General features: G+C 42.1%; 1 protein-coding gene across 1 annotated transcript; it reads left to right on the plus strand.

Annotated features, from left to right (window-relative positions):
• Window positions 1-64,914: 64,914 nt before the first annotated feature.
• MUC5AC (mucin 5AC, oligomeric mucus/gel-forming) lies at window positions 64,915-121,295 on the plus strand (the record flags this gene model as incomplete). Its single annotated transcript, XM_084629789.1, has 49 exons — window positions 64,915-64,987; window positions 69,097-69,165; window positions 71,202-71,276; window positions 71,541-71,802; window positions 72,985-73,099; window positions 73,813-73,903; window positions 74,339-74,448; window positions 74,672-74,888; window positions 76,173-76,298; window positions 77,377-77,494; window positions 78,371-78,509; window positions 79,683-79,793; window positions 80,557-80,626; window positions 81,407-81,544; window positions 82,221-82,385; window positions 83,286-83,380; window positions 84,156-84,282; window positions 84,949-85,198; window positions 85,779-85,828; window positions 87,160-87,260; window positions 87,407-87,558; window positions 88,287-88,425; window positions 88,530-88,643; window positions 88,900-89,079; window positions 89,656-89,895; window positions 90,719-90,875; window positions 91,524-91,652; window positions 92,015-92,159; window positions 93,316-93,359; window positions 93,460-93,657; window positions 95,097-103,274; window positions 103,486-103,706; window positions 105,885-106,059; window positions 106,246-106,496; window positions 109,235-109,418; window positions 109,842-110,052; window positions 110,826-111,004; window positions 111,752-111,821; window positions 112,146-112,246; window positions 113,190-113,224; window positions 114,004-114,181; window positions 114,950-115,054; window positions 115,250-115,290; window positions 115,730-115,852; window positions 115,958-116,056; window positions 117,468-117,596; window positions 118,423-118,480; window positions 119,054-119,159; window positions 119,867-121,295. The coding sequence occupies 49 exons, from the start codon at window positions 64,915-64,917 to the stop codon at window positions 120,114-120,116; spliced, it is 14,694 nt and encodes a 4,897-aa protein (XP_084485915.1). The 3' UTR covers window positions 120,117-121,295.
• Between the last annotated feature and the right edge of the window lie 19,832 nt (window positions 121,296-141,127).

The raw sequence follows: 141,127 nt of genomic DNA on the forward strand, positions 1-141,127 counted from the left end.
GCAAAAGTGGATGGGAACCTGGGAGGCAGTGACCATGAGATGGTCAAGTTCAGGATCCTGACACAAGAAAGAAAGGAAAGCAGCAGAATATGGACCCTGGACTTCAGAAAAGCAGACTTTGACTCCCTCAGGGAGCTGATGGGCAAGATCCCCTGGGAGAATAACATGACGGGGAAAGGAGTCCAGGAGAGCTTATTTATTTATTTTATTATTATTTATTTATTATTTATTATAATATTTTTATTTTATTTATTATTATATTATAATTATAGTATAATTATAGTATATTTATTTATTTTAAAGAATCCTTATTGAGGTCACAGGGACAAACCATCCTGATGTGTAGAAAGAATAGTAAATATGGCAGGCGACTGGCTTGGCTTAACAGTGAAATCCTTGCTGCTCTTAAATACAAAAAAGAAGCTTACAAGAATTGGAAGATTGGACAAATGACCAGGGATGAGTATGAAAGTATTGCTTGGGCATGCAGGAGTGAAATCAGGAAGGCCAAATCACACCTGGAGTTGCAGCTAGCAAGAGATGTTAAGAGTAACAAGAAGGGTTTCTTCAGGTATGTTAGCAACAAGAAGAAAGTCAAGGAAAGTGTGGGCCCCATACTGAATGAGGGAGGCAACCTAGTGACAGAGGATGTGGAAAAAGCTAATGTACTCAATGCCTTTTTTGCCTCTGTCTTCACAAACAAGGTCAGCTCCCAGACTACTGCACTGGGCAGCACAGCATGGGGAGGAGGTGACCAGCCCTCTGTGGAGAAAGAAGTGGTTTGGGACTATTTAGAAAAGCTGGACGTGCACAAGTCCATGGGGCTGGATGCATTGCATCCGAGAATGCTAAAGGAGTTGGCGGATGTGATTGCAGAGCCATTGGACATTATCTTTGAAAACTCATGGCGATCGGGGGAGGTCCCGGATGACTGGAAAAAGGCTAATGTAGTGCCCATCTTTAAAAAAGGGAAGAAGGAGGATCTTGGGAACTACAGGCCAGTCAGCCTCACCTCAGTCCCCGGAAAAATCATGGAGCAGGTCCTCAAGGAATCAATTCTGAAGCACTTAGAGGAGAGAAAAGTGATCAGGAACAGTCAGCATGGATTCACCAAGGGCAAGTCATGCCTGACTAATCTAATTGCCTTCTATGATGAGATAACTGGCTCTGTGGATGAAGGGAAAGCAGTGGACGCGTTTTTCCTTGACTTTAGCAAAGCTTTTGACACGGTCTCCCACAGTATTCTTGCCAGCAAGTTAAAGAAGTATGGGCTGGATGAATGGACTATAAGGTGGATAGAAAGCTGGCTAGATTGTCGGGCTCAATGGGTAGTGATCAATGGCTCCATGTCTAGTTGGCAGCTGGTATCAAGTGGAGTGCGCCGAGGGTCGGTCCTGGGGCCGGTTTTGTTCAATATCTTCATAAATGGTCTGGAGGATGGTGTGGATTGCACCCTCAGCAAGTTTGCAGATGACACTAAACTGGGAGGAGAGGTAAATACGCTGGAGGGTAGGAATAGAATACAGAGGGACCTAGACAAATTGGAGGATTGGGCCAAAAGAAATCTGATGAGGTTCAATAAGGATAAGTGCAGGGTCCTGCACTTAGGACGGAAGAACCCAATGCACAGCTACAGACTAGGGACCGAATGGCTAGGCAGCAGTTCTGCAGAAAAGGACCTAGGGGTGACAGTGGACGAGAAGCTGGATATGAGTCAGCAGTGTGCCCTTGTTGCCAAGAAGGCCAATGGCATTTTGGGATGTATAAGTAGGGGCATAGCGAGCAGATCGAGGGACGTGATCGTTCCCCTCTATTCGACATTGGTGAGGCCTCATCTGGAGTACTGTGTCAAGTTTTGGGCCCCGCACTACAAGAAGGATGTGGATAAACTGGAGAGAGTCCAGCGAAGGGCAACAAAAATTATTAGGGGACTGGAACACATGACTTATGAGGAGAGGCTGAGGGAACTGGGGATGTTTAGTCTACGGAAGAGAAGAATGAGGGGGGATTTGATAGCTGCTTTCAACTACCTGAAAGGGGGTTCCAAAGAGGATGGCTGTAGACTGTTCTCAGTGGTAGCAGATGACAGAACAAGGAATAATGGTCTCAAGTTGCAGTTAGGGAGATTTAGGTTGGATATTAGGAAAAACTTTTTCACTAGGAGGGTGGTGAAACATTGGAATGCGTTACCTAGGGAGGTGGTGGAATCTCCTTCCTTAGAAGTTTTTAAGGTCAGGCTTGACAAAGCCCTGGCTGGGATGATTTAATTGGGGATCAGTCCTGCTTTGAGCAGGGCGTTGGACTAGATGACCTCCTGAGGTCCCTTCCAACCCTGATATTCTATGATTCTATGATTCTAAGGGAAACATATCATCTTCATCCTCCATTGCTGGCTTTGCCCTATTGTTTATCTTCAAATCCAGTTCAAAATTGCTTCCTTGGTTTTCCAAGCTCACATGAACTCATTCAACTCTTCCTCTCTGATCTACTCCCTGATGAGCACTCTGCTCCTCCAACCTTAACCTCATCACACAACTCTCCAGAGTTGGAGGGGAAGGGAATACTTTTTCACTAGTTCTGATCCAACTCTTATACTTTCTTCTTGTCTTACTCCAAGCTGCTGATCATTTCAGATCAGATGCCCAGCTGGTGCAAATCACTGTAGCGCCATTGAAATCAATAGAGCTATGCTGATGGACACTAGCAGCATATCTGGCCCATATCTTGAAATTTCACCTTAAAACCTGCCTTATTACTTTAACTGATGACTGAACTAAAGTGTGAATGAAAGTGAATTGAGCCTGAAGAAAATGTTTTCTTGAACTGAGACTTAAAACCACTGCATTGTATTGTAAATTATGTTGTTTATATCCTTCTTAGTTGTTGGGTTTATTTTCCACATGTCGCAATTTCACTTTATCATAGTAGTTATAAACTCCTTTTTGTGATGGTTTAATTAAAGCTGGAGATATTTCCTTCTAAGTATTGTATTTGCAGAAGGAAAAACCTGTTGATTCTCTGAAGTGACCCTTACAAATGTATGATTTACAAAACCAGGAAGGGAATCGGATTTCCAATGTGACGCATATTACACGGTAAAATGCTACTCTGTGTCACATCACTTTGTTACCTAGTCTTGGCACAATACTCATGTGACTCATTTAGGGCTAGATTTTCCTTTTACCTTTTTGCATGGGACTCTGGGTAGAATAGTCATACCAGGAGCAAAAGAGGGAAAGAATTGCTTCTCAAAGAGCACAATTCTCTTCCTGCTACCCCAGGGAGAGGGGAGGGGTAGTAATTTGCTGCTGGTCCATACCTGTGCCAGCTGGTGCTTTATGGGATAGTGCCCATATTCTGCTCATTCTCTGCCCACTGCTTAATGGAGGCCTGGTCTACACTACGAGTTTATGTCGGATTTAGCAGCATTAAATCCAAATTAACCCTGCACCCATCCACACAACAAAGCCATTTTTTCGACATAAAGGGCTCTTAAAACCAATTTCTGTACTCCTCCCCAACGAGGGGTGTCATAAATATAAAGGGAAGGGTAAACCCCTTTAAAATCCCTCCTGGCCAGAGGAAAAATCCTCTCACCTGTAAAGGGTTAAGAAGCTAAAGGTAACCTCGCTGGCACCTGACCAAAAGGACCAATGAGGAGACAAGATACTTTTAAAAGCTGGGAGGAGGGAGAAAAACAAAGGGTCTGTCTGTCTGTATGCTGCTTTTGCCAGGGACAGAACAGGAATGGAGTCTTAGAACTTTTAGTAAGTAATCTAGCTAGGTATGTGTTAGATTATGATTTCTTTAAATGGCTGAGAAAAGAACTGTGCTGAATAGAATGACTATCCCTGTCTGTGTGTCTTTTTTGTAACTTAAGGTTTTGCCTAGAGAGATTCTCTATGTTTTGAATCTAATTACCCTGTAAGGTATCTACCATCCTGATTTTACAGAGGTGATTCCTTTACTTCTATTAAAAGTCTTCTTGTAAGAAAACTGAATGCTTTTTCATTGTTCTAAGATCCAAAGGTTTGGGTCTGTGGTCACCTATGCAAATTGGTGTGGATTTTTACCAAACCTTCCCCAGAAAGTGGGGTGCAAGGGTTGGGAGGATTTTGGGGGGAAAGACGTGTCCAAACTATGTTTCCCAGTAAACCCAGTTAAAGTTTGGTGGTGTCCTGGAAATTCCAAGGGCAAAGGATAAAATTAATTTGTACCTTGGGGAAGTTTTAACCTAAGCTGGTAAAAGTAAGCTTAGGAGGTTTTCATGCAGGTCCCCACATCTGTACCCTAGAGTTCAGAGTGGGGGAGGAATCTTTACAAGGGGATTCATGCTGAAATTGACATAGCCGTTTTGAATTAGGGTTAGTGTGGATGCAATTCGAAGGTATTGGCCTCCAGGAGCTATCCCACAGTGCACCATTGTGACCACTCTGGACAGCACTCTGAACTTGGATGCACTGGCCAGGTGTACAGGAAAAGCCCCGGGAACTTTTGAATCTCATTTCCTGTTTGGCCAGGTGAGCTCATCAGCACAGGTGACCATGCAGAACTCATCAGCACAGGTGACCATGCAGTCCCAGAATCGAAAAAGAGCTTCAGCATGGACCAAATGGGAGGTACTGAATCTGATCGCTGTATGGGGAGAGGAATCCGTGCTATCAGAACTAAGTTCCAAAAGACAAAATGCCAAAACATTTCAAAAAATCTCAGAGGCCATGAGGGACAGAGGCTACAGCAGGGACACAACACAGTGCTGCGTGAAACTTAAGGAGCTCAGATAAGCGTACCAGAAAACCAAAGAATCAAATAGATGCTCTGGGACAGAGCCCCAGACATGCCGCTTCTACACTGAGCTGCATGCAATTCTAGGGGGGCCGCCACCACTACCCCACCCCTGTCCGTGGACTCTGATGATGGGGTACCCTCTGCCATGCCTGAGGATTTTGCAGATGAGGAGGAGGATGAGCTTGGGGAGAGCACACAGCACACCGTTCTCCCCGACAGCCAGGATCTTTTCATCACCCTGACTGAAATACCCTACCAAACCAACAAAGCCGGAGAAGGGACCTCTGGTGAGTGTACCTTCTTAAATATAATATATGTTATAAAAGCAAGCATTTTTTAATGATTAAGTAGCCCTGAGGACTTGGGATGCATTTGTGGCCAGTACTGCTGCTGGAAAAGTCTGTTAACGTGTCTGGGGATGGAGCGGAAATCCTCCAGTGACATCTCCATGAAGCTCTCCTGGAGGTACTCTAAAAGCCTTTGCAGAAGGTTTCTGGGGAGAGCAGCCTTATTCCGTCCTCCATGGTTGGACATTTTACCACTCCATGCTAGTAGCAAGTAATCTGGTATCATTGCATGACAGAGCCTGGCAGCGTACGGTCCCAGTGTTTGCTGGCATTCAACAGGCTTTGCTTGGTATGGGAAAGGAGGGCACTGCTGTTATGAAGGTTGCTGAAACCGAAAGACTATGGCTTATCATGGCCTCCGGCAAGCTGAATTCTGCTGCCCAGCACTGCGTGTGTGATCTCTAACACCAAAGCCACAGGCACTCAATATAAGATGCAAAATGCGACCTTGTACCAAAATATCATATGCTATGTAATGTGAATAGTGTTGTTCATCATGAAAAAGTATAGCCATTGTACTGTAAAATGTATTTTTTTAAATACTTCACTCCCTTTTTTGCCTCCAGGAGCTGCAGATGTTTCAAGCCTCCTTCCTCCATCCTAAAGGCTGTCTCAGATAAGGCGGCGAAAAAAACGCACGCACAATGAAATGTTCTCTGAGCTCATGCAGTCGTCCAGCACTGACAGAGCTGTGTGGAGGGACACAATAGCAGAGTACAGGACAGTGGCCAATGAACGTGAGGAGAGGTGGCGGCAGGAAGATCAGAGGAGGCATGAGGCAATGCTGGGGCTACTGCAGGATCAAACCGACATGCTCCAGCATCTGGTGGAGGTTCATGAATGGCAGCAGGATCATAGACTGCCGCTGCAGCCCCTGCTTAACCACCCTCCCTCCTTCCCAAGTTCCATAGCCTCCTCACCCAGATGCCCAAGAACGCGGGGTGAGGGAAGGCTCCGGGCACCCAACCACTCCACCCCAGTGGACAGCCCAAGCAACAGAAGGCTGTCATTCAACAAGTTTTAAAGTGGCCTTTTCCTTCCCTCCTACCCTCCTTCCACACCTCACCAGGCTACCTGGTGAGTTATCTCCCTACTTTTATAATTAATTAACAAAAAATACATGTTTTTTAAATGATAGTGACTTTATTTCCTCTGCAAGCAAGCTGTGATCGAAGGGGGGAAGGCGGGTGGCTTACAGGGAATTTAGAGGCAACCAAGGGGTGGGTTTTCATCAAGGAGAAACAAATGTGTGTCACACAGTACCCTGGCCAGTCATGAAACTGGTTTTCAAAGCTTCTCTGATGTGCAGCACTTCCTGCTGTGCTCTTCTAACTGCCCTGGTGTCTGGCTGTGCGTATTCAGTGGCCAGGCTATTTGCATCAACCTCCCACCCCGCCATAAACATCTCCCCCTTATTCTCACAGAGATTGTGGAGCACACAGCAAGCAGCAATAACAATGCGAATATTGGTTTTGCTGAGGTCTGAGCGAGTCAGTAAGCTGCACCAGCAACCCTTTAAACATCCAAATGCACACTCTACCACCATTCTGCACTTGCTCAGCCTATAGTTGAACAGCTCCTTACTACTGTCCGGGGTGCCTGTGTACGGCTTCATGAGCCAGGGCAGTAAGGGGTAGGCTGGGTCCCCAAGGATAACTATAGGCATTTCAACATCCTCAACAGTTATTTTCTGGTCTGGGAAGTAAATCTCTTCCTGCAGCCGTTTAAACAGACCAGAGTTTCTGAAGATGCGAGCGTCATGAACCTTTCCCAGCCACCCCACGTTGATGTTGGTGAAACGTCCCTTGTGATCCACCAGTGCTTACAGCACCATTGAAAAGTACCCTTTGAGGTTTATGTACTGGCTGCCCTGGTGGTCCAGTCCCAAGATAGGGATATGCTTTCCATCTATATTCCAGTTAGGGAATCCCATTGCAGCAAAGGCATCTAGTATGACCTGCACATTTCCCAGAGTCACTACCTTTGATATAAGCAGCACAATGATTGCGTTGACTACTTGCATCACAGCAACTCCCACAGTAGATTTGCCCACTCCAAATTGATTACCGACTGACCGGTAGCTGTCTGGTGTTGCAAGCTTCCACAGGGCTATTGCCACTCGCTTGTGAGCTGTGAGGGCTGTTCTCATCTTGGTATTCTTGTGCTTCAGGGCAGGGGAAAGCAAGTCACAAAGTTCCATGAAAGTGCCCTTACACATGTGAAAGTTTCAGAGCCACTGGGAATCATCCCAGACCTGCAACACAATGCGGTTCCACCATTCTGTGCTTGTTTCCCAGGCCCAGAATCGGTGTGCCACGGCATGAGCCTGCCCCATTAACACCATGATCTCCAAATTGCGGGGGAACGTGGTTTTAGAGAAAAGTGTGTTCATGTCCTCATCACCGCACCTCTGTCGCCTCCTCGCCTGGTTTTTCAGGTGCTGGTTCTGCATAAACTGCACGATAATGCGCGAGGTGTTTACAATGATCATAACTGCTGTGGTGAGCTGAACGGGCTCCATGTTTGCTGTGCTGTGGTGTCTGCTCCTGCTCGGGCAATCCAGGGAAAAGGGCATGAAACAATTGTTTGCCGTTGCTCTGACAGAGGGAGGGACGACCGACAACATGGCTTACAGGGTTGGCTTACAGAGAATTAAAATCAACAAATTGGGTGGCTTTGCAAGAAACAGAATGGCCCCCTCAAGGATAGAACTCAAAACCTCAAGGATAGAACTCAAAACTGGATTTAGCAGGCCGTTGATTTCATGGAGGGAGGGAGGAGAAAATGAATACGAAACAAATCTGGTCTATTTCTTGTTTTGATCCACTTCATCTATCTTTATACATCTTGCTGGCAGCAGACTGTGCAGTACGACTGCTAGCCATCGTCATCTCCTGGGTGCTCGGCAGAAGACGGTGCAGTAGGACTGTCAGTAGGACTGAATCGCCATGAGACAAAACTTAAAAGGGTAATGACCTGGCTGAGTCACTCCCATGTTTGTCCAGGCACCCCTGACCTCATTGAGGTCGGTTAAAAGAGCACCCTGGAATACGTTGACGATGGCTACCATATCATACAGCATTGTCTGCTGCCAAAAGGCAATAAGCTGCTGCTGTGTAGCAATGCAGTACCGCGTCTGCCAGTACCCAGGAGACATTCGGTGACAATTAGCTGAGTGGGCTCCATGCTTTCCGTGGTATGACGTCTGCACAGGTAACCCAGGAAAAAAGGCGCGAAACGATTGTCTGCCGTTGCTTTCACAGAGGGAGGGCGGGAAGGGGGACTTGACAATATGTACCCAGAACCACCTGCGACAATGTTTTAGCCCCATCAGGCATTGGGATTTCTACCCAGAATTCAAATGCACGGCGGAGACTGTGGGCACCGTGGGATAGCTACCCACAGTGCAATGCTCTGGAAGTCGACAGTTGCCTTGGTACTGTGGATGCACTTCGCCGACTACATGCACTTAGAGCATTTGTGTGGGGACACACATAATCGACTGTATAAAAATGCTTTCTACAAAACCGACTTCTATAAATTCGACCTAATTTCGTAGTGTAGAAAGGCCGGAAGGAGTAGCAAACACTTACTGCTGTCTGTCGAAATCCCAGGTCCAGGCAGGCCATGCGGGAAAACAGGGGTATGTGCATTACTGAGCAACCACACAGACCAAGGGACAATGGAGCCCTTAATCAACATTTTTTATTAAAATGATGGTCAGTCCAACTCAGTTTTCAGGTAGCAACACACTGAAGTTTTTAAATACAGTAGTACAATACAAAAGAGTATCAGGGAGATTCATGTGGGATTTTCCTCCAACCTCATGGCAAGCCCAAATTCAGCAGTTGGCAGTGAATATTTACACAGGTACATGGAGTCCTGTCCACATCCCATAAGTGCATAGGGCCCAAAAGCCAGGAACTCATGGTTCTGCCGTGTGGTGAAAGAGACAAATCCTATAAGGGAGGGTGATGGTCGGTAATCCAAAACCCTTGGGGAACAGAGCTGTGTTCTGCATACTTTCCATCCAAGTTACCATAAAGGAGGAATCGAGAATGGTGTCATGAAGCATGGACCTATGACTACATGGATTCACAATGGAAACCTGCACATGGAGAACTGGGTGTACAATTGCTATAGAATATATCTGCTAGAACTCAATAATATCCTCTACCCCAGTGCTATCCATCTTTCAAGCTTGAGAACCGTACTTACCATTTCCAAAAGGTCAAGAGATCACAAATAAGTCGTGTTGTTTAACATGTTGAACTATGATATTGTATGATTCATGACAAAACTCAAAGGTCAAATAGAGCCCTTTGATCTTTTAGATCCTTTCTGTAAGAAAGCAATACAATAAACCAAATATTTACAGTTTGACATCAGTGGAAATACATGGATTTACACCAGGTGCAGATTTTCCCCAATGTTGGGGCCTGATCCTTCCACCTTATCTGTTCAGTCATCTTTATTTCAGGAATCACCATGATATCTTGGCACCAAATTAAGAACATAAACTTCACATCATCCTAGTACAACTACAATACTGCCCCAACTTCAGAAGAGTTGTAGTCCATTAACTGCCTTTCTTTGGAAGAGAGATATCAATGAGGAGTGGGGGAAAGTAGTCAATGGGAGTTTTGTCCATGTAAAGACTGCTGGATAGGGCCAAGTGTTTGATATAGTCCATTTTATAGGTGTGTGCATACACCCAAATTCTAAATGGTAAGGGTTATCTCACAAAGTTTTCCCACCCCTTAAAAGAAAATACTTGGTATAACATCTGGTTTCTATATTCTAATTGTGTAGCTGCTACAGTAACTCACAGTTATTGGCAATGTCATCATTAAACCCATTTTGTTCTGCCTCCTTTCATTGTACTACAAGACTCTTTGAAGGTCTGGGGTTCCCACTCACTTTATCCAAAGGAAAAAATAAGAAACACCGAGTGTGGCAAAAGCAAAAGTGATGTGTTGTCAGATTAAACTAATGATGGAGGAAGCCACAGTGTGTGGGTAGTGACTCACTTATCGTGTTTGTATTGAAAATGAAAGTAGGTGTGTGCAAGCAAAGGTGCTGTAAGAGTTTGGCCTGTAATGACAGATTTATTTCTGCATCTAAGAAAAATAAACCCATAAATAGAGAAACTTCAAACATATATTGAACTGTGAGAAAAACAGATATAATTTTTTTAAAACTAATGTAACATGCTATATAAGTGATGTTTGATGCCCCACTGCAATGTCTGTCTAAAAGCAGTGAACAAGAGCCTATTCGTGCTGACAGTTAATTAAGTGATTCTTTTAGCTCAAATGGCTTGCGCTTTTGGTGCTGAAAGTCTCAAGTTCGGTCTCCTCCATCAATCTGTGCTGAGGAAGGTTTCAAAGCAATGGACCTTGGACACTTAGCAGAAGCTTCGTCTGACAAGAGGAGTGTGGCTATATGTGTGGTTAGTGGCTAGTCGATAGAGGATCAGAGTCAGCTATTGCTCCTGGCTAATGCACCTTTATTTTCAGCTCAAGATTGTGTTATAACTTTACTAAGATTAAAGGTCCTGAGTTCTAACCCCATTTTTAAAGTACTTTACAAACATTAACTAATTCTCATAACACCCTGGTGGGGTAGGTGAATGAGCATCATTAGGCCCATTTTACACACAGCGAGACTTAGCTACTTCAACTGTGTAGCATCGCTGATTTCAATGGAGATACACTATTTTACATTGGCTGAGGATCTGTCCCAGGGACAGTTGAAAGGACTTGCCCAAAGTCACATAGCAAATCAGTGGCAGAGCCAGGATTAGAACTCAGGAGTTACAAATTCCCAATATCTTGTTCTAATGTGACCCATCTACCTATTTAGCTGGTCTAGCTAGATTTTAATATTGCACTTATCGCCGTGGCATCTGAATATCACAACCACACTCTTGGTCTCTCTTTTTCTCACAGTCTAGCTGTCGCTATTGCCTCCTCTGCCTTCATGCTGTCAGATAAATCTCTTATTCAGTTGTTTCTTTTATGGACTGTTGTATCATGTTCCATTGTGAAAGTTTCAGATGAAGCAGTCTATAAAAGATTAATGGCACACCGCCCTGCTATAACAGATTGCAATCCTAACAGCAAAATCAAATTTAGAAGATTTTTACAAGGCGTGTTTCACCCTACAATGAGTGTTACGCAAATTCTGTTTTGATTGCACGTTGCTAGGCACCACAGAACTGCACTGATGTAGAATAGTGGTTCTCAACTTGTGACCTCAGGGTTTTCCAAGAAAAAACTTCCTGGGGGTGCTACTTCTGTCATTCTTCAAGGAGCGATACTTCCTGTTGGTTGTAACTCAATTCAAACCATTTTTAGGGATTCCAGAGGCTTTCTTGACCAAATGCAAAACAAAAACACCTAAAGTACCTCTGCACCCTACATGGCTGCTTCATCTCTCCCTTTGCCAAGTTTTATCTTCATATAAATTCAACAGTGGTCAAATGTGTGGATGAGACAGGACACCAACATCTGATGGGGTAGCAAAGCAACAGGCAGATGAACCAAACTGCGAAGTACATTACATAGTACTGCAGACACTAAACAGCAGGAGATTTTATCTAATAAATAAGAAGTCCTTTGTCCAAGGAGTGGAATTATGTACTAATACAAAATGGTGGGCATCCTCACCTTTTGAACTAAAGTGAATTTGTTTTGACTTTGTCTTCTCAAATCTGTCCTTAGTACAGAATGATCTTAGCTGCCATGTTTAGATCCAGACCCAGATTTCAACTCTCCTAAAGTTTGTTGGGATGGTGGTTCTGCAATTTTGCTTTGGTGCATCATAGAAACAGGACTCCGTCATGGAATTTAGATGCATATCAGGTCTTCCCCAAAATCTGGATTTGGGTATGAGTCAATCTCTAACCAAGAAACTTTCTGTTGCAGAGAAAGTGTGGAGTTTACAGTGGGGAGTTGCCCATGAAAGGATCTCTGTCATCAGATCTGGCCCACTATATGAAAAAGTAAGAGAACTAATGATTGAGTGATCTAATTAGTAATCACTAACCATTTATACTGCAGCTATAGCATGTGAGTTGTAGGCAAGCTATATACATGATCCTGCTTGCAGTACTTGTTACTATACTAAATATAAGCGAAAGAAAAAAGGCTGTGAGATATCATTAGTATTGTGCCTTATAAAGAGATGGTGTCATTGTTACATGGCACGAGAAGGGATATATAATCCCTCAGGTATATAGTGAAGAGTTAGAGAAAGAGAAACGGAAAGACTTGGTTGCAGAGTACTAGAATACAGAATAGTCGATAGTGGACATTTCAGCGTGGCATAAACTTCTGTTCGTCCTACATGAAAGAGTTATCTTTGAGGAAACAAAACAAAACAAAAACCACCCATTTTTGAATGAAAGAGATCCTGAATTTCAGGGCACAACAGTATGAGTTTGGCTCCTTCAGCTGTTGGCAGTATCTCACTAGACATTTTGACAAAAAATGTCTGCCCTTAGAGAAGGGACCTTTTTCATTGAGATCTTATGCATCAAAACATATGAGCCAAATTCTCCTCTATTACTCTGGTGCAGTGGCTTTGACATCAGAGGGATCACATTGGTTTCACTGAGTTTGGCCCTCTTGGGGTTCTATAAAAATACTGCATCTTGTAAAATTGCTAGATATGGAAGTGGTGGAAATTGCTATTTACAATTTTGAAAACTGAGTTGCCCCAATTTGGTATAGATTGCTGACTTTTACTGGTCAGAAAACAAGTGAATCAACATTTAAGCCAGTAATTTAGGAACTCACGTTTCTATTCTGGGTAAGACAGCACTTTTCTTTCTCTGTCTTCTACAGACTACATAAAATACAAAACCACTAAATCGTATCTGATGGGAAAACAAATATGCCAATACTAAGTGCTTAGAAAACTGATTCCCACAAGCAGATGGGCCCCGCCTTCCAGTGCAGTGAACAAGTAAAGGACAATTTATCTTCAGACGCAATAGACATCTTTTGTAGGCAAAGTTTGCCAAAGGCTGGATAATTTCACACAGCTCCTCAGTAAGAAGCCAGAAGTGATTAGACACCAAAAGTCTCAAAACACCACCTTGAATACTCACCTCAGGTTATCAGACAGCAGCGCTTTTCTTAATTGGTTTAGCCTTTTGATACACAGATTGTTATCTCCTCTGTAAGGTCATAAAATATGAGTCACACAGAGTCAACAGAAGACATAAAATAAAAGGCAATGCTATGACTATATCCTGTATAATATAAGGCAAAAGATTAAGGTATGACAGTCTGGTGGGTTCTCTTTACTTAATAGCAACAGCTGAAGATTCTGGATCTTTTTACACAGCAGATAAAACCATGTCAGAATGATTTTAAGTATTTCTGGGGTTTAATGTGTTTCCACACATCATAGTTTAGACATTGCTTGCTCAGTCAGTGTGGACTAGGCATGGCCATTTTAAAACCCACCAGCCAGAACCTCACCTGCTGTAAATTGTCATAACTCTTGACTTCAGTTGAGTTACAACAATTTACACAAGCTGTGGATCTGATCTTTATACCTTGCCTTATCTCAATTATTAGCCAAACCAAAACCCCGGATCAGAACATTGGATCTGAACTTCGCAATTAGCCTGAACTTTAAATCTACATGAATTATTAGCATTATCCTTTTCATTAGCTTTGGCTCAGATTGTTTCCACTCCTGTGTTTCATCTGAAGTTTCTGATTCAAACCCAGTATGGGGAAATCTATAATATATATATATATATATATATATATATATATATATATATATATATATACACACTAGCTGGTGATGGGTACTCTAGAAAATCCTAAATTAGATGGGGAAGACAAGAGTGGAGTGCTGCCTGAGCAGCATGGTCTCCTCTTTTCTCTGGCCCAGAAGATTCTCCATAGAGGTTCCACAAACGTGGAAATAGTGGAGAGGTGTGTGATGCTGGCAGAGCAGGTGCCAGCTCATGCCAAGGCCCCTTACTGAACACTGGTAAATGCATAGCTGGAAACCGATCGAGGTTGCCTGTGTGTTAGTATTGTTAAAATAGACATTAGAGTTATAAGAATGTAATTAGTGTTTAGACTTTATGAAATGCTTGTAGGCTGCTGCATGCATTAGTCGTTCTTATAATTAAGGCTGCGAGTTTGTCACGGATTCTGTGACTTTCTGTGACCTCCTTGATTTCTGCAGAGGCCTGTGCAGCTAGCTCAGGAGCTGCCTGACCAGCTCAGGCAGCCCCTGGGCCAGTTGCACCAGCTGCTTCTGGGGCAGTTTCGTGACACCATCCCCCACACCTCAGCAGCAGCAGGAGGAGTTTGGGTGTGCGAGGGGGCTCAGGGCTGGGGGTTGGGGCGTGGGAGGGGGTGAGGGTGAGGATTCTGGGCAGCGTTTACCTTGGCGTGGGGGGGGCGTCCCTGGAAGCAGCAACATGTCCATCCCTCCCTCAGCTCCTAGCTCTATGCGTTGTCTCTGCCTGCAGGCACTGCCTCCACAGCTCCCATTGGCTGTGGTCCCTCCCTAAGCTAGGAGCTTAGGGAGGGACATGTCACCACTTCCAAAAAGCCACGTAGGGAGCCTGCCAACCCCACCAACTCCCCCCGCCCAGCACCAGCGGGGGTCCCAGGCTACTCCCACCCAAGCATCCATGCTGCCCCCTTTGGCCGCTGCCCCTCAAGCGCTCACAGTCCCCCACGAGCACCTGTGGCACTCCCAAGATTTAGTCAGGGGTATAGGCTAGTCATGGAGAGGTCACAGGCCATGAATTTTTGTTTACTAAAAATACCTGTGACTAAAACATAGGCTTACTTATAATATCTGTGTACCATATTATAAGGTAATATTTAAGTGTTTGTTCTTTAATATAAAAGTGTTTGTTAAAACTGTAAAACCCCACAGTCAGGAGAGAAGCATTACCAAGTATGAAATACTAGTTTACTGCAAGAGGTGTCATCTCTTCCCCAACAAAAGAAGGCCAACAGACACCAGACAAACCATTGTGGAACATCAGTGAACAAAATACTTTGTTGATTGCTTCCCCCGCACCAATGATGAGGGTATGTACACAAGCCCTCATTGCATTACACAGTGCAGAGAGGCAGGACAGCTTAAGGTAATACCTATATTAATGCACTTCTGCTGATTTCCTATGTATGTTTTGGAGGAGATAATCCAGAGCTCAGCCTCTTATTGTCCTCAGCCTGTCACCTTGTCAAGCTCTCTGGAGTAGGTTGTGACAGAGCAGACTGTCAAGGAACAGGGCACACTGGAGGCAGGGCTAAAAATCCCTGTCAAAGAGGAATTGTTATCATTATGCTGCTTAGAATTTGGACAAGGAAATATTTCTAAGCATAAGCAAGGGATCCCCAAGCTGCTTAGCTTCAATTAGCTCTAAAGGACAAACAGAGCTTGCTTATTACATCAGCATCTATTACCTTTTAAAACCTAAGACTGTAACTCATTTGTGTGTGTATGTTTACCTGCTTTAACCTTGTAGACAACTCATTTCTTTTTCCTAGTTAATAAATCTTTAGTTAGTTTATTACAGGATTAGCTACAAGCATTATTTCTGGTGAGAGACCTAAGGTACAATTGACTTGGGTAACTGACTGGTCCATTGCGACTGGTAATAACCTGAATATTGTTGTGGTTTTTGGTGTAAGGGACCACCTATCACAAAGGCAGGCTTGCCTCAGTGGCAATATAGAGAAGTACCCAATGGGACTGTCTGTGACTCCATGTTAAGGCTGTTAGAGTGCTTTGGGAGTTCACACTTGTTACTTGGTTGGTGAAATCTAATTATAGACATACAACCAGTTTGGGGTTTGTGCCCTGTTCCTTGACAGTCTGCCCTGTCACAACCTACTCCAGACAGCTTGACAAGGTGACAGGCTAAGGACAATAAAAGGCTGAGCTCTGGATTATCTCCTCCAAAACATACATAGGAAATCAGCAGAAGTGCATTAATATAAGTATTACTTTAAGCTGTCCTACCTCTCTGCACTGTGGAATCCTCTACGGGGGCACTACAGGACCAGCCACACTATCCACGGGCTGGTGGCCATGCTTGGGGCCAGGCATCAGAGCAGAGGCAAATGTCAATTGCATGGATGCCTTTTGCCTTCCTGAGATTACCCTGAGATCTGCAGCAGAAGAGGCAGCACCACTTCAGTGTTAGAATTCCTTGGAAACTCCGCTAATTGAACTAAGCAAAGTTTCCTCCTTGTTACATAGTTACTGACTTGTTGAGAAGAATGATGCCCGGAACAAGGACTAGGAGACAAAGTCTGCAATTCAGTATGCTCAGCCCTGAAGCCTGGCTACCACAGGGGGTCTACTTTTGCTCTACTGGCTGTTGATAATTTAGCATGCAGCCCCAATAAGCATTAAATATTTATTTTTATTAATAAACTACACATATTTTGGGTCTCTTTACAATAAAAAAGATGAACAAATCAAACTAATTTCCAGTTGCTTTGCAGGCAAGTGAAAAAAGAAAGAAAAACCCAGCCTCGTGTGACACATGAAATAATAGAGGAAGGAGCTGGTGTCTGGAAGCTAACTGGGCCATTTGGTTATTGCATATCTATTAGGCTGGTATCTTTTATTTAATTTCTGAAGTCAAAGTCCATTCCCCCCACAGATGGTAACCATAAGTATTTAAACCTCTTTTAGTAAGGAAGTGCAGTTAAATATATCTTTCATGAGTAATAGGAATTCAGAGCAGTGATAAGCATTGTAAAAATCTGGAAGGTCCTGTTTAATTCCTGCATCAAATATTTGCTCACTTGTATTTTCAACAGAGAAGGGGATTTCCAGACATAGAACCTTGTAGTAATTTTAAAAAAGGTTAGGTTTAAAAGATCTGTTTATTAGAGCCCTGGAGAAATGGACTGAATAGAGTCTAGCTGTGCATTTGAGGAGACATAAATGACAGCTCTGCCCCAATTCTAATACAGCTTAGACGGCAAAATCCAGCTCAGCCTGCCATAGAAGCCAATGTATATCTAAGATAAAAATTATGTTAAGGTTAAGAGTATATATCACTAATTTAAGGGTAAAAGCTAATTATCCCCAAACCAAGTATTACAAACCCAGGAAACCTCGAGGTTTACACTTAAAAGAAATTCAAGAATATTAAAGTATGAAAAGACAAGCTATGGCAGCCAAAGAACCTTAACTCTACCCTGTAGTAACCCTACACAGTAACCATAAATTGTGATTACAGCATTTAGTGCCTGTGTTTATGTTCTACATATTTTCCTTTGTAGTGTTTTTTTTCTATCACACACACACACAGACACCCCCCTAGAGCTGGTCAAAAATTGAAAAAAAAATTTATGGAAAAAAATGAAATTTGAAGTTGTGTTTATTGTGCAGCAAAATTCAACATTTTTTCTTTTTTTATAAAAAAAAATTCACAAAATCTTTAAAACATTTCAAATGTTCAAAATGATGAATATCTCTGTTGATTTTACTGGGGCTATGCATAGTAGTAAAGCTAACCATCTGGATAAGTGCTTGCGGGGTTGGGGCCAAGGAGAGAGAGAGCCAGATCACATCAGCACTTCCACTGAGCTAGGCTGAATTCTAAGCAATACCCACGAGGTGAATTTAAGGTTCCTGTTTTCTCCCCTCCCAAGTTTGTCATCTCCAGGGCCCACCCTCTTAAGCACGCACATTTCTTCTACATCTTTCCTGTCTTTCTCTTTTTGCCTGAGCTTAATAAGAATCAAGCTGTACGCAACCATGCTATAATCAGAAAGACAAGCTTATAAATAATGTTTTTAGCTCAATCCCATGTGCTGGGCCTGTAATTTTCCAGCAGCTAGACTGCAAGCAAGAAATATACAGAGATAGAAGCTGTCTATTTCTGTCTTTTGTGCACTTTCTCCCCCACGCCAAGTATGTTTTGTTTTAACTTATCTTTAAAAAAAAAGCAGGATTGGGCTTCAAAAGCAATGCAAGAACATCTGAACAGACTGTTTTCCCCAATAAGAACTTTTAATACCAACTTAAACTGTTAAATATGGAATTTTCTGTTTAAAAGACTTTATACAACTAAAGGAAGAAGGAATAATGGAAAAAGTCAATGAGGAAATCTTACTTTGTAACTTTCAAACTCTTTAACTGTTTCCCATTCTGCCACTAAGTGTTTAATAAAAGGGTAAGTGTTTTTTTTAATAGGCTAGTACAATGGGCAGGAGTCACAGAGAACTTGATACAAACCCCCAAACCACTCTTAACTGTTTAATGTTGTAAAAGTAAACTAGGACTTTCCTAGAGCTGGCAGTAAAACTGAATATATTTTCATGAACAATTCATGGGATGTTTTGGTAATGATGCATTTGTTGCTAAATTTTTGAATGTTGAAAAATTTCAAATAATTTTTCATCATAATTTTGAATTGTGACAAAAAAGGGAAAACATTTTCATAAAAACGTTGACTTCTTTGTCAAAATTGTGAACTTTGAAGATTTACTACAAGCCCTAATCATAACCCTTTGGATCTGAGGAAGCTACCCTTACCAACACAACATTTCTCCCCTGAATGCTATTTCCCCCAAAGGTCCTCTCTCCCCAGCTGACACACACATATGTCTTCTTTCCAGCGGTGAAATGTATGACTGTTGCTGCCACCACAGCTGCTGCTTGGGGCCAGAAGAGAGGTGAATGAGCATATGCGAGGCAGCCTGTGTTGACATCTTTCCAACTCAGTACCTGCCCAGCTCTGAGAGATACTAGAACTAAGGAAATCCTCAGGTAGCTGTGAGAAGTAGATGGGGATCGGAAACCTTGGCAGCCTGCTTAGCAGCCAATCTAGCCCCCAGTAGCCAGTGAGATCACATAGGTCTATTCCTTGGCACAATCCCAGAAAGATCAATGTGCTGTGTTTGAGACCTCACTGAGACTCGTTCTCTGACTTCCGCCCAGAAAGCAGCTAGATATGCTAATCTAGTAATTTCAGGAGGGTTTATGTATTTCTGTGGCAACAGCCCGGTATTCAAAAGCTGCTACACCAGTGAACTCAGCAAGCTAGACTTGCTGAGCCAGTGAGTTGACAATGGCCCACGCTTTGACGTCAGCTTAACAAGGTAAAGGGCTGAACCAGTAATCTTCACAAAAGTCTCTTCTTTGAAATCACATCAGCAAGTCAGAGGTGCGCAGTAGGTAACCTCAGAGAATTGCCTACCTAGACACCAGCCCAGACTGCTAAATAGAGGTGCAGAGCCAGTGAAATCATGGAGGCTTGAGACTTCACATCAGCCCAACAAGCTAGAAATGCTGATCCAGTGCCCTCATGAAAACTTGTGACTTTGGCTTCAGCCCAGCATACTAAAACTGCTGAACTAGTGTCCTCAAAGAGGTCTGAACCTTAACTTCAGCCCAGCAAACTACAGATGTCGATCCAGAGACCTTACAGGAATTTGTGTATTTATTGATTTAGATTTAAAATAATAAATATGCCTATCCAAGGCTCTAGGTGCCCTACTGATTTATTGTATTTATATAGCAAATAGAATTAAATTAGATCTCAGCCTCATTAAAATCAGTTTCAGAGGAACTTGGCCATCATTTAGGAAGCATTTTTCCAACAGTAGTTGGAACGGCATTGGCACATAATGGGAGAAGAGTTACTCAACTAGGAGTCCCCTATTTACCTCCTTTCTTGTACAGGAAGAGCTGTCACCCTGCTGGTTCCCTCTGCCCCTCCCGGAGAGCAGAGTGGCAGAGGTAAAATCTGCCACCTCCATTTCTCTCTTCCTTCCTCTTCCCTCCAGAAAAAAAGAGAGACCTGCCACCCACTTCCCTGGGGAAAACAAAAGTTGTCCCTCGACAAACTCAACACTGCATGTAAACACACAACTAACTTGTCTGCTGAGCAGTGGAGTTTTTAGGGATTTAGGCTCCTTACTGTTCTATTTCCAATGCCATGGTCCACCACATACAGTGATGGCATGTCATTTCACTACATGAAGTTCACACTCAAAGAACACAGGCAGTAGATTTCATCCAGTGATTCCTGAATCTAGCTCAATAACCTGTGCATATCTTTTGACATCTAATCTTTATTTAAAGAAATCAGGTGGTGGTAATCTGCTTCAAAGATTAATTACCCCATTAAAAATTTGCATCTTATTTCCAGTTTAAATTTACTGCTGTCAGCTTCCGCTAGATTGCACAGCTCACTGTTTGATTTGGCTGCTCACTTAAAGATATTTGTATCTCCTCCCTGTGTGAAAGGCTATCAAGTCATCTTTTACCCTTCTCTTCAATAAACTAGGTAGATTGAGCTCCTTTAGTCTCTCACTATAAGGCATGTTTTCCAGACCGCAAATAAATTTTGTAGCTCTTCTCTGAACTTCCTTCAATATTTAAGCATCCTTTTTAAAGTATGGATATCAGAACTGGACAAATTATTACAGTACCTATCTTATCGATGTCCTATACACAGGTAATATCACCTTCCTACTCAATAATTCCCTGTTAATATAGCCAAGTATACTATTAGCTCTTCTTGCCACAGCATGACATTGGGAGTTCCTGTTCAGTTGATTATCTAAAACGACCCCTAAGATATTTTCAGAGTCACCACTTTTCAGAATATAGTACCACACTTTCTAAGTATGACTTACATTCTCTGTTTCTAGATGGATGGTCCTCACCTTGCATTTATTGGTGTTAGCATTAGTGGCACCCCCCTTTCCAAATCTGAGTAGTAGCTGCTCACACTGGTAATACCTTACTCAATGGTAAAAAAGATAAAAAGACACTTTTTAGGGGCCCCCACTGTATAAGTGATATTTTAATGGACACATGAGACAGAGAGTTTTGACAGCCTTATATTTTCCGCTGTTATTAAACACCCAGAGAGTGTCCTTTCTGCTCACAGATGTAGGTGGAACAATTTGTGCCTAATTTATAAGTTTTTAAGCTTATTAAGAATGGTATTACCTACTTGTTAACAAACATCTATATGTACTGTGAGCAAGGAACAAGAAGGGTAGTGAAGCAGTATGCTACTAATCAGCTAACCATGGTCATTTGAGAAGGGTATTCAAAAATTTGGAATCTTACAGCGTCTGAACTTTAGCAAAGCTTCATAAGTCTGCAAAACTGGGCTGGAAAGCTCCCAAAACATTCTTTCTTGAAAGATTTCTGGTGCATTGTGCTACTAATCAAGCTGGAAGAGCCTCTTATAACCCATTTACCTCTCAACCCAGATAGAATCAGGAATTACATATGGATATATGAAAAGCACCAAAACTTTTAATAAAAAATTAATCTAACTCTTTTGAATCTCAAAAATGGTTCATCTCCAGCAAAGGCTCAACTCAATCTAAACTATTTTGTCTGGATTCTGTATATAATACACACTTTATGAAACCATCTTAGAGGCACGAGTGAGCACAATGGCTCGTTGGCAGCTCAGAATGCTGAGTATAAAAGGCTTCAGTGTGATGAATTCCAGCCTCCCAGATCTGCAGACACTGAGGAAAGATTGGTACATCATGTAGTGTTTCTTCAAAATGAGTTCTGATCCATTACTCGGTCATGACCTCATCCAGCTTCATTGTCCTGTACATAATGTGCAGTATATCTGCATCTAAAATTACAGTGCCCAGAAGTAGCTGTGAAACCTGAGCCTACTGAGCAGAAAGGTCATGAGGAAAAAATACATGAGGTCTTTATTTTTACTTGTGCAGGTTTATTTTAAAAAGATAAATTTGATTACACTGCCAGGAAAATGCAGCTAGGCCTATACGCATAGTTCCTTGCTATGTAGGCTGCTGCTGCTGGAAGTCTTTTCTATATCACTTTGACGGCTCACTGTCCGCAGAAAAGGAATTTCCTCTGCTAATGTTTGCTCAGGTCTGCAGATAAACAACTTATCTGCGTACGTGTCTGTGTGTGGGTCTGTGCATTAAATTTGCTGTTTATCAAACCGCACAAGGTGTTTCTTAAAGTGGTGGCAAGGGTGTTGCCTACATTTGGACTCACACATTTCTATGGGCTGTGCTCCTCTTTCACCCTTGTGTTTATCATGGGCGTCTTACAGTAGCATCACTCCGGTGACAAAGATTGACAAAAACACACACTCAATCGTACAGTGGGCAGCACAAGGGATTTCTCTTTTCACTTTACAGTTTCACTAGCAACTAAGGTGGTAAAAAAAATCTTCCATCAAAACATTTTTTCACTGGAAAAATGGCTTTTTGATTAAATCTACATTTTGGGTTTAGGAGGGGTTTCATGAAAAATCATTTTTGCCAAAAAAATTTTTGGCTAAACATAAAATTTCCAACCAGCTCTGCTAAAAACCCCTTACATGACATTTATTGCCTAACTGGTGGAAGCATGATTTTTCATCAAGTTTTGCTAATGTCTTCTTACAGCACTTGTTCAGGGCACCACCTTGTTTTCTATTTTAAAATGCAGTGCTCCAGATGGGAAAGTCCTATAGACATGAAGAGAAAATGAGACCCTTTCTGTGGAGTTTGCAAACCAATCTATAAACCTCACCTCCCTGAAATGACTTCAAGCTACAGATTTCTGTGAAGGCTCTGGTTTAGCAGTTCCAGCTACTGTTGTGAAGGCCAAAACCACTGTGGGTATGTGACCTTCCAAGCCTGGGTCAATAGAATTCTGCTTGTAGGGCTTAAAAGCACTCTCTACACAGCTATTTTTAATGTGGTAGTACAAGCCACACAAGCCAGTCTCTGTTGACTCGGGCTCAGAGACTCCCTGCCACAGGCAATGTAGATGTACCCAGTGAGGCTACTGCCCCATTACCATTGTGAGGGTTACTGGGTCTGCACCTGTGTTTATCTGGGGTCTTATCAAGGGTTAGGCCTCTGTGACATATCTGGCTCAGCTCTTGCTGGTCTGACATAAGTGCACAGGCCTTTGTAAAGACACTGGTCAATACTTCTGGACTGCTGCGTGCATCCAAATTTTTATTTGCTCTTCATTTTCTTTCCTAAAAAAACCTGTGGGTTTTCCATTGTCTCATTTATTTTCCAAGCCAGATTGAATTTTTCAGCTGAGTTTTTCTCAGCTAATTACTATTCATTTCTATCCTGCCTTGTTTATGCTCTCTGCCTCACTTTTAGGGCCTGACTGACTCTCTTTGGTATGTCTGTGTTTATTTTAAATGTTTTATTATAGGTTTCACCTTCATACACTGGGTTTCCTGTATATCCTTACTAGGGCTGCCGATTAATCGCCGTTAACTCACACGATTAACTAAAAAAAATTAATCGTGATTAATCGCACTGTTAAACAATAGAATACCAATTGAAATTTATTACATATTTTTGGATGTTTTGCTACATTTTCAGATATATTGATTTCTATTACAATACAGAATACAAAGTGTGCAGTACTCACTTGATATTATTATTTTGATTACAAATATTTGCACAGTAAAAATGATAAACAAAAGAAATAGTTTTTCCAATTCACCTCATACAAGTACCGTAGTGCAATCTCTTTACTGTGAAAGTGTAACTTACAAATGTAGATTTTTTTATAAGTGCACTAAAAAACAAGACAATGTAAAACTTTAGAGCCTACAAGTCCACTCAGTCCTACTTCTTGTTCAGCCAAATGCTAAGACAAACAAGTTTGTTTACATTTAAGAGAGATACTGGTGACTGCTTCTTATTTACAATGTCACCTGAAAGTCAGAACAGGCATTTGCATGGCACTTTTGTAGCTGGAGTTGCAAGGTATTTACAAGCCATATATGCTAAACATTCATATGCCCTTTCATGCTTCGGACACCATTCCAGAGGACATGCTTCCATGCTGATGATGCTTGTTAAAAAAATAATTCTTTAATTAAATTTGTGACTGAACTCCTTGGGGTAGAATTGTATGTCCCCTGCTCTGTTTTACCCACATTCTGCCATATATTTCATGTTATAGCAGTCTCGGATGATGACCCAACACATGTTCGTTTTAAGAAAACTTTCACAGCATATTTGACAAAATGCAAAGAAGGTACCAATGTGAGATCTCTAAGGATAGTTACAGCACTCGATCCAAGGTTTAAGAATCTGAAGTGCCTTCCAAAATCTGAGAGGGATGAGGTGTGGAGCATGCTTTCAGATGTCTTAAAAGAGCAACACTCCGATGTGGAAACTACAGAACCCAAACCACCAAAAAAAGAAAATCAACCTTCTGCTGGTGACATCTGACTCAGATGATGAAAATGAACATGCGTCGGTCCGTTCTGCTTTGGATCGTTATTGAGCAGAACCCATCATCAGCATGGATGCATATATTATGGAATGGTGGTTGAAGCATGAAGGGACATATGCGCGTCTAGCACATAAATATCTTGCGATGCCGGCTACAACAGTACCATGTGAAAGCCTCTTCACACTTTCAGGGTGACATTGTAAACAAGACATGGGCAGCATTATCTCCTGCAAATTGTAACCAAACTTGTTTGTCTGAGCGATTGGCTGAAGTAGGACTGAGTGGACTTGTAGGTTCTAAAGTTTTACACCATTTTATTTTTGAATGCAGTTATTTTTTGTACATAATTCTACATTTGTAAGTTGAACTTTCATGATAAAGAGATTGCACTACAGTGCTTGTATTAGATGAACTGAAATATACTATTTCTTTTGGTTTTTACAGTGCAAATATTTGTAATCAAAAATAAATATAAAGAGAGCACTATACACTTTGTATTCTGTGTTGTAATTGAAATTAATATATTTGAAAATGTAGAAAACATCCAAAAATATTGAAATAAATGGTATTCTAATATTGTTTAACAGTGCAATTAATCGCAATTAATGTTTTTAATCGTTTGACAGCCCTAATCCTTACTAGTTTTTCCTAAGAAGGTTGTCATATATTGTTACTATGTTTGTACACTGGAAAGATTTTTAAAAAATGAGAAATTACTGCTTACTTGAGCTTGATTTGTCAAAGGGAGAAGTAATTGGGGATACTTGTATTTTATTAAGTATTAACAAATGATATTCTTATTTGCTAGGGTACAGACAGTGATACCCTTACATTGAGCGTACCTTATTCCACAGCTAATCTCATCAACTCCATTTGAACTACTCATGGTGTGGGGCACTATTCAGCGTGAGAAAATATATCACAAGTTGGACCAAAGCTTGGAACTTAAATGGACTCTCAAATTATGCCATTATGCAGAGAGCACAGGATGAAAACGGCTGTTGCCAGGATGACATTTTCATGTAACTTGTTCACGTGGCACTATAAAGTAGCCATATTTTTGCAGAAATTAATGCATGCCACATGCACAAAGCCTAAGCAATAAGCTGGTATGGGGAACTCTACGTCGGTTGGAAGTGGGCAGAATTGTAGGTAGCCTGTGGAGCTGCAGCAATGCTACCTAGCTAGCTGCTGTTCCAGCCAATGGGTCAAAATAAAGGCCAAAGCTCCTCTGCTCTGCCACTATGGCTCTCTGCATCCGTGGAAGGATACAGTTATGCTGCCCTTCTATTTTCTTTTGGAACCTAGTTCTTGGGGACAGTAAATACAATGCCATGGAAAGTCTAGCAATGAAGTTATAATTCTTCTTGTGAATCTTTTTGTTAAGCATGACATTTTGGATGCTCTAAACATTGTCCTGGATACTCTATTGTAGAATAACCAATCAATTTAATCATTTTCAGCTACAAGAATTATTAAAGAGCCTAATTCTTTGCTGGGCTACAGAAAAGAGCATATTATGTTAAAAAGCACTGGAACGTGGCTCTGCCAGGGCAAGGCATAGTTATAGTCTTACATGAGAAAGTCACATTTGTGATAGACAATAATTTGGTAAAAGTTGGGCTGCCCTGTTCAAGCATTAGAGATCCATCAAAATTCAGAAGCAAAGCATGAAAAACTCCCAAACACTAGAATTTTGACTTTTGTATAAAATGGGAAGGTTGTATAATGAGACAGGGGTAATGAAAGGCAGAGTTGGGAGACAGCATGGACTAGTGGTTAGGTCACTGGCCTGGGATTCAGGAGAGCTTGGCTCTTTTGCTACTGACCTGCTCTGTGACCCTGAGCAAGATATATAACTTCTGTATCCCTGGTGTCTTCTTGTATTTAGGTGTAAGCTTTTCAGGGCAGGGACTGTCTTTCACTGTGTGTATGTACAGTACACAGCACAATGGGACCTCTAGGTGCTACCCTAAAAAATTCAATTTTTTAAGTTTCTTATCTGATCTGAATTCTCTTCTATTCTGGTTCTTATTTCAAACCCATCACCCTGGTATATAAGAGCCTTCCAGCAGTTCATTAAGTGATCTGACTAGCATCTCAAAAAGCTCAGGTCTAGTTGGAACAGATCATAAAGCTGAAAATCAGTCTGGTAACAAGATTTTCACATGTTTGAATAACTTCAAATGCACACTAAGCAGTTTAAGTCTCAAGATATCTATTGAACTGCCCACTTTTCTGATAGTTCAGTCAGTTGGCCAACTACCTATTAATGGATGTAATAAAAATGAACATTGTCCAGTGTAATAAAAAATGAACATTCATCTGCATTAGCTGATGGTTAAACCACAAAATCTGTCCTGCCCCAGCTCTATACAACACAGTCCAATTGGTTTATATTTTCACTAACATTTTTATAATGAAAAGGGCTAAAAACCTGCAGTTTTTTAATAAAAAGTTGAGATGAACCTGGTCATTTCTTGGTCCCCAAATTGGTGGGGGAGTGGCCCCCAAAGACCATCTCTATTCATGTCTATATTGGAAAAGTGAGTGGCATTTTTATTACACCATAGCTACCACCATTGTCACCACAAAATGCTATTCCTGGGTGCAGTTGCTGAAATCTCAATGCATGGGGCTGTCGGAAGTTGAACCTCAGTTGAAGGTTCCACTGCTATCCTAGTACAATAAGGGGAAATGGTGCTGAAGGCAGGTTTGTGAGGAACATCTGATTTAATGAAGAGATAGATCCATCAGGGTTATGCACCTTGTCAGTCTCATCTCTGTCATTACACAATAGTATTTCCTATAAAAAGCAGGAAGACCTTAGCCGTGGATGAGTGATTGAACACAAATAACTGGAGGGTAAAGTGCTGTAAAATGCATCTCCTTTCCCTCCTTGACCTAATCCTGATCTTAACAACAACTTCTCAAGCTGTAAATTTTCAGTGTGGGGTGAAATGTCTTCCTTGAGAGTTTTCCCATTTTGTACCCAGTTTCATAACTAATTTTCTCCTTCTTTATGCTCTTTCACAATGCTGATAACCTGACAGAACAGGCTGTGATAGGCTGTAGTGGTGTGGCAGTTGTCCTTCCCCTTCTGGGTCGGAGGGTGGCCACACCGCCTCCCTACGTTGTCGGGGCCGCTACCTACTATCAGGGGAATTAGCATTAGGTGTTAGCATCCCAACTGGTCTAATGGGCTAAGTAGCCAACCATCTATAGTCCTTGGGCCCTGCACGCAGAGGCTGTGCACTGCTTAGTCTGTGGTCTCTGGGCCCTTTTAGCATGGCTCAGAGCCCACACAGGCAACAAGTAGCTCCAGGCCCTTCAGCCAGGGGCAGAGCAAACACAGTAGTTGATTAGCTCTGGCCTCTGGAAACAGAGACAGAGCAAACCCCGCAGTCAGTTAGCTCTGGGCTCTAGCTGCAGGCCCAGATCAAATCCAGGATGCAATCAGCCCTGGTCCCTTGGTGCAGAGACAGGACAAGCCAAGAGTCAATTAGCCCTGGTCTCTTGCTGCAGAGATGGGGCAAAGCCAGTAGGCAGTTAGCTCTGGGTTTGGGTTGCAGAGCCAGAGCAAACCCAGTAGTCAATGAGCTCTGGCCTCTAGCTGCAGAGAGAGAGAGCACACCCAGCAGTCAATCTGCCTCCTTCAGTGTCTGTGCTCCAACTGAGCGGGAGGCCCCGCCCTTTATATTTCATGCCCTGGTGACATACTTCCAGCAAGAGGGGCAAGGCAGGCCTCGCTCCGCCCACTTGGGCACGGAGGGTGGTTCCTCCCCCTCTGGCTCAGAGGGAGGCAACACCGCCTCACTACATAGGTGCATTGACATTTGTGTCTTATGCTTGTTCTTGCCATTAGATGGAAGGTATCTACAAGGACAGATGAGTAAGATGTGAATAGTGTCAGAACAGATCTGTTCATTTAACAAATGGGTCCATTTTCAGTGAAGTTGGACAAATTCCTCAAAAGATTCTTTGCAAAAGTTTATTGAATTTGCCTCACCTTTTTTTCACAGCTCATTATTGTTCCCATTTGTGTATATTCTAGTGAACAGGTACCACTACACCTTGTTTCCATGCCTTCTGATCCCCTGTGCCTCCTTTTGTGCTGAGACCACTACCTATCATGCTGACCAATATTGTCTCATTATTTCTATATCTCTTGTCTTATTCTTAGGCTGTAAGTTCTTTGGGGTCAGGGACTGTCTTTTTGTTTTGTGTTTCTACAGTGTCCCACACAATGGGGTCCTGGTCCAAGACTGGAGTTCCTAGGTGTTACCACAAGGCAAATAATAAATAATAGCAATAATAAATAATAAAATAAAATAGTAATTATTATTATTATTCATCCCTTCTCTACTCTCTGCCAATCTCCTGGCCTCCCACCTCTAAGAACTCCCTCCTCTGGCTTCCTCCACAGCCACACATTCCAAGGTCTGGTAGCACAACTCTATGTCATGTATTCTAAGGCCAGAAGGGACCATTGTGATCATCTAGTCTGACCTCCTTGATGGCCCAACCCATAGAAGTTCCCCAAAATAATTCCTAAAGCAGCTCTTTTAGAAAAACCTCCAAGTTGGATTTAAAAATTGTCAGTGATGGAGAATCCACAAGGACAGTTGGTAAATTATTCCAATGGTTAATTACTCTCACCGATAAAAATGTACACTTTATTTCCAGTCAGAATTTGTCTAGCTTCAACTTCCAGCTATTGGATCATGTTATACCTTTCTCTGCTAGACTGAAGAGCCTATTACTGAACATTTGTTCCCCATTACTTATAGACTGTAATCAAATCATTCCTTAACCTTCTTTTTCTTAACTAGATTGATCTCCTCAAGTCTATCACTGTAAGGCAGGTTTCTAATCCTATAATCATTCTCACGGCTCTTCTGTGAACCCTCTCCAATTTATCAACATCCTTCTTGACTTGTGGGGACAGTATTCCAGCAGCAGTTGCACCAGTGCCAAATACAGAAGTAAAATAACCTCTCTACTCCTACTCGAGATTCATAGAATCATAGAATATCAGGGTTAGAAGGGACCTCAGGAGGTCATCTAGTCCAACCCCCTGCTCAAAAGCAGGACCCATACCCAATTAAATCATCCCAGCCAGGGCTTTGTCAAGCCTGACCTTAAAAACTTCTAAGGAAGGAGATTCCACCACCTCCCTAGGCAACGCATTCCAGTGTTTCACCACCCTCCTAGTGAAAAAGTTTTTCCTAATATCCAACCTAAACCACCCCCACTGGAACTTGAGACCATTACTCCTTGTCCTGTCCTCTTCCACCACTGAGAATAGTCTAGAACCATCCTCTCTGGAACTACCTCTCAGGTAGTTGAAAGCAGCTATCAAATCCCCCCTCATTCTTCTCTTCTGCAGACTAAACAATCCCAGTTCCCTCAGCCTCTCCTCATAACTCATGTGTTCCAGACCCCTAATCGTTCCAGACCCCTAATCATTTTTGTTGCCCTTCGCTGGACTCTCTCCAATTTATCCACATCCTTCTTGTAGTGTGGGGCCCAAAACTGGACACAGTACTCCAGATGAGGCCTCACCAATGTCGAATAGAGGGGGACGATCACGTCCCTCGATCTGCTCGCTATGCCCCTACTTAAACATCCCAAAATGCCATTGGCCTTCTTGGCAACAAGGGCACACTGCTGGCTCATATCCAGCTTCTCGTCCACTGTCACCCCTAGGTCCTTTTCCGCAGAACTGCTGCCTAGCCATTCGGTCCCTAGTCTGTAGCTGTGCATTGGGTTCTTCCGTCCTAAGTGCAGGACCCTGCACTTATCCTTATTGAACCTCATCAGATTTCTTTTGGCCCAATCCTCCAATTTGTCTAGGTTCCTCTGTATCCTATCCCTGCCCTCCAGCGTATCTACCACTCCTCCCAGTTTAGTATCATCCGCAAATTTGCTGAGAGTGCAATCCACACCATCCTCCAGATCGTTTATGAAGATATTGAACAAAACCGGCCCCAGGACCGACCCCTGGGGCACTCCACTTGACACCGGCTGCCAACTAGACATGGAGCCATTGATCACTACCCATTGAGCCCGACAATCTAGCCAACTTTCTACCCACCTTATAGTGCATTCATCCAGCCCATACTTCTTTAACTTGCTGACAAGAATACTGTGGGAGACCGTGTCAAAAGCTTTGCTAAAGTCAAGATACAATACATCCACTGCTTTCCCTTCATCCACAGAACCAATAATCTCATCATAGAAGGCGATTAGATTAGTCAGGCATGACCTTCCCTTGGTGAATCCATGCTGACTGTTCCTGATCACTTTCCTCTCATGTAAGTGCTTCAGGATTGATTCTTTGAGGACCTGCTCCATGATTTTTCCGGGGACTGAAGTGAGGCTTACTGGCCTGTAGTTCCCAGGATTCTCCTTCTTCCCTTTTTTAAAGATTGGCACTACATTAGCCTTTTTCCAGTCATCCGGGACTTCCCCCGTTCGCCACGAGTTTTCAAAGATAATGGCCAATGGCTCTGCAATCACAGCCGCCAGTTCCTTTAGCACTCTCGGATGCAACTCATCCGGCCCTATGGACTTGTGCACGTCCAGCTTTTCTAAATAGTCCCTAACCACCTCTTTCTCCAGAGAGGGCTGGCCATCTATTCCCCATGTTGTGATGCCCAGCACAGCAGTCTGGGAGCTGACCTTGTTCGTGAAGACAGAAGCAAAAAAAAGCATTGAGTACATTAGCTTTTTCCACATCCTCCGTCACTAGGTTGCCTCCCTCATTCATTAAGGGGCCCACACTTTCCTTGGCTTTCTTCTTGTTGCTAACATACCTGAAGAAACCCTTCTTGTTACTCTTAACATCTCTCGCTAGCTGCAGCTCTAGGTGCGATTTGGCCCTCCTAATTTCATTCCTACATGCCCGAGCAATATTTTTATACTCTTCCCTGGTCATACGTCCAACCTTCCACTTCTTGTAAGCTTCTTTTTTATGCTTAAGATCTGCTAGGATTTCACCGTTAACCCAAGCTGGTCGCCTGCCATATTTACTATTCCTTCGACACATCGGGATGGTTTGTCCCTGTAACCTCAACAGGGATTCCTTGAAATACAGCCAGCTCTCCTGGACTCCTTTCCCCTTCATGTTAGTCCCCCAGGGGATCCTACCCATCCGTTCCCTGAGGGAGTCGAAGTCTGCTTTCCTGAAGTCCAGGGTCCGTATCCTGCTGCTTACCTTTCTTCCCTGTGTCAGGATCCTGAACTCAACCAACTCATGGTCACTGCCTCCCAGATTCCCATCCACTTTTGCTTCCCCCACTAATTCTTCCCGGTTTGTGAGCAGCAGGTCAAGAAAAGCTCCCCCCCAGTTGGCTCCTCTAGCACTTGCACCAGGAAATTGTCCCCTACACTTTCCAAAAACTTCCTGGATTGTCTATGCACCGCTGTACTGCTCTCCCAGCAGATATCAGGAAAATTAAAGTCACCCATGAGAACCAGGGCATGCAATCTAGTAGCTTCCGCGAGCTGCCAGAAGAAAGCCTCATCCACCTCATCCCCCTGGTCCAGTGGTCTATAGCAGACTCCCACCACTACATCACTCCTGTTGCTCACACTTCTAAACTTAATCCAGAGACACTCAGATTTTTCTGCAGTATCGTACCAGAGCTCTGAGCAGTCATACTGCTCCCTTACATACAGTGCTACTCCCCCACCTTTTCTGCCCTGCCTGTCCTTCCTGAACAGTTTATAACCATCCATGACATGACATGATTCCCCTGTTAATGCATCCCAGAATCACATTAGCTCTTTGGCCACAGCGTCACACTGGGAGCTCACGTTCAGCTGATAATCCACCACGACCCCCAAACATTTTTCAGAGTCACTGTTTCCCAGGAGAGAGTCCCGCATTCTGTAAATATGGCCTACATTCTTTGTCCCAGATATACATTTACATTTATCCATATTAAAATGTGTGTTGTTTGCTTGTGCCCAGTTTACCAAGTAATTCAAATCACACTTAATCAATGATCTTGTCCTTTTCATTATTAACCACTCCTTCAGTTTTTGTGTCATCTGCAAACTGAATCAGTGATGACTTTATGTTTCCTTCCAGGTCAGTGAAAAAGATATTGACGAGCATAGGCCAACAACCAATCCCTGTGGGACCCTGCTGAAAACAGACCCATACTGTGACAATTCTCCATTTACATTTACCTTTTGAGAGCTATCAGTTATCCTGTTTTAATCCATTTAACATGTGCCATGTTACTTTTATATTGTTCTAGTTTTTTATCAAAATGTTATTCAGTACCAAGTCAAATGCCTTACAGAAGTCTAAATATATTACCTTTATCAACAACACCTGTGATCTCACCAAAAAAAGGTATCAAGTTAGTTTAACAGGAGTTATTTTTCATAAACCCATATTGATTTGCATTAATTACATTAGCCTTTCTTTATTAATTGAGTCCTGTATCAGCAACTCCATTATATTGCCTGAGATTGATGTCAGGATGACAGGCCTATAATTACCCAGGACTATAATTATGTTTGCCCTTTTTTATATATTGGCACAAAATGTCATCTACTCTCCTATCATTGTTCCTCCACCATGCTCCCTCTCCTGGACTTCTGTCATTTTGCAATGCCCCATTCCTCCTAGGCGCATGTTCTGATCCTGCCTGGAGCCAGCAGCAGGTAAATTTATATTTACAAACTTTAAAAAATAACTGAAGCCTTGCTTTGCATACCTGTGAAACAGAGCTGTACAAGTATAGGCCAGGCTCTAGCCACAGGTAACGGAAAAGAATGTGGCCCAGATCCAAACACTCCAGAACACAGATCTGAATTTTCCAGCTCAGGCCCACCTCTGATTAGCCCCCAGAGGTGAACATAAGGGACCTTAGTTTAACATTTCTTATAACGGGTGGCTCCACTATCCATTTGGCACTTCACTGGCACTACAGTATGGACCAAATCCTCAGCATGTGTTTCTCAGTGCATCTCTACTGAAATCAATAGAGTTATGCTAATTTATAAGAGCTGGGGACCTGGCTCTATGCGTCTAATGTGTGAAAAAGATAGCAACCTTCTGGCACAAATGTTTCTGAGTTATACCATCCCTTTTGCTATATATATTTACAGAAGCAGGAAAAAATACATAGGGCCAAATTCTCTGCTACTATAAACCAGTGCAGCTCCACTGAAAGTTGACCCCAGCAGGGAACTTGGACCCTAACATTTTCCCTTAAGCATGAGTGTAAAAGGCTTGTGGTAGTATCATAAGTGTTAGAATAGCATGTTTTATTCTCACTGGGTGAAATTTGCCTTTGCACATGAGTCAGCATAAGGCCTGTTGTGATTATTGGATCTAAAAATTTTCCCCAATAGTAAGCTCAAATGTAAAAAGTATATGCAAGTTCATAATATGTCACAATAACCTATATCTTTTTGCCTGCTTGGGAATTAACCATGGAAAATAGGTCAAGTTGTTTCCAGTAATTAACGGTTATAAACAGTTGCAAGAAAACCAAACAGAGAAACTGGATCAGTCCAAACCAAAAGGGCCTGATGACATGATTCAAGGACTGTTGGAATCATGTTTGGTAAAAACAGAAGATGTGGAACCAGAAGTTAATGGACCAAAATTGGTGTGTTGGAGATTAGGCCTGACTGGTGAACAAAATAATGAGGGGATGAACTATGCCACCCACTTTTCCCTTTGCAGGGTTCTTAAAAGAAACTTTGAAAAAAAAATCGTTTCCCATCCCACCTTCCATCCAGCCCATCTTCTCTCATCTCATCTTCCCTGACCCCCGGATAGACAGAGCAGACCAGACTGAAAGAGTTTCTTCCTGAGAGGAGGCCCAACAGACCTCGCCCTTGTTCAAGGAGCTTTGTTTTTCACTTGTGAGTTCTGAAAATCATTATATTACCATGACATCCCGTCCTCAGTCCATCAATGGGGATACATAATTGCCAGCATCTCAAAGGCATGTAAGGTCCTGTTCTGTTTATTTCCTGTTGTATTGCTTCCTCCCACACTTCTTTCCTCCTATCCTCTCAGCTTTTCATCAAATTCTGAAATCAACTGCATTGCATTAACACTGCAAGATGAGATTACTACACTCCTGTATAAGAAGAAAAGAACAAATCAAATGACATCCCTGACCAGAATGTAAGCCAGTGTTCAGGCAACAGATGCCTAGGCCAACCTGTGAGCCAAAGTATTTCTAAAGATATCAACAAAATCTGTATTTCCCCTACCTTGGCTTTTATATCCCATCTCTCCTCCACCTTGCATCTGTCTGTTTGTTAGAAACAGGATAAGTGAATACTCTTTACACCTCAGGATTGGAAGTAAAATTAACTTTTCATAAGAGAAGTTCCTTTTCATAAGAGAACAGTTATTCTGAAAATAAGAGCCTCTAATATTTTGACTCCAAAAGGAGAGAGACTTCAATGGTTTTAATTATGTTTGTTTTGCACAATCACTCAATTTCAGTTTCAGTATAAATGCTTCTTTTAATTTCTTGCTCCTTCTTGTGGTTAATCAATAAACTTTCAACTTCATAATACATGCTGTGGGGTATTTGCCAAAATATCTAGTAAACCAAGGCCTCTGTCAGTCCCCCAAATCTAAGGAATCAAAGTAACACTGTTTTAATGTTGAACAGTAAAAGAGTTTATAAGCACCATTAAGTCTTTTGGCCCTTAAAATCAATACAACAGGCCTATGCCTCACTTCAGTCCCACATTTTGGGACAATAGATGGGATTTAAGTGTACCATAGATAGGGCCCTACCAAATTCACGGCCCATTTTGGTCAATTTCACGGTCACAGGATTTTAAAAATTGTTAAATTCATGATGTCAGCTATTTAAATCTGAAATTTCATGGTGTGGTAATTGTAGGGCTCTTGACCCAAAAAGGAGTTGTGGGGGGTCACAAGGTTATCGTGGAGGGGATTGCGGGTACTGCTACCCTTACTTCTGCGCTGCTGCTGGCAGTAATGCTGCCTTCAGAACTGGGCAGCTGGAGAGCCGTGGCTGCTGGCCAGGAGCCCAGCTCTGAAGGTATGGTATGGTATTGCCACCCTTACTTCTGTGCTGCTGCCTGCAGAGCTGGACCTTCAGTCAGCAGCCACCACTCTCGGCCACCCAGTTCTAAAAGCAGCACAGAAGTAAGGATGGCAATACCATGACCCCCCTAAAATTGCCGTGTGACCCCCCCCCCCCCCGGCAACTCCCTTTTGGGTCAGAGCCCCCAATTTGAGAAATGCTGGTCTCCCTCTGTGAAATCTGTATAGTATAGGTTAAAAGCACACAAAAGACCAGATTTCACAGGGGGAGATGAGATTTCACCGCCTGTGACATGTTTTTCATAGCCATGAATTTGGTAGGTCCCTAAACATAGGCCTTGCCCTGGCAGTCTGCAGTGAGGGCAAATTTCATACGTAATTCCCAGATGTTACACTTTAGGGCTGGGGTTTTCAAAAGAGCCAAAGGAAGTTAGATAATCAGTTCCCAGGAAATTATACTTGGGTGCTGTACTCCTTTAGGGCCCTTTGAAAGTCCAAGCCTAAAATGTTTTAGTTTCTCTGAGTGGTTTATAAATTGAACATATGGTGGATGTACTAATTGCTCTCCTATAAACACTTGGCTAAATTCGGACCTGGTGTAAGCAGCTGCAACTCCACTAATGTCAATGGAATTTTTCTGCTCGTAACGTATGTGAACTTGGCCCACAATTGTTTACTATGAAATATTCAGTATGAAGGACTGGTTTAATTGTCTGAAATTCAGCTCTAATTCAGGATTATTTTTTTTTTTTACTTATTTTTCCCCTTCAAATCATTTTTTCAAATGTTGGAAAAGACTCTGTACTAAGTCTCAAATGTTGAGGCTCAGGTTTGAAGAATGATTAAGAGTCAAATAAAATTTTTTCACCAGGATTTCCTTGAAGTCACCCACAATAAAGTTTATTGGATGGCTCTGAACTCAAAGATGGCATCTCTCCAAAAGTTTGACTTTCATGCAGCTATTTTCTTTGCATCATTGCTGCTTCAGTTAAAGGTAAGTCTGAAGAGCTGGTCAGATACCAGTGAGTCAGCCAGTCACTAAAGTGGATATTACACTAGATTAGCAAAACAATTTGGTGGAGAAGCCAGAGGGCTTGAAGTGGTAGATAAATCCAGTCTCATCTAGGCCTGGGCACTGCCTGCCATGTTTCAGCTGCCTGAGACTCAACCACTGAAGGTCTATGGCTGATGGAAAAAGAAAGCATTGAGTCCTTTGAAGAAAGGGGATTTACACACACACAGCTCAGGCAGAAGTGTTTCTTCTAAGGGCTTGTGCTTTCATCCCTCCTGCTCACCTTTTAAACCAATGTGAGAGAGGTTCTGCCACTCCTACAAAAGGCCCCACCACAAGCATTACCAAGCTGCTTTCAGCCAGCCTCTACTTACTGCTTCATATTCTCCTTTCTGCCCCCAGTTCCTCTATTGCTGTCTCCCCCCTCTCCCCTAGCTGCCACAGCCCCACCATCCCTTTGCACTATTGGTGGCTAGCATCTAGGCTGGAAAGATAGCTGCCACATCTTCTTCCCACACCTTACCCCAATGTGTTTGCGTGGGGAGGAGGAACAGGAAAGAGACAAAATATTACACCAGCAGGGAATTCCCCTCTGACACTGGAATTCTTTGCTGAGTTTGTGGCTAAACTACAGCCCCTTTGCACCTTCTGAGTGGTGAAAAGAAGCTGGATCTCAATAAAGAGCCTGGCTCTTCCTCTAAGACAATGACTAAGATTCTGCTATGTAATCCTGGATCGCTAATTCATTCCCACAGCAGCAGACTGATCTAACCAAGGATTTTGACTTCTCTACAGTACCAAGTAGAAGGGCACTTCAGGGCAGGGGCCATCTACTGTGTTTGTTCAGTGCCTAATACAATGGGGCCAAAGCTCTGGTGGAGCTTTTAGGTTCTCCCAAAATACAAATTATAAATGGAAGAAGAAAGAAAAAGAGCGCTGAAGGAGAAATGTTTTACTATAGCAAAAATATGATAAATAGAAATGAAAATTCCACAAGCGGTTTACCGATTAAACTGTTGTATAAATAACCACTTTAGTCCAATCTGCACAAGTGCAGAATTCTCACTATAAATGTTATTTAAAAATAAATATATTCTAAGGAGAAAGGGCATAATATTCCTTGTTTGCTTACCTGGCCTAATATTAACTTGCTCATCAGAACCCTGCTTTGCTTTATCACACAAGTGCTATATGATCTGTACTCTACCCACCTGGACCCAGTCTCCCCCCTCACCAGGGACCTCATTGCCATTTCTCAGTGCCCGGATGGGACAGTGGCCCAGATCATCAAAGGTAAATAGACACCTTATTTTGGCCCCTAACACTTAATGATTTAAATGGGATTCAGGCACTTAAGTAACTTTGAGGATCTGGCTCAGAATCTGTGACTTCCACCCCTGAACAAGAGAGCTGTGGGTCAGCCGCAGCAGCATTATTTAGCTGTCCTGCTCAGGGCATATGTTGGCCCTCTGTGGGCTTAAGTCCACTTTAGCAATCTAGCTCCGGTTGGGTTCCACAGCACAAACATACCAATGATAAAATGTAATCCTATGTACTTACATTGTACCAGTGAGTAACACCTCCGGGCCCAATTCTGCGGTCACTGATGATTCTTTACTCAGGAAATTACGTAGTGAAACCAGTGGATCTGATCTTGAAGTCCTTGAAATACATGCAGGAGAAGTTTTGCCTGAATAAAGACTTCAGATTTGGGCCCTACATGGTTAATACAGACATATAGCATGATATTTATGTATGGAGAAAATAAAAAGTGTTAGCACTGTACTTTGTTTCTATACCTTTAGTACGAGGGAAAGAGCATTTCACATGACAAGCACACAGAAACACTTACTTATCCATATAAGCTTTTAATTGAAAACCATACAAAAGGCATTCCTCCCTCCAGCACAAGTTCAAACTCAGTGATATCAATCAAAACATAGGACAGAGAGCCAGATTTCTTTTTTGTGTGATTGACATGCTGTGAATCCTAAGAAAAACTGGCATTGCTTGGACAGATGAACTAAATCTTTACCACAGACCTGATGTCAACCTACCAACTTGGCAGATATTTTCATTCCATTGTTGTTTTTGCTCTGCTACATGCAGCTCTGAATAGGCCAGACTTTGTGTCCATTGATATTTGGCTTAAAAGTGTTGGTTTAGCACTTCAGTTGTATGCAGAAGAGAACATCTTTCTGGCAATGCTGTACATCTGCTGGGGAAGTCTTATGTATTTGCACACTAAGTATGTGGTAACATAATCTTCTGTTCAAAAACAATGTCACTGCAAAAATTCCCTCCTCATTCCAGTAGAAAACACAAACACATCCACAGTGCTTATATACAGTAGGTGGGAAGGTGTTGCTCTGGTGACAGGCACTCTATATACTAATTAAAAAAACTCACCTTTAATGCTAACTGCAAGTACAGCCAGAAAACCTGCACCTCAAACACAGTGTAGCTTGTGCTGTCTCGACAGATCATTCATTTGAATGGAATTTAATTTCACTGTATTAGCATCTATCCAGATACATATACTGATGGGCATCAATGACAGGGTCAGCCCTTTATGGTGCCACGCAATTTGTGGCATGTCTCAGCTAACATGATTGTGACCATGTCCAGGTCTACCACAGAGGCTGAAGTAACGTCAACAGTGACAAACTTTAAGGACAAGGAAATAATTAGTGATTATTTGTGTGGCTGTAGGGAGCCAGGGTGGCTTCCCTCCGAACCAGAGGGTAAAGAGCCACCCTCTCAGCCTGAGTGGGCGGGCTCAGACCAAGCTTACGCCAATCCCCGGAAGGGGAGGGGTGGGACAGGAAGTACAAAGGGCAGGGCCCTTTGCCCAGTGAGAAGAGCACCAGGGAGGGAGACAGACACAGACACTGCAACTTTGGCCTGGTGTGCACCGGCGAGCGATGGGCCCATCCGCCCTCCGTGGCCAAACTGAGAGCTCCCATGGAAGTCAACGGGATCCCCGTGGTTGGTCTAGTTGATTTGGGCTGTGGGCAGACCCTTATCCGCCAGGCGCTCTTCTCAGACACCAAGCGGACCATTGGGGAAGTACGGATTCAGTGCATCCACGGAGACATAAAATCTTACCCCACGGTTCAGGTCCCCATCACGGTGAACGGAGCAACTCAGTTAATGAACATGGCAGTGGCGTCATCCCTCGCCTATCCAGTGATCCTGGGGCGCGACTGACCCGACTTCGTCGAGGTGCTCCAATCCCTACCCACCAAAGAGACATTCGAGGGAGCTCCGCCTGAGAGGAAGACAGGACCCGACTCGAGCTCCGACCCTGGAGCTGACCCAGGTCCCACCCCCAGGCAGGATGGCCTGGAAACGGCTGGTCCCTCTCCTGACCTGGTGGACTTTAGCTGAGCTCAAAGGGAGGACCCTACGCTCCGGTTTGCCTATAAGCAGCTGGCCCGGGTGGATGGTGAGGTCGTGGAGGCGCGGCGCACCACCCAATGGCCTAGGTTTTAACTCAACCACGAGCGGCTCTACCGCCTTGACTGAGACCCCCAGACTCAAGAGGTCCGGACCCAACTCGTGGTCCCCCACATTCATCGTCGGGCTGTCCTGAAGCTTGCACATGACATCCCGGCTGCAGGCCATTTAGGGCAGGAAAAAACTGTGGCCAGGGTCCTGGCCAGGTTCTTCTGCCCAGTGTCCACCGTGAGGTGAAGGATTACTGTGGGTCGTGCCTGGACTGCCAGCATGCAGCCCCGGCAGGGGTACGGAAGGCCCCCCTGGTCCCTTTACCAGTCGTAGGTGTACCATTTGAGTGGGTAGCAATGGACCTGGTCGGGCCTTTTCCAAAAAGTAAGGCGGGCCATCAATACATCCTTGTCCTGATGGACTACGCCACCCGCTTCCCCGAGGACATCCCCTTAAGAAGTATCACCGCCCGCACTGTCGCTGCGGAGCTTGTGAAGATCTTCGCAAGGGTGGGCCTCCCGTGGGAGATACTCACTGATCAAGGGACTAACTTCACTTCTAAGCTGTTCCGTCAGGTATGTGCCCTATTGGGGATTAAGAAATTGCAGACCTCGGTGTACCATCCCCAGACTGATGGATTGGTCGAACGGTTTAACCGGATCCTGAAGGGAATGTTGCAGCGTTTCCCCACCCAGGACCTCTGCCAGTGGGACCAGCTGCTCCCTCCTTTACTACTGGCAATTCGAGAAGTCCCACAGGCGTCCACGAAGTCCTCCCCGTTCGAGCTCCTCTACGGGCGGCGACCCCACAGGGTGTTGGACCTTTTGAGGGAGACTTAGGAACACAACCTGTCTGCAACACAGGGCCTCTTGCAATACGTCTTACAGCTGCACGGGTGGCTGGCACAGGCTGGCGAGCTCACGAGGGAGAACTTAAACACAGCCCAAAGAGCCCAGGAACAGCACTACAATTGGGGCGCCCAGACTCAATCATTTGTGCCAGGGGACCGAGTACTCCTCCTGCTCCCCTCAGAGGAATCAAAGTTTTTTGCCCGCTGGCAGGGTCCGTATGAGGTCCTCTGCTGGGTAGGGCCTTTCACCTATGAAATTCGGCAACCTGGTCGCCGTAAGGAAAAACAGATTTATCATGTAAACCTCCTAAAACCCTGGCAGGACCGGGAGGGACTCCTAGTTGCCCCATACCCCGCCGAACCGGACCTAGGGCCCCAACCGCCCGAGGACTCGGATAATGGTGAGCCCCAGCTAACAGAGACACTCACAGTTGAGCAGCAAGAACAGGCACTCTGCTTAGGTAAGGGCATTCCCCAAGACATTCACCATGAAACCCGGGCGGACTACGCTCACCTACCATGTGATCCAGACTGGACCCAGGGTGGTGGTCCGAGAGACAACCCGGCCATTGCCTAGGCGAATGCGGGAGGCCGTAGAGGAGAAAGTCCAGGCGGTGTTGGATCTGGGTGTCATTAAGCGCTCCCAGAACGAGTGGCGGAGCCCCGTCGTCCTCGTGCCAAAGCCGGATGGGAGCTGGCGGTTTTGCATTGACTTCCGGAGGGTAAACGCCATTTCAAAATTTGACGCCTATCCGATGCCCCGTGTCGATGAGCTCCTCGACCGGCTCGGGGAGGCCTGTTATATCACCACTTTAGATCTCACCAAGGGGTACTGGCAGATCCCCTTGGATCCCAGGTCCTAGGAGAAGACCGCGTTTGCCACCCCTTCAGGGATGTACCATTTCACCCGGATGCCTTTCGGCCTACATGGGGCCCCAGCAACCTTCCAGCATTTGATGGACCGGGTGTTGCAACCACACACAAAGTACACTGCGGCCTACCTGGACGATGTGGTAATCTATGGCAATAACTGGGAGGAACATCTTAACCAAGTAGCGGCGGTCCTCCGGGACCTCCACGCAGCCGGGCTTACGGCCAATCCAAAAAAATGCCAAATCGGGCGGGAGGAAACCACTTATCTGGGATACACCTTCGGCCGGGGACAGGTCTGCCTCCTCATTGGGAAAGTCCAAGCACTCCAGGAATATCCGGCGCCGACCACAAAGAGGCAGGTGCGTCAATTCTTGGGCTTAGCTGGTTATTACTGGCGGTTTGTACCCCACTTCGCAAGCGTTACAGCCCCACTAACGGAGCTCCTGACCAAGGACAGCCCCCGCCGGGTGCATTGGTCTGACGAGTGCGAGGCGGCCTTTCGAACTATCAAAGAACAGCTGTGTAGTGATCCAGTACTCTTCAGCCCTGACTTTCATCGTGACTTCATCATTCAGACTGATGCCTCAGGTGCAGAGCTTGGGGCAGTCCTCTCACAGGAGGTGGACGGGGAGGAACACCCTATTGTTTACCTCAGTCGGAAGCTGTTCCCCAGCGAATGGAACTACTCCGTCATGGAGAAAGAAGCCCTAGCCGTTAAGTGGGCAGTTGATGCTCTCTGCTACTACATCCTCGGTGCCCCCTTTATACTGGTTACAGACCACGCACCCCTGAAGTGGCTTAATAAGATGAAGGACAATAATGCCAGGCTGATGTGGTGGTATCTAGCTCTGCAGCCCTATGCCTTCACAATTCACCATCAGGCGGGACGAGACAACATCAATGCGGATTTCCTATCCCGCCTCAGAGAGGGTGAGGATGCCAGCTCCAAAGATCGGGAGCTGGATTTGAGGAGTGGGGTATGTAGGGAGCCAGGGTGGCTTCCCTCCGAACCAGAGGGTAAAGAGCCACCCTCTCAGCCTGAGTGGGCGGGGCCAGACGAAGCTTACACCAATCCCCGGAAGGGGATGGGTGGGACAGGAAGTACAAAGGGCAGGGCCCTTTGCCCAGTGAGGAGAGCACCAGGGAGGGAGACAGACTCAGGTTGCTGGCTGCTCCCTCGAGATCCTGCTGCCGACCCAGGGGAGGCCCTGGGCCAAGAGGAACCTGACCGGGAGGAAGGCCTGTGGCGACCAGGACTGTCAGCCACTGAGTACCCGGACGACCTGGAGGGGCCTGGCTGTAGCCCGGGCCAGTGTGACCCCAACACAGAGAGGGAGCTGGAGCTGCCAGCAGCGAATACCCGGACGAGCTGGAGGGACCAGAGGGACCCGCTTGAGAGACCAAGTAGGAAGTAGCCCAGGGGCAGAACTGCACCGCGTGGTGGGTGTATTTGGTCAGCGGGCGCGGATGGCCCCCCGCTGACCCAGCGGTGGGACCTTCGCCTCCCGCCACTCTCAGGGCCCTGGGCTGGAACGCAGTGGAGTTGGGTGGGCCTGAGTTCCCCCGCCTGAGGGGCGCGCTGCAGACTCGGGCCGGCGCTCCCCCGCCTGAGGGGCGCGCTGCAGACTCGGGCCGGCCCTCCCCCGCCTGAGGGGCGCGCTGCAGACTCGGGCCGGCGCTCCCCCGCCTGAGGGGCGCGCTGCAGACTCGGGCCGGCCCTCCCCCGCCTGAGGGGCGCGCTGCAGACTCGGGCCAGCGCTCCCCCGCCTGAGGGGCGCGCTGCAGACTCGGGCCGGCGCTCCCCCGCCTGAGGGGCGCGCTGCAGACTCGGGCCGGCCCTCCCCCGCCTGAGGGGCGCGCTGCAGACTCGGGCCGGCCCTCCCCCGCCTGAGGGGCGCGCTGCAGACTCGGGCCGGCCCTCCCCCGCCTGAGGGGCGCGCTGCAGACTCGGGCCGGCCCTCCCCCGCCTGAGGGGCGCGCTGCAGACTCGGGCCGGCCCTCCCCCGCCTGAGGGGCGCGCTGCAGACTCGGGCCGGCCCTCCCCCGCCTGAGGGGCGCGCTGCAGACTCGGGCCGGCGCTCCCCCGCCTGAGGGGCGCGCTGCAGACTCGGGCCGGCGCTCCCCCGCCTGAGGGGCGCGCTGCAGACTCGGGCCGGCCCTCCCCCGCCTGAGGGGCGCGCTGCAGACTCGGGCCGGCGCTCCCCCGCCTGAGGGGCGCGCTGCAGACTCGGGCCGGCCCTCCCCCGCCTGAGGGGCGCGCTGCAGACTCGGGCCGGCGCTCCCCCGCCTGAGGGGCGCGCTGCAGACTCGGGCCGGCGCTCCCCCGCCTGAGGGGCGCGCTGCAGACTCGGGCCGGCCCTCCCCCGCCTGAGGGGCGCGCTGCAGACTCGGGCCGGCCCTCCCCCGCCTGAGGGGCGCGCTGCAGACTCGGGCCGGCCCTCCCCCGCCTGAGGGGCGCGCTGCAGACTCGGGCCAGCGCGCACCGGGGCTTGAGGGGCGTGCTACGGACACCGGCCAGCACACCTTTTCCGCTAATTCCCCAGCGCCTGAAAGGTGTGACTAAGGCCTGCCTGTGGGACCATAGCTCTCCATCGCCCCCTAGGGGCTCGGTGGACCAACTGAAACCTGTCACAGTAGGTGATTGTGGGCTGGTAGGAGTGGCTGCTGATTTTTCAAGGGCAACAGAGTGCCAAGAGCCAGCCTGAAATGTGCCATGAAATATGCTATAATTTGAAGATAATTCTGTAGCAATATAGCATCATATTGCTTCTGCTAAATGACTCCCTATTTATGAGTGAATTGGGTTTGAAATTCTTATTCTTGCATAGTATCTTATTCTTGCACCATCTCATGTATCAAAGCTGCTAGTAATTTATATTGCAGGCAGATATTCCCTGCTTAGGGACATTCCTAAAACCAGACTTCAATCTGGTGGTAAACGGGGTTTTTTATATTCTTCTGTGACCAACTAGTCTACAATGCCAGAAATCAATTTTAAGAATGAAGATGCGCTCACATACTATACTGATGAGCCCAATATAAATACCTAGGATGTCAAGGAACATGATGAATAGCTGCTAGTAAGCCAGATAACTGCATATATCCTATGCTATCTGTAAGGGGATATGAATCTTTGATGATGAAGAAACACAAAAACTACTTGAAACATTTGAAAAAACAACGTGTAAAAACCATCCCAACTGGCAACCTTGCTGGGAGTCTGAATAAAGAGGTCAAAGACTGAACTCCCTCTTTAAACTGTGATGTATTTCCTTCAGGGCACAGTTGAGGAACACCAACATGGCAGCGTGGGGTAGCCTGCATTGCCACAGCCCATGCTGTACCTGTTCAGACTAATCTACCACAGTCAAACATCCCTCAGGAGCTCTTCTGGCTAGTCTTAACCAATGCTTCATTACAAAATTAGTCCTACAGAAGTTCATTCGTTCTTCACAAAGATTAACAAGTGATTCGATTACGAGCAGTGGTTTCACACGTTTACAATGTATGCCTTTATGAAGTGACACGTGACTTAAATTGTTACATGGACATTCACCTGTCATCTTAAGAACTGTTAAATAGAGCATCCATGAAAACTTGTGAGGCGGTGCCAGATCCATGAGTGTGTTTCGCTTTTAGAATCCATCTACAAGTTTTAAATGCAAGGATAAGTGGCTATAATTTGAGATATATCTATAAGCCGGATCTTCAACTGGGATCAACTGGCATAGCTCCACGGACTTCACTGTAGTTATGCTGCATTACACCAGCTGAGGATCTATCCCATAACACCTGCTACCTTTTGGACTGCCACTTTTAGCAACCAGAAAATTAAATGGTTCATTAATAACTATGCTTTGAACAAGTAAGTGTCAGACTGAGCTGTGGGGCAAAAAACAGAGATTGCTTTGAGCACTTTGATTGGCAGGCTTAATTTGTAATGAAAGAGGTGCCGGGGCTCAAGCCCTTTTTTTATATTCATAACTGATGCAGCAAGCCCAGAGGTGCCAGGGCTATGAACTGCTAAGCCCAGAGGTGCCAGGAGTCAGCCCTGGCAAGCCCTGGCACAAATTCAGCACTTCCTAATGATTGAAGAGAGAGAACATTCACATCATGTACAACATTTTGCAGCTGTTTCTTTTGCCTTATTTGGGTGGGGGTCTCGCAATAATGGCAGGTACTACTCACCACAGTAATATTTGGTTATGATCAGAAAGGTGTCTCTAAAAATGACCTCGTGGCATTTCCTATTTGTTTTATTCTCCCTAGTTTGTAACTCAAAGCAAGATTTCCTTGCTAGGACTGCATGTTCAAGAAGCTACCTGAAAATCAAGCAGTGTTCTTTCTGCTTCATCAGTTACCACCAATAAAACAGATAACTAAATTAGAATCTAGCTAGCAATGGATGGTGAATGATGCAGAGTAGGACACCCGGCGTTCTTGTACATAGTGTATTGGATCTGCATTGCTGACAAGAATTAATAACTTCTTTATGTCAGTAAGCTAAGCAGAAATGATTTAGAACACGCTGAGGGCTGAAATTTATCCTTATGTGGAAGGCCAGCATGACCTATGTACCACCTTAGTCCCACGCACGCCCTCAAAATAGTGACTTAAGCAGTACATTGCCCTTGTGCGGGCCCGCTGCACAGGGCTAAATTTCATCCTTAAGGAACAGCAGTGCTGTAAGAAAATCTCTTCTGATTGTAATTAGACTTTAAGGTCCAAAGCTAACACACTACAACATGCCCTCAATATCCCCAAAGTCTCTGGTCTACCAGTGAGGGCAAGTGTATATTCCCGTAGCAGGCACACTTTAGAAAATTCCCTCTGCATTCCTGCCTGGGTTCATTTTTGAAGCAGCACTTGCATGAAGTGTAATTTTATTCTTTGTGGTTATTGGAATGAAGAGAAACAAGCACAGCAAAAGAGATCTTTATCTTGAGATATTTCTATGACATTGTGTGTCACACAGTTTCTTCCACAGCTTGAATAGGGGCAAAAGACAGAATGTTGCCAACACAAGCATTGTCTCAAACTTCCAGTATTTCATCAAACATGGCTTTCACACCATGAAACATGCCTAGGCCCTGAAGCGCGTTGTTCTGAAGGTATGACAAATATGAAAAGAGATTGAGGTCCTGCAGTTAGAGCATGGGCAGTTACAATCGTCATCTTTGCCATAGCTCTGGTCCCCACCCTCTATTCACGTTTAACCTACAGTCTTGATTATTAACTGCACAAATGTCTTCTGTGCTGCCCGATACAGTGACCAGGGCTAGTTGTGTATTTAAGATTTTCATTGAGTTTGCCCCGGCTAATCTCTTCTGTTTCTATTGTACAGCATGAATCAGTCGTTGCTGTTTACATAGAGGCAGTGCCCTTGGCCCCATTTATTTGTCGATTCGTTTGCAATTGTGGCTTCGACCAAGTTTCTCAGGGGATCGTGCTCTATCACTATATTTACCAAGGTGGGAACCAGCATAAATCACCCCTCCGTCAATACCTCTGATTATTAAAGCCCTGAGCAAAGTGCCAATTTTGTACGTCTGCATTTCTTCTTGCCTACAAAACCTTTTTAAGTTAAATAATAAAAAAGAGAGGTTTGGTGGCAACACTAGTGGCATTATGGAACCGTGAGAATCTTTCCCAGCTCGTCTGCTGGAAGATGAGCAATAAATAGTTGGTCAGGGCAGACTGTCTCCCCAGGTCCACTGGGATTAACTGGTTTGCATGTTGCATGGGAAAGATTATTATTACATTCCGGCTTTAGCATGGGTGAGTAAAGGCTCTGTTTCTCTTGCGGGAGAGTCAAAGAAGGTTTTCTGAATGGCTGAAATATCTGCAAAGAAATCATTGAGTAGATAATGTTTAACTTAATATCAGAGAACTTTGAGCCTGATCCATGGTTGCTAGAAATCCATAGTTCTATTGAGGTCAATGGAGCACCTTGTGTTTTGCACCATGTAAGGATCTGGCCCATTATTATCTCACATGAAGAAAAACCTGCAGAATTTACTTCACCAACATCTGGGAACATTTGCAAATCTAGTTCAGAGCCCTAGTTCAAATCTAGTTCAGAGCAAATCTAGTTCAGTTGCTGTTCTTCCCATTGGACAGAGCAGTAATTAGCTCACAAGAACAATAAAGTAATTTAAAGCTTTTTAAAATGCAATAATTATAACAGGGCTGACGGATGCAACCCATTAAACAAGCATCCAACCTAAATGCAGAGAGTTGTTTCCAAAGGGTTGAGTCAGCTGCAGCTCTTACTTTAAACTGTGGTCCAGATCCTCAGCTGTCTTAAAACAGTATAGCTTCATTGTGGTCAGTAAGGGTTACAGGACTGGGTGCTAATATCATTGCTAAGATCAGGGAATCATGCCTCACCAATCTATTAGAATTCTTTGAGGGGTCAACAAACATGTGAAAAGGGGTTATCTGTTGGATATAGTGTACATGGACTTTCAGAAAGCTTTTGACAAGGTGCCTCAAAGCAAAGTAAGCAGTCATGGGATAAGAGGGAAGGTCCACTCATGGAGCAGTAACTAGTTAAAAGACAGGAAACAATGGGTAGGAATAAATAGTCAGTTTTCAGAATGGAGAGAGGTAAATAGCAGGGTCCCCCAGGGCTCTGTAGTGGGACTAATGCTATTCAACATATTTGTAAATGATCTGGAAAAAGGGGTAAACAGTGAAGTGGCAAAAATTGCAGATGATACAAAATTACTCAAGATGGTTAAATCTGAAGCAGACTGTGAAGAGTTATAAAGGGATCTCACAAAACTAGGTGACTGGGCAACAAGATAACAGATGAAATTCCATGTTGATAAATGCAAAGTAATGAACATTGGAAAATGTAATCTTAACTATATATACAAAATGATGGGGTCTAAATTAGCTGTTACCACTCAAGAAAAATCTTGGAGTCGTTGTGGATAGTTCTCTCAATACATCTACTCAATGTGTTCAGAGGCAGTCAAAAAAGCGAACCATCTTAGAAACCATTAGGAAAGGGATAGATAATAAGACAGAAAAGGTCATAATGCGACTATATAAATCTATGGTATGTCCACACCTTGAATATTGCATGCAGTTCTGGTCACTCCATCTCTAAAAAGATTTATTAGACTTGGAAAAGGTACAGAGAAGGGCAACAAAAATGACTAAGGGTGTGGAACAGCTTCCATATGAGGAGAGATTAAAAATCTTGGGAGACAGGCCAGTCCTTGCCTACAGACAGCCCCGCAACCTGAAGCAAATAATCACCAACAACCACATACCACACAACAGAACCACTAACCCAGGAACTTATCCTTGCAACAAAGCCCGTTGCCAACTGTGCCCACATATCTATTCAGGGGATACCATCACAGGGCCTAATAACATCAGCCACACTATCAGAGGCTCGTTCACCTGCACATCCACCAATGTGATATATGCCATCATGTGCCAGCAATGCCCCTCTGCCATTTACATTGGTCAAACTGGACAGTCTCTACGTAAAAGAATAAATGGACACAAATCAGATGTCAAGAATTATAACATTCATAAACCAGTCGGAGAACACTTCAATCTCTCTGGTCACGCAATCACAGACATGAAGGTCGCTATCTTAAAACAAAAAAACTTCAAATACAGACTCCAGCGAGAAACTGCTGAATTGGAATTCATTTGCAAATTGGATACTATTAATTTAGGCTTAAATAGAGACTGGGAGTGGCTAAGTCATTATGCAAGGTAGCCTATTTCCCCTTGTTTTTTCCTACCCCCCCCCCCCCAGACATTCTGGTTTAACTTGGATTTAAACTTGGAGAGTGGTCAGTTTGGATGAACTATTGCCAGCAGGAGAGTGAGTTTGTGTGTGTGTGTGTCTCCCTGGAAAAAAAAAAAGGGGGGGGGGGGTGAGAAAGCCTGGATTTGTGCTGGACATGGCTCACCTTGATTACCATGCACATTGTAGGGAGAGTGGTCACTTTGGATGAGCTATTACCAGCAGGAGAGTGAGTTTGTGTGTATATGGGGGTGGGGGGGTGAGAAAACCTGAATTTGTGCTGGAAATGGCCCACCTTGATTATCATGCACATTGTAGGGAGAGTGGTCACTTTGGATGAGCTATTACCAGCAGGATAGTGAGTTTGTGTGTGTGTTTTTTGGAGGGGGGTGAGGGGGTGAGAGAACCTGGATTTGTGCAGGAAATGGCCCAACTTGATTAAATGGCCCAACTTGATGATCACTTTAGATAAGCTATTACCAGCAGGACAGAGGGGTGGGAGGAGGTATTGTTTCATATTCTCTGTGTGTATATAAAGTCTGCTGCAGTTTCCACGGTATGCATCCGATGAAGTGAGCTGTAGCTCACGAAAGCTCATGCTCAAATAAATTGGTTAGTCTCTAAGGTGCCACAAGTACTCCTTTTCTTTTTGCGAATACAGACTAACACAGCTGTTACTCTGAAACCTGTCATTAAAAAGACTGGGACTTTTCAGCTTGCAGAAAAGACGACTAAGAGGGGATATGAGAGAGGTCTATAAAACCGTGACTAGTGTGGACAAAGTGAATAAGGAAGTGCTATTTACTCCTTCACATAACACAAAAACTAGGGGTCACTCACTGAAATTAATTGACAGTAGGTTTAAAACAAACAAAAGGAAGTACTTCTTCACACAGTCAATCTGTATAACTCATTGCCAAGGGATGTTGTGAACGCCAAACTAAATGGGGTCCAAAAAAGAACTAAAACAGTTCCTGGAGCATAGGCCCATCAATGGTTATTAGCCAAGATGGTCAGGGATGCAACCCCATGCTATGGGTGTCCCTAGCCTCTGATTGCCAGAAGCCAGGAGTGAACGACAGGGGAAGGATCACTCAATGATTTCCTATTCTGTTCATTCCCTCTGAAGCACCTGGCATTGGCCACTGTTGTAAGACAGGATACTGGGCTAGATAGACCATTGGTCTGACCCAGTATGGCCATTCTTATGTTCTTATGTAGGTTTACCCCCACCTTACCTAGGCTGACAAATACATCCACTGTGAGATGGTGTCTGTAAATGCAGCGAAATGCAATTCTTTGTGAGAAGGATGATTCATTTATAGCTTCCACCACCACCAAAAAAAGGTCAAGTCTTTCCATAATGTTCCAGTTCCCACTGCATTTATCTGAGGCCTGCTCCTGATCCTAGTGACTTGAATGGAAGTAGGATCAGGCCCTCAAGAAGTACAGTTACTAGTATACTGCTTCTGAAAATGGTATCTGACTGAAGCATTAGCTGATAAAATTTCTTTATTCACATCTTTAAGTATGAGATTTTTCTTAATGTGCTAGATAGAATCATGGGACTGTACATTGGAAGGAACCTTGAGAGGCCAGCTACTCCAGCTCCCTGCACTGAGGCAAGACCAAATATACCTAGACATCCTTGACAGGTGTTTGTCCAACCTGTTCTTAAAAGGCTCCAATGACAGGGATTCCACAACCTCCTTTAGAAGTCTATTCCAGTGCTTAACTACCCTTACAGATAGAAAGTTTTAACCTAAATCTCCCTTGCTGCAGATTAAGCCCATTACTTCTTGTCCTACCTTCAGTGGACATGGAGAATAATTGATCACCATCCTCTTTATAACAGCCCTTAAAATATTGGAAGACTGTTCTCAGGTTCCCCCCTCAGTTTTCTTTTCTCAAGAGTAAACATGCCAAGTTTTTCTAACCTTTCCTCGTAGGTCAGGTTTTCTAAACCTTTTATTATGTTTGTTGCTCTGTTCTGGACTCTCTCCAATTTGCCCATATCTTTCTTAAAGTGTGGTGCCCAGAACTGTGCACAGTACTCCAGTTAAGACTTCACCAGGGCTGAATAGAGTGGGACAATTACCTCCTATGTCTTACATACAACTCTCCTGTTGATATACCACAGAATGATATGAGCCTTTTTTGTCAATTCATCACTGTTGACTCATATTCAGTTTGTGATCCATTATAACCCCAAGATTCTTTTTAGCAGTACAGCCATCGAGCTAGTTATTCCCCATTTTGTAGTTGTGCACTTGACTTTTCCTTCCTAAGTGTAGTACTTGACACTTGTCTTTATTGCATTTCATCATGTTGATTTCAGACCAATTCTCCAACTGGTGAAATTGTTTTGAAATCTAATCCTGTCCTCCAGAATGCTTACAGCCCCTTCCAGGTCGGTGTCATCCACAGATTTTATAAGCATACTCTCCACCTTACTATCCAAGTCATTAATGAAAATATTGAATAGTACCAGACACAGGAAAGACCACTGCATGACCCCATTAGGTAAGTCCCCCCCCTTTTGAGAATAAAAGGATAACTGCTCTTTGGCTAGAGTCCTTCAGTCAGTTTTGCACCCTCCTTGTAATAATTTCATCTAGATCACATTTCCCTGTCATGTGGGCCTTATTAGCTTCACTGACTTAGAAGGATTTACTCCAAATTTACACTGGTGTAGAACCAAGCTTCAAGATGTCTTGAATTCAATCCAAACTTGAAAGAGTTTCCCGTTTCCCTGAATGATTCAGAGAATGAATAAGCATACAAAGGTGATCCAAATCACCAGGATCCACACCGTAAAAGCAAATTTACCTTTCCTGGTTCTCTCCCTGCTGGTCAGGAACAGAACAAGGAGGTAGTTAATTTCCTGGGCTGCACTGGTCTCAGAAAGTCTGGGAGCTAATCATCTACTATGAAATTTACTGTAAAGTTTTCTACTTCTTCCTGATGTATTAGCACAAATCAGTGCCACTGCTAGTCTTTGCAAATGAGGCAAAGGAAATGGAGCATTTTAAGGCAACTTTATCTCTATCAAGGAAGTTATTGAATTGATAAGGCCAACAACCAAAGACAACCCTTTTTGTCAATATTAAAATGAGATAACCTTCTCATGCATGGCCTGCTGGTGCACAATAGAAACTCTGTACTTCACTTTCAATTTCCAAGGAAGTCATCTTCTCACAGAGACCTATTTTGTAGTTCTCAACTATACTCCTTTTTCACAGGCAAAATCTCAGCCATAAGGGTGAAAACATGAAAACCATACCAAACAAAAATGAAGTGTGATTAGGAACTCCAGAGAGTCTGGAGAGGCAATGAAGGGGATGTCGCTCCTCAGTTTTCTTCTCAATCTAAAACAAGAGCAGGAGTAGCACAAATGCTAGGTACAGGTTCATGTTTAATTTTACCCACAGCTGTAATCTGCCTTTGAGTGAATCTTTATGAGTCAATTTCTACTACCCACATTATTTTTGACCAAAAATATCAATTACCAGTGAAGTAGTGTTTCCTTTTAAATGTCATTATTAGGTTTCATAGTTACCATTTCATTGAGATGAATGACATCTATTTATATTTTTCTCTGAGCTATTTTTTCAGGCTTTTTGCAAATCAAGTAGATATCACTGAATTGTTTTACATACATTTGGAAGGTTACTTTTTTTAATTGTCATGCTCCACCTTACCAAAGTCTGAGTTCACATTTGCCACTGCCTCGGTTTCCTCTTCTAAACTCCTCTATAACCCCACAAAAGTTCCGTCCCATAATCAAATGGGAACAAAACTGCCGTTAGAGACCTGCCCCTCTGTCTGCGTCCCTCAGAGTCCTGAATAACATCTGTCACCAAACACAAAGTTCATGTATTCAACTCTGGGGTCTTCAGCCAATCCTAAAGTTCCTCTTCAGCCCCAGTCATCTCAATCCCTGCTCTATATCTCAGCAGCAACTCCCAGGGCTTCCTGGAGTCTTCCTTCTCCCTTTGGAGAGGGCCCACAGCCTCCTCTTCCCTCTGCCTTCTAGCTCTCCATAGGCCTCTCATCTATCCTCAGAGGCCTGATTTAGCCATGTGATCCACCTGTCACATGATATTACTTATTCTTTCCACATGGGGAGTGAGCTGGGGAGTGCTGTAAGTAAGACATAAGAGGTAACTCTTTTGCTCTACCCGGTTCTGATTAGATACTCTACTACTGCAATATGCGATCATCTGAAACGAAAAACAAAGTACTAAATAAAACTGAATGGCATGAGCAAGTTAAGATAAACAAATTCCTTAAAAGCTGAGCATAGTGTCATAAAAACATATAAACTAATGAACTCAGTGGAAGATCATGTTTTTTTGTGATATGGCATGAATGGTATCATGACTCTTCTGATCTGCAGCATTATAAGTAGCCCCAGCTCAAAATCACATGCTACAGCTAACTATCCAGCAAATAGGCCTTGAGATAATGTAGCCTCGGGCCCAGATGTCAGGATGCTAAAATATGACTCGTATTGTTTCAATTTAACACTGTGTCTACAATAGCCATACAGAAGTACTGGATTAAAGTAAACCAGATATCGACAATCAAGAGGCAAAAATGTAAATAATAAATCCATCTAAATGGAAAATAAATACTTAAAGTGCGGTTCTACTATAAAAAAATCACATTGACCATAGTTTCAATCGTTTGATTTCTAGATAGATTCTGAGCAGTTTACAGGTACAATATTTTTTTTCTAACTGATAGCACCCCAGGCTGAGTCAGAAATCTGAATGTCACATAGGGTTCTTTCTTGCCTATTTATTGCCAGATTCTGCAATCAGAACTTAGTCAACAATTTTCTTAGTGTACAAGATGGAAAAAGGTCATTGCTGTATACCTACTGCAGATTTTGAAGATCTGTTTAGCAAGTTCATATAATGTCAGTAACAATCACAAATGTTCCAGGCTGCCTTCCTCTTACTATGAAACATTCAACTTTAAGTCTAGGTGTTGAGGAGAATAGAATAGAATAGAATAGAATAAACTTCTACTGCATCCAAAACTTTTGTAGTCATTCCAACTCAATGGAGGGATTTTCAGTCAATAAAAATTCTACTATATAATATAGAAATACTGAATAAGTCACTATTAAGATCACAGGTCAGTAAAACAGGGAAATGGCCATAAAAGTAATCAACAGAAATTTGGTTCACTGACGTATTAGGAAATGATTCATAAAGTACAAATCTAGTTGCTCAAGTCTGACAACATTTTTGTTTTATATTATACTTTAGCATTCCAAGCATGCTCCTAGCATATCTTAATAAAACAATCAGACCAATTAGACATCTTTATTATGTATATTTAGAGATTATATTCAAAACTACAGTATGAAATAAGAACATAAAAATGGCCATACTGGATCAGACCAAAAGTCCATCCAGCCCAGTATCCTGTCTACTGACAGTGGCCAATGCCAGGTGTCCCAGAGTGAGTGAACCTAACAGGTAATGATCAGTGATCTCTCTCCTGCCATCCATCTCCTCCCTCTGACAAATGGTCTAGGGACACCATTCCTTACCCATCCTGGCTTATAGCCATTAATGGACTTAGCCTCCATGAATTTATCCCGTTCTCTTTTAAACCCTGTTATAGTCCTAGCCTTCAAACCTCCTCAGGCAAGGAGTTCCACATGTTGAATGTACGCTATGTGAAGAAAAACTTCCTTTTATTTGTTTTAAACCTGGTGCCCATTAACTTCATTTGGTGGCCCCTAGTCCTTATATTATGGGAACAAGTAAATAACTTTTCCTTATTCACTTTCTCCACACCACTCATGATTTTATATACTGTACATTTATATCATACTTTAGCATGGCAAGCATGCTTCTAACACACCTTAATAAAACAAACAGACCAATTAGACATCTTTATTATGTATATTTAGAGGATTATATTCAAAACTACAATATGAGATAGCTAACAATCTAGGATTCAGAATCCTTGCTCTCATGAGAAATTCTTCTTTACCTAATTAGGTTCATTGATGTCAATGGGATTATTTGCATGAAGAAAGTTTATGTACATGGGTAATGACTGCAGGATCAGCTCTGGGATAAATGGGCATTAGCTTTGCATTAGGAACACATACATCTTTCCCACTTTAAGTCTCAACAAGGGCAAGATCCCCATCCTTAAGAACATCTTTCTTCTAATTTACCATGTAATCTGTTGGTCATTAATGAAAACCCCAACTCCATCATGAGCAGGTTTTCCATGTTCAGCTGCTGAAAAGATCGAGATTCCTTTTTTTAAAAAACATGATCTTGAGGAAAATCAAAATAAATATTACTTGCTTTTCTATATTGAACTATTGGGTCTAAACCTAATGAAATCCTGGCTCCAGTGAAATTAATGGCAAAACTCCCATTGATTTAAATGGGACCTGGATTTCACCCATGAGCACCATTTTAATGCTCATGTCCATCTCTTTCCACAGCTGTTTAGCTGTTGGACATTCCCATAGCATGTGTCTCAAGGTCCTTTATCTTTATTACAGAGACAACAAACATCAGAGGATAAGGCCTATATCTTTTGCAACCTTTGTGGCATTCGGTACATTTTGAATCAAATCTTCTGACAAGTGGAGCTTGAGAGCCACAAAGATATATAATATGCTCTGCCATTGGGATTCTTTTAAGGGATGATAAATTCCTTTCCCTTGCTTTCACAAAGAATTCCAGACTAATGGAGTTCCTCTTCAGTAACAAAGTGTACTTAGTGGACATGAGTCTGGGGAGCATTTTTAAAGTTACTAGCAAGCAATTCTGGGGCCTCTGACCGTCCTAGCGTGTCTGGACCAAACTATTATGTTTGACAGCATTTTAACTGTAAGTACTGATGTTCTGCTGGTGGTGGCAGGTTGTAGTGCTGCTTTATCATGAGAAATGGGACAAAGTCCTCATCGTGGACTCATTGGAAAATCCTGCTTGGTCAGTCCTACTCAGTCAGTTCTTCCAAATTATAGATTTGTTCCCTATTTGCAAGGCTGGGTTGCTCCATGTAGGTGTTTTTACATGATGGCAAGGATGAAATTGGTATTTCTTAACTAGGATAACCCAGACCTTTCATGCAGCCACCATTGTAGGTATCTTATTTTTCTCCATTGGACAAAAAGAGGAATCAAGGAGACCCGCAGGGGGAATTAGGTGCATTATAAGGGCATTAGCATGCTGAAAACAGTTTAACAGCTGTGTCATGATAAAATCAAAAAGAGAAGCTATTTCTAATGAGAGGTATTAGATTGACATCACTAAAAACTGAAGTCCCATGTTTATCCACAGAACAAGCACATTATAGGCAGTTGTGCTAATGAGCCTCAACTCTGATCTAGAGTGAGGCAGTAATTAGTTCTTTCTCCAGGCCCATTTATTCTTGGTTTTCTTTGCTGAGACTTTCAACAACTCAAATTCACATAGACTATCAAACAACTAATAGATTGTAACAACTTTCAAGCTGAGTTGGAACTCAGTTCTATAAATTTACACTCATGAGTAACTTAACCCACATGAACAGTGCTATTGGCTTCAATGTTACTCATATGTGCTTTCAGAATTGGCCCTTAATGTAGATTTAGGCCAGTGACCAACAGAAGTCAATACTAGTTTCCACAGCCATTCAATCTCCCTTGAAATAGATCAAAATATAAAGAAAACTGACAAGAAGATTTTCAGGATAAACTGATATTGTCTCAACGTGGAATCTTTATTTCTTCATTTCTTCTTTTATTTTAGTTTCTTCTACATCCTTTGCAGTCTAACTGTTGTCTCATTCAGTGCAATTCTGAGATTTTCCTGTCACTTCTATCAGAGGACTATTCAGTTACTTCTCTTTCACTAAAATAGTCTTTCTGGGCACTGGAAATAAGGCATAACAATGAGAGGCCACTGTCCTGCACTGCTCTTCAGAACCTTCATCCAGCTGATGAATGAAATGGAAGAACAACAGTACAGACTTTCCGGTCTGCATCTGGCTTGAACTTTGTCTTCCAGTTCTAAGACTACTGGAATATTTATAATTACTGCCTCCTAAATCAGCTTTGTTGAGAGGATTGCAAAAGTGTGTATGAAACAGATATTACTGCTATTCCCTGAGGTTCAAGTGTGAAGGTAGTATTCTGGTTATAAATTGGTAATGCAAAGGGCACAATAATAGTATCGGGACTCTAGAAAAGAAGTCGCTAGAATAGAGACTTGCCTTTGTACAATTGTTTCTTTTCTTCTGTTCCTACAATTAAAAGAGGGAGAAGAATATAAAGCTAAATCTGAATGCAAAGGATATTTCTTATCAATACTGTATCAACTTATTGTACCATTCTGTAAACTGAATATCTAAGTGCAGAAAAACAAACCAAAAACTTTATGAAAAACAGCCATTTCACCCACCCAGTGCAGTAGCTCCGATTGCCCTTCAAGCGCATGCCGGAGCAGTACAATACCTTTACTTCAGGGGTGAAAGTAAGCCCAGTGACTTACCGGTACTCTGGGGCCAGCTCTGGCCCCCGGAAGGGGCGGGGCCTAGGGCGGAAAGGGCGGGGTTGAAGGGGTCAGAGCCAGCCCCAGCCCACCCTGTAAGGTAAGTGCCCCCCCGCCCCACCAGGGTAGCAGCAGCAGCCCGGGGCTCCAGGGGCTATTTAAAGGGCCTTGGGCTCCCCTGCTTCTACTGCCCCGGTCCTTTAAATAGCTGCCGGAGCCCTGGAGTAGCGGCAGCGGGGCTCTAGCAGCTATTTAGAGGACCCGGGCGGTAGAAGCAGGGGAGCCCAAGGCCCTTTAAATAGCTGCCAGAGCCCTGCAGCCGCTACCCCAGGGCTCCAGCAGTGGGGCTCTGGAGGCAATTTAAATTGCCACTGCTGGGAGCCCCAGGCCCTTTAAATTGCCCCCTGGGGAAGCCGGGCTGCCCCAGTATGGTGCACCGGCTCTTACCGGTTCGCCGTACTGGGGTGTACCAGCTTACTTTCACCTCTGCTTTTCTTATTACAATAAATGCTAATATTTGAATACAATTGATAAAGAACTCCATGGGGACCCCGTTAACATTCACAACCACACCTGAAAATTCAATACATTTCTCAAACTGTCAAATTATATACAGCATTTTTCTGTGACACTCTTCAGTTTCTGGCTTCCTTTATCTACATTTGTCAGATTACATTTATACTTGGGGAGCACTTTTAGGATAAGGCCAGGGGGCTAATGCTTTACACTAACAGGTACATTTGCAAGGTATTGTGGGAAGAAAAACTAATATACACCCTTCGCAAATAACTGGAGCTCTGTCCAACCAGCATGCCCTGTTTCTGTGCACATGTACCATGCACCACTATGTATCCTTACCATCCATTAGCGACGGAGAAAGATGTTTGACTGTAATGAACCCTGAATCGACCCTTTTTGCATCTCTTTATTTTTAAGGTTTGTAAACGTTCAGTTAAGAACCTACAGCTGGAATGGGGGAAGTCCCAACATGGTGCTGTTGCCTCACACTATCTCCAGGACCCTACATTCTGGCCCTGCTGACCACCTGCAATCCTCAAGCTTCGTCTATGAAACTCCCAAGACTTTACCCTCCCGAAATTGTGCATTGCTGCCCAGTGCCCCAGCAGTCCTGTGTGTGGCTCCAAGTGTTGCTTAATCAATCTTCTGTACTCTAAGTGTCCCCACTGTATTGTCCCAGGGAATCTGTATAATCACCACAAGTGGAGATTGAAAGAGAGGCTTCTGAAATTATTCTGCCATAATAATAGGAGGTGGGAAGCACAGTGGCTGTCCAGAATGAATGAAAAGATGGCCCTGGGTCTTTTCCCTTTGCACCACAAACAGGCACTACTGAGAATGAGAAAAGGAAGTCTTCCTCCTTCAGAAGAAACTGTCAGAAGAGGAAAGTACTGTAGTGTCCTCACAGGTAGGAAATTTCCTCACAGCAGGGAAGGAGGTGTTCAATCTTGACCCCATTGGAAATAGATTACTATAGACAGGATGTTAAAAACTGTGGATTAGAATAATGTTTAGCAAAGTATCCCAGCTTTTAGATACTTCTTTACACTCTACAGAACCTCCAAAACTGTTGAGGATTGCCCATCACGAACAAGCCCCTCTGTGCATACACAACCTACTGCCCTTTCATATTCGTATAACAATTTAGCCATATGCCTACAAATACAATGCCCTTCTGTGTGCTTATGAATATTTACCAATTACCTCTAAGGACTCACTCTTCAATATGCACTTGCATATCCTGCCATTACAGCACCTGTGTTTACAAAATAGACAAGAGTACATGTGTTTACTTGTCTGCATATGTGTTCCGCTATCATGGAGGCATTCAGATACCATGGTGGGGTAAACAGGTACTAGAGGTGGTAAAAAACTGTTAAATTGACACATTTTTTAATGAAAAAATGGTTTTTCAACAACAATGAAAATTTTCTCAGAAAATGTTTGTTTTGGTCAAAAATTGCCATTTTCTGGTGAAAAAAATAAAACATTTTCATTTTTCATTCCCCCCACCTCCTTTTTCCTCTTTCTTCCCCTGGAGAGAAATGGGGGGAAATAAAAACTGAAAATATTTCATTTTTTGTTTGCTCTGTAAAAAAATTTGAACAAAATGAAAATTTTTAGTTTCCTTTAATTCCCGCCCCCCCCAAAATATATATGGACCAGCTTAGACAGACAGACAGACAGATAGCACAGTTACTATGGGAGACAGGCAGCAGGCTGCCTTCCGATGACCTCCTCGCGAGCCCTGGGGTAGGGGACATGTTGAGGGTAGAGCTGCAGCATGGCAGATATTCTGGGCAATACTATGGACTTGTAGAACAAGTCAATAAATAGGATTTAAGGTGGAATGAGGCTTCTTTGTCTCCCTATTTCTTTCCCCTTCATTTTAAAATAGCTGCTACCCACTAGCATTTGGCTTCCTATGTTTTCCTACCAATGCAGCAAGAAGGAGGGACTTCTATTAACATCTTGTCTTCGAACAAGATGCTTTCATTTTGCTTGTCAAAATCCCGTGAAAAAAATCTCTCTGCTTTGACCCTTTATTAGGTGCCACAGCGTGCTTGGACTTGCACACTCCAACAGTGTGGACTTGCAGGCTCTATAGTTTTACATTATTTTGTTTTTGAGAGCAGTTACGTAACAAAAAAAAATTTACATTTGTAAGTTGCACTTTCATGACACAGAGATTGCATTATAGTACTTGTATGTGGTGAATGAAAAATAGCATTTCTTGTATCATTTTTATAGTACAAATATTTGTAATAAAAACCTTACACTTTGATTTAAATTACAACAATATATATGAAAATGTAGAAAAACATCCAGAATATTTAACAAATTTCAATTGGTATTCTATTGTTTAAAAGTCAGATTAAAACTGAGATTAATGGCAATTAATTTTTTTAATGGTGATTAATTTTTTGAGTGAATAGCATGAGTTAACTGTGATTAATCAACAGCCCTAATAATTAGAAAGAAAGAAAGAAAGAAAGAAAGAAAGAAAGAAAGAAAGAAAGAAAGAAAGAAAGAAAGAAAGAAAGAAAGAAAGAAAGAAAGAGAGAATTTTGGATGAAATTTTGTTTATCTGTATTTATCATACTTTTTTACAATATTATCGGAAAGGGGTGGAGAAGGAGGGAAGACAGGAATGGATTAAATAAAATAAAAATCTAAAGTAGGGGGAAGGAGCATTAAAGGGAGAAAAGTAAAAGGCATTGGGGAGGAAAGAAGGGAAAGAAGAGGAAGAGAAGTGTGACAGGTGGTAGTGAGGTCCTCACGCCCCTGGGTATTCCTCGGGAAGCATACAGGAAAAATACAGAGGAGCATGGAAGGCAGCTGGAGTGAGGCTGAAGTGAAGAGAATGTGAGGGATGGGGTTGGAGCAAGCAACCAATCAGCAGAGAGGAAAGTAAAGTTTTTTGCATGCAAGATTTCTGGGAATGACAGAGCTTATGTCTACACTGCAATCTGAGGTCCGTGAGCAGCTTGGGTAGACATACCCATGCTAGCTTTACCTGTACTAGCATGCACAAAAAGGCAGTGTTAGTCATGCAAATAGGTGCTGAGGGTCCCCGGCATGCTTGTACAGCGTGAGCTGAAGCCCATGTCACTGCACATATACTGCTATTTTTTAGCCAAACCAGTGAGGGTAGAGCTAGCCTGGGTATGTCTACCTGAGCTACAATCTCACCTCAGACTGTAATGTAGATATAGCCTAAATATAAATGTAAATATATCCTAAATCTGGAACTGGACCTGCAGGAAAGGAAAGGTGGAAGTAATGTGTGGGCTAAAACAATGCAGATTCAACTAGGAATGCTTTAATAAGGTGGGAAAAAAAACTCATTCCAGTTTGTAGTGCACTTAGACACAAGTGCAGGGTTACATTGGGAATTTATAGTAATCTCACATTTTTGTGCTAATACCAAGATCCACTTGACCAGGCTAGTGCCAGTAATAAAATTTCAAATCTTTCCCAGTAGTCTAAAAAAAGTAATAGTGTTATTACGAGAGTGTGGGTGTGTTTAAAATGCAAAGCTTTCAAAAATGTGGGCTGTTTACTAAGCCTCAGTAAATGGTATTTCCCAGGGACATTAGGACAGGTCTGTGGCCAAATTCCTTCCTAAAGTAAAATTGCAATGTGATGTAAAAGATTTTATAGTCACTGTATCTAGTTACAATATTTGTAAAGCTTAAATTATAATAAAAAATAATAATTAGTGATCAAAGAGGAAGCTGCTATCTTGACATTCTGATGATAGTATTTTATATTCTGGTAGCACTCCCCACCTATGGATCTCAAAGAACTTTACAAACATTAAAGCTTGCAGTCTAATGGGGAAAAATATTTATATGTGGTTTGGGGCTTCCAATTTTAGGGTATTACGGTGGTTTGGGTTTGAATCCCATCAGTTTTATACAGCCATTGGCAGATAACAGAATGGCTCAATGGCACCATACTTGACAAATATATGGCCTAATACAAACAAGATCCATATCCCCATTTTTGTTCATTTTAGCTTTACATAGGAAATTCACATGGCAATGATTATAAAATATCAGGTTGTTGACCTGGATAATTTGGTGCAGGCCTTATTTGGGGCTGGTAGATCAATTCACTTTATCATCAGGATATAAAACTAAATGAGCAATATCTGTAATGCTAATGAATGAAAAGTTAGTAGCAACTGACCAATCATCTTCTTTTATCTTGAAATCTTCAAAAGATAAAATAACTTGGGGTTGAATAGTCATATGACCAAAGTACAGTGACAAACTCAATCCTGCTTCCATTAAAGTCAATGGCAAAATCCCCATTGAATATAATAGGAACAGGACTGGGCAGGAGGACAGTATAGGCCAGTGTAAATGATTAAAAACGATTCAGCAGATTATTCTATGCTAAATGTCCTTCTAGGTTACAGTTGGAGGAAGTATAAGGTTTTTATTTTGTTTATGTTTTGTTTTTTGGTTACCTACTTAAATCTTTATCTACAATTATCCAGATAATTGCTGTTCTTGTGATTCTAATAAATGAACACTTTTGCTCATGAAGCTAGATTATGCAATGAGTTATAATATCCAATAATTAGACAAGTCTGGATACCTGTATAAAATTCCACATTTCTTCCTTCAACACTCTACAAAAAGATTCCAGGTTAATAGATGATTGGAAGGTAGAGTGTTAGATAGATGAGCTGATCATACTGGTGATTTAATTTATCATGAAAAAATTGTCTCAACTGCAACATATATTTAATATGGTATAGTACAAAGATATGGAAAGTTACAGGGCCAGAACATGAAATCCTGACTCACCCTGGAGTTAAGCAAATGAGTAACTGTTCAATAATGTATGTTATATATATATATATATATATATGAGACACTTATTGAGATTTTTCACTGTACAATTCTTGTTTGAAAGTATATTTAGTCATTTTTGTCACCCTTTGATTTGGGGCCAAATGCTATACTGATTTATAACTCCCACTGAATAGAATTCTACAGAGTGTAATTCATGGCAGAATGTGACCAATTGTTTTCTTCACTACACTGTGTTTATTTACCTGTAGTCCATTTATTATAACACCAATAAACCATTTGAACTTTAAAAGTGTGCCGGGAAAGCAGTGTATCACCTCTCTTCTATTACCTTGGAAATGGATAAAATATGAGCCTTATACCTTTGTCCCCTAACTGCTGAAACTAATTCACTGGCTTTAACAGAGTCTACTAGAAAGAATACCTGTTACAATACTAGACCTATTGAAAGACCGAGAGGTAAACTACAATAAAAAGACAACTTGGAAAAGTAATAGACCTTTAAATAAATGCACTGACCTATTTACAAAAACTCATTGTTCACATTCACATTGTTCCCAATATAATAGAACCTTCTTAAATTCATTGCTGCTAAAACATTTATTTCGTGCAACAAGGAAATGTACTCCAAATTATGAAGAATATACTATCTTTTATATGGGGCAAGAGAAATACATATATTCAGTATGGAAAGACATATACCTAAATATATCTGTTCAATTAGCTATGTTTACTTAGGTCTTATCTACACATTAAAATTAATCCAGAATAAGATCGGTTGCTAATTTAAAAGTTAATCCATTTCCAAAATTAAACTATTAAACTGAACTGTTATTCCGGAATAAGAGCATCAACACAGAGTTAATAAAGAATAGCTATTCCAGAATAATTCCTGGTGTAGACAAGCCTTTAGAAGGGATACAGATTTGATCCAACACTATGACTGAAGCACCTCTGAAGATAAGAATTCCTTCTAGGGAGAGTATTAGTTTTTGTCTACCCAGCACTGAAGAGCTTCACTGCATATTTCTGTACTGTGCCTGGCATGTGGATAACTGTTGGCCTTCAGTGTTCCTGGTCTCTTCATCTTCAAAAGCAGAATATTTACATACCGAGGCACAAAATCTCTTCTCAGAAGACGAGGGTCCCAAACATGAAAAGTTTTATCACACAGCTTGGAGCAGAAGGAGTTAGAGTTTTGCTCGCTGGAAAAATTAGATTGAAATCACCTTCTGTAATTAGGATCATAAAAAACTGCCCCTCTCTCATTCTAAATCCCATCCCTGACCCCCCAAAAGTCATTCTTGAATTATATGTATTGCAAGATCTGTAATGACTGGAGACAGTAAGATTGAGCATAGCTATTCCTCATTGCCGCTCACTTGGAATTCCTTCAGCAGAAAAGTCTTTTGGAAAATAGCAATCCTCCCAGAATGCAAATACACTTGGCCAGCCCATAAGGAAGCTAGAGCATCCTTTGTTTACCTATGCACCTGCAGAGGAAAGGTAAAATCCCTGAAGCTCCACCTTTTTAGAACCTTGTGAAACTATCTGGGAACTGTGCCAAAGCCTATTCTGTTGCTATATAAGACTTGTATAAAGACAAGTGCCTCTTCAGAAGCCTATAGTTTGGTAGTTTCTACCGAACTCCAATCAAGATGGGCATAGGCTGGGGGGTACGAATACCACTATGGATACCAATATTAGTGATCACCTTTATGCAGAACAAAGGTAAGAGGCTGTAGGTGCTTTTTATTTTTATTACTTTAGAGAACTTATAATTTGCTTTGCAGTTGGAAAGACTTTTCAGTGGTTTCTCTTTGCTTTGTGCAACTAATAAGGTTTTGTTTGTAAATGAGATTTCCCTGTCTTTTTCTATTCCTCTCCTTTCTAATGTTGCTTCACTGATTTCATATTGCCCTCAAGCCCAGCAAAAGCAGGTGGATGAATTGAAAAGCCATGGTCAACGGAGTTGCGTTGGCATAACTGAGAGTAGAATTTAGTCATATAATTATTCTGGCTGGTCATTTTTACCAGTTTCAATAGTTGTTTTTTTTTCAAATGTGAACATGGAAGGCTGCTAAAAACATGGCAAGTTAATAACATAGACTGCAAGCTTTACATAGTATCTGGTATTGGCTCCCTGTGATAGTAATCCTTCTGGTATTAAAACTTAAATTCACAGCTTTTTCTTTTCTGCTGCTGTTCCACTCCATTAATTCAAGATGCTTCACACTTCCACCTCTTGGTTAAAGAATTTGTATAAATGTTATGTTTGTTAATATATCACAAAATAGAGCTAAAATAGACAAAATGGTGCTTTCCACTCCTTAAAGTTAAACATTTCCTAGAGAAATATATTGCTGAGTTTTTATGACTGGATAAATACCAATATCACCAGTTCTCTTTTGCTTTCAATTTTCAAATGCTCTGAACCAGGCAAGTTCATCATAATATCATGATTATGAATAATCATATAGAAACCTACTTTCTGACAACATATGAAGCCTGTTTTTATAGACATGACAACAAATGTGGTGAATGAATTTACCTATAACAGAGCAGTTGTAGGCTATAGAGAACATACAGTGTTGGGGGAGCACATTACTCATTTGAAATATAAACTTGACTTAAATACTATAGATCATCTTAGCTGAAAAGCCTCTTGTGATGGAGGGAAAGGGTGTGATGAGAAAGATGACACAAAAAGAGCCAGTACAGCGTGTAGCATGAGAGACCATCAATGCCAAGATTCTAGTTGTAACCAGAGGCTCTTATGGAGCAAATAAATATATGAACCAAGGGCAATATTCCTGCAAAATGTCATCCTGTTAGATCCACTTTTAAAATCTACCCAATGCCATAAGAATTTTGGTTGAATGCCAGTTTGCCTGCATAAGGTCAACATAAAAACTAAGGGCCCAATCCAACTCCTGTTGAAGTCAAATGGTGTCTTTGCATTGATCTTAAGGGGAGCAGAATTGGGCCATAAGTAAAGGAATTTAGGAGGTTATCATTAACTTTTAACTGTGAACCTATCGGCAAAATAAGCTGATATTGATGTAAATGTCAGACATGATTATCATTGAGACTTTTGGTAAAGGTGCATAAGGGATTAGTCCAAAGTTTGTCTTTCAAAGGAGAATTTGAAATAAATTTATGAAACCAGGATCCAGAATGCATAGGCCTAGCCTTCTATCATCTAAGAAAGTGTTTTATATTCACATTCTGTGTAATCTTTTATTCACTATGCCCTTTATTCATTCATTCCATGGCTAAACTCATAAAATGTTAGTATCCAGTGTTTTCTGATCTGATGAATAATTTTACTTCCCATGAATAACAAATCCTAATGACAGGTTTCAGAGTAACAGCCGTGTTAGTCCGTATTCACAAAAAGAAAAGGAGTACTTGTGGCACCTTAGAGACTAACCAATTTATTTGAGCATGAGCTTTCGTGAGCTACAGCTCACTTCATCGGATGCATACCGTGGAAACTGCAGCAGACTTTATATACACACAGAGAATATGAAACAATACCTCCTCCCACCCCACTGTCCTGCTGGTAATAGCTTATCTAAAGTGATCATCAGGTTGGGCCATTTCCAGCACAATTTCCAGCACAACATTTGTGCTGGAAATGGCCCAACCTGATGATCACTTTAGATAAGCTATTACCAGCAGGACAGTGGGGTGGGAGGAGGTATTGTTTCATATTCTCTGTGTGTATATAAAGTCTGCTGCAGTTTCCACGGTATGCATCCGATGAAGTGAGCTGTAGCTCACGAAAGCTCATGCTCAAATAAATTGGTTAGTCTCTAAGGTGCCACAAGTACTCCTTTTCTTTTTGCAAATCCTAATGAATAATTTTACTTCTTCCTAACTGGTATGCAGTTCCACACTAACCTTTATTAAACCTTGTTATACTTTATTACACCAAAGGATTAATTGTGCCATTACCAGCCACTGACAATGGGCATGGGATATGGCACAGGGTATACATTGTGCTGAATGTGCACTCAGAGGGAAGCAGAATGATTCTCTGGGCTAGAACGCTAGGGAAGAGCACACAGTAGGATCAAATGATACACTCTTTGAAAGTGTGCTGAGTGTGTTGTTCCAGGGACAGTCTCAGACATCCTACTAGTGCAGATGGGGCCATGGTAACCTCTCAGCCCATGTCAGCCTCACCCATTTGGGATGCCTAGCATCAGTGGTGGTGCTAGCAGTCGTTCTGTACTCAGGGAATACAGGATTCTGCCTGCCTTTTGCTCAGGTGCTCCCCATGTCTGCTCAAGAGCTACCAGAATGTGCCCTCAGTATTCTGCGTTTTCATTAAGCAATGTTTTTGGTTAAACAGGCAACCGATGAAGTGAGCTGTAGCTCACGAAAGCGTATGCTCAAATAAATTGGTTAGTCTCTAAGGTGCCACAAGTCCTCCTTTTCTTTTTATATTTTGAGATGATGGTGCAAAGGAATCAAAAGGAATATCTTCAGGGTCGTTGTTATTATTTTGAACAAGAATCAAGTTGGGGTCCCAATCAATAATCTGAAATAAATCTATCAGCTCCCCAGTTCTATCCACATTGCTTCTGGGTATGTTAGTTATTATTTTTGGTGTTTGAAGTTTTAAACCAGCGATTATGGGTCAGATTCTACTCTGAGTAACACAGCATATATGTTGACCCTCTAGCTCTAAAAAGGGTTCTTCCAGTATAAAACAAGCTTCTCTATATCCTTCTCTGGTTATTTGTTATTATTTCTATAGTGCCCAAGATGTACATAGGACTTTGCAGATGGTTCAAGTGTACAAATTCAGAAAAACAAAGACTCAAATGGAGCCTTTGCTCTAAATAGCTTAGAAGGGCGGAGAGGGTAGAGTAAGGCTAGCAAAGAAAGAGACAAATTCTCCACTCAGTTTTCATTGGTATAATCCAAGTGATTTTGGTAGAATTTTTATTGTTACAACCAAAAGAAAAACTTGGCTCAAGGCGTGATAGATGGGTCAGGTTCTGAGCTAGTGTCAATCAGGCTAGCTCCTTTAAGTCTACGGAGCTATACCAAGTTACACTGCTGAGGAGCTGACCCGATAGTTGGCAGACCAGGTCCTTGTTTTTAGAATGGATTTGAAGGAGGAGAGGGTGAGAGTTTGGTGGAGATTAAGTGACCAGCTAGCAGGTTGCTCAGGGGAAGCACAGGGGAAAAGCTCACTGACTATTAGCCTTCCTATTACCCTTTCCCAATAAACATGCAAACCTGTTCAGTCTCAGAGCAGAAGACTAAGAACTCCTACTCAGTTCTGACACCTAAAACAAAAATGGATAGGTTGCAAACCCCATCTCAAATGTGTGTGTTTTTCAGAGAAATTAATAATGGGGGGCTGTGATATGTATGGAGTAGGGAATGTGGGAGTGAACGGGGGTGGCAATGATTATGCACCTCAATCAAAGTCCATTAGAGTCACTTCATAGTTCAGGCCTTCTATACCACTTGTCATTGACTTATATATAACAACTGCTGTAAAAAAAAAAAAAAGAAGAAGAAGACAAAGAAGAAGAAGCATTCCAGCCATCATAACACAAGAGACCGAGAGGTCTTTTAGATCTGAACTGTAACTAGAGAGAAAAATTCTCCATTTTCATCTTTTAAAATATTTTCATCCTCACAGCCTTTGTCTCTGTGTGAATGTGTGTTTGCATTTGCCACAGTATAACAAACCACAATTACCACACAGTTTCCCTGCCTAAAAGAATGCTACTTTTGCAGATGGTATTGTTCCACCAGGTGTTACTGAAGAATTTATGAACACAATCCCCCAAAGTAACTTTTTTTTTCTACAGTTAAAGCCCAATATGAGGACCAACAAGCAAATGATGATGACTATAATTATGTCCAGCAGGGACAAGACTGTAAGTGGCTTATGTTTTATTTTATTTATTTATTTGACAATCTAAATTTAGTCAGTGTTGTCTTAGAAACTCATTGCAATGGACATAGAGTGATTAAAGTGTACTGTGCCTTTAAATGAAGGGAGAGGAAAAATTCCCTATACACAATGTTCAGTTCTTTGGAATTGATTCTGTAGGGCCAGATCCTCAGCTGGTGTAAATTGGCAAAACTCCGTTGAAGTCAGTGGGGCTATGCTGATTTGCACCAGCTGAAGATCTGGCCCATTGAAGCTACACTGTTATCTAATCTATAAGTACGTAATAGGTACATACTGCAAATTTACAAGGTGTATTTTACGAGGTTTGTGTGTGCACATGTGTATCACAAAGGTATTTGATAATCGGCAATAAAAAGTACTTTTTTTTCATTCTATTGAGATAACTGCATCACTCATGATAGGCAGAAATGAAAAGTACTGCAGTACATGCACCAGAGACAGTGCAAATTTGTGTATAAAATATATTATGCTGCTTGTTGGAACATATTAGTTACATGTAATAAGATAAGGGATGTTTATTGGCTGTTGGTATAACACTGCTATCAGAACAAAAAACACGTTGTATAAAAATTCTAACAAAATGTCCCTGGTTCCTTTCTCTGGTAAATTTATTGCACTATAATTTAACTAATCAGCCTGAAAATCTGAACCATAACCTAATCTGAAATTAGCAACCCTGACAAACCCAACAGCTGGAAGCTGAAGGTAGACAAATTCAAACTGGAAATATGGCAAACACTATTAACCTTGCATAATGACAGGTTTCAGAGTAACAGCCGTGTTAGTCTGTATTCGCAAAAAGAAAAGGAGGACTTGTGGCACCTTAGAGACTAACCAATTTATAAATTGGTTAGTCTCTAAGGTGCCACAAGTCCTCCTTTTCTTTTTACTATTAACCTTGAGTGTAACTAACCATTGTAACAACTGATCAAGGGAGATGGTGGTTTCTCTATCCATTGAAGTCTTTAAATCAAGACCAGTTGTCTTTCTAAAAAAGATGCTCTATTTCAACCGCAAATCATTGATCTAGTGGAGCAACCACTGGGTGATACCATGTGGACCATGTTATTCAGGAGATCAGGCTACAGGAACATAAAGGTCCCCATTGGCTTTTAAATGTATGAATTTATTAATAAAGATATTATCCTTCATTTACTCCAGGAGTTTAAAAAAAAAACACAGAAGGAGCTTTAAGGGAGATTAAAACCATTCTTGACCTTTACCTCCCAGTATACATGCAAGTGGAACCCTGTAGTGAGGATTCAGTAGTAGGTGTTGAGAAACTATATTGCAGCTTCTCTGAATCTCAAATCCATTCAATGCTGGAATCAAAGAAGAAATACTGGGGATGAACACAGCAAATTTAGGGCCAGAACCTGCAAATGGGAGTCATTGTGTGGAAAAGCACTAGGTTCGTGATTAAGTGTTTGCAGAATTCTGCAAGAATTCTTTGTTGTTTGCCTGAAGTTGGCGGTATGTGAGTGTGTGTGCATACATGTACTTCCAGCTAAGAAAAGAATATGAGATCTAAACAAGTTCTGCTGTGGTTTCTCAACCCCAACCACTTAAGCACTCCTCCAGTTTTCCACTTCTACATATACTGGGAGCCAAAAGCTGTGAATAACTTTAATCTCCATTGTGCTGCCTGAGGTTCTTTGTATAGTTCCTATCCTAGATGAAGGATTAAATAGGTATCAGCTTGCGGATACCTACTTTGGGCAGGTGGGGTCAGATTCAGTTGGGCTCCTTGTGTGAGAAAGGACTACTGACTTGAGGAAGGGTTAGCAGGATCAGGCCATTAATGACAGTTTACACTGGAAGCCAAAATTTGATGCAGTGGCATTAAGCCATCAATAGACTCCCTTGGAAACTTCCCAGTGAGCATTACTTGCAGTAAAAACCTTTAACCACTAATGAGGCTAGGAGATCCATATCTGTGTTTGCCAATGTGTTTACTGAACCTTTTGAATTAGTGATAATTGTATTTCTTTTTCTTAGATTTTTCTGTACCAGTAACTAAACCACAAGAAGTGACAATCATCCAACCACTGAGAACGACGCTGCCTGTAAAGCGTAAGTTAAACAAATGCCATGTCTTTATGGGATATTGATCAGAACTGTAGGGTAAGTGAAGAGATGTATAGACTAAAGAGAAAAGTTAACAGAATGACTGATATATACACAGATCAATAGATAGCTAGATGAGAAGATAAAGCAGAGAATGGGTTTGTTGTTTAGATAGATGGATAAATATGTACATGAATTAGACAGTGAGTGACTAACGAGACTTACACCGGAATTTTCAGTACAGCCCTACAGCTTGTTTTGAATCCACAGCTGGCAACCCTGCTCACAATGAACGTGTGTGCAGCACCTGGGGCAACTTTCACTTCAAGACCTTTGATGGGGACATCTATCACTTCCCCGGGCTCTGTAACTATGTCTTTGCATCCCACTGCAAATCTGCCTACGAGGACTTCAACATCCAGATCAGGCGCACTGTGCTGGAAAGCTCTCCTGTGATCAGCCATATCACTCTGAAGCTTGACGGAGTGGTGATTGAACTGACCTCAGACTCCATTGTGGTCAATGAAAACCCGTAAGTTCAGATGTCTTATTATCTGATGAAATTGGCGCCATTGATATTGCCCCCAATGGTCTGTTTGAAAGGATGTCTGTTTCAGTCTCATTCCCTCAGGCTGCTCTAAAACAGCATAAGGGGATAGGCCCTTCTTAGAGCAGCAGCAGAAACAGGGGAGTACAGAGCTGAGCTTTATTCCACCTTTACAGATTACCTCCTGACCTATGTGCCATGAAGTTCAGTGGCCCTCCAGACCCTACTCTACTGTTGTAATTTAGAGGCCTCTAGGTGCCATAAAATAAAGGCAGAATAAAAACAAACAGAGCAAAATACCTAAATAAATCCAAGATCAGGAATACAAAAAGCTGGACACTGCAGCAGAAAGGAAGGAAGGAAGGAAGGAAGACAGTACATATTAGCAAAAGAACAGAGAGTCCTAGCCTTCTCAGGACTTTGCGGGAGGGATAGCTCGGTGGTTTGAGCATTGGTGAGTTCAATCCTTGAGGGGGCCATTTAGGGATCTGGGGCAAAAATTGGGGATTGGTCCTGCTTTGAGCAGAGGGTTGGACTAGATGATCTCCTGAGGTCCCTTCCAACCCTGATATTCTATGATCCTCTCCTGAAGGATGCCACAAGTGTATATGTGAAGGGGGAAAGTATCTCAGTGATTCCAGTTCTACACTAGAAAGCCTTTCATCTTGTCCCTTCAAGACTGCATATGGGGAAGTCCAGCAATCCCAGCTCTGCCATTTCAACTGAGCTAGTCTTAGTTTCGAAGAAAGAACAAAAAAGAACAAATTGCCTCCAGAGAAGCTAGTCCTATATTATTTACGGCTTTAAAATAATCATAGCAGAGCACTTGACGTGCACTTGCTAAACTACAGACAGGCATAGCACTTTCTGAATTATATCATATAGCAGACAGACTGGCATTTTATAAATTAAAACATCATGTATAGATGTACGGAAAAGGAATGGCACCAGAAGACAACACTGGCCCCACAGCACTTTGGAGAGCAACTGCACAGGAGATTATCCACCCCACCACTGAAATTTTCCAGGTTGTTATAAACTTGTGCAGTTCATATTTAGAAATGCGTGTTACTAGCAAACTCCTTATTCAGTTGCATTAAAAATGTCTCAAAGACTGGATGTCAAATTCTGTACTCCCACTTTAATTGCACTTTGATCTCTCTCCAGAATTCAGCTGCCTTTCAGCCAGTCAGGAATCCTGATAGAGAGAAGTAGCGGCTATTTGAAAATCACTGCCAAGATGGGCCTGGTCTTCATGTGGAACCAACTGGATGGTCTTCTGGTAAGTGTATATTCCAGATGTTACAAAGAACAATTATTTTTAAATTATTCCCTTTATTGACTTTCGTGAGCCAGAGATTAGGTGATTTGGGATATTTACCCATTTTCATTGCATTGTGTTACCCTATTATGCTTTCAATTTCCTTTCTTTTCTCAGAGTTCAGTTTATAATCACCATTCTTCCCAAGCCACTAATAGATCCTTGTAGTGAAATGTAATCTTCCTCAGATACGAAATACACCACTGCTTTGATGTTCACAGCTCCTGGGCTAGATTCAGCCCAAGTTTTTACGGACATTCAGTAGCATAAACAATGGTGCAGAACTCCAGCAATGGAAGTCCACAAGGGGAGGAGACTGCTGTGAAGCAAAGTGGCCACAACTCCCATCCTGAAGTCCTGGGGTGATCATAAGAAATCAAAGATTGATAAAATAGACCAGACTTAGTTTAATCCATCATATTGTTCACCCAAACACCCATTCCTAATGAAAAATCCTGTCTGACCAAACTACTGCATGGATTTAGGTTTAATTTCACCCCTGTGTCAAGGGCCAGCACCATGTCTATGCACCACTGATTTTGAAAACTTAAGTGGGATGTATGTAGTTCATAGACTTTGTGGTGAACCTCTGCATGGTGGTGAATTCCATACTTAACATTGAATACACTGTAACTTTTAACTCTATGTGTAACTCCCTTACCCCATTTTTTTAGGTGGAACTGGATAAGAAATATGCCAATCAGACCTGTGGGCTTTGTGGGGACTTCAATGGCATTCCAATTTACAATGAGTTCACGTCAAACGGTAAGTAACAACAACATTACTAAGCACTGTGATTTGATTTTCTTTCCTTTAATAGTATTTGTTTCACATAGAATGGGGCACTGATCCACAGATAAGTTGTGAAACTATACTGACATTTAGTATTAAACTACACTGATGTTTAATATTGACATGCACTATTTTATATCCTTTGATTTAACACTTGTATAGTAGGCGTAGGGTATAAAGCTGGGACAAGTGATTTCCTGTTTGTTTGTTTTTTACATTTCAACACCAAACACTTGCCAGCTATTCACACTTTCTTCATCACTCTTTCCTTTTGCTATCATGGTGATTACCACTGCCAATGTCATAAGTGTCAGTGTTATGGAAACACCAATGTCCACACAAAATTAGCACTGCATTTTCAAAGCCAATTAAAGCACCATAATATATTTTTTAAATTGCTTATTACAGACATCAAGCTGACTGATGTGCAGTTTGGGAATATGCAGAAGATGGACGGACCCACAGAGCAATGCGAGGATCCTTCATCTTCTTCTCTTACAAACTGCTCTACTGAATTTGTAAGGATCTTTGCTGTAGTATTTTGTTTTTCATTGAAACATCTGTGCTTCTTCCTCTTACATCAATGAATTAATTTGGGGAAAATTTGGAAGAGTAGGAAAACATAACATGAATCAAAAGGAAGACAATGGGATGTCTCTGGAACAAAATCATTTAAAATATCTAAATAAAAATTAGTTCTTTGGCGTTTTGTTGCTCTAACACCACTATTTTCCCTTCTAGAGTGCTATCTGCCAGGCGGTATTGACTGGTAAAGCATTTGTGAGCTGCAATGCACTGGTGGATGTTCAAGACTATATTGACTCTTGCATACAAGACTTGTGCCGCTGTGATGAGTCTATGAGTGACTTCTGCATCTGTAACACCTTTGCTGAATACTCCCGGCAGTGCGCCCATGCTGGTGGACAACCTCTGAACTGGAGAACTAAAGAACTGTGCAGTAAGTATCTCAAGAAGATGCTTTCTCCTATGCTTGCAATTAGTCACCAAGAAATTCCAATAGTGTGAAATTTACTCCTGTGCAGACAGCCTGCAAAAGGCCTATACACCATAATTTTCACTAAGTCAATTTCAACCTGAGTGCATCAGGGCCTTACAGGAATTAAAGGTTGTCAAGGTTCCTCCCCCACTCTGAACTCTAGGGTACAGATGTGGGGACCTGCATGAAAAACCTCCTAAGCTTATCTTTACCAGCTTAGGTCAAAACTTCCCCAAGGTACAAAATATTCCACCCGTCGTCCTTGGATTGGCCGCTACCACCACCAAACTAATACTGGTTACTGGGGAAGAGCTATTTGGACGTGTCTTTCCCCCCAAAATACTTCCCAAAACCTTGCACCCCACTTCCTGGACAAGGTTTGGTAAAAAGCCTCACCAATTTGCCTAGGTGACTACAGACCCAGACCCTTGGGTCTTAAGAACAATGAACAATCCTCCCAACACTTGCACCCCCCCTTTCCTGGGAAATGTTGGATAAAAAGCCTCACCAATTTGCACAGGTGACCACAGACCCAAACCCTTGGATCTGAGAACAATGAAAAAGCATTCAGTTTTCTCACAAGAAGACTTTTAATAAAAATAGAAGTAAATAGAAATAAAGAAATCCCCCCTGTAAAATCAGGATGGTAGATATCTTACAGGGTAACTAGATTCAAAAACATAGAGAACCCCTCTAGGCAAAACCTTAAGTTACAAAAAAGATACACAGACAGAAATAGTTATTCTATTCAGCACAGTTCTTTTCTCAGCCATTTAAAGAAATCATAATCTAACACATACCTAGCTAGATTACTTACTAAAAGTTCTAAGACTCCATTCCTGGTCTATCCCCGGCAGAAACCAGCATATAGACAGACACACAGACCCTTTGTTTCTCTCCCTCCTCCCAGCTTTTGAAAGTATCTTGTCTCCTCATTGGTCATTTTGGTCAGGTGCCAGCGAGGTTACCTTTAGCTTCTTAACCCTTTACAGGTGAGAGGAGCTTTCCCCTGGCCAGGAGGGATTTCAAAGGGGTTTACCCTTCCCTTTATTTATGACAAAGGTTTTAAACATTTTGCAGTGACCGGGGATGCCAGTATTCCCCAGAGTACTCAAATTGCAGATATCAGCACATCTCCTAAGAAATTCATCTTCAGATACAGATGTCACCTCTCCAAGGTTTAAATGGAAAAGCCAACACATGGGGATAAAATTAAGAACTCTTTTTCCTTTTTTCTCCTTTCAGACAAGACGTGCCCTTATAACATGCAGCACGAGGAATGTGGCTCACCCTGTGCTAACACCTGCACCAACCCTGAAAGGTCAGCCCTTTGTGAAGATCACTGTACCGATGGCTGTGTCTGCCCCCCAGGCAAGTTTATATTCATCTTTTTTTCACATATTCAAAAGCACCAGCAAAGCATCCTCTCCTAGGATATATTATACCTTTTAATGCTCTTTCCACAGCTACAGGAAGATCCATGTTCTTTCCTTGAGACATGCACATAGTTTCTATCTATATTAATGGAAACACCCTTTCAGATGACAAGGGTTTACTCAGGACATGCATCTGATGTGCAACAAAGTGACTGAAATGAGTATATGACAGCATACTAGAGATGGAACTCTCTAAACCTGGCAGCTTCCTTAGCCATTGTGTGCAGGAAGTAGATTATATTTAGTCACCTTCTGCCCACAAAAATGTTTCCTGACATTAGCAACTTTGAGCCCGATCCTGCAAGGTGATGAACATTTCCTGTGGAGTGCTGACTGTCCTCCTCTCCCTCTGTAAACATTGGGAGTTGGGAGCACTCAGCAGTTGATAAGATTAGGCCATTTTCAGGACTTATGCATGATAAATGGACATTAATCTGTAATTGTAGGTACAGTAACTGCCTGCTATCTTCATGCAAACTACATTCTCATGCTGAGAATATTTGTTGACTGGAATGAATTTATCATCATCATATTTTCCATCCCTGCTCTTCAGCCCATGCTCCATGTGTGGTCACATGTGGTGCTCCCTGGTGTCCTCATCTCTTGTCAGAATAAATTAACTAGTCTCCCTGAGACTATTATGTTCTTGTATTAGGGTGTATAGTGTTTACACTACAAATGGTTCCCATGTGAATGTACAGATTGTTTACTCTATTGCATCCTGTCACTCTGTCATCTCGCAACTCAAATCAGTGAGGCCCATCTCACAAAGGCACTTACCAGAGTATCATAGAGCAAAGGAACTCTAGGATTTCCGCCACTCTTTAATTGGTTACACAGCCACAGCAGTCAGTAGATAGCAGAGATTCCATTAGTACAATGCTTTTTATTTTTGCATTTCATCTGTAGTAAAAAAGAAACACAACATATTTTACGATGTCTTCTACAGGTGTGCTCCGAAACAACTTCTGGAAAGCATGACAAAGTGAATAACTTACTATTTCTTCTTCTAGGAACCGTGTTTGATGACATTAACAGCTCTGGCTGTGTCCCTCTCAGCAAATGCTACTGTACCTACAAAGGTGAAACGTATAGTCCAGGTGCTTCTTTTACATCCCAGTGCACTTCATGGTAACCTGCTATTTTTGTCAAATCTTTTCCTTTTTTCTGAATTACCTGATAATTGTTGGCAATGGGCAAGAAATCATTGATTACACAGGGCCTGAGAATAAATACATTAGTCTGAAGCTTCTGGCTTAAAATACTTATTAAAGTTGTTTATCTCCTTGGTTTCTTTCTGTATATGAGAACAAAAACTTGAATTTAGACAAGAGTAATCTCATTTTCAAACACAGGGACGTTAACAATATGATCAAATCCAGTCGCTGAATGCTCAAATCAGCCCTCAGTAACATAAATCCATTGGTGGACTCCAGCATGAAATATGCATGTTCTATATAAGCATCATTTTAAATTTGAAGACACAGTGTATTACATGGATAGTGAGATTATGTGTACACACATAACAGCTTCTGGATGTGAATTGATGGCTTCCCCCAGCTGCTTAAGTATTACTTCAGTGTATGTATATGTGTATATGTATATAAAAAACACAAAGTCTATTATTTGTAAAGAATTATTTAACATGCTCTGAATTTTGACCCATGCTAATGAAGGTAAGAGGCCAAAATCAATGGGAGAAAAATTCCTTGGTATTCAGTAGAATTGCTTCTACTTTCACAAGGGCTGGATTTGGTCAAAAGATTTACAATGGATAGCTTTAGATTGAAACATCATTACCATGAAGACAGAAATGCCTTTCCCTTAGTCATTCTGAGTTTTTAATGCGATATCAGTTAGTCTACTTGCAAACATTCTTTCCCCTGAAAAAGCAGTGATAAAAACAGCAGGGGGGGAAATGAAGGTGTCATCTGTCCCCATTTTCTCCCATTTTTCTTAAGCTTGTGTTACTCAAGCTTAACAAACATCTCTTGTATTTTATTTCAGTACCTGTACTGGAGGCCAGTGGAGTTGTGTCAGCCTTTCATGCCCTGGGACTTGCTCCATTGAAGGAGGTTCCCACATCTCCACATTTGATGAGAAACGTTATTCCTTCTTTGGAGACTGTAGCTACATCCTGACAAAGGTAACTATAATTGGGCATTTACTGCCAGTGCAACTTAATATAGGAAGATTCTTTAATTAGAGAGGATGCAACTTAATTAGTGCTACTCGAAGTCTCAACATGGGGCTTGATCCAAAGAACAATGAAATTAATTGGATTGTTTCCATTGACTTCAATGGGCTTTGGAACAGGCCCAGAATAAACAAATGCAAAGACTTAATCAGGTAGCTGGAAACATTAGGAATGTCTATTATTTAGGTGGTGGGATATTTCCTTATGAATTACTTTGCATTTTCCAGACCCCTCAGTATAACCTGCAGATGGTTACCATACATTTTCAAATAAATCTCCTCTGTCCTGTGTTTTGTACTTTTTTCTTTCTGAGTAAAGTTAACCCTCCTTTCTGCTTCCATTGTCACCCTTAATCCAGTTTGCCCCCAGTTTACCTTCCTTGATTAAATGTTCTTCATATCAGAAGCATCATTTATAGTTCTCATGCAAACTGACTATCAGCTTTCCTATTGCCCTTTCCCAATATACATACATAACTGTTCAGTCTCAGAGCAAAAGACTAAGAACTCCTACTCAGGAGTAGGATCTAAAATGTGTGTGTGTTTTTCAGATAAATTAATAACTGGGGACTATGATATGTATGAAATAGGGGATGTGGGAATGGTAATGATTATGTACCTGAATGAAAGTCCATCAGAGTCACAGCAAAAGTCAGGCCCTATATATCATTGTCATTGACTTATATATAATAACTTCTGTAAAAAAAAGTAATAAAGACTTAATATTAAAAATAACACACACAAAGAATTACCTTTCCCCATCTAACAGTTGTGTGCTAGAAATCCTTTTAATGAGATAAAACAACCTCACTTTTAGTAAGGTCAAGTTAAATTTTAACTGAAAAGAGAATGCCACAAAAATATCTGTTGCTAACCTAGGAATGTCTGAACATTAAGGCCCCTGAAATCTCCCCATGAGTACCTCAGGTATTTAATACCACAGTCAGCTGATACTTTTCATTGTGTTCATTGCCAGCTTACTTTGGTGAGTGTAAATGGGTGTGCATATGAGAGAGAGACAAAGAGAAGGAATGAGCAAAATTTACAATGACCCAGTTTACCGAGAATGTTATTTGATATTGATTGCTTTTCATCTAATGGGTTTGGTTTTTCTTTTTTTCAGCTCTGTGACAGCAATGCCTTCACCGTTCTAGGAGAAGTCCGCAAATGTGGCCTAACTGACACCGAGACATGCCTGAAAGGTGTAGCCATAAGCATAAGTGGAGGACAAACTGTATGTAGTAAAAACAAATACCCAACCTTTTGCCTGAATGTTTTTTAAATTGACAGTTATTGGGTAGGTAGGTGTGAGTGGGAAGGATGGGCTTAAACTGAAGACCAGAGAAAAACTTTAGTGATCTGTAGCTTGCAAAAAGTGTTTACCCATCACCAACTAGACTCACCACAACTACTGTTCCTGATGCAGTAGGAACTGTGTTCAGCCTTATGTTGTGTCCAGATGGAAAAATATTTGAACATGAATGGTCCTTGATCCCAAATCCTGTAGCAATGAACACACATATGTATTGTTTGTGGTAGATACCTGCACAAAAAAGAACAGTGCAGCTAGGAAGTCAGCATTGGTTTCTGTTCAAATAAGAAATAACCTTAATCAAGCAAAAAGAAACCGCAGTGCAAACAATGGAAGTCAAGACACTGGTAGTTCTCAGGCATTTACATTTTATACAGATTTTCTAAATAATTGCTAGTTATAACAATTATAGAAAATAGTATAGTAACAAAAAAAGTTGTGGTGAACAGTTGATTTTCAAAAAAAGAAAAGGAGTACTTGTGGCACCTTAGAGACTAACCAATTTATTAGAGCATAAGCTTTCGTGAGCTACAGCTCACTTCCTCAGATGCATATAGTTGATTTTCACTATATCAAGCGTCCAGCTTTTTTCTTCATCTTGTACAATACTAGATATGAAATATTTGGAAAGTGCTGAACAGTTCCTAAACCTGCTTGCCAATCACTGTCTTTTCCTTCTTGCCAGATCGTTGTGATCAAACCTTCTGGCAGCGTGTTTGTGAATACGATCTACACCCAGTTGCCCATCTCTGCAGGTATGTTCTTTTAAGAGACACCTGTGGCATTCGCAGACTTTGACTTGCCTAGCCTAGTGCTTTGCTTCTACTCTCAGTTACATTCTGAAGCCAGTTACCCTGCAGTAACCTCTTATTTTTAAAATAATTCTTTTTGCTCATTCAGCATTTTTTAGTTTGGAGATAATCGGATATTGTTACGTAACCATTAGAGAACTTCTTCTATTCATACATACATTATCACTCTGATATTTCCAGACCCAAGTAGTAGTGTAGGAGTAAATTTCTGATATACACTGGGACCCAAAAACCAGGCCCTACAACTTACTGAGCCATTAAGTTGCCCTGTGTCTCTTCTGCCTGTTTTCATGAATATTGTTCATCATTAAAGACTTTCACTCTATCCAGACCTCCTTAGTTTCTTCCTCATATTTACAGGAAGTACAAATACTGTATGTGTATGGAGTATTTCCAGATTGGATCCTAGGACAAAATCATGTTAGGTATTTCTCACAGAGCCAAAGTCTGTTTGGACACACAAATTCATGTTCTTCTCCTTGTTCCAAAGAAATTACTACACTGGAGGAGTGTTCTGCCCGCTTGCCGCCTAGAATAAATATAGACTAACTTTGTACCAGATTTTAGATCCAGTTTAAAGTAACGCTCCTTTTTTCTGCAAGTGACAGCTTTACACTACATGGAGCAGCAGCTTAGTATAAAGAGAATCTTTGCAAATAATGGACAGTTGTTGCAATTTTTGATCACATACGAAAATGTGTTTATTGTGTTCTTTGTCCGTAGCCAATGTTACCATCTTCAGGCCTTCATCATTCTTCATCATTGTACAAACAAACTTTGGGCTTCAGCTTGAGATCCAGCTCATACCCATCATGCAACTCTTTGTAAGCTTGGACCCATCCCACAAAGGGCAGACATGTGGTAAGTGGACTTATCTAACAAGTGTCTTTCCTACTGTGGAGAAGAGACTGACTTAACTTGAAAGTGTATTATGTGAGATGTTAGTATAAGTGTTAAGCCACATTGTTGGTTGGTTTATGTTGTTGGAAGAAGACCAAAAGAACATATGCCACTGAGTGCATGCAGACACAGAGGCTTGGACTCCTAGACAGAAGCACCACCCAGACTGCTTGTTTGGGTGGGAGACAGGTAGCAGGATCAGAGACAGTCAGAGAGTTAGACTGTGCTCAGGAAGGGAAGCACTGCTGAGCTTTTATAAGATTAAGATTTCTCTCTGGGAGTAAGAAGTAGAAGGGTCACTGAATGCTATTTTTACTTTTAGGTTATGTTTACTCTGATCAAATAAAAGTGTAGTGGTTTTTCAGATCCAGAAGTCAAAACATAGCCAATCTGTGGATTTTGAAGAGTTCTGCAGGGCCCCTGAAATAAAGATAGGAAAAGTAGCCAGGTTAGTCTGATATTCACAGGAAAGTGTCCTAAGAGAAAGCTTTCAGAGGTAAAAAGGTTGTACCAGCAACCCAGAGACATGGATCTTGAAAAAGGTACATAATCAGGAAGGAGGAGGTTGTGACCCCACTCACTGAAATTACCTTTGATCTTGTATGAGAGATTCAAACTCCTTCTGCTTCCCACTAAGGTCTTTGTGGAAACTTCAACAATATCCAGACAGATGACTTCAAAGCCACAAGCGGTGTAGTGGAAGGAACAGCAGCCGCCTTTGCCAATACCTGGAAAACCCAGGCTGATTGCCCTAATGTCAAAAACATCTTTGAGAACCCGTGTACCCTCAGCGTAGAAAATGGTATGTTCGTTAAAATAATATTTTTTTCTACAATTAGAAGACAAAATACTTCTGACAAAAATAGGTATCAGAAACAAATTCAGATTCTAAATTCCATGTTACGTTTAGATGATTTTAAAAATTAAATCATAGCAAAAGATTAGCTTGAAAAACAAGGCAATTATTTAACTGCAAGAAATATTAACAGGATGTTGTGACTCATTTTAACTAATCCAATCTTGCCCATCCACTTTCAGTCAGACGAGATTGAGGGTTTCTCTTCATAAATAATAATAATACTTAAGACTAATAGAGTATTTTAGAGCCTCACAATAGCCCTCTGAGTTAAGAAGTGAAGTGTTAAGATTCCCATTTTGCATATGGGGAAACTGAGGCACAGAAGAGGTTATCATTCCATCCTGTAAGATGCTGAGTGCTATCTAGAAGGTGTGGTGTGCTCAGAACTTTGCATGTTTGGACTGTATGTAACTTGCCCAGTGCTGCACAGTGAGTCATGAATCATACTTGGAATTCATTGGTTCACAGCTCTCAATCTTCTGTTCTAACCAATAAAGAACTTAAGTTTTTACAGTCCACAAGCCACTCTTTCTGCTGCTAATATGAATTGAGCCATTGGTAATCCACATTGAAAATCTCCTGTTTCAAAACACAAGTTCAAGTTTTTGCAGCTTAATAAAGGCAGCCATTGTGATTTAGCTTCAGTCAGTTTATGACACGTTCACATTTCTGTACAAAGAGAGTGGGCAGCTTTTTGTGTTTGAAGAAATACAGAGCCAAATTCTACTCTTTGTTATGCTTCTGCAACTCCGCTGAACACAACGGGGTTACAGTGATGTAACTGGGAAGAGAATTTAACCCATAAAGTGAAACATGAATTCCTTGCATTTTCTGTTTTTCCAGAAAAATACGCTCAGCACTGGTGCGGATTGCTGACTGACACTCAAGGACCTTTTGCTGAATGCCACTCAACAGTGAATCCAGATGTTTACCACACGGTACTTCACTGGTTATTTCTTTCGCCTTTATAATAGCACCAGTAAGAGTCTGATCCCTGATACCAAGTGCCAGGAGAAACACGTACTGAACAGGAGGACCTGGTTTAGACACCCAATTTGCTTCTGACAAGTTCATCAGGCTACAATAACGTTTAACTGTAATTTGATTTCATGTAATCTACTCCTTCTCTAAGTAGGCATTTTTCTTTACACTATCAGGAAGATAAGTTTACTTGTTTCACTTTGTATGTGACACTGCATTGATTGCAAATATCTGATATAAAGAATAAAACTATTTTTTCCTTAAATAAAAGGAGGAACATAAAAATACAGCTGCAGACATCTATTGTACTTCCTTGTAAAGGATTGCATCTTTTTTGCAGGTACTCAGGGTAATTTCCCTTGCAGGGAAGTAATCCAAATTTGTGTGTCTGAAACACTCTTAGATAACTATGACTGCAAAGAAAGAAATGCTTAGATTTTTATACAGATATAAATATACAGACATTAATGGGCCAAATTCTGCTGTCAATTACATTGATGAAAATCCAGAATAAACCCATTGACATACTTCAGATCTATACTGGGGAAAATCAGAGCACCATTTGGTCCATTACGTTGCAAAGTGAGTACATCAAGGTAGAATTTGGCCCTATAATCCATTATAAGACTAAATAGAGCCAGTGATTTTGGCATGCGAATGCAAAAACTTCAAGGGAAATTTCTTTGGATGGGCAGTTCAGTGATTACTAACGACTCTTATCTGTATTCCTAGAACTGTCTGTTTGACACCTGTAACTGTGAAAAGAGTGAGGATTGTATGTGTGCTGCCCTCTCTACCTATGTCAGAGCCTGTGCTGCCAAAGGAGTCCTGTTGAGCGGATGGAGGACCAATGTCTGCAGTAAGTTTTAAAACCATTCACTGGTTAAAAATGATCAGCCAGTAGGACCTTTATACCAGTTTCCAAGAAATCCAGGGCTCTCCCAGTCAAATCTTAAACAAAAGTTTGATGGTGTTCTAGCACCCCTTATAGAATCTAAGGGGTATGAGTAACGGGGGATGTAATGAAAGATAAGTAGGAAGTTACCTAAAGAAGATGCTTCATGAGAATCATGCCTAAGCTGAATGAAAGTCCCAAGGAAATATCAGGGAGCATAAGGCTTTTACTGTGGTTTAATATAATTAGGATGCTTCCAGTTTTATTACTTTAATATACTGATGGTGGAAGGAAGAAGGAGGGTTAGGGTTAGGGTTTAAAAATAAACTGTACAAATCAATATGAGTTAAATTCTCCTCTTGTTTAAACTGAAGGAACCTCATTGACAGCAATGGGGTTCTCTAGTGTACCCATCCGAGATAGTAATTTGTGGGGTAAATTTTGTAGTACAAGTCCAAAAGCCATGTAAATTACATTAAAGTTGACCTCACTTCAGAATTTCATCCATTCCTTTTTAATCTGTGGACACACAGGATCTGTTTTATCATACATAATATATCCAAAATCTGGCATTTATAGCCATCATTAAATAAGCTATGAATGTAATTTACTTTTTTTTACTCTCTCAAGCCATAACTTCATGCCCCAAATCCCTGACGTACAGCTATGTTGTCAATTCCTGCCAACCCACTTGCCGATCTTTGAGTGAGCCCGATGTCACATGCAACATCAAGTTCACTCCAGTTGATGGCTGCACCTGTGCAAATGGAACTTACATGGATGAAAATGGCAAATGCGTGCCCGCTACTAGCTGTCCTTGTTATTACAAAGGATCTGTGCTACCTTCTGGAGAGGTTGTTCACGACAATGGGGTCATATGGTAAGAGGTTCTTTAACAAAACACTGGGGCTGGACACTGGCAATCATGGAATCATATATATTTTATGGAGTCTAGTCAAGTCAAATGAGTTTCTCTCCCAGTTTAAGAATTTTCAGTGTGAAAATCACAATTATTCATGAATTTTTAGGATTGTCTTTGTTTAGAAGTCTTTCTTTAATCCAGTCAACTAACTCAATTAGCCATATTTTCTCCCTGAATTTAAAAGGTTAAAAAAGTCTACCAGTTTGATATTCCCTGTACTTAAAATGAAGAATGCTGGTGAAACGAATAATATTATGGAAGAAACATTTTAAGTGTAATAATCTATGTAGACAAACTGACTGGGTGGCATTGTCTTAGCATAAGGCACAAGCTTGTTTTCTGGACAGTTATAGCAGAAATGATATGCAAACAATGTTCACCATTCTGCTGAAAAGACACTTTCTATCTCTGGCCACAAGGTGGCATTTCAGTATCCCAGATTCCATAGGAAAGACAGGATGTATGGCAAGATAGAAGCAGCTCTCCATGTAACTAACTATGATTTGAAGCAAACATAATTTCTCTCTCTTTCTCACAGCTCTTGCATACATGGAAAGCTGGACTGCGTTAGAGTGAAACCACAACCAGGTATAACCCCTTTAAAGCTTTATTTTAATTCCCTACCACACTTCTGAGTGAATTCTGTTTTATTACAACGATGAAGATAGCAAACATCTGAAACCCAGCAGGGAAATTAACCCATCAGAAACTATTTGCATAGCAGTTTTGTAGTATTGAGGATATAATTCTTGAAATGCAAAGTTCCATTCTTTGTATTGTGGCATAGTGGAAACAAAATATGACAAGAACTAAAGGATCTAATTCACAGCAAGATAAGATCTGGTCGCAGTTTTACATATAAAACAGAAAATTGCCCTAGGGAGTACATAAGAACCACTGAATTTCCTAAAAATAAAAAATTACTGGAAGCTTGATAAATATAGGGTGAGGGGTGTGCTTTATGAATTGTTCTCCAAAAGGCAAATTTCCATGAGACTTCTTAAAAATGAAAGTCAGCAAAAGGAAGCAAAAAATAAATAAAAATAATACAGCTGTTAATATAGTTACAAGAATCAGTTTCTTTTTTCAACAAAGAAATGATGGTTGGATGTATTTCTTAACAACTGAAAGGTGGTTCAAAGCACTTATCACAGATTTCAGTGTGTATTAGGTAAAACCCAATAGTATAACATACCACAGACTCCATTCTCCATACAGCAGAAGAAAAAACATTAAGATCCAAATATTGCTCCTGTGCCAATGGCAATTTTTGTAATGACATTCACAGCCAGGGCTCTGGCCATACTTCTGGTTCAGATGTTTAATCATACAGCTATCATCAGGTGCTTATCCAAGACGTGGCACCCAATCCTGCAGTCGCTACTCAAACAAAAATCTCCCACTGGTGTCAGTGGGAGTTTTAACTGAATCAAGACTGCAGGATTTGGCTACAATTACCATATCTGTGCTTGCAGAGGGGGTAATTAAACATGCAGATGACCAGTTCTGTAACTAACTGGCCATTTGTGCATGCCGTTACATTGCACATGAAAGCTATGCATATGCTATTCTAAAATGCAAAGTAATGTGAGAATTAGTTGCAATTTTTTTTTTCTAACTATAATTCCAAGCTTACAACCAAAAGCAATGAACTCCTATATCTGAGGTTATTTATAATTCTAAACAAAGCCTTATGCCAGCTATATGGCTAAATGATTTCAGGAGAGAGCTAAAACGCGTGACAGAGCAAATGAAGGTTATTTACCAGTAACTGGAGCGTTCCAACTAGATTGTGTTCCTTGGTTTAACTCTAAAATCAGGGCTCTTTGGAGGCATATTCATAACAAATAATTACTGTAGCAATAACTGATAACTCTGTGTTTGATCCCAAAATGTCTTATGACTTTTGTCTCCTACAGTCTGTGCAGCTCCCATGGTCTATTTTGACTGCAGCAATGTCACTGCAGGCACAATTGGATCCGAGTGCCAGAAGAGCTGTCAGACGCTTGACATGGGCTGCGTAAGTGCCAATTCCTTATGCCCACTTGAAAACATTTTCACATCCTGACCAAAATTAAATCTCTCACACTCTGTGCTGTTGTAGTTGAATGTTTCTTTCCCACTGACATGATTTATCAAATGATGTTTTCTCTGTGGTTCTTACAGTACAGCACACAATGTGTCTCTGGCTGTGTGTGCCCTAATGATCTCGTGTCTGATGGCAAAGGTGGCTGTGTAGCTGTGGGGAACTGTCCATGTGTTCACAATGAGGCCTCTTACAATCCAGGAGAAACAATCAAAGTCAACTGTAACACATGGTAGGTATATGTTGAATAATTATGGTTTTCACAGTCGTAAAGGGGGATGGGTACATGTCCATGCCACTTAAACTTGAGAAGAATCTCATTTTGCTGTAGCAGAATTAAGACTTATAGCACACACTTGAATGGGGCTCATATTCCATGCAACAGAAGGTGATGTTAGATATACACATAGCCTGTGCTCTAGAATGTGGTTGGCAATGGGATCCTTCACTGCAGGAGGGTTAGTAGTTAGTTCAGCATTGGTATCTAATGTTGAAATCTAATATTCAGCATAAAAAAAAAACAGGCTCTCCTCATTCTTTTCAAAGCCAAACAAGAATAGTTAGGAAATGATGAGGACAACGGTGGGCTTTATATCCCCTCATCTCCATTAGAGACGCATGGGAAAACTTTATGCCTGCTCACTCTACATGCAGTCCCTCAGTGGTGCATACATCTCAAAAAAATCTAAGGGGTTTTGAAATCCAAAAGGTTTTTAAATCATATTGCCCATTTAATCAGAAAATAAATTTATCTTTGAGAATTAATGGGGTCTATGTCCTGTTGGCCCAGAGCTACTATACATTACCGTTTAACATTAGTAAGCACTATTTCCCAGGATCATCGGTTTAATGTATTTTGGGGATAAACAAATTTGGAATCAAATTTACATCTGGCTATATAAGGAGAAATGAATATGTTAAAGTATTTTTGTTACAATTGACCTTTTTTCTCCCGCCTAGCACTTGTAAAAACAGAATGTGGCAATGCACCAATGAATCTTGCCTGGCAACCTGCTCAGTTTATGGAGATGGTCATTACATTACTTTTGATGGCAAACGCTTCAGCTTTAGTGGAGACTGCGAATACACACTGGTCCAGGTACTGAGCTTCTTTCCTGGGATTATTACACCACTAAAAGTATCTTGTGTTCCTACATGTGGTGACCTTACATCACTATCTTTAACTATCACTCCTGTTCTCAGGATTACTGTGGTAAAAACAGTACCAGCCTTGGAACCTTCCGAGTTATCACTGAGAACATCCCCTGTGGAACCACTGGGACCACCTGCTCAAAGGCCATTAAAGTCTTCCTACGGGTGAGTAGCTTCTTTGATAAACTGTGGGAAAGAACATGTGTATCTGGTCTCTGACATGAGTAAGATGCACAATGGACTGTCCAAGGTAGATCTCACTGTAAAAATATCCAATCAGACAGCATAACCTTTCCTAGACATCCAAACTTGCTGCCAGCAATTGCGCTATATTTTAGGAAAAAATGCTGTAGAATAATTCAGACAGTTACGGATATGTTAAATCTGTTGGCTTTTTAACTGGCTTTTCTTCCTATTTCAGAACTATGAACTGGTACTCAGTGATGGAAAGTTTGAAGTGATAGAGAAGGTCCGTGGAGGGGAAGTGCCATACAAGGTCCGTTACATGGGCATCTACATGGTGATTGACACTGACACTGGGCTGATTCTCATGTGGGATAAGAAAACCAGCATATTCATCAAGCTCAGCCCAGATTTTAAGGTGAGTTTTAGAAGCTGTATGACTGGGATCAACTCCTATGGATACACTTTAGTGTTACCTCTTGAAGGAGAAAATGGAAGTGCAGTGAAACATAAGTAAGACTTTGACTGCAAGACCGAATGAACTCCTATTGCATATTTTCAATCTTTCAGTGGTGTCTCAAAATAGATCCTTTAGAGTGACAGACCGTAGTGGGGTGATAGGTTGCTTCTGAGTACATCATTCATGTACACAAATTACATAATGATTTCATAACTAACTAGTAGCAGAACACTCATTAAAGGTCATTACTAATAAGGTAGGTTCACAATTAAATAAAACTAGTTAGGATTTTTTTTAAAAAAAAGAATTAAGAACAAAATTATGTGTCTACTTTACTTCTTTCTTCAGACAGGATTCAGTACAATAAAAAAAAGGGTAAGTTTTTCGGTAAAGGTATCTGCGGGGAAAAGTGTGAGGCTGTCACTGAAGAGCCAAAGTCTACATTAAATCTGAAAAGTCAGAGTTTCAGTTAATCACAGACACTGGCAAACACATTTTATTAGCACTCATCAGTTTGTTTGTTTCTCTATGCAGGGTCAGGTCTGTGGCTTGTGTGGGAACTACGATGGCAATGGCATTAATGACTTTACCACCAGAAGTCAGTCTGTGGTAGGAGATGTGCTGGAGTTTGGAAACAGCTGGAAGGTTTCTCCGACTTGCCCAGATGCCAAGAGCAACAAGGATCCTTGCACTGCAAACCCTTACAGGAACTCCTGGGCCCAGAAGCAGTGCAGTATAATCAACAGCAAAGTATTTGCTGCCTGTCACTCTCAGGTATAGCAAATCCTTATGTGGAATCCTTCTAAGCAGGAATTATAATATATACAGAATACCTTAGTGATGCACATTGCGTTGCCATTCCCTGCAGTAAACATAAGGATGCTCTACCTGTTTTTTAATGTATATGTACATTTGATTGTGGAAGAAGCATCATGGGCTTGATCCGGTTCCACACTGAAGTCAATGGAAAGATTTGACTTCAATGGGTGCTGGATCAGGTCCTTTAAGACCAAACTGAACTCGTAGCTAATTCCAGGAGAACTATGCAGAAATTTCACTGAGATTCATTTTCTTTTTTTGCCAAGTCACCTGGTACATCAAAGAAGTATGTGACACTTGCACAGATGTCATCAGATCACCCTTTTTATATGGGACAATCACAGGATGTGTTATTCTGTCCAGCAGGATTAGCTTCTGATAATACCTTTAATTGATAACAGGATGATTGTTGTGATAGGATGTACTAATCTAATTATATTTTTTTCAATTAATTTGCAATGTCCCACAGCTGTTAGGGTAGTCACTTCTCTTACGATTACTAATGCGAGGTGTGTCCTAAACTTGATGTCTTCACTTGACTTTATAAAAAAAAATATTCTTGTAATTTCCCCCCCAACTTAGACTCTTTTTTCCAAAAATCATAGTTTATTCTGCATGTAGTTCCATTGCTACAGGGAATGATGTTACAAGAGGAAAAGAAAAGAAAGGCATCCATTTACAAACATTTGACTGAAATTTTAGGAGGAGAGGGAATTGCTATTGCAAAGCAAGATGACAAGTGCAAGGAACAAAAATTAAATGTCATGTATTCTAACAGGTTGAACCAAATGAATATTATGAAGCATGCGTGACTGATGCTTGTGCCTGTGACACTGGGGGAGATTGTGAATGTTTCTGTACAGCGGTAGCTTCATATGCTCAAGCATGTAATGAGGCTGGCATTTGTGTTGCATGGAGAACGCCATCTATCTGTCGTGAGTATTACAACATAACTTCATGGAGGGAGAGGGAGAAAAAGAAATAAAGAATGAGAAGGAAAAAAAACATAAGAAGAATTGAAGAGGAGTAAAGTACTGCTCCTGAGATGCACTACAATCTGGAAAATAGTAAAATAGCCCAAAGCAAACAGCAAATTATCAATAGAACTATCTACAAAACTTCCTTTTCCAATCTCTCTCCAATTGTAGATATGATTGAAATAAAACTGTGCCCTAGTGATTGTATTAGTTGTTAAATTACTGTATTATCTAGTTACAGATTGTGATATACCACTGCCATCCTAGTAAGTTTTATATATATATACACATACACACACACAGAGCTGTTATCTGTCACAGTGTAAGTAAATAGCAATGCATAGTAGCAGCTGAAAAATTTATGTTCCAGTTAATTGAATTTTATGCTTTCTGTCAGTGTCTTGTAGAGGCTTTGAAACATCACTGTACTCAATACAACTGTAGAAGTAAGATAATCATATTGAATTAGAAACAGGATAACTACTGTTCACTACTTGCAGAATTATGCTAGCATTATGGGATTTGTACACAGCATATGGATAGCTAAGAAGCACTTTGGAAACATTTTGTTCCATGTATATTTTCATCCATTTTGCCCTCTTCCAGCTCTGTTCTGTGATTACTACAACCCGCAGGGGGAATGTGAGTGGCACTACAAGCCTTGTGGGTCCCCTTGTATGAAGACCTGCAGGAACCCAAGTGGAAAATGCCTTCATGAGTTACAAGGCTTGGAAGGTAAAATACATTAACTATATCTCACCCTACTTATAAAACCTAATTACTGATGGTGAACTAAAATTCCTACTTCTCAATATATTTAATATTTTTATTAGAAAGTACAAGCCAGGTTAGTGATTATGGAGTTTTCTGAATTGTGTGTAATTCTCTAAAGGGGTCATGATCTTCTTTGGGATTAAAATCCAAATTATTGTATTTGAACTCTGAGAGAAATTTATGCTATGGCAGCAATATCATCATGTCACTAAGGATGACATTCCACCCCTCAACAAGAAATCAATGCAGACTTTAGATAGTTGTCTAGAGACACCCGCAGTGTAAGAGATCCAGTGTCAATATAACTTTCTTTGTTACTGCAGGCTGCTATCCAAAGTGTCCAGAGGACAAGCCCTATTTCGATGAAGATGATATGGAGTGTGTTGATCACTGTGGCTGTTATGATGCCAAGGGAAAATATTACAAGCCAGGAACACCCATTCGTTCAGAAGAGAACTGTCAATCATGGTAAGCTTAGCTGTATGAGGATTTTAGGAGGATCCGAACATAATGTACTGGCCATTAAACTCCATGGTTTGCTAACAGGAATTGGTCTTGTACCTACTGTGCATAAATTACTATTGAATACATAAACACTTTTATTTCTGGGACTGGGAAGGGAAAGGATCATGATCTGAAATTCTTTCCTTTGGAGTGATTTGCTTGAAGCATATTTCTCTGTTTTATTGCGCATTGTGTATTATCCTAAAAAAGACAACCTTCTTTGTACTTCATTTAGGAAACAAATTGACAAGGTATTACTGAAATCATTATCTAAAATTGGTCTATAGCTTAATTCTGTTCATTTGTTTTTGCTATTGTCTTGGCATGTATCTGTCTAGGAGAGTTCTTCAGTATTTTTATATGTTTTATTTTTTGTAACTGATTTCTTCCTTACATAGATATTTACTTAGGGACGTATTCTGATATGCTTCTCATGCTGAATAGCAATTTACTCCACAAAGTCAATAGGACTACTTGCAGAGTACAGTGTTAGTCAGTGTGAACAAAGGTACCAGAATCTAGCCCTTAATTAGTAAGTGAGAAATCCCTATCTTTGTGCACAGCCTGAGTAAACAGACTGTGTTCTCACAGGGGCATACCATCAAGGTCTGAGGAGAGGGAATCCTCCTCACTAGGCTACAGAGCAGTTAAAGAGATTCTCTGGCAGCTATTTCAACCTAAGAGCAACAGTAATTCCGCCGCCACCATCCTTGCTGCACTTCCCCTCCACTGCGGGGAAGTGGTCAGTGGAGCTCTTCCTGCTGCCTCCAAAACCTTCTTCTGTGGCATCATGGAAGGGATGCAGTGGAGAGTATTGTTAATAGGCACAGATGGTGTTACAAATCCTGTCTGCAGATTGAAAGAAGCCTGCCCACCCTGCCTTTCTGCAGCAGAACTGTACCGGTGTGAGAGCTCAGGGCCCTCCTATCACAGGATGGATGAGAACATGACTTGGAGAAAGATTAGGTCTTTTCGAGCTTACCCACACAACTTTTCTCCATGAACTTCATTTTGTTCCTTGGGATATAAATGCAACAGAAACAGTTAAAACAGTAAAATGTATGTGGTTATCCTTTATGCATCTTCAGTCCCATATTTTTTTTCTCTTTTCCACCCACAGTGAATGCACAATGAATGGCATTAAGTGTGAATATGATGAAGATGGTATGTTGACACAGCAGCTTTTATCTGAACATGAACTTTTTGGAACAATCTATTCCATATTACAGGAAATCTAATGATGATATTCTCTTTTGATTTACAGACTGCTACTGCACATATGATGGAAAGCAATATGAGTATGAGGATGTCATCTACAACACTACAGATGGTATTGGCGGATGTATCATTGCAACTTGTGGTCACAATGGAACAATTGATAGAAAAGTCTATGCATGTTCTACACCCTTAACCACAACACCGTTTGTATTTTCCTCTTCAACACCTATATCCACCACAACAGGTATATTTTGAATGAATACATGCGCTCACTGTACTCTTACTTGCTGTTGATTGACATTTACCTACCAAACCATGCCTATAACTCTAATGAATGGATCAGAAACTCAAAAACTAATAAGACCTATTTTTATTTGCATTTTGTGTATTTTATATAGTTTTGATTATAGCTAGAAAACAAATTGAAACATGAAAATATAGAAAATAAAACCACTGTGCATGGTTTTGATATTATCTTTGCTCAAATTCAGACAGATTCATTAGAAAACAATCCCATGGGTATTTTATAAACTGTTATGGCAACTGATTCTATACCACTCTTGTTAAAACTGCTATATAGAAAATTTCCACAGATAGTAATCGGCACAGTCATAGAATCATTCCCTATTATTCATTTATTAAATTGCAGAATGACTAATTTCTCCTAAAATCCCTGTCAGTATCACAGTATTTTGAAAATGTGGTTAGTAAATGGATTGCTCAGACCGAGATACTATGCTTTTCACCTCTAGATCTCTGGTTCAATCTGTCCCAGATTGGTAATGGCTGAAAGTCATGACCATCTGATGGTTGTTTGGTAGCACACGTGAGATTAGTTAGTCATTTTATTATAGTTCTTAGTGCTACATCACAGAAACTGTCACCATAGTTGACATTAACTGGCAACTTTTCAGAAGTTTCAGAGAGGCCTGCATTGAATCAGCAAGGAGCATGAACTACTCTCTCCACCCAAGAGATGGTCCTTTACAAACAGACTTGAAGCACATTAGGGCAGCATAAGAAAACTTATACCCCTGATTCAACCCTGCAGTAATTGTTCTATGAATAAATAGAGAGGAGTGCAGGCAATGTGACATGTTCATGAGCAGTAAATTTATATAACAAATAAATTATGTGCATATGTGGCCTACTCCAAAGCCCACTGAATTCAATTATGTCTTTCCATAGCTTCAGTGGGCTTTGGATCGGGACCTTAATGTTCATGAGAAAGTGCAAACATGCTGCGCAAAATGGAAAATGTTATGCAAAGATGTTTTTTCCCAAGTGTGCAAATTATGCATGTGTAAGTCAGGCAACTATTTTTGAAATTTTGGTCATTACTCTTTTTCCTAGCACATCACAAGAAATAATGGACATGCCCTTGGAAGTGATAAATCCAGGCATACCAACAAATTCATATGTTGTGGTTATTTTCACTATTTGAATGGATATTCATTATAATTTAACTAGCCTAATAAATGGATATATTTTTGAGCTGAGTATACTAGCTCATGCCCTTTGGCCAGTGCCTAGACAAGCCCATCTTCCTACAGATAGTAGACATCACACTCAGTCTATTTGGTATAACAGAAAAGAGAATATTTGCTGGAACTTCTTGGTATTCTTCATTTAAAATTGAAGGTTGAGTACTAAATTTTCATTATTTTTGGTTTTTAACTACAGTGACACCGACTACACCAGTCTGCGTTCGTGAAGTATGTCAGTGGTCACAATGGTATGATGTGAGCCATCCAGGGCCTGGGATCAACGATGGAGATTTTGACACTTTTGATAACTTAAGAGACAAAGGTTATAAAGTTTGCAAAGCTCCAAAGGCTGTTGAATGCAGAGCTGAAAAATTCCCAAACACACCATTAAATGAACTAGAGCAAAAAGTAGAATGTAGTACAACAACGGGACTAATATGTTATAATAAGGATCAGCATCAAATGATCTGTGACAACTTCCAGATAAAAATCTTATGCTGTAGCTTTGTACCATGTGATTATACAACTCCTGCCACCACAACGCCTGAGGAGACTACAACACCCATCTCAAAAACGACCACTCCAGAAACTACTGTAACCAGTATATCTTCAACAACTACAGCACTACCTACCAGCACAGAACCTAAAACAACTATTCTTTCCACAAGTACCATGACCTCCAAAACTCCTTCCACAACTCCAGTCACAGAAACAGCGAGTGTGTCCACTTCAACTCTTAGAACCACAGCTCCAACAACAACAATCCCTGAAACAACTTCTAGCCCTTCAACAGAAACTGTATATACTACAGGGGAAATCACCTCCATAACACCTTGTAAACCAAAATGCAAATGGTCTGAATGGCATGATGTCCATTTTCCCAGTCTGGACAATAAAGGAGATTCTGAAACATATGATGATATTAGAGCAGCAGGAAAAGTGATCTGCAGCAAACCTGAAAATATAGAATGTCGAGCTGAGAAATTCCCAGAAAAATCAATTGATAACATTGGCCAAACTGTCCAGTGCAATGTATCCTTTGGACTTGTCTGCAGAAATGAAGATCAGGAAGGAGTGCTCCAAATGTGCTATAACTATCAAATAAAAGTATTCTGCTGTGATGATTTTAGTCATTGTCCATCCACAACTACAGAAACTACAACAACTGCAGGCACAACTATTGTTTCAACGGAAACTTCCACCCAGACTCCTACAACTACAGAAACTACAATTTCAACAGTAAGAACTACACCTTCAACCACCACAACAACAGAAACCACAACCAAAGAAGTTACAACAGCTACTCCTTTAACAACCACCCCTGTAGAAACTACAACAATCATAACTATACCTTTCACTACCACAACCACAGAAACTACAACTACTCTAGGCACACCCATTGTTTCAACAGAAACGTCCACACTGACTTCTACAACTACAGAAACTACATCAACAGTAGGAACTACACATTCATCCACCACCAGCATAGAAACTACAACAATCACAACTACACCTTTCACTACCACAACCACACCAACTACAACAACCTCAGGTACTACAACCATGACAACCCCTCACACTACTACTACAATACCAACCACTACGCCAATAACCTCAACACCAATTCCAGACACTTTTACAACTACAACTACTTCACCAACCACTACTCAAACCACCACCACAGAATTTACCACAATAGTAAGTACAACCACTACACCAACAACCACTGAAACTACCACAGCTGCAACTACTACACCTATTTCAACAACAAAACCTACATCATCAATAACAGTAACTACTCCAGCAATAACCACAGTCTCAGAAACTACAACAGCTGTGACAACTGTTCCTATAACAACTCCTGGTTGTTTTAAAGAACTATGTGAATGGTCACAATGGTATGATGTAAGTTACCCAGGGTCTGCTATCAATGGTGGAGATTTCGATACATTTAAGAATATAAGAGCCAAAGGATACAAAGTATGCAAAGCTCCAAAGGCTGTGGAATGCAGAGCAGAAAGATTCCCTAACACAGCATTAAATGATCTGGAGCAAAATGTAATATGCAGCAAAACAGAAGGGCTGATATGTTATAACAAGGATCAACTTCCACCAATCTGCTATAATTACCAGATCAAAATTCAGTGTTGCCAAAATGTAAATGTACCATGCCCAGCCACTACAATGACAGTAACAACCACCCCAGCCACTACCCCAATTGTAACAACCACCCCAGCCACTACAACAATACTAACAACCACCACCACAATACTAACAACCACCCCAACCATTACCCCAATAGGAACAACCACCCCAGCCACTACTCCAAGAGTAACAACCACCCCAACCATTACCCCAATAGGAACAACCACCCCAGCCACTACTCCAAGAGAAACAACCACCACAACAATACTAACAACCACTCCAACCATTACCCCAATAGGAACAACCACCCCAGCCACTACTCCAAGAGTAACAACCACCCCAGCCACTACTCCAAGAGTAACAACCACCACAACAATACTAACAACCACCCCAACCACTACCCCAATAGGAACAACCACCCCAGCCACTACTCCAAGAGTAACAACCACCACAACAATACTAACAACCACCCCAACCATTACCCAAATAGGAACAACCACCCCAGCCACTACTCCAAGAGTAACAACCACCCCAGCTACTACCCGAATAGAAACAACCACCCCAGCAACTACTCCAATAGTAAAAACCACCCCAGCCACGACAAAGACAGTAACAACAAGGACGACAGCAATAACACACCACATTATTACCCATATAAAAACAACAAAACCACCTCAAACAGGACCTATACATCAAGAAACGACTAAAGCAATGCACAGTACAACTAAAGAAACCACACTGGTGAGTAAAACAACACCAGAAAGAACTCCAGTCACAACAACATCAACAATCTCCACAACACTGCCAACTACCACAATTGTAGAAACCACCACTAGTGAAACAACCCAAAGCACAACGACAATTGGTACCACCTCTCTACCTACCACAGAAATCCCCACAACATCGCCAAGACCCACAACTTCACAAACATCTATTTCCTCAACTACAACGTGTCAGCCAATGTGCACATGGTCCAAATGGTTTGATGTTGATTTTCCCTCTTCTGGACCTAAAGAAGGAGACATTGAAACCTACAACAACATAAGGGCAGCAGGAGAGAAAATCTGCAGAAAGCCTGAAAATATTGAGTGTAGGGCAGAACATTACCCGGACAAGAGCATCGACCAGATCGGTCAAGTTGTGCAGTGCGATGTCAATTTTGGGCTGGTGTGCAAAAATGAGGATCAAATTGGGAAATTTAAAATGTGTGTCAATTACGAGGTACGTGTTTTCTGCTGTGAAGAAAACCCTAACTGCCCAACCACAACCAGAAGTATCGCGACCACAACTACACGTACGCCACCAACTACACTCAAAGAAACCACCATTGAAGTCACAACTTCGCCTAAACCACCAGTCACAAAAACACCAGGAACTACCACTTCTGAAACAACTCCAGTCACTACACCTAAAAGTACAACCAGAAGCACAACGGGCACCACTACTCTACCTCCCAAAGAAACCACCACAACATCAGCAATCTCCACAACACTGCCAACTACCACAATTGTAGAAACCACCACTAGTGAAACAACCCAAAGTACAACGACAATTGGTACCACCTCTCTACCTACCACAGAAATCCCCACAACATCGCCAAGACCCACAACTTCACAAACATCTATTTCCTCAACTACAACGTGTCAGCCAACGTGCACATGGTCCAAATGGTTTGATGTTGATTTTCCCTCTTCTGGACCTAAAGAAGGAGACATTGAAACCTATAACAACATAAGGGCAGCAGGAGAGAAAATCTGCAGAAAGCCTGAAAATATTGAGTGTAGGGCAGAACATTACCCGGACATAAGCATCAACCAGATCGGTCAAGTTGTGCAGTGCGATGTCAATTTTGGGCTGGTGTGCAAAAATGAGGATCAAATTGGGAAATTTAAAATGTGTTTCAATTACGAGGTACGTGTTTTCTGCTGTGAAGAAAACCCTAACTGCCCAACCACAACCAGAAGTATCGCGACCACAACTACACGTACGCCACGAACTACACTCAAAGAAACCACCATTGAAGTCACAACTTCGCCTAAACCACCAGTCACAAAAACACCAGGAACTACCACTTCTGAAACAACTCCAGTCACTACACCTAAAAGTACAACCAGAAGCACAACGGGCACCACTACTCTACCTCCCAAAGAAACCACCACAACATCAGCAATCTCCACAACACTGCCAACTACCACAATTGTAGAAACCACCACTAGTGAAACAACCCAAAGTACAACGACAACTGGTACCACCTCTCTACCTACCACAGAAATCCCCACAACATCGCCAAGACCCACAACTTCACAAACATCTATTTCCTCAACTACAACGTGTCAGCCAACGTGCACATGGTCCAAATGGTTTGATGTTGATTTTCCCTCTTCTGGACCTAAAGAAGGAGACATTGAAACCTATAACAACATAAGGGCAGCAGGAGAGAAAATCTGCAGAAAGCCTGAAAATATTGAGTGTAGGGCAGAACATTACCCGGACATAAGCATCAACCAGATCGGTCAAGTTGTGCAGTGCGATGTCAATTTTGGGCTGGTGTGCAAAAATGAGGATCAAATTGGGAAATTTAAAATGTGTTTCAATTACGAGGTACGTGTTTTCTGCTGTGAAGAAAACCCTAACTGCCCAACCACAACCAGAAGTATCGCAACCACAACTACACGTACGCCACCAACTACACTCAAAGAAACCACCAGTGAAGTCACAACTTCGCCTAAACCACCAGTCACAAAAACACCAGGAACTACCACTTCTGAAACAACTCCAATCACTACACCTAAAAGTACAACCAGAAGCACAACGGGCACCACTACTCTACCTCCCAAAGAAACCACCACAACATCAGCAATCTCCACCACACTGCCAACTACCACAATTGTAGAAACCACCACTAGTGAAACAACCCAAAGTACAATGACAACTGGTACCACCTCTCTACCTACCACAGAAATCCCCACAACATCGCCAAGACCCACAACTTCACAAACATCTATTTCCTCAACTACAACGTGTCAGCCAACGTGCACATGGTCCAAATGGTTTGATGTTGATTTTCCCTCTTCTGGACCTAAAGAAGGAGACATTGAAACCTATAACAACATAAGGGCAGCAGGAGAGAAAATCTGCAGAAAGCCTGAAAATATTGAGTGTAGGGCAGAACATTACCCGGACATAAGCATCAACCAGATCGGTCAAGTTGTGCAGTGCGATGTCAATTTTGGGCTGGTGTGCAAAAATGAGGATCAAATTGGGAAATTTAAAATGTGTTTCAATTACGAGGTACGTGTTTTCTGCTGTGAAGAAAACCCTAACTGCCCAACCACAACCAGAAGTATCGCGACCACAACTACACGTACGCCACCAACTACACTCAAAGAAACGACCAGTGAAGTCACAACTTCGCCTAAACCACCAGTCACAAAAACACCAGGAACTACCACTTCTGAAACAACTCCAATCACTACATCTAAAAGTACAACCAGAAGCACAACGGGCACCACTACTCTACCTCCCAAAGAAACCACCACAACATCAGCAATCTCCACAACACTGCCAACTACCACAATTGTAGAAACCACCACTAGTGAAACAACCCAAAGTACAACGACAACTGGTACCACCTCTCTACCTACCACAGAAATCCCCACAACATCGCCAAGACCCACAACTTCACAAACATCTATTTCCTCAGCTACAACGTGTCAGCCAACGTGCACATGGTCCAAATGGTTTGATGTTGATTTTCCCTCTTCTGGACCTAAAGAAGGAGACATTGAAACCTATAACAACATAAGGGCAGCAGGAGAGAAAATCTGCAGAAAGCCTGAAAATATTGAGTGTAGGGCAGAAGATTACCCGGACATAAGCATCGACCAGATCGGTCAAGTTGTGCAGTGTGATGTCAATTTCGGGCTGGTGTGCAAAAATGAGGATCAAATTGGGAAATTTAAAATGTGTGTCAATTACGAGGTACGTGTTTTCTGCTGTGAAGAAAACCCTAACTGCCCAACCACAACCGGGAGTATTGCGACCACAACTACACGTACGCCACCAACTACACTCAAAGAAACCACCATTGAAGTCACAACTTCGCCTAAACCACCAGTCACAAAAACACCAGGAACTACCACTTCTGAAACAACTCCAATCACTACACCTAAAAGTACAACCAGAAGCACAACGGGCACCACTACTCTGCCTCCCAAAGAAACCACCACAACATCAGCAATCTCCACAACACTGCCAACTACCACAATTGTAGAAACCACCACTAGTGAAACAACCCAAAGTACAACGACAATTGGAACCACCTCTCTACCTACCACAGAAATCCCCACAACATCGCCAAGACCCACAACTTCACAAACATCTATTTCCTCAGCTACAATGTGTCAGCCAACGTGCACATGGTCCAAATGGTTTGATGTTGATTTTCCCTCTTCTGGACCTAAAGAAGGAGACATTGAAACCTATAACAACATAAGGGCAGCAGGAGAGAAAATCTGCAGAAAGCCTGAAAATATTGAGTGTAGGGCAGAAGATTACCCGGACATAAGCATTGACCAGATCGGTCAAGTTGTGCAGTGTGATGTCAATTTCGGGCTGGTGTGCAAAAATGAGGATCAAATTGGGAAATTTAAAATGTGTGTCAATTACGAGGTACGTGTTTTCTGCTGTGAAGAAAACCCTAACTGCCCAACCACAACCGGGAGTATTGCGACCACAACTACACGTACGCCACCAACTACACTCAAAGAAACCACCATTGAAGTCACAACTTCGCCTAAACCACCAGTCACAAAAACACCAGGAACTACCACTTCTGAAACAACTCCAATCACTACACCTAAAAGTACAACCAGAAGCACAACGGGCACCACTACTCTGCCTCCCAAAGAAACCACCACAACATCAGCAATCTCCACAACACTGCCAACTACCACAATTGTAGAAACCACCACTAGTGAAACAACCCAAAGTACAACGACAATTGGAACCACCTCTCTACCTACCACAGAAATCCCCACAACATCGCCAAGACCCACAACTTCACAAACATCTATTTCCTCAACTACAACGTGTCAGCCAACATGCACATGGTCCAAATGGTTTGATGTCGATTTTCCCTCTTCTGGACCTAAAGAAGGAGACATTGAAACCTATAACAACATAAGGGCAGCAGGAGAGATAATCTGTAGAAAGCCCGAAAATATTGAGTGCAGGGCAGAACATTACCCAGACATAAGCATCGACCAGATCGGTCAAGTTGTGCAGTGCGATGTCAATTTCGGGCTGGTGTGCAAAAATGAGGATCAAATTGGGAAATTTAAAATGTGTGTCAATTACGAGGTACGTGTTTTCTGCTGTGAAGAAAACCCTAACTGCCCAACCACAACCAGAAGTATCGCAACCACAACTACACGTACGCCACCAACTACACTCAAAGAAACCACCAGTGAAGTCACAACTTCGCCTAAACCACCAGTCACAGAAACACCAGGAACTACCACTTCTGAAACAACTCCAGTCACTACACCTAAAAGTACAACCAGAAGCACAACGGGCACCACTACTCTGCCTCCCAAAGAAACCACCACAACATCAGCAATCTCCACAACACTGCCAACTACCACAATTGTAGAAACCACCACTAGTGAAACAACCCAAAGTACAACGACAACTGGTACCACCTCTCTACCTACCACAGAAATCCCCACAACATCGCCAAGACCCACAACTTCACAAACATCTATTTCCTCAACTACAACGTGTCAGCCAACGTGCACATGGTCCAAATGGTTTGATGTTGATTTTCCCTCTTCTGGACCTAAAGAAGGAGACATTGAAACCTATAACAACATAAGGGCAGCAGGAGAGAAAATCTGCAGAAAGCCTGAAAATATTGAGTGTAGGGCAGAACATTACCCGGACATAAGCATCGACCAGATCGGTCAAGTTGTGCAGTGCCATGTCAATTTCGGGCTGGTGTGCAAAAATGAGGATCAAATTGGGAAATTTAAAATGTGTTTCAATTACGAGGTACGTGTTTTGTGCTGTGAAGAAAATGTAAATTGTCCTGTTACAACCTCAGTTTTGTCAACAACGCCCACACGAGTAACCACTCCAACTCTCTCAAGTACACAAACAGGAACAACAGAAGTAACCATGACAACTACTCACTGCTTTTGCCAAATTGAGGATGCTGTTTTTGCACCTGGTAAGTCTTTTACAATCCATGAGAATATATTTAAAATAGATTTTTATATCATGTTTGAGTCGGTATTTTAATTAAAGTACAGATTAGAATTTTCTAATTATATTAAAATTTTACATAATCACATTTAACTAATGCAGTTTTTTCAATCATTATTTTATGTTTTTTCTTTGTATATTGTATTGTGTGTATTCTAATGGTTGTTTTTTTATAGGTGAAATTATTTACAACAGAACAGACAAGGATGGATGTAATTTTTATGCCATTTGTAGTAAAACATGTTCAGTGGAGCGATTTAAGGGACCATGTAGCTCAACAACTCCAGCAACAACAAATACTCCGACAACTTCAACATCTAAACCAACTACGACTCCCACTACAACAGTTAGTTCCACCACTAAAATTGAGTGTCCTGATGCTAAACCTCCCAGAAAGGTATTGATCTCTTATGATCTTGTTCAGGCTTGAAATTACTTTTAATAATAATGGGGCTCGCAGGAAAGAACATTATAAATTATTTGAAACTGAAAGACCACATATGTTTTTAAAATAATTCTTGTGGTAGATAATGTGCCCCCGTTTGTGCAAAATTGGTATAAACTCTTGTAGGACAGCCTGGGTATTACATGTTAATTTGTGCAACCTGGTATCTGCAAATTGCAAAGAGAATTAATCTTCCAAAATATTTTATTGTAACTGAAGTGGATAGCTCTTTATTCTCTCCATTCTGTAATGGCCAGTCTTGCCTCTTCTGTACACTGGAGTAGGGGATGGGGATGCCTCTTACTCCTGGGGTATATTAGCTCTACACTGGACTGATAATTCTTCAGTATACTCAAGATAGTGTGGAAAACTGTTTCTGGGCCTACTTTACACTGTAACCCACAGAGAAGCTTAGGGTGTGCTAATAGGTGACCAGGTGTCCAATTTTCAACCGGAACACCCAGTTGAAAAGGGATCCTGGCAGCTTTGGTCAGCATCACTGACCAGGCCATTAAAAGTCTGGTCTGCGGTGCTGCGGAGCTAAGGCAGGCTAGTCCCTAGCTGTCCTGGCTCTGTGCTGCACCCTGGAGATGGCCAGCAGGTCCGGCTCCTGGGCAGGCGGGGGCATAGGGTTCCACTCACTGCCTCCACCCCGAGCACTAACTCCACACTCCCATTGGCCGGGAACTGTGGCCAATGGGAGCTGCAGGCAAGAACAGCATGCAGAAATGCCTGCCGCGCCTCCGCCTAGGAGCCGGACCTGCTGACTACTTCTGGGGCGCAACACAGTCAGGACAGGCAGGAAGCCTGTCTTTGCCCCTCCCCCACCCACCCCCCCGCTATGCCACTGACCGGGACTGCCGGAGGTAAGCCTGCGCCGCAGCCCCAAACCACTGCCCCCCTGACCCCCCCCAAACCCAAAGCCCCCACCTGCTCCCCAAAACCCTCATCCCCAGCCCCACCCCAGAGCCCACACCCCCAGACCGAGCCCTCATCCCCTCCCACATCACAACCCCTTGCCTCAACCCACAGCCCCCTCCGGCACCCTGAACCCCTCATCCCCAGCTCTACCCCAGACCCTGCACCTGCAGACGGAGCCCTCATCCCTGTGCCTTGACCAACATCCCTTTGCATAACCCAAGCTCTCACTCTTTCTCATGAAGATCTTTGGGCGGTAGTATCATACATGTTGCAAGGGCAAGGGGGCAATATGATTTCTCTGGGTTAAAACACACCTTCAAAATTACCTCTGCAGCCTTAGTATATGTGGGAATTTAGGGGGATGTCACTTCTCCCCGCTGTGATCATCATTAGGGAGAGATCTCTCATGCTGACATGGGTTGCTCCTCTCCTGACTGAGGTATAAAGCAGTGGAGCTCTCCAGGCTTTGTTGCTCAATTAAAGTTCACACTGGCTGAGTCTCAACAGAATCTTTTTCTCACATATGAAAAATAATGGAAGTTCTGTGCATGCACCAGTACGCTGGTGTCATCTACAAGGATTCTGTCAGGAAACGAGTAGGGTCACGAAGTCCCCTCCCCTTGCCACAGTCCAGATTTAGGGCACGTAGAGAAGCTACAGAGCTTCCCCTGCCCTCTTCAGAATTCCTGGGGTACTGTGTGTCCAAGAAACCTGATTATGCTTTGGAACACCAGATGGAATATTACCACAGAGCACCATACTGCCAGAGTTTAGTCTTAAAGGTTTTTTGTTTTGTTTTTTTGCCATTGACACAAAAGTTATAGGAATATTATCATAAGGCAGAGCAGAACAAATGCCTGTAGACACGGCTGCCTAACCCTTTCCATTATAACTGTCTGTTTTCAGTTTTTTATAAGTTTCAACATATTCCTTGATTACCTGCTTTGGGTTGAATTGTTTTAGAAAGTTTGAGCAAAGACAATTCCACTACTGCTCATCATTTTGTAGTGTAAAATGTACTGCACGATAACGGTCACCAAAATTTCCAAAACGTGGATGTCAAACATTAGAGAGAAGAAATATATCATAAGAAACATAACCACCCAAACACTGCAAGCATCATAACATTTTGGAACTAAAAATCTGTATAAAGCTCAAACCTAATTGTAAGCTCTTCGGACACCAATTCCGTTTTTTTTTTTTAAACAGACAGGTGAAACATGGAAGATATCCAACTGTACCACTGCAACTTGCGAGGGAAATAACAAAGTTGTTATACAGCAAATAAAATGCCCACCTGTAAAGAAAATTACCTGTGCCAATGGATACCCACCAGTAAAGGTCTTCAGTGAGGATGGCTGCTGTTACCATTATGAATGTGAATGTAAGTGACAACTAAATTAAGGAAGAACATCACTGAAAATATACAACACACTTAAATGGAATATATGGGGATTTGTTTTTCATGGTTCCAGGGCTATCTAGAAGGTTGTGTTACTGGCTTAACTTTCTAAATTCTTTCTTGTAGACTTATTTTAGTCTTAGCATCTACATTTTTCCTCTTTACCAGGTGTCTGTAGTGGCTGGGGTGACCCTCACTACATTACATTTGATGGAACCTATTACACATTCCTTGACAACTGCACATATACCCTTGTGAAGCAGATTACCCCTAAATATGACAACTTCCATGTTGACATTGACAATTACTTCTGTGATGCAGAAGATGGACTTTCCTGTCCTCAGTCCATTATTGTTTACTACAAGTCCATGGTTGTAGTGCTGACACGTGAACTCTACAATGGAGTGATGGCTAATAAGGTAAAATATAATTCTTTAAAGTTTTTTGCAGTGTTCCTATTAAATTTCCTATTTCAGCAAAACAGAAATAAGGTGTACCGGCATTTGTCTGAACCTCATGTGAAATATTGAGTGCATTTATGTTCATTATAGCACAGAAATGCTTAGGCAGAGGGCATCATAGGATAAAAAAAAATTATGCCAATTCTCAAGAAGCAAACATATAATAGAAAGTTTAGGGAGCTAGAGCTATCCTTACTGGAAAATTAGAAAATTATGGAAGAGGTGGATGCATTTGACAGAGTTAAATTCCCAAGAGTGAGGAAGTTCAAAAACTAGGGAATATGTCGTATTGTAAAGTATAAAAGTAAAGTCACCAAATAAAATTAATAGGCAGCAGGTTTAAAACAAATAAAAGGAAGTATTTCTTCACACAATGCACAGTCAACCTGTGGAACTCCTTGCCAGAGGATGCTGTGAAGGCCAAGACCATAACAGGATTCAAAAAAGAACTAGATAAATTCATGGAGGACAGGACCATCAATGGCTATTAACCAGGATGGGCAGGAATGGTGTCCCTAGCCTCTGTTTGCCAGAAGCTGGGAATGAGCGACAAGGGATGGATCACTTGATGATTACCTGTTCTGTTCATTCCCTCCGGGGCACCTGGCATTGGCCACTGTCAGAAGACAGGATACTGGGCTAGATGGACCTTTGGTCTGACCCAGTAGGGCCATTCTTATGTTCTTAGTAAGATTAGATTATGAGTTCTAGCATGAGTCACAAACCCATGGAGTATGTTATTGAGGCAGGTGAATAAAGCAAGATATTCTGGTTTTGGAACTGATTAAGACATAGTCTTTTGTAAGGGCTGGTGTGGAAATTAATTGCTCCTGGGGGACTTCTGTCTGAGGCAAACTCATATATTGTGTGCAAAAAATCAATACAAAGGGGTACAGATATACACCGGAAAACCAATTCTCCCTTAATGGTGCAAACCAGCACTCAGTCCACGTTAGTTGGCCGAATGGGGATCTCCCCCTGAGTATGGAGATCTTTGAATAGCATAAAGCCCCCCTAATAGCTGAAGAAAAGGGGATGAATGGTTGAAGAGAAGGGGATGAACTAGAGCATCCATTTACCCCAGTAATCCTAAATTGCTGTTGGCAGTTGGTGAAAATTAGAAGTGGCCTCATGCTGCCCTATTTTATTTTGGGGACTGACCTGGCACTCAGATGGCTCAGGATGGTGGGAGGGGAGATGCAAAGGTGTGTGCGTCTCGCCCCCATACAGAGCTGTGCCAAGCACTCATAAGCCACTGTCAGGGACAGGATAGGGAAGTGTCTCTCAACCTTTCCAGATGACTGTACCCCTTTCAAAAGTCTGTTTTGTCTTGTGTACCCCCAAGTTTCACCTCACTTAAAAAATCAGACATAAAAATACAAAAAAAAAAGGAGTACTTGTGACACCTTAGAGACTAACCAATTTATTTGAGCATAAGCTTTCGTGAGCTACAGCTCACTTCATTGGATGCATTCAGTGGAAATGAATGCATCCGATGAAGTGAGCTGTAGCTCACGAAAGCTTATGCTCAAATAAACTGGTTAGTCTCTAAGGTGCCACAAGTCCTCCTTTTCTTTTTGCGGATACAGACTAACACGGCTGCTACTCTGAAACCTAAAAATACAAAAGTGTCACAGCCCACTACTACTGAAAAAGTGCTGACTTTCTCATTTTTACCATAGAATTATAAAATAAATCTATAGAAATACAAATATGGTACTTACATTTCAATGTATTGTATACAGAGCAGTATAAACAAATCATTGCCTATGAAATTTTAGTTTGTACTAACTTCGCTAGTGCTTTTTGTGGAGCCTGTTCTAAAACAAGGCAAATATCTAGGTAAGTTGATGTACCCCCTGGAAGACCTCTGAATACCCCCAGGAGTACCCATACCCCTGGTTGAGAACCACTGGAATAGGGCATATTGTAAAATGTAGCCCAATGATTCCCAGTCAAAACAGAATGGTACTTGAGGGATCTGCAACTCTCCCTCCTCCATCCCAATCAATGAGAAAAGAGTTACGTTCCTAACATAGAAATAATTCCTGAAGAACAATATCACCAACCAAAAGTCCACACTTTTGTTAGCACCTGGAATTTGTATGTGGCAAATGTAAGTAACAGCTTAATTTCAAGAGGAAACAAATCATCATATAAAAATGATGGGTAAAATGTATATTTCAATATGAGTTCCAGGGGCTCTCCCTGAGCTAGACACCCCTCATGGTTTAGTCCATTATGATTATACAATAATGACAGGGTTATAACAGAATAATGGCATGAATCTTGCTGCAGCTTAAAAAATTACGGCCTAGTCATTTTCTGTAAGGAAAAATGCCTACAAAAAGACGCAAATGATATTTTCACTCTTTATATTTGGCCTTAAAATAATGTGTATTAGCATAGAGCCTGCCCACATGGAATATGACTAATTGCATAACAATGCTAATTGAACAGGACCACTCTGATAATTAGTCCCACAACTAAGTCACTCGGGGAGTGTAAAGCAGCACAAGAAAGGAAAAAAAACCAATATGAGTTATTATTATAAAATTCTGGTGTGGGATATGAGGAACATGGGATATGATATCATAAAATGACATGATTATAAATATTAGTAAACAAATTATTTTAAAATATGTGTCTAACAAAAGAGACTCCTGCAATTACATAATTTTTAACCCCATATGCAGATTATCTTCAATAAAATGATTGTCAAACCAGGCTTCCAGAAAGATGGCATTTCTGTTTCCATGCTTGGCATCAACATGGTTGTTGAAATACCTGAGATTGGAGCTACCATCACCTTCAGTGGGTTGATCTTCTCAGTGAAACTCCCATTCAGCAAATTTGGCAATAACACTGAAGGACAGTGTGGTAAGATAGATGCATTTAATCATCCTCTTCTCACTCTCCCTATGTTTATTCCCTGAGCCAGATAGTTATTCAAGCTTACCATAGACTGAAATTCCTCAAAAGTAAAGTAAATGGATTTAGGTGAGAATTTGGATCTCATCCATTGTTACTTTTTTATATCACTTCTATCTGCTTCTAACAAATAGGTTCAAATGCTTAATATTTCAATGACCTGATTTTTGTCTTATCATTTTAACCTTACATAAACAATTATTAAGTAAACTCAAAAGAAATGATGCACTTTGAGTATCAAGCAATCTAAACTTACAAGGAGTTTGATCCATTCACTATGCATACCAGTTTTGAATTTGATATTAACGTAATGTGTTATGCACTTTGTCAGTGGCTCACACCCTTCTGATCTGGTTATGTTTGGTCTTCCAGGTACATGCACAAACATTAAATCAGATGACTGCCGCTTGCCAAGTGGTAAGATTATTCCTTCTTGTACCCAAATGGCTCCCTATTGGAAGGTTGATGATGGCAAGAAGCAATACTGTGTAGGAACACCAACACCATCACCACCAAGACCCAGCACCCCAACTCCAGCTCCCACCTGTCCCCCTTCTGCTCTTTGCAAGATAATTTTGAGCAAGTAAGATAAAAAAATGAATTATTTTACTCTTCCTTAACTAAGCAAAAGTATCCAAAAATCCTATAAAATGATGGCAATAAGAACTAGATCCCCATCAAGCCCTTATCAACAAATACAGGGCCAAATCTAGGGTGGCCTTATGCACACGTCTGAAGGCCAAACAGCTGTGTGACAGCTGCAGAGGGGGGCAAATACAATAGAAGTCCTCTGCAAGTGGAAACCACATACTTGTTTACACCAAGGAGATCTCCATGATGATTCCACAGGTCTCTGAGGAGAGGGTATAGAGAATGTCAACAAGTCAGGGGCCTGGCAAGTAATAAAACCCAAATTTTCTGACTTGCAGTTATGTGCTTTAACCACAAAATCATCTATCCCCCACATGCTTTCCATGGCACATCTATCCACACCAAGTTATATTTTTCAAACAGTAACATCACTTTACATTGGTAAGATGCCTGATGAGTCTGGTTTATGAAAACGTAGACAGAAAGACAGACGCCTTTCCCCATAAAAAAATCTAAAATGTGTATATATTGTACATAAAAAATGTTCTACATGATGGTTTCAGACTTCTCAGCCTTTCCATTCTGGAGTCTTTCTTCCACGTTTGTGCCCACTTTTAAAACAAAGCTGAGTTAAATTTCAGACAGAAACTCATCTCAAAGGAGAAGGACAGTATGCTCACACTATGATGTTCCTCTTTGACAAGAACAGATTTTGTATAGCAATGGTGGGAAATGAAACTATTTTCTTCTCTATTGTGTTTAAAGAGTCTTTGAAGAATGCCACAAGGTGATACCACCACAAGATTTTTACAAGGGCTGTGACTTTGATGCATGTTTCATGACCAATACATCCATGCAGTGTTCCAGCTTGGAGATATATGCCACTCTGTGTGCCACAAGAGGTGTTTGTATTGACTGGAGAGGAGAGACCAAAGGCAAATGCCGTAAGTACTGCAGCATTAACAAATACATGTGTTAATGAAATAGTAACTGGAGGCTTGTTCAGTAAGTTGGTCCTGCATCTCACACTTACTCAATGTATTTAATATCTCTATAAAAACATGAGCAGGTCTGTCTCAGTGGTTTAGTGGATAGAATATGGCAACATTAATTCAGATGATCCAGATTTGGAACAAACTTTGGATACCTAATTCGCAAATGGTAGTCAGCACGGAGCATCACAGAGGTGATACTGTAAAGGTCACATTCTCATCTCAGACCAATGTAAATCCAGTGTAGCTTCAGTGAAGCAATTGAAGCTATTGTGGATTTACACAGGTAACACTGAGACTAAGAATCTAGCCAGCTGTGTTTTGCGAAAGGTAAGCTACTACTTCGCTTCATTGTAGCACCCGCTTACTCATTACAGGAGAGAACATGAGATTTCAGAGAGGGGAAGAGAGGATTGGAAAATTACTGGTGGAAAACGATGATACAAAATGAAGGGATAAACTAAAATTCTTACATCCCAACTCAATCTAGCTCAGGATCGTTACTCACCGTTTCACTGAGTGCTCTGTTGACAGAAACACAGAATGAATGTGGGAGGGAGGTGGGGGCAGGGGGTTGGAAAGACCACTTAAAAACCTGGGACCTTAGATACATGGGACCTCTTTTGACAAAATATAACCCAAACTGAAATGCAATCTCTTAGCTTTTTAACTGTGTTATATTTTCCCCTTCCCATACAGCATATAAATGTCCAGTGGACAAAGAATATAAGCCATGTGGGCCTCTTAATCCTGCTACCTGTGATTCAAGGTATGGAAAGAACATACAAGCAAACCATTTAGTTCATTGTGTCCTTATGGATTTTTGTCACTTAGGATCCTTTATTATCCACAGTGAATAATTCATCTGGTGAATTTTGGCATTTTTCATTAATAAAATGTATCATTATTCAGCCAGATCTAGTAATTAATGAAGAATGTAACCTGTAATTCCTATTGCTTCTTAAAAGTACTGAATAATTTTCCCTCTTCACATGTATCCATCATCTAAATGCTGTGACTTCCTGCACACATTGCACTTGGCTGTTTAACTGTGAGAGAACTGTACTCTAAAATATGCCCCTTTCCACTCTAGGGCTATTCACCACAATGGCACTGGCCTAACTGAAGGATGTTTCTGCCCTGAAGGACAGTTTCTCTTCAATGAAAACAGCGGTGTTTGTGTCCCACACTGTCGTAAGTATGATGTTTTTTACTTTAGGGGTAGATACGGCTCTGGGCTGGGAGTCAGAAGGCCTGAGTTCATATCCCATCTCCACCACTGACGCTGGGCAAGTCTCTCCAGTTCTTTAGTCTCCCCATCTGCAAATTGGGAATAATAATAGTTATCCTCCTTTGTGAAGCATGCTGAGATCTCCTGATGGAAAATGCTTTATAAGAGATAAGCATTGTTGTTGTTTATCTAAGACTTGATCCAATGTCCAGTGAAATGAATGGGAGGCTTTCCACTGATTTCAGCGGTGTTGGATTGGGCCCTTGACAGTTTTATACAGAATGCTGAATATGGTGAATATTGCTTATGAAAGCAAGAAATTAATAATGCTTGCTAATTCCAGACCTGCTACTGCTATGGCCCATGCAAGATTCCCATATACCACTCTGCCAAAGCATCTCAACCCTGCCCTGTAGCACTCCTTCTACAGTGCTCCGCCTCTTCTCAGCACAGACTGATCATCATAATTGCCAGTTTGGTTATTTTATGGTGTGGCTAAATGTGCACTGATAACTGGGCTCAGAATTCATTTCACTTATATGACCTTAATTACAGCCATTGTATTCTGAAGTGAAAAACGAATACATTATATTTGTTCTACCATCTTCCCTGCTCCCACCTTATTGGTTCTTTTAATTTTAAAGTGTGTCCTCAGTGTATTATGAACCTGTGAAACATTCAAACTGACAAAAAGGTATATCTGATGTGTTGTTTTCCATATTTATCTGAAAATTTGCACACCTTTCATCTCTGAAGAATTGCATCAATGTTTGAATGAATCTGTCAGCCCTCTTCTAGGATTTATCTGCAGGCTTTTTCTGGCTGCAGTCGCCTGACCCAACCTTATCACATTTATTTCACATCACCTCAGTAGCACTAATGTTAATATCCTTTCATTTTTGTCAGGTATCTGTATAGGACCAGATGGACTGCCCAAATTAGTGAGTACTGCAATCAGTATGTTTTACCAAATATAGATTGGTGAGCCCAAGGAACATTTCGGGGTTTATGAACATGGGGTTTGACAAACATTTTAACAGATTTTGAGGAATATTTATTTTTGGAAAATACGTGTCCCTTTTAAATTGTAGAAAAAATATGCAAGTGTCTGAATTCTGGAACCCTGTGTAATTTTATGAGTGACTAAATTATAGATAATGGGTTCATCCATTTCTAATCTTTGCATTACATTCTAAAAATACAAGAAGGACAAACAGCAGTCCTAGAGGACCAGAATATTGGTTTCCCTTATTTTCTGGAATTTGGCATGCAAAGTTTATTAGAAATGAAGGGCTGGATGGAGGAAAAATTAGTTATAGCTAGCAAACTTTGCAGTCCCAATTCTTTAATTCCATCTAATTTCTACAAGACCCATTTTATAACCTGACATATAATGCCGTACCTGATATGGGAATTTTGTTATGCATTCAGAGCACATATGGGTGTTCCCTATGCTCTTTCAATTGTATTTCTTGTATCTTTCCCACAATTTCTAGGAATTAACAGATTTATGCAAGGAAAGGTGGTCATGCTCAGATCCTTTCAGTAACATATGGGGTCCTCTTCTAAGAATTTTCAGAGTTTGAGGTTCCCCGATAAAGATTAGTCTAGAAATGACATAAACATGAATGATGCTGATGCAGCTATGCATAGCTTTAGCCCTGAACAAGCTAACTCGTGCAAATAGTCTGACTCAGTTCTAAACAATTTTTTTTAACAGCCTGGAGACCAGTGGAAAAGCAATTGCCAGAACTGTGTTTGTGACAAGGACACTCTTATAGTGCAGTGTACAAAACAACAGTGTAAACCACTCCCACCAGTCTCTTGTGATGACCCAGGGTTTGTACCTGTGCAGTCACTGACACAAGAAGACCCATGCTGTGTCCAGACTGAATGCCGTAAGAATCCTCTCAGCTCTTCCATGTGGAAAATACTGTATATATTGTGGGGAACTTCTGAGACATCTTTTCAACATTTAATTTGTACTTTACTTTCTTCATATAGTGCCCACTTGTCCCCTCATGACTCCCACACCTTTTGCGTAGCATTTACAAGATGTCTGAAGAGAGCACCTTTTAAAAGAAATACATTTCATCTCCGAGAGAGAGAAAAAAGTATTTCACCAACACAGGGAAAGCATGCCTACCAAAAAGTCATTTGAAATTTCCAATTATTTTAACTGTTGGAAGAAAACAAACTGTACCATCCCTAATAAGTAAATAATACCACCAGCAACAAAATCTCTCTAATATCACCTCATCCCACCAAAAAAAACCCACTATCACCAAAAGTTCTAAGCTATTTCACAAAATCTCTAGAACTTTTACATACTGCAGTAGAAGTTTTATGAATTCCTGAAAGTCACCAGATTCTCCATCCCTATAAATTTTCCCTTTCAAACTTGTCTCTGACTAGAGAGAGAAATTTCCACTAATCCACTCTTCTGAGCCAGAACATTAAACTTCTTGTTTTAAGAATTAAGGGTAAGAATGAAGCTCATTAACTTTAAATGAGGCTTTACAGAGGTTCTTCTAATCCCATCCTCATGCTTGCTCACAGAACTATGGTGCCCATTGAGGAAACTTCAGAAGTTCTTGTTCATACAGTACAGAATCTTCTGTACTTAACTATGTTGAACTCCTTGTTTTCTGTCTTACATTACATAGGATGTGACACTAGCAAGTGCCCTGAATCAGTGGCCAGCTGTCAACCAGGATACGAGTTAATCCCAGAAGTATTAAATGGAAATTGTTGTACTATCTTCACATGTAGTAAGTATTAAGCTCTTCTTTTGTGAATTATCCACACCTGTCAAGATGTTAAAGAAAGCAGTCTGAGCAGCACAGTGTAAAGAAGTTACATTCTGTTGTATTTTGTCGACAAAATGACGGATAGCTTTTCGTGTCTTTCTGCTTCTTTTAAAAAATTATATTTGCATCACACTGTGTTGTTTTTTCCCCTTACAGAGCTAATACCAGGCTGTGTAACCAATGGAACTTTCTACATGGTATGTTCATATGTTACTTACTCTAACACAAAACTTATTAGTTTGCAGCGCCTAACACAATGGGGTCCTGGCCCATGACTGGGGCTCCTGGGTGCTACAGAAATAACAAATAACCACAACAATGTATTAGAACAAAAATTGTTTCAGAATCCTAGCAGGGGCCTGAAATGTATATTCTTTGCACAAAGGCTGAGTTAAACATTGTCCATTACTTCATCAAAAAAACAACATTCCATCACCCTCTGCATAAGCATAAGGAATTTGCCCCAAGAAAAATAAGGTACTCCTATCATCAACACTGGGACTCTGGTTAAAGAAAGTGGTTCAAATTTTCCAGTGTGATTAAAGAATTTAGCACAGTATTGCCAATCTGTGAGATCTGTACATGAAGCAGTTTATTTTTAGTGACTATTAATACTCCTCCTTTGACTTTGTTTAGCCTGGAGCTGTCATTCCAAAAGGTACCTGTGAAAACTGCACCTGCTCTGCTGAAGTAGAGCCAGACAGTCAGAGAAACATTATTGTCTGCCAGCCCATTCCATGTGACACAGAGTGCCCAGTGGTGAGTGCCGATTTTTGTCCCATCACACACAATTTAAAAACCTGCCTGAGAGGAAGTGAGCATCCTTGACTCAGTGCAATTCCTTTTTTATTCCATTATAAACAGGGCTATACATATAAGATGAAATCTGGACAGTGCTGTGGTGAGTGTGTACAGGAGGCTTGTGTACTGAAGATGGAGGATAACACAGTCCATGTGCTTCAGGTAACTATTGCTTTTAAGGTTTTGTGAATTCCATTCTCCTTCCTTCCCCTTCTGTCCTTGTGTTTATCACAGTCGCTCACTGGGTCGTCTCTCATGTTAGATCTCACTCCGTGCTTGGCCAGTCCCTAGCACAATGGGGCTTCCATTCTGATTGAGGCTTCTAGGAGCTACTGCAATAATAACAATAGCTTTCAGAATTCAATGTTAAAAGCAATGTAGATGAAAATACTGGGCCGGGCTTTGCCCTCGGTATGAAAACACAGCACTCATTGCTCTCAATGGGAATCATTCTCACGTATCAGAGGGCAGAATCTGGCTGCAAGTGGCCAATCACACTTGGAAGCTTTATAATATTTCTGGGACAAATCCTGGTGTCAGTGAAGTCACTGGAAATCTTTGGTTTCAGCATAGCAGCCGTGTTAGTCTGTATCTGCAAAAGAAAAGGAGGACTTGTGGCACCTTAGAGACTAACCAATTTATTTGAGCATAAGCTTTCGTGAGCTACAGCTCACTGCATTGGATGCATTCAGTGGAAAATACAGTGGGGAGATTTATATACACAGAGAACATGAAACAATGGGTGTTACCATACACACTGTAACGAGAGTGATCAGGTAAGGTGAGCTATTACCAGCAGGAGAGCGGGGCGTAGAGGGTGGGGGGGAACCTTTTGTAGTGATAATCAAGGTGGGCCATTTCCAGCAGTTGACAAGAATGTCTGAGGAGCAGTGGGGGGAATAAACAGGGGGAAATAGTTTTACTTTGTGTAATGACCCATCCACTCCCAGTCTCTATTCAAGCCTAAGTTAATTGTATCCAGTTTGCAAATTAATTCCAATTCACTGTCTTGAACAGTATTAGGGTTTGCTCCACTGTGTATTTTCTCAAGATATCTTTACAATGGGCATGACAGGTCATTACGGACAAACACATCTCCAGCACCGGGTTCACAAGTATATACACTTTTAATACAACTTGAGGACCATGACGGATGATGAAACAAAGAGACTCTCCACAGCCAGTTTGTCTCCCTTCCAAGCCAACCTATACACTCACCACAGGTTTCTTGGTATCGCTAATTCTTACTGCACAATTATGGATTGGCTGTAAATCAGCGGTAGTTGAACAGGGGGCAGGTGAACCCATTATTAAAATGATTTTGAAAGTGTAAAGGTAGAATTATCGTCTCCTCACACTTTTAATGAACTGGGCTTTATTATTTACACAGCAGTAGCTATGCTGCTAATATGACAAAGGCCCTCAACAGAAACTCCCCTGATTTAGCCCTCAAGGTCTGTAAAATTTGCTTTTTGCACAATAATCACCCTGCCGTAGATAGTATGAACAGAAAGGGTTGTTTCAAGACACACTGCATAGATTTCTATTCATTTTTTACAAATGTTACTTACAGGCTGGAAAAGTCTGGCACGAGCCCGGTGATAACTGTACCTTCTATGAATGTGAACAAATTGAGGATCAGTTTATCCTTGTCACTGTAAGGAAAGTCTGTGGAACCACGCACCTAGAAAACTGCGACCCGGTAAGTACTCCTTAAATGTTCCTCTAATTCTCACGTTTGTTGCTTGGGGAAGGATAGGCAAAAACAGCAGGACCACTGTGTCCAAAGATTATACCTGGACCCCAGTATTATGTGGGATGCAATTCTAATTATAGCCTTTTCAAATATGGTCCCTTTGAATTTGACTTGAGCCACAGTGATGTGCTGCACTGGATTACAGAGCACGGAGTAGAGAACAGAACACACAAAAAGGAGTGGGATTTTCAAAAGTGCGAAGTGATACAGGCGCCCAAGTTCCATTGAAAGTTAATTGGCCGTGTACTCCTAAGTCACTTAGGTGCTTTTGAAAATGCCACCCAATGAGACTAAGTAAGGTGAAGGAGAGTACATTATTTAGAAGGGGAATTGACTGAAATAAAGCCATCCAACTCAGTCAAGATTTTGGGATGGACTGAAACCAGGGCCACATAGGTGGAAGGTCAGTATTCTATTAACTATGTGACCAATGCTGGTTTAATCCCTTACTTGCAACACACTAACTTCAGTCACTCCGAATTTCATGTATCTGCAGCATGCAGTATTTAAAAGTTGGGTTACTATATACGACATTAGAATGCTTAACTTGGAGAGTAGAAAGAGAAAATGAGCGCCACTTAATGCCTGTTACTGATGCAGAAGTTGCCCCTCACTGGAATACCATCAAGCTCCCCAAGCCCTGCTTCGAATCAGCATCTATCTCAATGCAGATCTCTTGCTGGCACCAAGGAAACTTGGGAAGCAGGGAAAACCCCCAGATTGGTACGTACACTCCAATTCTGAATCATTTCCCCCTATTTCTGCATTCCAGGCTGATATCAAGCTAAGTGAAGATGGCTGCTGCAAAATATGCTCACCAAGCCATAAAAGTAAGTCATGCTAATTCTGTAGCGCAAAGACAAAATACATGGTCTAAATAGTGCTTTGGAGCACATTAGTCACAATGGGTGGCAGGTGCACACATATATTGGCTGAGCTGATGTGATCTGAGGCATTATGCCTGTGTAGAATACGTTCGGGCACTTTGCCTTCTGCTGGGGCAAGAGAGGGGAATAGGGAGTGGCTGGGAAAAGAACATTCCCAGCACACAGTACAGCTCCTTTGAAAACGTATAGTATGAGCTTCTCCCTCCCCACTGCTAAATGCTAGCCATTAGGGGGAAGGGGCAGGGCCATGCTCACGCTCCAGCATACCTGGACACGTTCTCTTCGAAGGATAGACTGACACACCAATCATGGTAGCCGGCCGTGCATTTAAGAGATGCCAGTGGCAACATTTTGTCTGGGCCATGCACCGGTGCTTAAGGGACAGGGAGCCACCGTTTCACCATATGTAATTAAACCAGGTGAACACATGACGTCAGCTCCACCTCTCTGTTTTCTATCAATAGCTGCATATGGTAAACAAACATATTTTCAATTATTTTGCCTGTATTACTCCAGTTTGTGGACTGCATAGTACTACCACTGTCATCAGTCACAATGAATGCAACTCTTCTGTGCCCGTTGAACTAACATACTGTGAAGGCAACTGTGATGGTTCTTCAATGTAAGTGGCTACAAGCTCATTACTCACTCTCCTTGCGTATGATTGTCCCTGTGCCCTCTTGGCATTCATTCATTATATTGGTGGCAGGGAGCAAATTATGCATTTTTAATGCATCCAATATCCACCTAACAAGCAGGTGTTTGTTTCTGCTGCGTTGAGTTGGATTTCTGATACCTGCTATGTTACAAGATGTTAATTACCTTAAGATCCATCAGTTTTTACTAGATGGAAGCTTGGTGGTACAGCGACAAATGGCTTTAACCTCTGACACCCTGACTTGAACTCTTGCCCATTTAAAAATGGGGTTGCTAGTCTCATCCTGGACATCATTTGTGCACTGACAATGTGTGACCTTGGCTCAGTCATTTAGCCCCTCTGTGCCTCAGTTTCTCCATCTGTATAATGTACATAATAATATTTAGCCACCTTTGTAAAGCACTTTGAGATTTTTGGTTGATAATGCACAGTATTAATGTAGGGTAAGATTCTGCCACTCTTCCATGCAGCACTAACTTCTTCCGCAAATAGTCTCACTGAAATTATATTTCACCACAGTATTGTCACAGTAATAATGTCAAGCCGATTGCTTCCAACAAAGAGGCACCATATTTGGTGATATCTAGCAATGAGGGTGTATTTTGTTGTTGATTTTGCAGCAGTATTTCTAAATCTTTCTTTCTTGTTGGCTTTGTTTTGTGGCCAATCAGGTATTCCCTTGAGGCGAATGTGATGCAACACACGTGCAAGTGTTGTCAGGAGGTCAAGACCAGCAAAAGACAGGTGACCCTGAGCTGCCCTGATGGGAGCACCACTGATTACTCATACATCCACGTGGAGCAGTGCGATTGTGCGGGCTCAGAGTGCATCCCCCAAACCCTTCCCACCCCTCCAGCACAGCAGCAGGAGCAAGAACAGCAGCAACAGGAACAGCTCCAGCAGCAACAAGGGCAGTCCTAGAACCAGGAGCAGAACCAGAAAAATGAACCAAAACCAGGAAGAGTAGGCTATAGACTGAAATAAATCTTTTCACTTTTTTTCCCCTAATAATAAACAAGTATCCAAAGCAGCTAGAATCTTGGACATATGGATGAAATTCCTGTATACAGCCTAGAAATTTCTGTTTCCTAATTATTTCAGCTTCCATTATCAATGGGTCTCATTGCTTTGAGTGTCTTCTTTTAACTTGAGAGGTGCAGCATTAGGAAATCTTGAGGTTTGTTTTTTCTCGGCGATGCTATATGACTGACAGCTTTTCCTTCAATAGGGTGGAGTGGTTGGAACTGTACTCTAACTATTTCCACGGCACTTTTAGGAAGTCCTTGATGTAAACTATAGTCTCTTTTTGGCTTGAAATTTTCCCTGTGGTGATTCTGATACTGACTGCCCAAGGCCAAGCAGCCAAACATCACTGCGTCGTTAATAATTTTTCACTAGTCACAGTCATTACAATGTGTCCCACACCCAACTGACACTGACTAATCATTGCATTGAATTAGACAACTTTTCAAATCCCCTTTGATTCCAGTTCAGTTAGGCAGTGTCAACAATTCAAGTCCAGGAAAAACACAGACTATCGCTCTCACGTTCCTACCTTTTTGTTTGTTTGCTTGTTTGTTGTTTTAGCATTAAAGAGGGTTTAGGTTATAGTAACTGCATCTTCTCAAACTTTAAAGATACTGGGGGGTTTTGTGGTGTTGTAGGAAAGAAAGGAAGGAAGAAAGAAACTCTATCATACAAGGCTGCTGCAGACTATCCTATGTTTACATGAGATCATCAGCATAGTAAATGAATGAAAATTTGGATTTTTGTATTATTTGTTTTTGGTTAACTGTTTACAGAAGAAATATATTTTTTGCCAAAAGGGGTAGATGAAGGATTTTTGTAAACAAAAGTAATAATAATAGTAATATAAATTCTTTCCTAGGAAGCTGAGATTTTTTTAAAATGTTGTATCATTGCTATTTATTTTGTTTCTGGGAAAAATAAGTGTACTGGACCATTTCTTCCACAATTAATGTTGCCCCCATTTTCTAGCGTCAGTGGGTATCTGGTTGTGGGATGTTTTCTTTTTCTATTTTGTTCGTTTCCTAAGAAGAAAAAAGTTATGATGATTAATAAACTTTTAGCATTTTGCAACTTTTGTGTGGTCTGCTTTTTTCATTTTGCTGAATCCTTCACAAGCAGTTTGTTTGCCCAACATAATATTTGCTTCCCCCTCTACTGTGACGGTTTCTAATCAGCCCCAGTTTAGGATGTCACTGTGTGTAGTGGCAGCCCAGTCCTGATTCGAGATTGAGAAGTGTGCTTTGTGTAGAGACTCTAGCCCTTGGTGCAATAAACACACACACTTTTTGTAAGTAACAGACGATTCTTTTCTAGGACTGGCAGAACGGAAATTGTTTCAAATGCCACCTGTTCTCAGACTTTAAGGCCTAATGTACCATATCTAAAACGCCAACAAACTGACCTTGCCACCTTTGTAATTTTAATGGATATTATTCTGACACTACACTTGAAACCAACCTGCATATTACCTGACTGCAGCCTGTGCAACACCAGTATTTCATGTACCAATATTCGAGAATTGTTGCACTAGGGTCAACACTTTATACAGTCACAATGAAAGATAATGAGTAGTCTCTAAGTTAGTCCCTGGGCAGTCCAGCAGAGGGAGCACCATGGTAACTGTGCCTCATGATAGGATAGGTAAGTACTGGAACAGGTTACCAACGGAAGCTGTGGAATCCCGTCACTGGAAGTTTATAAGAACAGGTCAGACAAACACTGGTCAGGGATGGTCTAGGTACACTTGATCCTGTCTCAGTGCAGGAGACTGCACTAGATGACCTCTTGAAGGCCCTTCCAGCTCTGCATTTCTATGATTCTATGAGTTTCCTCAGGCTTAGCCCCTGAGCTGCTCTTCTAGTCCATCTCTCTTTTACAGGACAATAAATATTGGGCTGTAGATCCCACCAATCAGAGTTCAGTCCTGTATTATCCTTAGGGACCCCCCAGCATTCTCTCCTGCTGTTGTCCAGATGTGTGGCAGACTCACCCCCCTTGCTTTCGAACTGTTCCTGTTGCATATCCTGCTGCTCCCAGCTCCCTGTCAGCCAGCTGCCTGCATCCTTGTTTGGGTCATTTTTTTTACCCAGCCTCTGTGTCTCAATGTGCAAGTTGCCTTCCTTCCATGATCAGCTCTCAGGCTACTGCCTGCAGCATTCTAGTCACCTTCACAAGCAACACACTGTCTTTCCTTAGGCCTAATCCAAGTGTCCTCTGGATGTTATTCCCCGAGACATTTCCTGCAATAAACTTCATTGCATTACATCAAACCTTTCTGAATTAAGTTTACGTATTTTAGGAGTTCACAGTGTAAAAAATGCAAATGTTTATGATTTATTGTGGGGATTATATAGGGAGACAGGATTAAAGAAAACCTCAGGAGTGTTATGAGCCTCAAAGGACCCTTTGACAACTATGGGCCAGAGAAGATTGAATTTTTTTTTCCCCTATAAAATCCTTGGGAAGAGGGGGATGCAAATTACCCACCTCCTGACCCATCCTTGAAGCTGTGCCTTAAAGAGAAACCTACTGTCTGGCTGATTACCTATTCATGGTCTCTTCAGATCAAAGACATGATCTAGATAAAGGAGTGACTCACAGATTCAAGTACTCCTTGTTCTTTCTGCAGATTCTAGGATGTGCTTGTTTTGAACGAACAGCTGTTATGAACTTGTGACCACAGGAAAACCCCCTGGTGGGGTTTGAAGGTCAGATCACTGGCCCAAACCCTTGTTGGAATCAGGGGGTGATCTCTGGCTTATTAGCATGTATGTACATTCTGATATGGTTCTTTTAAGTTTTCTCTTTAATGTTTTTACCTTAGCAATACATTTGGTTACTTAGAAAGAGCAGCGTGGAACTGAACTGTGGCACGTTTATAGCCTCTGAACACAAGGCAAAGCAGGCCGGCTTATGCAGTCTGTCTTTCTGGGAAATTCACAGTGTGGGCAGGAAACTGTGCAACCTGGAAAAACCCTAGACAGGGGGCAGAAAGACACAGGTCTCTGCCCAAGAGAGGTGATGGCTAGGAATAGTGGGTGCCCTTAGTGGACCATGAAAGGGAAATACAGGTGCTATGGCTCTGAACTGTGACACTCCCTTTTCCTGCTTGCTCTGGGTAACACAGAGTTATCTACGGGCTAGATGTTGGGTCTCTGTTCCTCCAAGAATAACCTGTGATGCTTCTCCTCCAGCTCATTCTGGAGGAGGGGACGGAGGATACCTAGTAATGGACAAGTAGGTTAATTACACTAACCCTCTGCAGGAGAGGAAGCTACCCCATATCCAACTCAATCCACCAGCCCAACTTTGTGCCACAGGGCTGCCATATGACCCTCAATCCTTTCTCCATCCAAAGCCTGAATCTCAACAACATAATTTCTTTCATTACTTGAAAACAGTGTGTATTCAGAGTATGCCACCAGCAACTTCACATGGCTTGCTGGCAGAACAGGACTTGCTCCAGTCCTTGAGAGATTTGTGCCAGTTAGGCCATTCATATAGACTCCCAACTGCCTTAGCAAATTCCCCCTTTTGTACTTATTCTGTACCACACATTGACCCTAAATTCTCAGGTATACCCCTTACTGTGACTACAGACTGAGTGTGATGGACCATGCTTGCTTCCTTTGTCCTTAGCCTCTCAACCAAAAATCCTTTGGCAAGAGTAGCTAAGGACTGACATTGAGGTCTCCTTTGGCTTGTGCTGGGAAGTTCATTCATCCATCCTTATTACATTGTCTCAGCTGTGAGGCCACTGGATCCATGGTCTCCGACTTTATTGTGATTCCCATTTTCCAATGCCTTGCTGGACATCTTCCCCATTCCTGAGATCCTCACACTTCAGGATCACCGCTGCTCCAGTCTCTGGAATGGCTCCCTCCTATGAATTCTCTCATCCTTTATTCCTCTCCTTGTCATGCTGGTAGCTCTTTCAATCAATTATTCTGTGGGTAATGCACTGATGTTGATTGTGTCCATAATGGTCAAGACTTGGCACAGATTCACTGCTTTGCCCATTATCCCTCGTGTAGCTGTGACATTGACAGCTACTGGAGCCTACTCACCTTCAGTTACACCAAATTCTACATTCTTGCTAACCCACAATCTATTAAGTGCTTCCCTCACATTCAAGGAGGGATGATCCCTGTTCTGAGACTCTCACAACTTATGGACATTGACAAATAGACAGGCATTAAATGCAAAATTCAACCAAAAATAAAGTGGAAACATGAGTGAACTGGCAAATGATCTCTTGATGCATCCCAGCATATTGTGCAGGTCACAGCAACTCTCTACTAGATAACTATATATATATATATACACACACACACACACACACACACACACACTATAGATATATAAGGTTTTTTTCTCCTGCTAATAACCCACCTTAATTGATTGGTCTCATTACAGTTGATATGGCAACACTCATTTTTTCATGTTCTCTGTGTATATATCTATATATATATCTATATCTATATATAAAAAGCCACTAGCCGTCACCTTCAGCCCCCAACTAAAACCTCTCCAGCGCATCATCAAAGATCTACAACCTATCCTGAAGGACGATCCCTCACTCTCACAGACCTTGGGAGACAGGCCAGTCCTCGCTTACATACAGCCCCCCAACCTGAAGCAAATACTCACCAGCAACCACACACCAAAAACACTAACCCAGGAACCTATCCTTGCAACAAAGCCTGTTGCCAACTCTGTCCACATGTCTATTCAAGGGACATCATCATAGGACCTAATCACATCAGTCACACCATAAGAGGCTCGTTCACCTGCATATCTACCAATGTGATATATGCCATCATGTGCCAACAATGCCCCTCTGCCATGTACATTGGCCAAACCGGACAATCTCTACTCAAAAAAATAAATGGACACAAATCAGACATCAAGAATTTTAACATTCAAAACCAGTTGGAGAACACTTCAATCTCCCTGGTCTCTCGATTACAGACCTAAAAGTCACAATTCTCCAACAACAAAAACTGCAAAAACAGACTCCAATGAGAAACTGCAGAATTAGAATTAATTTGCAAACTAAACACCATTAAATTAGGCTTAAATAAAGACTGGGAGTGGATGGATCATTACACAAAGTAAAAACTATTTCCCCATGCTAATTTTTCCCCTACTGTTGCTCACACCTTCTTGTCAGCTGTTTGCAACGGGCCATCCTGATTATCAGTACAAAAGTTTTTTTCTCCTGCTGATAATAGCTCACCTTAATTGATTGGTCTCTTTACAGTTGGTATGGGAACACCCATTTTTTCATGTTCTCTGTGTATATATACATATCTTCCTACTGTATTTTCTACTGCATGCATCTGATGAAGTGGGTTTTAGCCCACGAAAGCTTATGCTCAAATAAATTTGTTCGTCTCTAAGGTGCCACAAGTCCTCCTCGGTTTTTTTGCTGATACAGACTAAAAGGGCAACCAGAACTCTCTTGTGCAGAGAATGAATATGTAATACACCTGACTTGACACTAGAGGGCACCAGGCTTACAGTTTACCCACCTGAATTCTGTTTTACAGTAACTCCCTCACTTAAAGCCGTCCCGGTTAACATTGTTACGTCACTGTTCTATTAGAGACCATGCTCGTTTAAAGTTGTGCAATGTTCGGTTTTAATGCCCTCCACCCCACTCTCCAGTGCCTCCCACCCACTGGCAGGCTCCATGGATCAGCACCTTCCACCTCCCGCTCTGTGCCTCCCACCCGCTGCAATCAGTTATTTCATGACATGCAGGGAGGCTGGGAGCGAGGAGCGAGGACACGGCGCGGGCGTGGGAGGGGCGGAACAGGGTGGAAAGAGGTGGGGTGGGGATGGCATGGAGGCAGGAAGAGGCAAAGCAGGGGTGGGGCCTTGGGCAAAGGGGTGGAGTGCGGGCGGGACCTTGGCTAAAGCCGGGGGTTGAACACCTCCCAGCAGTTTGAAAAGTCAGCGCCTGTGGCCCCAGAAGCCTATGTCTGTCTCCAGCTCTGCAGGGATCTAGAGGGCCAGTGCCTCTGCGTTGCGTGTCCTGAGCATACCATGCAACCTGGCAGATTGGTTCCCTTAGGAGACGACTGGTCTCCCCAGCACCCTGAGGGGTGGGGACGGCGTTCAGTGACTAACTGGAGCAGAGATTTGTGTAATCTGCTCCTCAAAGTCCACCAGAGGCATCCCCATCAGGCGCTGGGGAAGGATGCAGCACAGTATCCCTTCCTATGTACTGCCGCTTGCCTGCTCTGCCTGGTTCCCGTGTCAAGCCCAAACCCGCAGAGCTTGCATGGGGAGGACTCTGCAGGCCTACGAGTGGGGGTGTTGTTGGCCCACTACCTTCAGCAGAGCTCTGAGGCCAGAGGATATTCACTTACCTAGTCACAGCTGTGAGTCAAGCTGCACCAAACTGGCACAGAGAAATTTACCAAGAAAAAAAAGGAAAGTAAAACAACAATCTCTAGATGTGTTTTTTCGAGTTGGGAAAATTCAGCAAGAGGAGCAGCTGGACAATCCACCCTCTGACTCCACCACCTCATCCAAGCTTCACAATCATCATTGCTGAGTACAGTATTAAATGGTTTGTTTTAAATTGTTTAACACTTATTCTGTATATGTATATAATGTCTTTTGTCTGGCGAAAAAAAATTCCCTGGAACTTAAACCCCCCATTTAGATTAATTCGAATGGGGAAATTGGATTCGCTTAACATCGTTTCGCTTAAAGTCGCATTTTTCAGAAACATAACTACAGCGTTAAGTGAGGAGTTACTGTATTTAGAAAAAACGAGGAGTCCTTGTGGCACCTTAGAGACTAACAAATAGTCTCTAAGGTGCCACAAGGATTCCTCGTTGGTCTTTGCTGATACAGACTAACATGGCTACCACTCTGAAACCTGTATTTAGAAAAAGGAAAGAATTACTCAAGAGTGTTATATTGTTGTTATAGTTTAAAGTCAGTAGGCCAAATTTTGCCCTTGATTAACCCTTGATTCTGACTGTGCCCGGCACAAGTAACACTGAGGACAAGGGCAGAATTTGGCGTAACTTATCAGTTATCGATAACTTGTGTCACATAAAATGATCCTGAGAATACGAAGACATCAGTTCTGAAACCTGTTCATTGAAGAAAAAAATTATTCCAACTGTAGAGGAGTCTTGCATTTCACCCTAGTTTGGAGAAATCTCACTGGAAACAGAATGGTCACCACCTCCCTCCTGAACTTTTGTAGCTAAGACTCCTCTAAAGCATACTGTTTGATTACAGTTAGAGTGACTGACAATTTTTTTGTAGTTTTCACCCAGAAATCTAAGATGTAACCAAATAATGTTTGATCATCATTATTTCCTCTTTAGAACCATGTGCAATATGTAAAATGTAAGGCCCAGCAGCCCTGTGTCAGCTAAAATTTCATTAGTCTATTCAGAGTTTACTAATCAGCAACAACTTCTAGATAACTCACTACAGTACACACACCAAAGAAACACGAACAGGTTAACCTTTAAACTAATTTACTGTATCATAAAGCACCACAAGATGGCACCAGAGAAGTCATTAAGTACCACAACAGACTGTTCTCTTCCAAAGAACTGGCATCGGATGGCATCGGATAACCTATTAGGTATTTTGAGATAGTTTTGCCACCTCTCATGACATTTATTTTTATTTTTAATGCACCACACAGTTTTAAGAGTTTTTCTTAACATCCTAGCCAATGGAGTCAAGTGATTACTTAAGAATCTTAGCTTTCACTAAAAAAAAAAAGAAAATTTCCAGCCCTCATGGTTAGAGAGAAAACCTTGAAAATATGAAGCAGGTGTCCCCTAAAGGCTCAGTACCTGAGGAAAAATAAAAAGAACCCAACATGGGTTTTTTGTTTTTAATTTTATATCTCAATCTCATTATTTTGGAGTTCCAGGCTAATTATTTAGCGCCTGGGTGTGCAATACTCTGGACTCAGGGTAAAGTCCACTTCCCTATTTTAGAGACAGCATGTTGGAGGGGGAAAGATGGCCAAAGGCTCGGTCCCTCTGCAGGATCCTTCTCTTTAAGAGACCCAGGACAGCACTGCTCAGGGATTTGGATGAGGTCAGGTTTACATCCTCGTCCCATATTTCTCTCACCATGTACTGCAGAATGGCAACAAAACAGGCCTAAACTCCTCTGACCTAAGTGTCCACTTGAGTCACTCAATTTCTGAAGATGGTAACAGAGGAGCTGGTGTGAAGTTATGAGGCAGGTCATCTCTTGTGGCCAATGCTTCTCCCACAAGGGGTGCACAGGAGACACTACTGGTGTCTCCTCAGCTATAAGGAGTGGGCAGAAGACCCCAGTAGCTTTTTTTGCCAGGAGCCTCAGACACCACCATAGAATATATCAGGTATTCCTGGCCTGAATTAAGGCAATCCTGGCCTAGAAACAGTAAAATATCAGGTTCCCTTACCCCCTGCTTAGGGGTAATAGACAGAGGTCATTCACAAAGAACCCTCTACTTGGAATGATGGTTACTGAGGAGGGCAGTAGGGGTGGGAATAGCAGCAGTGAGCTGGGGAGAAGGAGGATCCCCACCCGTCCACACAAAGAGGTGTAGCAAAGGCAGCAGTGGTATAGGATCCCTCTTCTCCTTGGTCTAAGGCCTGCCCAAATCCTGAGACTTGTGGCTGGCGAGGGAGGTAGCAAGCCTTGGCCTGGCCAGACACTGAGACCTATAGCAGTGGGCACCCACAGATACTTCCCAGGATAGGTCTAGATGAGCCATCTCTACAATGGAGAGGAGGGCCTGGATGCAGCCAGCAGTATGCTTCTACTGTAGCGCTCTCCAGGATGTTCATGATGCTATTGCCTGTACTGTCAACCCTAGGAGTTCAAAAACCAAGCGTAAGACCACGCCAAGAAACCATGAGATTTTTAAATATAATCAATGAATTTTGGTGGTGGTTGTTTTTTGTCTGTCACCTCATAATTTACCTTTTAGGGGAAAGGCTCAGTCCTACTTGTGTGTAATTATTTGAGGCTGAAATTTCAACTTGAAATGGACACCCAGATATGCAGGCCTATCCCACCTGCTGTGCTGCTCAGAGAGGTCCTCCAATTACCCTCTTCTACCCACAAGGGAAGGGGACATTAATTCACTCTCCATACCTCTTCCCCACTCAGCTCCTCCTCTCACAGTTTCCTACCCATAGCTCCCCTTCTTTGCCCCAGCTCTGCCCCATCCCCTATTTTAGTCTCCTGCTCTGTCATGGGTCTCCCTGCCCCATCCTGCTCTGACTGCCTTCTCCCAACCCTGCTCCTTTCCCACAGAATCCCTGTTTCTCTTTACCCCCATATTCTCCTTCTCTGCACCTCCAGTTTTCTTGCTTCCCAAAGTCCCAATGCTCCCTCTGCGTTCTCTTCTCACCCTCACATTCTCCCTCCCTGACCCCCAAAGTTTCTCTAAGTTTCTCTACCTCCACATACTCTAAAGTCTAAACAAACACCCTATCTCTCCACATTCCCTTGTCTCCTCACTGTCTCAGGTGGCTCCTTACTTAGCTGAGGAATGCCTAGCTTCAGTCCTAATAGGAATAATAAGAGCCAGGGGCCATCTTCACTATGTGCAATTCCAGCTGCAATGCTGTAGGCAAAGGGAAATCATCTTAGTTGAGGGCAGCTGCTGGCTTCAGTTCTAGAGATAACTGAAGATGGTGTCCATTTTTAGCAAGGGCAAAAACACAAAATCTAGCTCTCTCCTGACACCATGAGCAGCTTTTAAAAAAAAGTCTAAAATTGCAACACTCTGGACAGTAGTCTGAGAGTTAGCAACTCTGCATCAATACACCGTGCCATCATCTTGTATATCACATAATCCCAGAGTCAGGGGCCTTACACTCAGGGCCTATTGAATCTAGTGCTTAATCCAGCCATAGTAAGGATGTGATCATATATCAGAGGGGCTGTGGAGCAGAAGCCAGGTAGGCAAAGATTCTGAGAGGCTTCTGTAATAAATTGGGTAGAGAGATCAGGAAGTAAATAAGAACAGCATCAGCTCTATCTTCTTAAGAACTCTGAAGAAAAGACCTTCACAAATATAAGAACTGAGTTTGGAATACTACGGGTCAGATTCTGCACTTCATTTACACAATTACATATCAAGAGTAGCTCCATTGCAATTGAATTAATCCAGATTTACACAAGTGTAACCGAGAACTAAATCTGGCACTATTTTTTTTATACTTAGCACATCACTGAACATGAAACGCTGTACTAGAAAAAGCTTTGGCACCCAAACGTAGCTTATTTTGCTCGGCTTCCTACTCTCCCTTTCACACACTCTCCTCATTCCAATTCTTGACTGTAGCTCTTATTTATAACCACTGGGGGGCAGATGTTTACCTATAATATTAACTATTACCCAAATCATTACAATATAACATTTACAAATTTAGTCACTTATTTTCTGTCATATTACTCTCCTCTTTCTTGCAGATATCGCCATTTGTATAAAATAAAGCCTAATTTCCCCCCTTTTGACTTGCTTTAGTAAATATACATAAGTGCAATAGTAAATAAAAGCCAATAAACCAAGACCCATTTGACATCTGTGAATTACACAGAAATCTCATATCAAATTATAAAATGTGCACTCAGACATGTGAGGAGCAGTGGAGTTCCACAAAATGCTTCAGGCAGGTAAATTAGCATGGCAACTAATCTTGTATACCGAGCATCTGATTCTGATCTCACACCGGCATAACCACAATGACTTCCATAGAGTTACTCCTGATTTACACTAGTATGAATGGCATTCAGCCCAGAACATTTTAACTGGATGTGTGTCAAAACCAGAGCTGGTTGAAAACTGGAATTTCCATTCCTGGGAAATTCTGAAGTTATGGAAAAAATTAGTTCCAGTTCTTAACAAAAAGCGGACTGGTGAGGAGCCGAGGAGCCATGGCTAAGCTGGAAGCCTCAGAGCTTGGGATCTGGGGCTCCCAGATTTCCTGCCGCAGAGCAAAGAGTCTGGAATTCTGTGAGCCAGAGCTTGAGATAGGTCTCCCAGGGCTGTCAAGTATCAGAAGTAAGGCCCCGCAGCTGTGCCTCCTCCGTCTCCTGACAGCCTTAGGAGTCGGCTAGGCTGCCTGATGCACCTGATTGGCTGAGGAAGCTAGCGGGCTGGTTCTTTAAGCCCCACAGCAGCAGTAGCATGCTGACTACTCAATGTGCACACCCATGGACTCTCTGCTTCCCTGTGTTTGCCATACTTCAAGCTCTGCTCCAGCCTAGACCCCAACCTTCACCCAGACTAGCACCGGCCTAGACCCTGTCCTGTCCCAGCCTTGCTCCTGCTTCTGAACCAGCTCTACTCCTGATTCGGATTCTGACCCTTGGCTCCAATTCCTGGCTCTGTCTCAATCCTTGGCTCTGGCATGTGGACTCTGACTACAATTTTCGCTCTCAGCCTGGTTCTAATTGTCTTGACCCTCGGCTCTGGCATACAGGCTCTGACTCCAGTTCTTACACCTGGCTCTGATCACTAGACCTCACTCCTGCTCCGACCACTAGGCCGGACCACCTCTGACCTGGTCTCCTGACACCAGGTTTCTGGCTCCATGGCAGACACCCTGACAGCCCCAGCTCAAGCCATAGGAACACAGGAATTTCCAGACCAGAACAGTTCAGAGGTCCATCTAGTCCATATACAGCCTCTATAATAGTGGCCAATGCCAATGCTTCAGAGGAACATAAGAACAGCCATACTGGGTCAGACCAAAGGTCCATCTAGCCCAGTATCCTGTCTTCCAACAGTGGCCAATGCCAGGTGCCCCCAAGGGAATGGAACAGAACAGATAATCATAGAGTAATCCATCCCCAGTTGCCCATTCCCAGTTCCTGGCAAACAGAGGCCCGGGACACCATAGAATCATAGAAGATTAGGGTTGGAAGAGAACTCAGGAAGTCATCTAGTACAATCCCCTGTTCAAAGCAGGACCAACCCCAACTAAATCATCCGTGCACCATCGTGGCTTTTTTGAACCCTGTTATGGTCTTGGCCTTCACAACGTACTCGGGCAAGGAGTTCCACAGGTTGCCCGTGCGCTGTGTGAAAAAATACTTCCTTTTGTTTGTTTTAAACCTGCTGCCTATTAATTTCATTTGGTGAAGATAAAAGAAACACCATAATAGGCAGTTATGGCATAACCTGCCATAAGGAATTTTTTCCTAATCCCCATCATTTAGTAATGGCTTTATGCCCTGAAATATGAGATTATTTTTCCTTATGCATTTTAACGTTATCTAACTATAAGTGCTCTCATATTTTATCAGTCATCCTAATGGAAGTTTAGCCCATTATTCAGTTACTATAGGTAATAAACAGCACGTAATATCTGGTTTGTGCTGAATGGAGATAAATTTAAGTCTACACTGAATGACGTACCTTGTGACAAGGTACAGTTAAGCAATATACTTATCTGAATGAGACATCTCCACAGTTCTGCCTGAACTGATCCTAAAGTTTAAGAAACCTTTGTCTTAGGAAGGAAGTTACTGGATTGATAGGTCCAACAATTAAAGACAACCCCTTTTGTCAATATTCCCATGCAGAGTTTCTAAAGCACAATAGGTAACTTTAGATTGCACTTTCTTTTCCAAGAAAGGTAATTTTTCAGCATAAACCATTCTCTATTTCTCAATGTACTTGCTGGCTTTTATAAAGGCAAAAACTTGGCAGCAGCTATGGGGTAGAATTCAAGACAAGCACAAGGATATAATGCGTCAATTTTCGAACAACTCTCCTTGCAATTTATCAAACAGCTATCCCTTCCTATCAGTGTAAAATTGGAAGCAAAGCAAAACCTTTCAAAGTTTTTCGCAAAAATACACAGAATATAGACTAGGCAGGTGGCTAGGTCACTCACTTGGATTGTGAGATTCAAGTCCCTTCTCTGAATCAGCATTTCTGAATCAGAAGGGACTTGACCCTGCGTCTCCCACCTCCATGCTTAATGCCCTAACCACTCACCTGCTGGCTATTCTGGGGGGGGAAGGAGGGATGTCATAGATTGTTTTGACCAGAAAGTTCATCCCGGACCTGAGACACCTTTCCCAATTAAAGGTTTGTCTAAGCTGATACATTCCCATAACATGTTTTGGTTTTGAGGCATCTGCATTTTCTACTGGGAAAAAAATTCATTTGCAAATCCCCAACCAGCTCTAATCACTCAGAGTATGTCGATCCAGACTGCCTGGTGATTGGATACTTCATAAAGGCCTGTGTCTTGGCTCCAGCAGGTCTGAACAAGAGACATCACAGAAGTAAACTTCCTGACGTCATCCTCGCGTGGTAAAGGTTCTTACCAGAGACCTCACAGAAATCTGGCCCTTCCCATAAGCCTGAAGGTTGAGGCAATGTCACAGTGACCTCCAATAAGCCTAGATAACTAGATATGCTGAATCAATAACCTTGACATCAAGCCCATCAAGCTGCATATGTTAACCAGTAACTCTCAGAGGCTGATGCCTTGGCATCAAACCACATGCTAAAGTTGTATGAAGTAAGGAGCTTCACATCAGGCCAGCAAGAGTGCAGTGCCCTCACAGAGCCTGCACCTGGGCTTCTGCCCACGAAGCTACAGGTGCAAAGCCCCACCGAAATCTGTGCCTTGAAATCAACTCAGAAAATTGGAGTTGCTGAGCCAGTGACCTCATAGTGGCTTATCTCTTGGTATCGAATTTGCAAGATAGAGGTGGCTGAGCTAGTGAGCTCGTAATTGACATCAGCCCAGCACGCCAGCGCTGCTGAGCCAGTAACCTACTTGAGAATTGTAACAATGATCTGAGATTTGACATCAGCTCAGGAAACTAGATATGCTGAACCAGGAAGCTTGAGTTTAGCCCAACACAATAAAGTTGCTGAGCTAGAGACCTCGCTGAGGGCTGTACCTTGACATCATCCCAACAAGTTAGCGGGGCTGATTCATGCCACTCTGTCCCTTCACACCAGAGAGGCTAGCTGGAGGTGCTGAGTTACTGAAGTGAGCTCACAAAGGCTGTTGCCTGGACAACTGAGCAAGCTAGAGGGGCTGACCTAAGCGATCTCACAAAGGCTTCAGCCTTGACGTCACCCCAGTAAGCTAGAAGTGCTGATCCAGAGAAGTCAAGAACACCTGGGCTTTCGTGCAAACCCAGCAAGTTAGAGGTGTTGAGCCAGTAACCTCACAAAAGCCTGTTCCTTGACATCCACTAGAAAGACGGAAGTACCTGAGTGTAGCGGGGCGGTTACCCTGCTACTGAGATAAAAGGCGTGACAGAAGCTGAGGGAGGCTCTCTGGATAGCTGGCCACAGGTGTGGCCAGCTCAATCAAGGCACAGCTGGCCCTGATAAGAGGGCTGGGAGTAAGGAGCTGTGAGAGTCTCACTTCAGGGCTGAGAGAGACAGGGTACCTTTGACGGAGCAGTGCTGGGGAAGGGGCAGGCTGAGCTGGGAGCTCAGGCCTGGCAGGAAAGTCTAAGGAGTTACTGGGGCTGCAGGGAGACAGCTGGGGCTAGAAAGGCAGCAGGTCCAACTCCCTTGCCAATGATGAGTGGCCATTACAGACTGCAGTTGGCCCCAGAGAAAGGGGGCTAGATAATGACTGGCAGTAGTCACTGAGGCAACATGGGCAAGGGGGGAGGAGGGTTCCCCTGGCAGGGAAGACCCAGAGTTTGGGGGTGCTGCTGTGGGGCAGCACCCTAAGATAAGGGGGCCTGAAGTACAGAGGTGGTGGAGATGAGGAAGCAGGTACCAGAAGGGAGAAACGGGCCAGCAGGAGGCGCTCTGAGGCTGGACTGAGCTAATTCCTTGACTGAGCAGCAGGAGACGCTGTGGCGGTGAGTGCCCACTGTGTTACACCGAGTCAATGAGCTCACAGAGGCCTTTGACTTTTCAGCAGCTCTGCAAGCCATTGATTCTGAGTAGGGGTTAGAGCAGTAGGGAATGTTTAGGCAAATAGCTCCCCATCTTCTTCAGAAAGCTTTATATGAATTCAGAAGAAACCAGAGGTGACACATGAGGGAGAGGAAAGGCACACTGGGTCACATATCCCCCGCCAGATTTCTGCCAGGGTTTATATTCCTTGCCATGAACCCCACTGCATACCACCAAAACCTTTAAATTGTGCCCCCCTCCTCCCCACTCAACAGGTACACATCGTCACTGGAAGAAACATATCTGACAGAAGAAGCTGAGAAATTCACAAGGGAGATCAGTGAGGAACAACATGCTCCAGGTGGTTGGGAAAAGGTAATTTTTTCCTTTCACTTTTTTTTTAAAGAATGAACAGGTTAGGTATCCATGCACTACTGTACATTCGGCAAAATTGAAAACCTGCTTGTAAGTGGGAACAACTTCTATGGAAACCTCTCAGGGTCAGATTGTCTAACCATTATTGCCCCCACTGGGAATTCCTCTGCATGGATCCTCACCTTTCCCATGGAGACAGAATTGTGTGTCATCGACCACCATGGCACCATCCCTGACCCTACCCCACCTTTGATCTTGTGGTCTGGAGTTCGTGGTTGGGGACAGGTGGTCTGGGGACAGTAGGAGGAGAGCTAAGGACAGGGCAGATGGGCTCTCAAACATGTTGAGAAAGCCAACAGACAGACAGTTCCGCCGAGTTTGGCGGGGTCTAACGACTGCCTCTTCTGCAGAAAAGTAAATCATGGCCCCCAATAGCATGATTCGGGGAAACCTCCACTTGGAGTGCCTCATGGAGTTTCTGTTCCCTAGAATTGTGTGACATTGGCACATCCCTAGGATTGCAAGAGTCAGGCCTCTGTAACTCTACTATAAAATCAGAGTAATTCCACTGTCACTACGTCTGTTAGTGGAGACACACACCAGGATAAATGAGAGGAGAATTTTAGTCTGAGGGCTTGTCTACACCACACAGCTTTTAACGACAAGGCTGTGTCGACAGCGTGTGTAAACATCAGTGTGTGTAAATGCTCTTTGCCAGTACTTTGTCAGCACTTTTGGCGACAAAATACTTCCAGCCCCGTAAGCAGCATTAGCTCTGTCGGCAGGAGAGCGCTCCTGCCGACAAAGCCGCGTTCACACTGCCACTTGTGTCGGCAAAATTTTTGTTTTTCGTGGGGGGGCTTTTTTAAGTACCTGAAAGACAAAAGTTTTGTCGACAACTTCACAGTGTAGACATACCCTGAGGGGTCAGATCATCATCATGGCAAATCCCAGAGGGATGTGACCTTTTTTGCAAATTGAGCACCACCTGGACAGATCTCTTGTAAGTTGCTTAAAATGCTCTGGCTGTATATTCAATTTATGTCCAACACTGGCAGTTCTGTCACACCACCAAAGCTTTGGACATCCACGTGACTGATGGTTGTGCAGCAGCATTCCTTGGAACGCAACTTCAGAATTCATTGGTCTTCCATTCTATTAATATGTCCATACCAATATAGTTGCTGAAACTGTACCAGTGCTGATGGAGGCAGTTGCTGGGGTCGGTTTTGAGTATTCTCATTTCTGATCTTGGTCTGCCAGTTGATATGGAGCAGATAAAGATTACAAGAATAAAAAAAAAGTCAATCCAGTGTTCTTCAGCCTTTCTCAGCACCCTTCTTGTTTCACTTCCAGTAAACAGAGTTGGTATAACCATGGTGCTATAGATCCGCAGCTTCCTAACAAGCTTGATGTCACAATGACCCCACTGAAGCCATAAAGTGCCCAAAATCAGGCAGCAGCCACTGGTATATGCGTCCACAACTTTCAAACGTCCTCCAGCACTGTCCATGACACTGCCCAAATATTTGACAGCTGCCACCTGCCTGATGTCCCATCCAGGCAGGTTACTATTGAGCTGGTAGTAATCTGGAGCTACAGGCTGCTTGATTATAATAACTAGGGACTTAGTTTTATCCAGATTAATAACCAGAACAATGTGCACAGCTTCATCCTGGACCATATCAGCCATCAGCTGCAGCGATTCACCAACCTGAGCCAACAAGACAATGCCTGTTCAAGATCTCAAAGTGGAATGGTGTTCAGCTCAACACCACTGACAGCTGCCTTCTCAAACTTATCACCCAATCAGTGCCAATACTGAACAGTGCTGAGAGAACACAGCATTCTGAGGGGTCAGAGAGGAACATCAACTAGCAGAAGGTGTAAGATAAAGGAGGCCTGCCCCAGACTCCACCATAAAGCATTAGATTACACTTTTCAGTTAATGGATTTTCATACTAGACATACGCTAACAGTCCCTTTGGCATATGTCACACTTCTTTTGTGCACATTCTGGCCAGATCCTGGGGTTCATACTAAAATTCCTTTGTGATGCCTTAAATGGGCAATTGAGGATTTCCCTGGCATGGGGGAGTTCCTGACTGATGAACGGCCAATGTAACCAATTCTATCTCACCCCACCCCTCTTAGCACTCCAAGCACAGAAGGCATGGCAGGGATGGGATGTGGTGTGATTCACACCAGGGTAAATGAGAGCAGAATTTTACCCTGAGGAGTCAGATATCATCATCATGGCAACTCCCAAAGGGGTGTGGCCTCTTTGCAAATTGAGTACCACCTGTGATCCTCAGGAGACAAAATAGCCTGTAAGAGGCTGTTATTAATCATTATAAATTCTCTCAAGTACACCAGTTTTCCACTTGTATAATTCCCTGGCCTTTAGTGGAATTGCTTCTGAATTCCACCAGCATCAGAGAGGAGAATCAGACCAGCTCATGATTCAAAGTATGCATGATAATTATGCTCCTTTTTAAATGCACATGATAGTTAGATACTGCCAACTTTTTAAAGAAGGATTTTTTCATATCATTTACTAATTTTAAAAAATGTGAAATGAATATAAAAAGTGATGACTTCCAGCATTGAAGAATCCCGAAGCCTACTAGCACATTGCTTCAATCAGAGGATTATGGGTTTTAACGTTTGCTTCATGGATAAACTCACTATAATGCATTAAAATAATTTCTCTTCTCATTTTATTTAGTCAGATGTTCCATTAAATAACAGAGAGTCAAGCCACATACTAAACCCAGCGGCATTCTTTCAAGCTGACAGAATTGTTACAATAGGTCTGAATCAAAAGAATGAAATTGAATTAATTTATTTAAATACATTATAATAGGTAGGGCTCATGATACAAACCATTATTTTGTGGTGGGGGGGGATAACTTTCTAGTTCCTTTAAAGAGCATATTTCATTCAAAATATGACAATTACAGTTACAAATGTGCTGAAAATATGCTGCAGCTAGAGATTGCAGCATTTCTCTAGACAGCTAAATTGAATGAGGTCTTGGGATCTGATGTAAAGGCCACGGAAGTCAATGGACTACAAAACTATGGTGAAGAGGGCACTATGGAAACCTATATAGAATAGAAATAGAATTGAATGGAAAGACTCCCTTTGAGTTCATTGGGCTTTGAATTGGCTTTAGGATTATATGATTATTATTGGTTCAAAACTTTTGCAGTAAATGAATTTTAAATTCAAGAAAGCAAGTTAAACATTTTAAAGATCATGGAGGATAGGTCCATCCACAGCTATTAGCCAAAACGGTCAGGTATGCAGCCTCATGCTTGGGGCAACCCTAAACCTCTGTCTTCCAGAAGCTGGGCAAGGACAACCGGGGTGGCTCACTCTGACTGCCCTGTTGTGTACACTCCCCCTGAAGCACTGGTATGGGCCACTGTTGGAGACAGGAAACTGGGGTAGATGGACCATTGGTCTGACTCAGTATGGCAGTTCTTATGTTCTAAGATGTTTTGGCCCTCTCTTTTGTGGCTATAGTATTGATCTGAGGGAGAGTGATTTGTCTAAGAAATTCCAGGGATATGCTTCTTCAGCACTTTGGACTTTGTGTAGTCCTTTATTCTTGGCATGGGGGCATGCTGGAAGTGTTCTGGGGATGGAAGAGGGCATGGCTGGAGTGCACTGTGCTCCCATGGTCCCCATTGCCCCTAAGAAACCATTACAAGCTAGAATAAGATAGGTCCTCTCCCTTTTAGGGTTTTATACTGCCACCAACTGTCACAGTATCTAAGAACCTTCCATGTAAAATTGATAGAAATAGTAAAGTTCCTAGACTTCATGGATCCTCTGGCATCCTCCCTTTTTGGGTAAAAATCTGCTAGGGATAGGGTTTTTCCTTTTTTTTTTTTTTAAACTTTATTCATTTCTTTTCTCCCCACCCTCCCCTTTTTTTGTTTTATTTTTTAATTGGCAGGGTTTTGTTTTGGGGTTTTTTTGGTAAAGGGGCGCTAGTGTTACCTCCAAGGGTTTTAGTAAGATTCAAATTTATTCAGTAATTAAAGAGACCTCAGGATCAGTCAGCTTGATTTTATTATTAATTGTTTAGTTAATTAGGCAGCACATAAGAGAAAGAGATATACATCGCCACAATTGCGAGAACCCATTCCCTGTGGTTGGGGAAAGTGAGCTTGCACTCCTGTCTCGTTCTGTGTTTAGCTGAGACTTCAATAATCTTCAAGAGGAGCTGATTACAGCTTCATCCTCAGTTTTTCTTCTTTTTCATACATAGACACATGATCTTTTTAGCACATTTTTGGATACATTTCTAATTACACAGTCAGACATCTCTTATTTACTTGTATCTTTTCAGTAAGTCCATCAAATTGGGCTAATGTAATCATCTGTTACTTTTTTGTAAGAACATTGCTAAAAATAATATTCCTTACTTAACAATTCTTGTAAACGCTATAGCTTTCTGGTAATTCTTAGCAAGCTAGCATTTTCTCTTCTTAGCATGACTCCCAAAGCATCATGGGAGTTTGGTTCACGGGTAAGCTATAGGGCCTCATGAAAGTCTGATTCATAGCTCAACACTAGTGCTATGACATTTTTATGGTGGATACATCTTTTCGAAGAGAAAGCGTATACAGCATTTCCTACAGACAGACAGACTCTGGATTCACTTAAACTCTGGAACCTTAATTTGTACCCAGATCACTATTACCAAGAATGCTTTGTCTCCTGCTCTCACATGTTTTGCCCGTGGCTTTATGAGTTGCACTGTCCCAAAGAAGCACAGCTGTCTTGGTGGTTCATAGATTGAAATTCAGCCTTTGTTGTAGCAGAGGTTTGATCCATTAATTGCTTTGAAGATTAGTACTAAAGCTTTAAACTGGCATCAGAAGCCAAGTAGGAGCCAGCGGAAGGACTTGAGCACAGGCCTGATGTACTTATAGAGGTCTAAGTCACAGAGAAGGTAGGCAGTCACCTTCTGCACCATCTGGAGCCTGGTCATTGTCTTCACATTCAGCTTTAGACACAGTGAATTACAGTAATAAATCCTAGAGGTGACCAATGCATGGATTATTGTGGCATTTTTAGATATTGATGCTACCTGGTCATCCAAACTTAGTGGGGCATCAAACAAGACCCCGAGGCTTTGTATCAATTTGATAAATGAGACCGAATGCCTTCAATGGAAGGTGGAAACAATGTCTCAGCTAGTTCTTCAAAGTGTTTCCTTTTTCTAACCGACATCGCTTCACAGTCTTGCCTGGGTTCAGCTTGAACCAGCTGCTCTTCATCCAAGACTTGATTTCTTGTCAGCATCCTGACATTTTGGAAGCCGTGGTGGTGGTTCCATCACTTGAGAATGAGTTATGTATTTAACTGTCATTTGCATATTTTGGCATCTGAGCCCATTGTGTCTCACTCTCTCTCTGAGTGGTCTAATATATATATTGAAGAGAGGCAGGTATAATGTGGATCCTTAACGGATTCCACAGGTGTAATTCCCTACATTAGAGAATTTTTCACAAATACAGCTACACTGGTGCACATGTTTCTAATATGGACAGGGCTTCAGAGCAACCCTGAGGCTGCTCTAAATGGTCCAAGTTGCACAGGGGGCTGAATCAGCTGCTGGCAT

The sequence above is a fragment of the Lepidochelys olivacea genome (genome assembly GCF_965140295.1).
Source record: "Lepidochelys olivacea isolate rLepOli2 genome assembly, chromosome: 6".
Lineage (NCBI taxonomy): Eukaryota > Metazoa > Chordata > Testudines > Cheloniidae > Lepidochelys > Lepidochelys olivacea.